This window comes from Gobius niger (assembly GCF_951799975.1).
Source record: "Gobius niger genome assembly, chromosome: 16".
NCBI classification, from domain to species: domain Eukaryota; kingdom Metazoa; phylum Chordata; class Actinopteri; order Gobiiformes; family Gobiidae; genus Gobius; species Gobius niger.
In genome coordinates this window covers 14,485,775-14,607,670 of record NC_136867.1, presented here as the reverse complement: position 1 = coordinate 14,607,670, position 121,896 = coordinate 14,485,775, and the positions used below count along the sequence as shown (strand labels likewise).

Sequence of the window (121,896 nt, the reverse complement as noted above, 5' to 3'; positions counted from 1 at the left end):
CCAATCGTATTGTACAATATCTACTGTGACCTCAATAACTTACTGTTCATTTGCTCAACTTTTAATGATGTTTTCTGTCTCGAAAATGTTTTCTTGCATCAAGTCAAGAGAGAAGCTGAAGGCACAGATCCTCCTAGTTCAAGGTGGAACTAAGGGTTTGCGCATCTTTAGAGAAGAAATCATTAAAATGTGTCAAACTTTTAACTACAGCAGTGCTAAACAACTCTCACAATCAGCAGGATTATGGACAGTGAGCTGGGCATTATTGCTTATAAGCTCAGAAAGGGTGAAGAGAAACCCCAGCAGGATTATCCCAGGGCTGTAAAGATGTCCACATATTCAGCTGCCAGTGCTGGAGATATAACCGCACTGTGCCCGTGTACAGCATTTCTCCATGTCGAAAAAGCCAAAGCAGCATACTTATTTTGCCTCAGAAAAGATCATTGGTCTCCCACCGGGGACCAGCTCGGCATTGACTACAAAGTGCTGATTCTGCATCTGAGCACTTAACACGCCGTGGTGCATCTCGCCTCTGATTTAGCTTCTACATTCATCTTTCTTTTCTTGCTGAGAGCCAAACAGCAAAATTACACTCAAGCAGGAACAAAAGTAGCCAAGGTAATACAGAGGGATGGAGCAGACACGGGTCAAACGAGGTCGGGGATGATTACTTTTCTGTTTGATTCTTAAAGCATGGGTGGATTTGTATTAGCATAAAGCTTAATGTATATTTGACATTTATGTTCAGTCAAGTGTGTAATTTCATCCTCAGCCAGGTCGACTTCTCCTTCTGGCAAGGTTTCCCAGCAACAAAGGCCCGAAGGCAGAACTCAAACTTCCCTAAGGGGAGATAACATGATATAGACGAAGTGCAAATTATTCAGTTTTAATCATTATACTATATTATACTACACAAATGAATGTCCTTATTGAAATCTCAAACAAGCATGTAGTTATTCAGTAACGTTCTCCTCGCTCGAATTTGACTTTGTATATTCAGGCTGACATTAAGGAGCAATCCCGCTGCAGCAACAGGCTTTTCTTAAGCTCCGGCTGAGACGAGCCCCAGTGGAATCAAATGGTAAGTGAGCAAACATGTAACTGTTCTCAAAATGTCATTCGCTTTTGGTCCCGGGAGAAAAACCCATGTATTTTATGAACTGTCAAAGTCAAGCAAACAACACTTACTTCTGTGAAAAGAAGAGAAAGAGTGAGATAAAGGTGAAACGTTTATTTAAAGTAAATCCATATCACACAAACAGGAAAGTGCAAAAAAAAATATAGTATTAGACTGTTAGAATTAATTTGTATATTGTAGCAAAGGTTTTCAAAAAGTAGTATTCTGTACTGAAACTCCCAGTGCCAGCCCAGTTTGAAATTTGCTTTGGGTAAACGTGGCTCTCCTCCCCTTAAACCCAGCCTGGAGACTAGTGCAAATCACATTTTTCTGTGCACTTAAAGCCACACCGCGTAGAATTTTACCCAATAAATAAAATGGAAATACAAGCAATAATTTTATGACAGATATTTTCATCATTGAAAAATACCTCATAAATGTACATACAAACATTTATGACGCTCACTTCTCCTAAGATATGACTGTAAACTTTACCGAGAGGGGGTACGTCTCCAGCTCGTCTCCATGGAGATGTGACTAAAGTCAGTAGAATTTGAGATTTAAACAGGTTAGTTTCTCATCCAAATTCATTCTTTGATTAAATAGCATTTTCTGTGTCGAGCTGCTTATTAGGAGCATGTTTTGTTTTGCCAGAAACGGTGTAGTCCGAAATGTTACGCAGTGTACCTTTTAAGGGATCATTTACCAAGCGTTTGCTCATGTGCAAAACCAGTCGTGCGTGCAAAAATGGCAACTGAGTCATTTGTGTATTTTCTACTGGCACAGCATTCTCACATCAGATTCATTGCCATAATGCAGGTAAGTTCAAATGGTAAACTAGTTGCATGCCCACAAAATAGCATACTTTATTCATATTTTTCACCTTGCACTCGCTATTTCGCACCTGTCTTGATTAATGATCCCCATTGTGTCGTCGCATGGTCTTTAAGAGGTAACGAAAAACTTTCTTCGGCTTTTTAAAAAGAAACACCTAATTTAATTCACCTGTCACTCACTCAGACCTTGGCGAGACCAGTACGAGGAGTGAGTGGGGAAAGTGTCTTTGTTGGAGCTACAATAAAAGCAATGAATCACGATATGACAATCGCTCCAAAAAAGCAGATCCTCTTCACAGGGGTCAGATCACGATTTGATTTTTATTATCATGCTGTCCAGCCCAAAGAGGAATCCATTTTCTAAAATGTATTTTTCTGCTTAGGCTAAAATTAGGCTATTATTGGATTTCTTTCCTTTCTTTTTTTGCGTAATGCGCAACTCCCACCTTCAACATGGATTCAGCTGAAACATTTCAAGGTGAACCAAGAATGAAACATGCCGATTAAAATAAAGGCTCTATCCCTGATTTGTTTTATACTGCAGAGGAAGGAAATTAGTTTTCTCCTTCATTTGTGAAAAAAAAGACCTGCGTTAGACGAGTTGTTGTTGTGACATTACTGCTTTCAGAAAGTGAAACGCGCTCATAAACTCCTCCGACAGTTCCGCATGAGTTTGGACTAACAATTCAAAATGTATGTGCTCCCACTTTCCGGTTCGCAAACAAAAACATAAGGTGCAGGGCTTTTAAGCTCAGTTGGAGCCCCAGGGCTGAAACGGCCTCTTGATGATGAGAGGGAAAACATTGTCAATTCTAAGCAGCCCATAACTTCTTTTTGAAAACCTTTGGTATGAACGAGGACGAGTGGAAGCTTTGCACAAAAACTCATTCAAAAGTCTAACAATTATTACCTTTAAGACCGTGTTCAAAGACAAAAATTATCACAGGAGGCCTTGACGCAAAAAGGACTTGATTTTCAAAGAAGATGCAGGTTGATAAGAACTCTTTACTGTCCTGTCTGAACATTTTAAAAGATTTTTCCGCTCTTTCGTTCACAGATCTTTCGACTTCACACTGCCCAGAGCTCTTCCTCTCGCTCACACTGGGGACCTGCCAGACACATCAATGACAGGAGTCTATTGGCGATGCTGCTGTGGCCCATGCACTCTAATTGGAGGCTACACGAGCGATTTACTGAATAGCTGATCTGTGACACACACACACACACATACACACACACATACACGCACACAATCAATCTTTTGTACAACATGCCCGCTCTAATCAGATGCCACACTCTCTTTGGAACTTGCAGATAATTGCATATTTCCTCTGTCAGGACGCTTTAATTGAGAGCTGAATACAATTAGGCCGTGTCAAATGTTTTGGAAATGTGGCCCAAGTGTCTACAATGATCGGATTATGAAAAGCAGTTTGGTGTGACAGTACGTGAAACATTGTTCAAGTGAAGTAGCACCATAAACTTCTCACACCAGTCAACAGGAAAATCGCACGTCTGAATTATAATCCTGTTTTTTTGCATTCTTGTCCTTAAGAAAAGTCCGGATCCGAGCAGTTTAGTGCAACACAGTACAAAGACAAACATCAAGGAAGTGTAATCCAAGCAGTCGAACAAAAATAAACATCATAGCAGTACTCAATTAGCTGGTGCAGGTTAATTATGGCAAAGAAAATCTGCATAAACACACAAAATTTACGTCGCGTTTCTAAACCCTGTGTTCTCAATGGGAATTGACTGAGAAATTTTGTTTTCAGTTGTTTCAAAGTGCGTTTGGTCAATAGAAGTATAAATATGCACATGAATATATAAAGTTACTTGTGCTTTAGATGCATTTCAATCAAAATGGATAAAATCTGGCAAAATCTGTTTCTCACAGGATCGATCTTTGGAAATCTCAATACATAAAATACAAATTAGGTAGTGCAGATTTAGACTCTTCTCATCACCAAGACAAATTCTAATGAGAAATTCAATAAAGTGCTCGTGTTTTCATTTGCATGTTCTGACTAAACACGCCTCATGCAGTTGTACAGGCTGCATTGGTCAATAGACCAGACAAAGTTGTTTTGAAATCATGATTAAAAGTGAACTCTACAAAGCGTTGCAGCTTTACCAAAAGCTATGGGCAAACTGATGTTTTGCTAAAAACTTTCCAGCAGTGCATCAAAGCTTTGTGTGTATCTGGTCTCTGTGGTAGAACATGCTTCTGCTGGCGGCAGCTACAGAGGATGTTTACAATGGTCACTGGGCTCGAGCCACAAATATCCATTCACAGTTGGTCTGGGTACTAGTTCTGTATTTGTCAGTTTGTCAATTAAGAAAGACGGCTGAACCTTGCAAACTTTAGTAAAACTATTTCTATGGGAAAGCCCCTATATTTATTAGTGATGAATAGCAAAGTCTTGTCTCGTGTGTTTTGAGTACAGCAGATGAATGGCCCCAGTCCTCAGCTGCTCTCTGTGACCAGGAGTGAGCCATTGATGCCTCTGTAGGTCACCCTGCTGGGGCGGACCAGCACACCGTACCCAGGGCGACAGGAAAAGTAGCGGCGGCCGCCCACGGAGCCGTCGTTCTTGCCTTTTGCACTGCGGAGCTCCAATCCCAGCCAAAGCCCAGGGGCAAAGTCTGCGGTGCCCAGGTATCGGATAAAGGCCATCTCATTGGCACTGCTCAGCAGCACCTGCATGCCCACACGGAGACGAGCCACCTCCGCAGCAGAAACTCCACCACTGCCTCCGCTGAGCGCGCTCCAACGGCGGCGGTGAGGCGCAGAGCGGCTTCTGTTAGTGTTGTCAGAAATGCAGAGGAAAGTTTAGAGAATGAATGCACAGGAGGATGCATTACAAGTAAGTGAGAGATTCATGGGAGCCTGGTGTTTGAGGGATTGATCTGCAAGTCCCTGTTCTCTCTCATTATAACCACAATCATGCAGTGGCCATTGAAAAAGGAACCTTCTGCTGACTAATAGCGCAGCTTCTTATCAGTATTGATCGTGCCACTGCTGAGGGATTAGAGTGAAGCTGGAAGGCTCTTTACAGCAGAGAAACACACCTGCTCACTGCACTGCTCCTTCTGCTGGAGTCCTTGGGAACAGCCAAGGCCGTGGACGTGCTGAAACTGCGCCGCATTGTACCTGTGCACCATCACACAGGTCAGGCACCACAAAGGACATCAGAGACTGTAAGAATGCTCTGAACAACGAAAACAAACTCACCACTGAATGAATGAGAGAGACGCGCTGAAGACAGTTCTGACAGACAGTCTACAGACCCATGAATCCTGGAAAACAGTACAGTACACATTTGGATCATGACACTAAAGCAACAATAAAACTCAGTAATTTAACAATGATGAAAACAACCCAATGGAACTACAGAGCCTGCAGAACACAAGTCCTAATTACAGATGTGTTTCATTTTAAAAATGTGAGTACATGACATCTCACACAGCGGTACAAACATTGGAGAAAGCAAATGTCATAAGGCAAGAGGCAAAAACCAAAAGGGAAAAGTTTGGCCTCTTATAAATGTTTGTTTGTGCAGAACCAAAGAAAAGCAGTTGATTTTGTAAAATGGCTAGTGATAGGTGGCGCAGGCAGAACAAAGCGAGGGGAACAAGGTGGCTGATGGAGAGAATGTGAAATTGTCCATTAGAGTCTGTCTGAGCACACGGTGTGCCCCTGGGTTAATTAGGCAGAGGAAGACAAGCAGAAAATGACATGAATAAGGGATGGCAGGACAGCACAAGGGCTGGCTTCAGAAAAACAGCTCAGTCTCAGGGAGGACATGAACAGTGTGTTCAACACAAACCCAGTCACTGCAGGAATAATGAAGAGATGGTGGAAACTCCTTGTTTACAAATGAGCACAGGTGGCCAAAGGCGGCGGGCAGATGGATAAATACAATTAAACTTAGCTGTGTGGTGGTTAAAGCAGCTCTTCCACACACATTGTAGACACATCATTCATGTCTAAGTCTTCGTAAGACTTAGATATTTCGGAGTGTTTGGCAACCTCTGGTAAGTGCATGTTGGTAAATAAAAAACTGCTCATCAAGAACTAGATCACTGCTGCTGTACTCTTTTCTGGTCACAGAATAAGGTCTTCTTTAAATAAAACACTTTGGTGTATAATATGTTGTATGTGAACAAAAAATAAATTAACAAGGAATAATTATAACATTTTATTGCATCAGCAATGAAAGTTTAATGCTTAAAAAAAGTATGAAAAAACTGAATCTGACTTTTTTCTGTGTAGAGTGAAGCCAGGAGGCTGATTATAATTATCAGTGCAGCACTGAGCCGTAGACAAGGCAGTGTGAGAAGGAGCGAGGTAAACTGCTCATGTAACTGGTCATTACTCGGCTCAGGTTATTTCTGTAATCAAAATCTGACACTGAGAGACATCTTTACATCACATGCACTCATCATCCCAACACTTCAGCCGCAGATGAGATTTGATCTGTGGAGCAAAGAAACCTGTCAAACTGTAGCTTGGCCACTGCACCATATTTTCATACATTTCACAGAACAATCCCCACCAATAATGAATGGTAAAATGAAGTGCTAGATTCATGTACGATAATCACAACAATGACAGAAGAGCAGTATCTCCAACTGATGTACTGATATAGTAAAACAACCAAAGGACCAAAGAAGCACTACTTACTGTAGCCACACAGCTAACATGTGCATATAAGAATATCAGTCAAGTCCCTTTGGAAGCATGTACCTTTGAACCCGAGATGGAGGTGCAAAAACCCCATGTTTTGGCGGACACCTGAAGTATCTCACTCCTCCAACTGATCCATCATTCTTCCCACTTGGTTTGTCCAATTCAATGCCCAACCAAAGGCCTGCAAGGACAGGATACAATGTTTACAAAGGCTCCATATGAGTAAATATAAACGTTATTGAAAGTTCAACTGTCTGGACTAACAGTACTCGCTTACATGTGCCACATTCACATGTCGAGACAAAAAGCCAAAGGGAAAACTGTGATGTTTCGGGAAGAAAGCAGAGTTGCTTTTGGTGAAGAGGCGCAGCCCTCAATGCACTGGGGCTTAGATAACACAGCTCAGCTGGCTCTGATTTAAAAATATCAAAGGCAACTTGAAAGTGAATCCTTGCTATATTTTTGCTGGGTGCAATAAAAGAGGTTCATGTGCATTCAGACATAACGGATAAGAAAAAGTCCCAGATAAATATTTTCTTTAAGGGCTTTGCTTCTTTTTGGGGGGTTTTAGCTGGGTTTTATTTTATGTCATAACTTTGTGCTGTACTTGTATTTGAAAATCATGTCTTGAAATGTGACAACAGTAGAAATATTTACATATAATGATGACATTTAATCCAGCTTTCATTAGACTGACCAGGCGCAAAGCTGGTTTCCCCGTAGTACTGCACCACCCCTGTCCTCTGTCCCACCACCAGCACGCGGTCGCCCAGGCGCACCTCCGAGCCCTCGCACACCGGACTGTTGGCCGAAGGAGTACGGCTGCGAACGCCTTAAAACACAGCATTGAACATATTGCACCATTTCAGAGAAAGTATGGAGGAGCGCAGCACTAATTACCTGAAGTCGTAGAAGACATACGTGAGACTGGAGATGGGGTGGTCCTGGGACTGACTGCAGGACGCTCTCTGCGGCGGCGGGCCGTAGGACGCTGCCGGGGAGGGGGGCGCGGTCGGGCGGGCCGCGGGCGAGAAGAGTCCAGAGAGGAAGACGAGGAGGACAGAGAATGGGACAATAATCCTGTAGAGGTGATAAAGAGTATAAGGCGAGGTTTATTTCTCATTTGACCATTACAGAAGCTCATAACAATAGGCTAATTTCAACTGCTTTCTCTGCACAACACTTATATAGTAAAATATTCAAACAAAACAAAAAAGTCTCGATAATATATTCAGCAGCACTGAAGATGCCCAATTTCACTCTCAAAAAGCCATTTGGACAGCAGGCTTGATTAGTGTTTTGACTTCCACAGACCTTCACAGGCCACGCGATGATTAAGGGAGGAACTTTAAGTGATTAAATCCTTGCCAAGGATCTGTGAGATGGAGGAAAGATGAGAGGTAATCGGATTCTGATCAGCACCAGGTTTATGCTCAAACATCAAAATGTACACCTCCGAAAAAGCTCAGGAATCTGCAAGTGATTTACCAAAGAGTAGTCCTCCCTTTCTTCCCTCTGGACTTGGATGTTAAGGCTGCACCGCTTTGGAACTTTTACATGTTTAAAATAGTTTATCCTTGCACAGAAGATCGCGCAAAAAGAACAATTAGAAACTCCTTTTGTTCAGAGTTTGAACGCGCACAAAAAAAAAATATATAATGAAATCGGAGAAAACAAACCCCACTAATTAAAGATAAAGCGTGACACAAATATAATCATTGCGAAACAAAAGACAGGACGGGGACTGTTGGGAAGCAAAGAATAAAGAATTAACGAAAGACCTTTCTTCTCGACTGTACTGTCTATTTCACTGCACAATAAAACACATATGCCGAGACAAGGCGCTGTGTTCAGACTGAAGCCCCAGTGGCAGCCGCGGATACAAAAGAACAAAGAAAACTTCAAAGGAACCGGAACAAACACACAACATGGCGTAAAAAGCGCGTCGGTGCGGGAAAAAAGGTAGATAATTGCACTTGTTAACTCCCTCTTTCAATACTTATGGCTTGTATCGTTTGAAGATGCAAAATAATCCGTCAAGATCCCTCGGTTTTCACAATGCTAAGGATAATCATGCTGAGAGGAAAAACAAAGATGTATAGATTTTCTTTTTATATTTATCATGAAAAAGTTAAAAAAGTCTATCTCTCGCTAATTAATCAAATTGTTTTACAACCAAAAAAAACGTTCAGACGATGGTAAGTTATAAGCTCAGAGTATCTCTTTCCGGATGATTGTCCTGTTAAGTAATATCACCATTATCATCCATTGACCTCCCAGCTTCCCCGTGTTCATGTGGCAGACCGCGGCAGAATGCGCCGAGGAATCAAAGCGAGGAGCAATGAGCCTCGTCTGTGATGCTGCCGGTCTTTGAGGTCTGTGCTCACAGTTGACATGCCTTAATGGGGGCCAGTCTGGCTTTCATCTGCCTCTGTCTACCCTGTTAGTGGGACAAGACTTACACAATGACCCACCCAATCTATACATGCTCCCGAAAGACTGGTCTGGGCTGGAAATAAGTGCGCTGCTAAAGAGTGGGGAGCAGCCAAACACAAGCGAAGGTGGCATGTGCGTTCGCCTGGTGGGTGGTTAAAACACACTCGGTCCTTACAGCACACCCACGTTCAGTGATGAATAGTGGCCAGCTTCCTCAGCTCGTCAATGGCCCAGTTATTAAACCTGCTTTAATTGGACTATCAATCACAGCGCGTTGCGAGCCACTCACTGGGCTTCCTTTACAGTCGTGTTCAGCCTAACTGCTCTCTAAATGGCTGCAAATGTCTATCCATATCACACTTTAGATTCAGCCACAGCAAATACTTACAAATGTGTCTTTTTGCTACAGCCAACACGGAATCTACTTTTCAAGGCCCAGTATTTAATTGACTTTCATGGACATGATTAAAAAATATCACTGTGTTCTTTGGGAGTAAGAAACCATTTTTTTTTAAATCAGTGGTTCTCTGGAGTTGGAGGAAAACATGATATTTTACATTGTAACAAATTCAGTTCTTATTTGGGTCACGGTTTATCATTCCAGGCTGATGGCGCGTCTTTAAGTTCTCTTGTGTTTTACCTGTGTTAATCTTGGGAGTCACTCGGGATAGGTCTATTTTGCGCGGGGGACGAACTGGTGTGGATGTCCTCATAGTGCCCGGTTTGAGTCTCTCCAAGGGTTTCGTTATTTTAGATAGAGGTGCAAATATTCCTGTTTCGTACAAAACATTGAGCATATGTTTAGTTGCATTACACATGACTAGAGTTACAAAGTACAGAGGAGCCGAAATGTCAGGACGGACCATATCTAAATCGACAGGTGAAGTACTGGACTCCTGCCACAGACCCGTCGTTCTTGCCGTCGGGTTTGTCCAGCTCCACCCCGGCCCACAGGCCTGTGGAGAAGTCTGTGCTGCCACAGAAACGCAGAGTACCCACCTGTGCACACATCAAAGCTGCATTTAATTAGCAACTACCAACAAGTATGACCAAAATAGATCCTGATCTGATACAGCAACAGTGTCAAAGTACTACTTGTATTTGGTAATGACACAATATTCAAAGCCTGCAGAGCCATTGTCATATCAGTGTACATTTCGTCAACTTATTATTCTTTTTCATTTCGTCATTCAAATGAAATTGACAAAACTATCAAATGTATGAAATCAATTTTTTGAAAAAGTAGTAAAGGTAAAGTGCTTTTATTGTCAATATACAATTGTACAATAAGGTTGCGTAGATCAGAAGAATGGTTAGACCAAAGCTGCTGCAGTCGGAGGAAACCTATGCAGACACAAGGAGTACATACAAACTCTACACAGAAAGGTCACAACCCTAACCTCTCAGTCCCATAGCTCTCTCTCTTGTCACCAATTCACCACAGCCCTGACACAGCGGTTTCTCTGCTGTTTCAGGACTGTGAGTGAATTTTGTGAAGTATGTTTATCATTGACAAACACATCACCATATTTAGCTTTGTGTTTTGAATGAACAAAATCTAAAAAGTGTCGCTAAAAGAATGTCCACAAAAGTAATAGTACAAAAAACCTCGACCAAGGTTTGAATAAAAGTGGACAGATCAATGTTGATATGGCAGAGTGAACTGTCAGACAAACCCAAAATACTGGAAATATGCCAAAATGGTGTTGCTTAGCAACTGGAAAGTATTTTTCTCAGTTCCGGATTGAAATAATTGTGTAGAAAATTAGCCAAAGCTTTGACCATTTAAAATATTTCATACATGAAGTGGAGGTGATTGGACTTAATTCGAACAATCCTGTCATTATTTTGTCCAAACTCCTGTATCGTTGTGCTCACACTGGACCAATGCATCCGCTGGACGTTGATGATTATGACTCTGAATCATTTCCTAACATGTCCTTAAAATAGGTCCTAAACTCAAATCCCCACACTAACCTTCTGCCCTGCAATCATCACACGGTCGCCCAGTCGCAGACCCATGTTGGACAGCTGAACACGGGCCTTTTCGGACAGAGCTGGGGGGCTGTTATGCTGCAGAGAAAGGGGCGTAGGGGAGGTGGGCCGAGGCAGTGCTTCTCTCAGCAAAGTGCACAGCTCCTTGGCCACGACTGCTGCATCCGCCATCTCCAAAGGCATGTCCAGAGGATCAGGCACCACATCAGCCGGACACTGGCCTTTCTCATTCTGTGGAATAAGCAGAAACGAAGACCAGTGAGGGGATTGACACATTGGGTATATAACAAGCTGTTAGGACGTTGAAGTCTGATACTGTAAATGTTCAAACTATTTTCCTTAATTTCACAAACTTAAACAGGACAATGCACTATGATTGAGAGCAAAGGAATTGGCCTGTGTAGAATAAAAAAAATGCATAATGATTTGAGGTTAAGATAGTTAAGATAGTTTAGCATAACATCTGATTTGTGTTTTTTTATAACAAGCTAGAACTCTGTGCAATGTTCACATCAAGTCCTTATATCAGAGAACAGAACTTTAATATTTCTACTTTTCCCACTAAAGACGGCGGGCCTACGAGAACTTGCAACAATTCCACACAGAGCAAAGAATCACAGCCTCCGCCTGCCAACAGTGTTTATGAAAGCAGCTGATCAGCGACAGTGAAGATTAGTGGCGCGCCTGAAAGAAAGTGCCTTGCTGCGGAGCCGAGCGTTTGCCAGAGTGGAGGTGGGAGGAGACGCCAGTGTGTGTGTGTCTGTGTGTGTGTGTGTGCGTGTGTGTGTGTGTGTGTGTGTGTGTGTGTGTGTGTGTGTGTGTGTGTGTGTGGAGTGTGGGGGGGGGGGGGGGGGGGGGCGTGACAGACGGCGGGGGCTCGTTTGGCTCCGTTGTGCAGCAGCCGCGGCGTAATTGGGTCGCTCCCATTCACCATCCCCTTCAGCGATGGCACCGGAGCTCTTTGATACACATCAGAAAGGAGCTTGTCTCTCGCTGTCAGCGCTTTTTCATTCGCACATCATCGCAAATCAGATGTTCAACACTGCGCTGAAATAAAAGCCACTGTTGGGAAATTATATGACGTGACAGTGCTGGCTTTTTATGCCGACACTGATTCATTTATTATTTGCCACAGCGGCGTAGGAGATGTTTTGAGGCAACGGGATCGATTCAGGGGCGAAATTAGAAAAAAATGCATTGCCAACTGTGCTTATGTTTTGGCTGTATCATTGTGATCCTGTTAACATTTAGGAAAATAACAAAAACACAACCAAAGTAATCAGAATATTCAAAATAAAATTGATAAATTGTAATAAGTTTATGAGTTTCAAGAGCCTCCATACTAAGCTCACAGAATTGTGGTCTGAGCATGAATGGAGCTTTGGTGACCTCCAGTGGGAAATTAGTGTACGATACAATCTTAACATAATGTGGAAAATGTCACAAGACAATGCGATGTAACAGGTTGCAAATCCGAAGAGCAGCATTTATGGAACGCCTGAGCTTTGATCCTCTCATTATCATCGGCTGCTGTGAGCCTCGGCTAATGTATCCACGAGTGAGGAACGTACTCTGAACGCGGGGTTTGCTCCCAACTCCAGCAGACACTTGACAGCCGAGGCGCACAGATTGGAGGAGGCGATATGCAAGGCCGTGCCAAAGTCAAAGTCACTGCAAGTGGCATCCACCTCTACAAGAACAGACAGCAGAGAGGGTTATCACGTTATACAACTTTGCGAGAGTTTGGAACAGCGTAAACAACTATGGACACTGACGACGAAACGATTCAAATTGAAACATGCATTGGGAAAACGCGAGGGAGTGCAATCAACAGACGCACTTGCTGTACATACTTCTCGTGATGGAAAAGCCTGTCAGTGATTTACCTCCCGGCATAGCGGCCTGCAGCACCACGCGAATGAGCTGCGGCACGTCAAAGTAGGCCGCGTAGTGCAGAGCCTTCATGTTTGTCCACCGGGAGCGGAGATTGGGGTCCGCGCCCATGGCCAGGAGCTGCCGGGCGAAACCAGCCGCCCTGTCTGCATCACCTAAAAAAACACACTTGGTATGTAAGGTGAGGACTTGAGGCTTTCTGCTTGTAAGGTTGTTGAAAAAAGAGATACGCGGAACAGGTAGTGGAACAAAACAAGCCGTAAAGTTATATGCCTGTTGAAACAAACCGATGCCTGGAGCCCCGGCTTTGCAGCAGTAGTGAAGGAGGCTCATATCTGTCAGGCCGTCCCGATCGTTCACCCCGCAGCCTCTCTTTAAGATCTGTGCGTAAAAAAGATATGTTTGGAGCCATAGTAAGTTACCTTTCAGTGGAAAAAGCGTAATAAATACAATGCTTTATCATTTCAGTACAGTAGCTCTCTCTTTATCAGTTAAAGACAGTAACGGGATGCTGGTTACCTCATTGCCGATGACATCGATGTTCTTTTGGACCTGGGGCACCCACTGTCGGAGCACAGCGAACAGCTCCGGGACGGTGGTGCTGGGATCCTCCAGGACATCCTTACATTGCGGCTCACTTGGGTCAAAGAAGGAGAACTCTGCAGGAGGAGAGGAGGCACAAGCGGATTTTGAAAGACATTTTATTACCAGTTGGGATAATGATGTACAGTAAGTGTTGAAACGGCTTCCGGTAGTGAAGCAGTTTGAAGTTTGTAGGAAAGTTGTAATAATTTGAACATACAGAGTATAACATGGTAATAAAGCATGCAAATAAGAAAAACTTCTTAAGTTAATGAAGATTAACTGTGTGTTTAATAGCTTGTGATAATCACTGATAATAAATAAATCCTCTATCCAGTTGATGGGAATTGCATTAAATGCCGGACGACTTACCACAGTCACTGGGGATAGGAGCAGAGGCCACAGGGTAGATAACTGGGCGCTGATGGGACAGTCCCACACGACTGCTCAGGGCAGTGTCCCCCTCCACAGGCTCTGAAACATCCTCCTTAGTCATCTCCCCCTCTGGGCCTATGACTGCAACAATATTAGAATCCTATTCTGAGAACATAAGTAGGTCTAATCTGGGCTATATACCGAGGGCTCGCTCTTGTTAAACCAAAATACTTTGCACTGGCTCTGACTTTATTAATAACTTCACAGGAAGATAACACGCCTTTGAGTAAAAAAAAAAGTAAATAATAACTACTTTCCACAGCTGCGACAGGAGTAAACATTTTCGCAATGTGATGATGGGGAAAGGTCAGACGAGAAGCACAGATCTAAAAGGCCACACCTAGTACAAACTATTTCACCCAAAACTCACAGTCAGGTCTTTCTGGATCTAAGATGAGGTGATCCATTTTCTGGCATGTGTGTAAAAAAGAAAAAATAGTCATGTTCCCTGAAGAAAGAGACTGTCTTTTTTCATATTATCCCTCCGTCAGTGGCTGTTATTTACAACCTGCACTGTTGTTGCTTCTCACTTTCCTCAGATAGTTTGTTGGTGCATGGCTGACCCAGGTGCCTTTAGTGGCGCTGAACATAAGGGCTACTATTCAAAGAATGTGGCTTTGGGGTGACAGTGCAGACAAACAGTCAGGGGTAGTGAGAGTGTGAGAGAGCTGTGGAGTCTGCACCTTTCAACAGGAGACAGATCCATTGGCCCGGACAGCTCTCCCACTGAATCAGGTTTTACTGCTGCTGACTATGTCACAGCTCTACATTCTAACCTCACCGTCACTGATAACTGCACAGAGTAAACCTGCTGGCTCCCTTTTGCTGTCTTTATAAAGATGTCACATTTGAAAGATGGAAATAACAGTTCCTACAATGTCTTCCAGGGCTTTGGTTCTTTAACACAATTAACACATTTAATGTAAACAATTATCTATACTCGATGTTTTAGCAGACAAATGCATGTGGCATTTTGAATAATAATGTTAGAAAAGAAGTGATGACATAATGTTTTACCGTTCACTTTCATACTGGCCCAAAAGCATTTATATACATTTAAAAATATATATATGATAGAGTATTGCCTTGCATAGTAAATAATGTGAAACAACTTCCCTTTATAATGATTATATGACATTTATTACATTGACTGTTTATGCATAATCATTTCTCGCAGCAAATCAGAGGAAAAGCATTTTCCCTGAATGTGCTGAGATGATAGTCTCTCCACTTACTCTTTTGACAGGACTGTCAACTTGGCTAGCTAGCATAATGTCAAATTGCAGAGTAATGCTTTAATTACTCAACATTTCTGCACCACGAAGAGAGAAATGATCATCTTTAGCAACTTTATAAATAGACTGATGCTTCTTAGCACACTTCAAGAGGTTCTGTTGACGGTTTATTTACTTATTATAGCATTTACTGGGGAGGCAATGTTAGTGATAAAAAAGATTCTGCAAACCACTTGCGCTAAGAACACATTCTTCAGCTAAAAAAAACAACACATTCAGTAAATCACATTAGCCATACGTTACCTTATATGTGGTGTCCCTTTTATATCATTTATGGACAAAATAACTGCACAGTAAAAGAAAGAATAGTGTACGTCAATGCAAGAGTACAGGGAAATCCCTAAACTACATCCGGTTTAAGCAGCTTCAGAATAAAATCCCGTTAGCGTTTCCATTTTTCAAAGTAAATGCAATCTTAAATTATTTAATGAACTTTATTTCCTGAACACTACAACATCTAGAAAATGTATTAAATAATTCAATGACCGGTTTATATTTTTTCTACCATTAAACTTGTATTTTTTTCCAATTTGAGGCAGACATGGTTGCCTGGGTAACAAAAACTAAAACAAACTAGCTCGTTGGTGGCAGTGATTTCCCTCGCGCTCGTTGTGTCAGAGATTTTGACTTTTTTTCTCCATCCATAAGGTTTCTGCTTCTGGAGATAACCAACATGAGGCGTGTGTCGTCTGCCGGATACAGGTTACAGCCGAGAACCACAGTGGTCCGACCCAAAAGCAGCGAGCCATCAGCGGGCCGCAGTCTGTATGCCCAGGGTGACTCTGCTTCTCAGGGCACGAGGCAGGAGGACCCGGTGAAACAGGACCAGATCTGGAGAGAGCTGGTGTGGAGTGAACGCAGAGGAGTCAAAGAGTGGTGAGGATTACAGCCTACTTTCATAAAGTGTGCTTGTGGTTCAGGCCAGGGCATTCAGGACAACGTTATTTAGACGATTGATTTCCTTCATTCTTTCCTTTAATCTACAGGGAGGACAACTGGGACTTTCTCAAGAACTTTGATCAAATGGTAAGACTATATATTTAGCCTAGGCTACTGTATAAACTTTTTGAAACCCATTGGCTATACATTAGAATATACAAAATCATTTCAATTAGCCTGCCAATTCAAAAAAACACCTCTCATTATTGGCTTTGCATTATTGGCTCAGTTTTTTGTGTGTTTTAGGGGGAGCCAAAGACGGAGAAGCCTTTGCCCAGCTGTGTGCCCTTCTTCTCAGATCACCTTCCCAACACCAACAACCAAATGATCGGCAGCAGATTGAACACTCCAATGGGAAAGGAACTGGTGCAAATGGAGAGACTCTTGTTCTTGTCCAGCAGACACCAAAGGCGCAAACATGGTGTGCCGCTGTGCACATGAGGCTCGAGTTGATTCATCTGGCTTTAAGTTTCACCGCTGCTCTGATTTCACTTCCTACTCATGGGCAAACATTCATACCTATTCATTTTTGGGACATTTGTGCTTAGCTCATGTGCATTAAGGTAGAATCTACTACCTTAGGAATCAAGCCATTTTGTTATGTTATGTTATGTTATGTTATGTTATGTTATGTTATGTTATGTTATGTTATGTTATGTTAGTCAATGTTTTAATGTTGGAATGTAACTGCCCATTATTTGTAAAGCTGCATTCAAGCTTAAACTTTTACTGTTTGCAGGACAAAAGGCTGAGTAACAATAAACATATTTCTTCTTTTTTCCCACGTTGCTTACTGGATCTGAGTGGCTTTAGATTTTGACAATTGTTGCCCAGAACAGCAGGCAATCTTTGCATGTAAACGGAAGAAAGCATCATATAGGCCTTCCGGGCAAAAAAGTAGGCCTTTATAAGTACATCGTTGGGGGTAATGTATTACAAAAGTAACGAGTAACAAAAATATATTACTTTTTTCAAGGAATATATTGCTTAGGCCTACTGAAAATAAAATCCAGCACCACACCATGTTGGAAATTGGTGAATAAGATCTGCAGTTTTGTGTCGTTAATGTCAACACACATACAACACAACAACACAGAGAATGAGAGGAAAAGCAAAGGAAAAGGAAATCTTTGTCTGCTTGCTACATTTTTAAAACAGCAGCTACCCTAATCGGCCTATGCGATACAAACATATTGCATTATTAAAACTGTAACTACTAATATAGAATATGTTACAATTTTAAAACTTGCCCCACACGGTTTATAAATGACTTCAAACAGATTTCCTTCCATAGGTTAAACTACGGCTGGTTCTTATTTTATTGTGAAGGTCTCAGCCGGAAACAGCTGTGACTGCTTTGTAGTTGATGTAACTTGACGCTGGCGGCAGCATAGCTACATTTTTTTTACACATGATAGCCTCCCTAAGTATTACCAACCTTTGAAAAGATGTCGTCGGACACTTTGTTGCACGTGGCAAACTTCAGTACTTTATTTGCGTGCATGGTGCTCAAGTTTCCGCAGATTTTTGTTTTGATGCGAGCCAAGACCTCAGCGGGAGTCAGTCTAAACAGTCTGCTTCTTGAACTTGTCGGGTAAGAGTAGTAGTCCACTTTCACTTTTTTTAAGACTGTTAAACCTATTGGAAGATTATAACCTTAACTCAATGAACTGTGCTCGCGCCCCGGTGCAACCAGACAACGTGTGCATATGAATGTGATGCTGCTTCCTGTTCTTCTGGTTTCCTAACTCTTTGCAGCCCTCACAGCTTTCAAGCCTATTTACGAATAAAGTTTACCAAAAAAAGACAAGCAAACGGACCAATGGGGGCGGTTGATTCTGGCCTCAGAGCGGATCAGGTGTTGATGTGTAAACAAACCCTGAGAGAAAGATTCACTGTTTGCCTTCATACAACACCAGCTCTAGTATTAGTTTCAATGAACAGCCAGATTTGAAAAAAGAAATCACACATCAAGCAGTCTAATGTTCAAGATTATTCCTGTGTCCTATTTCCCTTTTGGTGCATCCTTGACAGACTCCTCCGGATGCGCTGGTGAGCAACAGATTGAAGACTTTTTGCATGCACAGTCAGCACTGGGAAACAGAGAGTACCATGGTCATCTCATGTGTCATCTGAACTGCTTTTTGTAAAATCTCAGACACCAGTAAGGCTGTGATGGCGGTTGAGATCAACGACCAATATTACTTGTATGAAATAATGCTGGCCATACACATCCCAAACATCTGTCTGCAGCTGGAACATGTTGCCCGTCATTCATTGTCAGAAAGTGCCTTGTGCTCAGCTTTGCTTTACTTTTAAATACTGTCCCACAGCTCAATGTCAATAACGTGGATTAACTGTTCTTCTTCACAGATACATTGTGTTTGTAACATATCAAAACTACTATGACTATCCTCTTCCAACATATCTGGAATATCCCATTCTCATCGCTCAAGGTAAGTTGCGTTTCCGTTGATATTTTCCTCTTCTTTTTAATGAATAGATCTGGATATATTGGGTTCTGCAGCTGTGGTCTGAGCAGTTGCAGTAAGTCGCCTGGCACCGACTTGGTCCAACACAAACAATGAAGTATTGTCCAACCATTTACCAGAATACTTCACATAAAATGACGTAAATCAAGTTTCAATAAATATGAACCATGATAAACTCAACTACTTCTTCCATGTACTGTAAATTTAAGACACACACATATTGTCTGTTCTTTATCATAGCTATATGTAAGTTACAATGTTGTTACTCAATGCAGTGGCGAGGCATTTTACCATATTAAACAGGGCTACTTTTTTTGTTTCCAGATGTGATGCTCCTGCTGCTGATACTCCAGTACAGTGGCTGTCTTCGTCAGAGCCTCGTCTACACATTTCTGTATCCTTCACTTCAGAGCTGCATGACTGAAACTGTCGATATTTTACATTCCCTAACCATGTGTGCTTAGGTTTGTTGGAGGATGGCGTTTGCTAACTGTGGACAAGTTGATAATAGACACCGCCATGGTCAGAAGTATTGCATGATGTAAATTACTGGGTCAATACACTTTTAAATTGACCAAAGGTGTTGATTTGTTTTGTCCATGCAGAGTTTGTGCACTTTGATCAGTGCAGCCAGCAAATTTGCACAACTACAATGTCTGTGGAAGTCGAAAGATGCAGGACAGGTCAGCGCTCTCACCTGGGCTTTGGCTGTCTACACATGCACAGGTAGTTTGCTTTTTTATTATAATTTTTTTAAATTTTTGTTTGGTTTAAGTCATTACTATTGTTGCAACGTGTACGCTTACAATTTCTTTACATTTCAGCTCGGATTTACACATCTGCAGTCACAACTGGCGACATGCTGGGTAAGTTATCCCCTAAAACCGACTGAGATTTTTACCTCTAGCTTTGGAGTCAATGTTGATTTCTATTTTCATTCACTTTTGTCACAGTGTTGGTGCGTTTCATCGTGATGACCTTGTTGAACATGTGGGTGCTGCTCACAGTCATGTACTATCAGAGGCAGCGCAGCCCAAAGAAAGAAGACTAAGTTCATCAGACAGACTGGTACAACGGTTATGCAAGCACCTTGTGTAAACCTTTCCTTCAAATGTGCTTTTATTGTTTTTACCTCAGTGTCTGACACATTCCTCACATTCCACTCTTGAAAATGAAGAAAACATCAAAACATGACTCAAGCATTTCCAACATGTTCTTTTCAAGACTGACTTTGTATTTTTACTGTATTTTAAATAGCTTTTATATAAACAATGGTATAATTCCTATGTTGTGCTGTTACCAAACATTTGTCTTTGTGTACTGCATTCCAAAGTATTTTATGAATAAATAAAGTGTGAAAGTATTTTTTTAGGATGTCATTTCCCTAAAAAAGGGAAAAATGTTCCACCTATAGTATGGTGTGACATTACATGAATTATTTCTTTGATTATACGGAAAAATTCTGCAATGATCTGACGAACAAGAATCCACACGCAGGAGGCACATCCATGTCTTTATTGTTAAGTGGTTACTTTTATAGAGCAGTTTGATAGCAAACATGCAATCTGGTTGTCGAGCCCTTGAGTACAACGTGGACAAGGCTGTATAAATAAAATAATGTGCACTGTATGGCATGTAAAATATATACTGTGTATATTTTGATGTATAAAACATGCTTCTGGTTAAAGGAAAGCACTTATTTCACACACGACACACTCACACACTTCACATGCTATTTTAGCCACATACAGTGCCCAATCGAAACATCTGGATACATTTAATACAAAAATATAATGACAAACACTTTAGAAAACTAAGTGGAATAGTGCTGCGTTTGTGTTGAAAACCGATTGCATACCTTCTGTTCCCGTTTCTCTTTGAAAAAGACACTCATGTCAATGTGGGAAATGCCTCATGACCACATTTCAGATCAGGGACCGCCCACGCATTACTTCACTTGAGTGAGTGAAAAGGTAAACACAAACAAGTTCACTCATGATAGTACGTGATCAAGAATGCTTCAGTCAAGTACATATAATGCCTATGTGATCTCCGGTCAAGCCAGAAGTACATTCAAATTTATACCCTTATAACTGATGGCAAGATTGTACATCTCATGAAAACTAGTGCATTTGAAGCACAGTCTGAAATCTTGGCAAGAGAATCTGGTGGGAATGTGACTGGAACTTTCCTTGATGTTTTTAATGCAAGTACCTTAGAAATTTCTGATCAATGTGGGCACACATCTAAATTGCACAACCAAAAGTATAACCATTTAAGGAAATCTGGAATTGTAGGCAACTTATTGCTGAGATCAACTTTAGTGTTTACTGTTCCCCTTCAGAATCTGCACAAATACAAGAACGTCTTTTTCATTTGGCCTTAATAATCCTCAGTGAAGATGAGTCCATGTCTCAATCAGTCCAACAGTGCCTTGTAGTGAGTGACGCCGAGGTAAGCACTCCGTGCCAAATGCTGTATGGTTGTTAAAAGCGTTTTTGGTCGGATGAGGAAGCTAAACCGCAGCAGATGCAGTGTAGAGCAGCTTACAGAGAAGCCCCTAGGTGAGTTGAAAAATTTCCATCCAGGATGAAGTAGAACAAGCTGATTTGAGTTTAGTTTTGCTTTGTTGCTCTTATGAAGAAGGAAATGCATCTCGCCATCCTGAAGAAGCCCACACTCCAACGCATCGTTAACTGAAAGAAAAAATACAGGCGTGTGATCACTAAACAGTCGATAACGCTACCCACAACAAATATTACACAACACTATCATCAATACACAAAGCCTGATGTTATAATAACGATTGCTTTCATTTGTAACGCCGCTGTGCTCTTATTTTCTAAAATGCAATAAACACCAACCCATCTCATGCATTGGAACCTAGTGTTCAACCAGTCTGACCCACACCCTGTGCAAACAGAATAAAATAGCCTTTTTAAACATACAAATGCGAAGGACGCAATAGGTCAGGGGTCATCGTTTGTACCACTGTCCATCCTCAGACTGTTGCCGCTTCATTCTGATGCCATTAGTCCTGCGAGGGCTGTGGCTAGAGGATTCATAGGGGCATGAAGCAGGACTACATACAGTAACATAGTAGTAGTTTGTAATTCAGAGCTTTCACATTCCTTAGATTCTCGGTGCATGCCATGATGAAGTACGTAAAGTAATGCCCTGCTTGGAAAAAAGTAATCGGTGTAATTGTTTGCACATTCTGGAATTAAGTTGCTGAAATTGTGATTTTAAAGTATTTTGTAGTTCTTTGTAGAAACCTCCAAGTCGAGCCTCAAAGAAACACAGGTCCACAGCACGGCACAGCACACAATGCACAAACTGTTACCAGCGGAATCATCAGAAATGAATTGAAGAACAATCATCATCAATATCATCCAGAGCCCAGTACCAGTCAGAGAGGCTCGAGTCTTCTGGAGACAGCTCTCTGAAATGGGAAGTGTGCTTTGATGGCCATAAAAAAATCGTACAACCCTTTTGTTAAATACTTTGGATGTTGTCTTGTGTATGTACATTCCAACTCTAAGACAAGTGTCTCCATTATGAAACTGCTCACTCCGTAATCGAAATCACAATACAACGTGGCCAAATGAACTTTTTTAGATGATTAGAACAATAACGACAACAATATTTGTGGCGCTACCTGCTCTTGCTGGTGGGGAGCTGTCTGCTGGGCCTCCTCATGGACTGACTGGCCTGGACCTTCATGGTGGACCGGGGCGAGGAGCGTGCAAACTGCTCTCCCGCCGCGGCCTTCTTTGGGATCTTCTTGACGAGCCGACTAACCCACTTCTGCTGATCCTCCTGGGACACCGCAAGCAGCAGCAGGTTCTTGGCCGTGGACACATCGTAATTCACTGAAATATACATACACAAAATGAGTGTAAAAATATGCTATGTCCAAAACTAATTCTCAAATCTTTCAAACGTCAGTTGCATCACCTTTACAGGGCGCCACAATGTCCTCCTTCTTGTCCATGTGGTCCTTGTGGCACTTGATGTGGCAGCGGCGGCACTCGAGCGCGGGCGGCGGCTTGAACATGTTCCACAGCGGTTTGGTGCAGGCTTCACAGTTGGTGGGGAAGTGGTACAGTGTGGGCAGGAACTCATGGCCTTTGTGGCAGATGTAGCTGGACTTCTCCCCCATGGGCATCTGCTCCTCACTCTCCTTTTTGCTCTCCCCCTCATTGGCATAAAGGATCTGCGGAGTAGAGGCCATAACTCGGGCTGTCATAATTTCCCACATTTAGTTTCATTTTATCCTCGTTTTGACACAATATGATGAAAAAAAAAAAAAACAATGGAATTTACTGTGCTGAAATTGTTTACAAAAATATCACACTATCCACAAGATGAGTTGGTGATACTGACCTGAAATATCCGCGGGATTTCTTTGGCATCAGCTCTATACACGTCTGTTTGAGTGACCGGCCTTACATGGAAAAGTTTACTAAAATGGAGACAAGACAAAATATGCAGTTATCCATATAAAACATATACCGTGTTTTCCGGACTATAAGTCACACTTTTTTTCACAGTTTGGCTTGGGGTGCGACTTATACTCAGGTGCGATTTATATATCAAAATATATATCATATATATATATAATATCACATGTTTGTTATTTTCACAGTGACAGCCGCTAGAGGAGCTCTGGGCTTGTGTACCAGTATCTGCTACTCCTGTACCAATGAAGATTCCAAAAACAGTAATCGAGCAGAAAGAAAGTGCAGCGTGAGCGAGAAACTTGTGAGCGACTGGAGAAAAGCGGAGGTTACTCTAACTGCAATGAAGAAAACAAAAGCTAAAAGCCAGATGGCCACAGCTAGAGGAATGAGTTCACAAATGGATGGTTGAACAACGTGATACCGGGAGAGGCTTGTCAACGGTGCAGTTACGCCTCCATGCCCAGGTAGTTGCCAAGGCTGGTGCGACTTATACTCCAGAGTGACTTGTTTTTTTCTTCTTCCTTATGCATTTTTTGGCTGGTGCGACTTATACTCCGGAGCAACTTAGTCTAATTCTTATTGTTTTGCTACTTACTCTATATCCAGAACCATGTAGGGAATGGACTGCTCTCTGTCCAATTCACTGTTGTAGAATAGTATCTTCTTGCTGCTCACGACAACATACTGCAAATAAAGGTAGAAAATGCATAAATATCCATGTAGTTATGCTATAGTACACAATAGTGATTGATAACTGATGTTGACCTTCTTCTCCCATCCAAACTTCTTGGTGTTGTTTCTTACAGGAAGAGACAGCCAACCTTCAAGCCTGCTTTCGGCTTTGGGAAGAGACAGGACACATTTAGTACAAGGAGCTAAAGCAATAAGTCCGATGAGCCCACTTCCATGACAGAGCGTTGCGTACCTGCGTATGCGTCATCCGTGTCAAACTCGGGCCCGCTGCTGATACTGGTGGAGTCCATTGACTGGACGCTGAGTGACTGCAGGAGGTTCCTCAGCTGCTCAATATCGCTGTCTTTGCTGTCCAGGGCCATCTGCAGCTCAATGCGGTTCTGACTCTCATCTGCGTATTGCTAAGAGTAGGAAACAACATTTTTTTTTTAATGACTATGATTGTGATAGTATAGCAGGGGTTCCCAAATGCGGCCCTCGGGCTTCTTGCCAAATCGGCACACATCACCGGAGATGGTCCTTGTGGTTTCAATTACCGGTATTCTCCACAATTCTAACCTCAACAACTAACATTTTATTGTGAGACCAAGTTGGCTTTAAGGTCGAAGGTTTAATTAACACTGTGTACTCTTTATTTTTGAATAACTAAATTTGTTATATTTATTGTTCACAAAATTTAACTGGATATTTTCATGGTATTGCATTGTTAGATGAAGTTTTCGTTAAATATTGAAACAGTAACAGCATCAGTGACATGATACTGACCGCCTGCATCTCGTTGATCTCGCGCTGGTATTTGATGATGGTGCTGTTGAGCTTTTCCTTCTCTGACCTCAGCTCCAGCTGTAACTTCCTGTTCTCCTTCTCCTTTCGCCGCATGTCTGTGTCGTTACCGCGGCGACTGCCTCCTCCGCGCACCTCCTTCCTGTTCATGATCTCTGCCAGCTTATTGACAGCCTGGACACATACCAGAACAGTGGTACAGTCGTTGTTTGGCGAATGACTGAAAACTTTTAAGTGACACGGTGAGGAAGCTACCTGAGTTTTCAGAGTCCTTTCACACTGCAGCTGCTTTTCAAATGCTTGTTTCATCTGACTGATCTGCTGCTCCCAATCCTTCGACTTCTCAGCTTCTATAGAAAAGAGAGGGGGGAAAAAATGTGAATAAATGTCATTCAGATAACTATATTTGGTCTTGGATGAAATATGAGATTCAATTTTAGATTACCCTCAAGCATATCCTTCAATTTGTTGTTCAGCTCCTCCTTTTCATTGGCCAGATTGGCCACATCACTGGTGAGAGTGCGATTGGCTTCCTCCAGCTGCGAAGAGCGAAATAAGATCAGTTTCTGTGTATTCAGTGAGAGCTCTGTATTCATGGGACTGACGCGCAAGTCCCATTCCCCGCAGCAGTTCATATATTCTGGGATTTCTCGGAGCTCCAGAGTTATGCAACAAAGATCGGGTCAATGAATATTGTTTGATCAGTTAATTCATATTCATGGTGAAAATGCAAGGCCGAGTATTCGTTTAAGGATTGGTCGTATAGGCATAGCAGGATTTCAGACTATCAGTCGGCTGTATGCGGGCTAGTCCAGATACACCCCTACACAAAAATAAATGTATACTATACCACATATGTTAGTACTCTCCCAAAGGTTCAGTTTTACCCAAATCTTAAAGCTTCTCAATTGGAGCTTGCAGCCTATAGGCCAGTTTAATGCTTCATTTAAAAGCTAAGGCCTACAAAACTGATGTAAACGGCTCTTTTTCCTTGTGTTGTCGTCACTGTTTTCACATTCCTCTTTTTTTAATCGCTCTTTTGTGGCTTTCCTATTGCGTTTTTGTCCATTTTTTTTTTTACTTTTTGTGCTCTTTTGTCGCCTTTTTATTACGTTTTTGTCACCTTTTTACCATGTTTGATTGATTGATTTTTCTCACTTTCATCGCTTTTTTTGTCACGTTTTAACTTTTTTTTGCGTTTTCTCGCCAAACTGAAGAAATAGTGCTCTGTTCAGGTGGGGTTTAAGAGGTAAACAAACCAGCGTTGAAATATCTCAGCCGAGAAATTTCCTATTGAGTAATATTTCACCACTTCACACTTGTATTTGCACAACTTGGCTTAAATAATCAAAGCAATGCGCCGGGATAGCCGAGTCCTAGCTCCCACAATCAACAGAATGCGTCTACCAGCATTCATTCTACTTTGGGCCCAAATGAAAACAAAATAGTAGTATAGAGTGAAATACTTGATTATTCTAGTTTTTATTAAGACTTTGTAGGTTGTACAAAACGAAATGGCAGTGTATTGAATCTTAAATACCCCGGCCCCCCTGAACCTCTCCCACTGACCGAGCTGATGGTGATGTCCTTCTCGTTCAGCTCCTGCCGGTGTCGGGCCATCATCTCCTTCAGCTCCAGCTCCTTCATGATCTTCTCCTTCTCCAGGTCCGAGTACTGTTCCTCAGCGATGGACCGTGCCAACTGCTCCGAGTCGGCCTTGGTCAGGGTGATCTCCAGCTGTGCCGCCAAAGAGTCCCTGAAACGCAGGCAATTGTTATATTTGCCTGCCAAACTACATGCTTTTTCAAAGATTTTTCAAAGACATGGTTCTTCTTTCGAACCGAAAGGAGGAGCATCTGGCTGACCAGGCAACTGTTGCCCTGTGGGACCTCATAGCACTACTGTTATCAAGTATCAAGGGGAACATTTAATGCTCTAACATAACATTTTGCTCTCTCTACAGACAAATGGGGCATTAGATAACAGGGTCACAGGGTACAAACACAAAAGGCAGCAGCCTCATAACGTAACATAATGTATGTTACAAATAGAGATTTTCATCATTAAACAGTTAATCCAGTGTTTCCCAACCAGGGGTACGGGGGTTTGAGAGTCTTGTTCAGAACACATTGTTATATTTTTTACTAAAAATCTGAGCTTTAGTCCAAATAATTGGCAGTGATTTTGACATAAGGGGTACTTGAAGTATGAAAGAAACGTCCAAGGAGTATGCGAGACAAAAAAACAAACAGGAGAACCACCCGGTTAATCAACCATCGCCATCATGGGCTTAACGTGGTAACAGGACACACAAACCGAATATTTGTATTTTGGCAAATAAAACCACTTTGGGGTCACGATTATCTTGGCCAAAATAATTGCGATTAACGATATTATCACGATATTTGATTATGGTTTCAAAAACACTGAAACTGCAGAAATGATGGGGATTGGGCAATTAATAAATATTCCTCTTCATTGTCTGCTGTAAATGTCACATTGAGTGAGACATAAAGTAAGTATTTAAAGGCAAACTGTGTAACATGTTGGGCTATACTGTTGCCATCCATACAAAACATGCAGCAAGAGGTGAATCTCAGCATGTCATAAGACAAGAGGAGCCTGGTTTTGTGTACTGATAACACTGTGGCTGGATATAGATAAGAGTAACTCTGACTAAAATTGTCACAACACCAGCACTGGTTGTCTGATGGATTTAGCAATTATCTTCTAGCACGATAATAAAAAAATGTGGCGAACGATAAATTGCCGCATTTTTTAATCACAATTAATGATATTATTGTTTATTGTCCCATCGCTAATTGTGATCAGATTTCTTATACCGGAAAATAAAGTATAATTGTTGGAAACCTCTGTACGTGTAATAATGCTGTGGACTGAAACATAATTATGATTCTATGTAATTGTTTAGGAGCTTAGACATTCTTTGTCCAATAAAAGTCAGTGAAAAGTTGATAAGTTGGAGACAAAATGCGACCCTGTGTGACGTAGTTGGCATACACCGACAATGAGTCACACAAAAGCAAAGAGGCATATGATTAAACATTTTTCATTAGGGAATTTCTCAAATTAAAACAGCCTCTCACCGCTCCTCCTGCAGCTCCTGCAGAGACTGTTGTACTTCTTTATAAAGTTTATTCTTCTCCTCACACTCCTCCTTCAGCTCACGCACCTGGGTCTTGTACAGCGTCTGAAAACAGCAGTTTAAAGAAGAGGTTGAAGATGTCACTTAAGTATCATAACATAATCCATTCTGAGAAAAGTGAATAAATATGATGAATATTTAAAAACATAACAGTGCATTGCAGCCTACACACTGTGAGTCATGTTTCAACAAGCAGACTTACAGAGAAATACTGTTCAGCTTCTAACTGGTCTTGCAGTTCCTTCATTTGTCCATCTGTGTCCTGCCTTTCTCTGTGGAGGAAAATGGTGTTAAATGAAGAAAAAAAAAAAAGTATGCACAAAGAAGAATAAACACACTTCTGGCAACAGTGAGTGACTGACACTTAACGGCTTTTAGTTTTGGTCGTGGTAATTAAGGAAATATCCAGCAGAACTCACTACATGACTTGTACTTAAGTAACTGATTTTACTATTACATGGCATTCATTATTATTCATTACTATTCATTACTATTCATTAGTATTACAACAATTAGATAATAAGAGGTCTGAGAAGTTTCTGAACCCACTGTATAGCAAGTGTGTTTTAATCTCATTATGCTCAGTTCTCACTTGCGCAGCTCCTGGTTCTGCTTCTCCAGGCTGCGCTTCATGTCCAGCAGGTGGTTCATCTCTTGTTTCAGCTGTTTCTCCGAGGTTCTCAGGGAGTTGAGCTGCTGGTTTTGTGCCTTCAGATCGTTCTGGGTCAGACTGCGTTTCTGGGTCTCCTGCTCAATTTTTAAGGTCAGATTCTTCACCTAAAAGGTATTAATAAAGTATAAAAAGAAGAGAGAAAAAAAAGTGTTACCAGAAGGGAGGGTACAGAATGTCAAGGGTAGTATGTGGGGACTGTACTTCAGCTGCCCAATCCCAAAACTCACCAAATGCCCTCGCTTTTCAAATGAATAAACCATTATTCGCTTGCTAGGTTCTACTTAACATTTTATCTAGGTACAGAAGGGCAGCTATTGTACGACCGGACAGAGACAGCATGGCACCTAAAAGTGTAATAACATCATTATAATGGCCGTTACCTGGAATATGATTTATTTCACAGGTAATTTGACTAATCCAGGCTAGGGCTGAGTATTGCTAAACAATATTATTCTGCTATCGAAAAAAAAAAGGTTTAGGTACAACTGGTATAGAAAAAATAAAAGTATCAAAAGCAGATGCCAAAAAGAAATATGAAATCTTTATAGTCAAGTTTTGATGCCGTTGTTCATCAAAATGTAAAAGAAAAAAAAAAAAAGGAAAATTTGAGGAAACATAAACAATCAAAAAAATTGGGGAAAAAATACATAAATTGAGAAACATTTTAAAATCTTGGGAAATTAAAAAAAACAAAAAAAAACGTAGAAAATGTTTTTTCTGCTCTTGCAATTAAAGGATGTTTCTTGGTTCTTTCACCGCACGCAAATGGTACAAATGCAGAAGACATTAAATTGAAGGAAAAGGAATAAATTAATAAATTAATTGTTCAGATATCTGCATCAAGTACCGGTATCGAAAACGACTTAACAGTGCCTATCCTTAATCCAGGCACCAGAGAGCCCCGAGATAAAACCTATGTTACATTCTGTGTAGTGAACAGTCATTATTGATTACTATATTGATCCGATTAGTTGTTGCAGCAGTGTTTCTAGTCCTCCCTAAGGTGTTGGGAGCAGGCTGTTTATTTGTTTATCAACCTGTTAATCCCTTTGAGGCAACTGTTGTTATGGTGTTTTGAACTTAAGAAAAAAGAAAAAGAAAAAATGAACTGAATATATATCTGGCATCTTCACGCTGTTTACATAACACGCCCACCTCCTCAGTGAGATTATCCTTGTGTCTCCGCAGCTCGTCCAGTTTCTGCAGCGCTTGTTTGTAGTCACAGTCCATCATGCTGCTGTGTTTCTCCAGCTCCAGGATACGGTTTTCCAGGCGCATTTTAGCCGAGCGCTCCTCCGCAAACTTCTGCTCTAATTCTGAAAAGCACAACAAAAAAAACAATCAACACACACACAGCTTTTACGCTTTTTCACTTGGAAATATGAAGTCCATACCCTTCATTGACTCCGACTTGGCTCCTTCAATAGTAACTTTAATCTTGCTCTTGTCTGCCAGCATGGCCCTGGTGGCTTTATGTGCCGTCTCCTCCTGTTCGAGCCCCTGCTGCAGAACCTTCAGCTTGTATGTCAAATCAATCTCCTTATTGCTTTTTTCCTGCAACAAACATTTTAACATAAGCACATTGTCCCTGCAGAAACCCTACTATAAACACAAACATTTACTTATTACTAATTATGCGCCTGTTTACCTTCTCAAGTTCATTAAATTTCTCCTGGAGTTGCCTCTTCTCCGTCTCCAGTTTAGACATGGCTTGTCTCTGTTGGCGGGCCTCCTCCTCTAAGCTGGAAATGCGTGCTGTAAACACATGAGCACAAACAAAACAAATGATCGTCTTCCCGGTAAAAAACTATTAGGGGCGTGCAAAAAGTCATTTATAACGGCTCACACAGTCGGCTACTACTAATTAAATGACCAACTACATGTTTATAATGTTCTAGCTCAATACATATTTGTCCAAGAGCTGATGCGTAACATAGTAGCAGGATGCCTATAAAATACTGTCTAAACGTCTGTGTCCTGTGTTACTCTGGCTCACCCATCAGGTCGGAGATGGTCTCTGAGCCCTGGCTGTGCTCCCTCCTCTCGGCCTCCAGAGCGGCCTGCAGACTGATGCTCTCTTTCTCCAGCCCGAGTTTGCTGCGCTCCAGGATGCAGCATTTGTCCTGAAGTTCCCGGACGTTGGCCTCCAGCTGCTGCAGCTGTTTGCTGTTGTCCACTTGAGTTTTACGAAGCCGCGTTGCTGCCTCGGACTCGGCGCGCAGCACGGCATTCGCTTCGTCGAGCTGCAGAAATACACACGTTTTAACCTCTTAATCCCCCACCTGAACCGAGCACATTTTCTCCAGTTTGGCTTTACCCAAATCTGGACGACAATAAGGACGAAAATGCAAAAAAACAAACGACAAAAATGTGATGAAAACACAACAAGAAATGCAGAAAAAAAAAAAGAAAAAAAAAGTGACTACAACGTAGGGCTGGGCGATAAAAAGTCATATCCCGATATATTTTGGTTGAATACCGATATACGATATATATCCCGATATTTTTTTCCACAAAGTGAGAGCTGTGAAATGAAATGTAAAGTCAAAGCCAAGTACAAGTAGTTTTATTGAAAACTCTGATGAATGAAATGTAAACATAACCCCTGTATAACAAAGCGAAGGTGCATATTCAAAAAAATCATCTTAAAATAAAATAGGGCAGCATTTATATATTAAGAGATAACAAAATAAAATGCTCAGTTTATGAATAAGATAAACTTTTTTTTTTTTTTTTTTTAAATCAGTTTGAGATTTTCTTTTTGTTAACTCAATAGCTTATTTGAATTTGAAATATCCCTATATATGCGATATGGTCTAATTCCATATCTCATTAAAAAATATATCGATATATATCTTAAATATCGATATATCGCCCAGCCCTACTACAACGTGAGGAAAAAGATCCATTTAGATGAGTTTTGGAGGTCTTAACTTTCAAATGACACTGGCCGATAGGCTGTGACCTCATGGATTTGGGTAAAGCTGAACATGAACTAATCTTTTGAAGAAAAAAAAAAGACACAGACCTGTCTTTGTAGATGTATGTTCTTCTCGTTGGAATTGTGCGTATTCTGGTTGCGTTTCTTCATGTCCTCCAGCTGGTCCCTGAGACTGTTGACTGCAAACAGAGAGCATGGCGAAACCGATGTGGTGAATAATCGAATGACACTGAATATCGTTAGCACAAAGCACAGTGTTCACCTTCATTTTCCAGGCAGCGTTTCCGGTCCGCCTCGTTCTCGGCCTTACGGTGGCTCTCCAGGGTCTTGTGCTGCAGCAGGGCCTTCTCCCTCTCCAGCTGCCTCAGACTCGACTCCAGGTTTTTCCTCGTACTGACCTAAAATCGCAATTAGTTACTTGTTCATTTGAATCAGACAAACTCATTCACAAGCATCTGATGAAAATACTCGACTTACCTCTTCTTCAAGATCTTTCGAGATTTTGTCAAAGCGGCTACTGGCAGATCTGTAATGGAAAAATGTATATAAACACCGCTGTCATTTGAGTTGTATGGTGTTTGAGGACAAATCAAAAAGGTATCCGTTACCTGTACTTGTGCTCAATGTCCTCTTTGGCTTGCTTCTCGTTGTTTAGTTGTACTTCTATTTGGAGGAGCTTCTTTTGTAAGGCTGCGGACTAAAGAACCGACACAGCACTCATTAAGAAACAAAAAGTATGCAGGTAAAACTATTCACCAAGGCATATACGGGTGAAGCCTTGCATTAGCTTGCACAGAAGTCTCTTACAGATTATCTTAAAGTCAAATCGCTTAGCACTGAAAGCTGCTTACTGAGTTCTTTGTGCCATTAAATTCTCTCAAAGCAGCTATAAATCACGGGATCAGCGATAAATCCTCTTTTGTGTCATTTTTGTGAAAATCTTAAGAGTCGCTAAATAGGCCTGGGACATATGTAGCTAATATTACTGCAAAAGTTAAAAAATACCCACCTCTCCTTTTGAATTCTCTTGCGTTACAGAGGTATTATTGGAAGCATTCAATAACCTGCAGGGAAAAAAACACAACACAGAGGCACAGAGACGAGATTACAGCTGGCAAAACATGCTTTGAATATTTCCCCAGTGCATTTTTTTATGTGGGAAAAGTCATAAATATTCTGAGATAAAAGAGGACTTACTGATCCTCTTTGAAGTAGGTGAAGCCGACGAAAGGCAACTGGTTCCCGACAAAAGCTTTCGGGGTGGGGAACGTTTCAACGTCGCCTTTGTCCTCCTCGATCTCGTCAAAGTTACTGGTGTCGATGTCACTGCTCAACTCGGGGACCACGGGAGCAACGGCTGTTCATGAAAGAAAGACAGAATAAGACTTTATTAACTGCAATTTCAAGGTCTGCTGAAGAGGGCCGGGTACCGTTAAATGATATCTGTATGGAAGAGAGAAAAAAAGAGTCTGAAAAGAAATGTAAAATCTTGAGTTTTGATGTGAAACACGGTGAAACACTACTTAAATATTTAAAAAAAGGGAAAAATTGGGAAAAAGTGGAAGAAGGAGAAGAGGAGAGGAAAATTGTTAAAGCAGTAATAAGTGATTCATGCCCCTAGAGGCCATAAGCACCACTGCAGGTGTCGTAGCATGTTACATTTTTTTATTCATTAATTGTCCGTGAGAGTAAATACTACACTGACAGAAAAGACAAATGGAGAGAGGGATATTGTACATCCAATTACACAATTAAGATTTTTTTTTTTCACTCAAACTTGGCTAACAGGCTTTGCCCGTTAGCCTGCGAGCTTCTTCGTGATTCCATTAGTGTGTATTGGTATTTGTTTTCTGGCCAGAGACACTAGGGGGAGATGAAAGACCCCCCAATCATCTCATTAACACTAATATTACCCCCAGAGGCCTAATAAAGGATTTATTAAGGTAAACAGGTTACTTAGTACTGCTTTAAATATGGGGTGAAAAATAAGTAAAACTTGGAAAGTGTTTTTCTGCCCTTTTGTAGTTAAATGAAGTTTCTTGGTGACACAAAGGAAAATGAATAAATTAACATTATCGTTCTGTTTTCTGGCTCTAGATGACAAATGTTTTAGTATAAGTATCAAAAAAGGTATTGTGCGAGGTATCAGTATTGATAACCAAGTATCGTTAAAGTCCCTGTATTAAAAAAATTAACAGTACCAAGCCCTACTGCTGAATAATACTACTTCTTTGACTTGAAACACTGTAACAGGGCTGCACATTGTCACAAAATAGCTTTACAGGTAAATTTGGGAGAAGCGAAAACTGAATTATAAACAATCTGCTTTTTTTTGTTTGACAAGGATATCACGCAAACCAAATAATTTGCCGTTTGTGTTGCTAAATATGAAAACAATTGGCAAACTGCAACCAATCAAAGTGTGATTTTGCAGCCCTGTGATACAAACCTTCTCGAATGGTGTCAAAGGTCCAAATATCATTCCTGAAAAAAGGGTGACGCTTGATTTCTCCGACGCCATTTCTACCCAATCGCATATCCCTGAAACCAAAGGAAATTCATACACAAAACCAAAGAACAAAGCAATCAATCTGTCTATAACCTATGTCACTCGTATACCTGTCAGTCAGGAAGGCACAGATGATATTTTTGGCATCATTGGAGATTTCCACATCATCCGGGAAGTTGAGGGAATTTTTATGGTCCATGATCTTACTGTAGGTTCCCACCAGAGAGTCAGCGTAAAACGGCGTGTCCCCTAAAACCCAAAAGGTTGTGCGCGACGTCGTGAGTAGCAAGAAGATGTTACATGAATATTTTAAACTACTGACCGACAAGCATTTCATATATGAAGACCCCGACCGACCACCAGTCACACTCTCTTCCATAAAAACCGTCTCCTCCTTGGGATTTTAACACCTCGGGAGAGATGTAGTCAGGCGTCCCAACGGCTGTGTCACAGTGCACCATCCCGGTCTGAAAGAAGGACCACTCGGTTACGTTAAGGTTGTCTATGTTGAAATTATTGCCTGCATATTTCTGACAGTAAAACCAGACAGGAACAGGACAAGGATTGCTACTTACAGAGTCCATTTTCATACAAGTGCCAAAGTCGGCGAGTTTGAGGTGTCCGTGTCGGTCTAGCAGCATGTTGTCAGGTTTCACGTCTCGGTGGATGAAGCCCATGGAGTGAATGGCGTCCAGAGCCATCACCACCTCAGCTGTGTAGAACCGGGCCCATTTCTCCGGTACGTCGTATGTGCTGGTGAGGTTAACCAAGTCTCCTCCGGGCATGTATTCCATCACCATGTAGAGATAGTGCTCATCTTGGAAAGCGCAGCACAACTAAGCACAGAACAAAAGAGTAAAAAGACCACAGACACTTTGGGAACAGAGGGAGGTGCATAATGTAAACTGCATTGTAAAAGATCATTCATCACGGTTAAGTATAAGTGGCTTTCAGTTATTTTCAATACAAGTACTTAAATATTTAGCTTATGGTAAGAGTCTTGAATAACACTTCTGTATTAATAACATAATCAATAACAACACACATTTCATAAAAAAAAACGTGTCCTTGTTTCCTGTATTAGAATGTTAAAATCTTCTTTTTTATCATAAAACTTTTTACACAGCCAATATATACGTCACCTTTCTTTACTTAGATCAAATCTAAGTAAATCGGTGAAAAGTTCAGAGCTGATCCCTCCATTAAAAAAATGCAGCATTGGAAAATAGTGGCCAGTGTTTATGGAGCTGGACTTATCTCAGTATCATTTACAAAAACTACACCGGAAACATTTTCATCATTCCTTTCATAATTTGATTTCCATATGATAAACATTTGCAGTATTACTTTAGGAGAATAGGATACTGTATTTAAAATAAAGAGCATGCTAATGCATTACCTGTACAACCCAAGGGCTGTTGGCAAATGCCATGATGTCCCTTTCCTCCCAGAAAAAGGCAGAATCTGAACGTTTGATCATTTCAAATTTGCTGAGCAGCTTCATTGCGTAAACCTTCTGAGATGCTTTGTGTCTAACCTGTGAAAATAATGTGTTAAGTAAATGACTCAGAATGTTAAAACAGAACGTAGTTTGATACTGAAGCACACAGGCATAAGCGTGACTATTGTAGACCATACCATTGCATTCAAATATGGTTCAACAAGTAATCAACCTTTGGCCTGATTTGCATGTCCTGAGTCCTGACCCCTGAGAGAACAAACGATTGGCTGATGCTTCACAGGGGTGGCCTGGTCGGAGATATGAACCTAAGTCTGTCCCATCATCATAAAGCTTTCACTCAGTGTTTGTCCAACCAGATCAGAGACAGTTAGTAAATTACTACTCACCAGTTGGACTTCGCCAAACGCCCCTCGCCCAATGACTTTTACTCTGTCAAAATCCTCAGACTTCATCTGCAGGTCCCGTGTCTGTCCTATGGTCCTTTCGTCTGCATCACAGAGAGGGGCAGAATAACATAAAACGCGATAGAGCCAGTGATTATGTAATGGCTGTAGTTTTCAATACAGTTGTGTTCCTTTGTCAATACAATACTCACATCTGTTTAGGAAGGTGTCTATGTTTTTGTTTTTGCGGAGTGCAGGGTAGTCCAAGTCTAAGACCAGAGCATTCATGGAGTCCTATAATAAAAGAAGACAAAAAGAAAGTAGACTGAATTAATCTGGAAAGCGGCTGATCAAATTAAAGCTAAAAAATAAACTGCTGTTCATTTAACCCCAGTGTGGAATCATTTATTTAAGTCGTGTTTGGTTTGGCCGAAAACCCAGGTACTGTATGGCGTCTGATTGTGTTATTAACAAATCAAACGACAAAGACGTTATTTTAAATTGTAAAACTAACGACCATGTGTGCTTCGCAGTGGCAATAAAACATGACAAGTGAAGTGAGCAGCCAAAAGAACAGTTTGTTTCCCATTTGTTTTCATTAGCATTCATCTGCTCTCTTCAGTCGCCCCGAGATGCGTGGCTTTGCTCAAGACTCCCTTTGGCATTTGTATTGCTGCTTTATTTATTCTAAATTATTGAGAGCTGCATTATCACAGCTCTAAAACAACAGTTTGTTCTTCACATCTGATAAAACCGCGGCACAGAGGAAATGTGTCATCAGTGTGGCACCCACCGCTGTGTGAAGAACAATGGGACAAAAAAATGCTCTTAGCCAATTTACCAGCCGTTTTCATATTCAGTGCTTTTGATTACAAATACTGAATGTTGATAAATCTGAAAAAAAAGAAAAAGTAGTGGATTTCTGAAGAACTTGATGCGTCAAAAGTAAACAAGGGTGACTCATCCAGCCTCTGCTGTAACTAGAGGATACGAGTCAGCAAGTTGTGACTAAAAATATAGCTTTTTATAGAAACTGAATGCAAAGAAACTTCAGAAATAGAGGAAGTCATCCATCTTTATTTGTCGGTGATGTGTTCCTCGACACTGGATGAGCATGGTACTCATCTTTCCAAAATGAAGTGGTCTGTTGAGGAAAGGTTGTCTGTGTTTTGTCCCCCTCGCTGGCCCTGCTCTGTTCTCACGTATCTCTTGGCCTTTTCTCTGCGCTATCTTGTCCAGTCTCTCTGTCGTCCTCCGCTTGGCTGCCGTCAGCACACTCGGTTTCATCATCCCATTAAAGGACTGACCTCACACAAAACTGCTATTTAAGGGAAAAAAAATACACACTCCGGGGGGTGGAGAGGCTGCCAGGCGTGTGCGCGAGGATATCCCAGGGTGCACGGCAATACAGGAAGCGATCCACCCCACCCCTGGGCTGCCTGATAATTTCACTGTGTCATGGAGCTCGGCCCTGTGAGCGAGACATTTCCTCTAAAGCAGCATTCTGCGGCTCTGCCACTCTGCACTGCCGACGTGCAGCCAAGAAACACAGTCAGCAGTGACAGGTGACCCTCGATCAATTCCCCACCATCCTGAGAAGAGCCATGGAGTTTTCTGCTAGATTTAAACACATATTCTGGGCCAATCACTGTATTGCTGCGACGACTTGTGAGCAATGTTATTGTTAGACAAAAAACAATGCTGTCCTAGAGGAGAAATTAAACAAACGCATGAATCTGGATGTTGTCGCTTTACATTACATTATGATAATTTAACTACTATTTTAATATAGATGGCTTTTTAGTCATTTGTTAATAATTTGCCACACATCTGGGTATTATCAGAGCGGGCGACTGCATGTTGCTTAGTAGTACTGAAACTTTGGCGGATGTTTTTGCCCGACGACACTCTGCGATGGAGGGATAAGCGTTACCAGAGATAGTAAGGTAAGAAAATGACTTCCTGGTTACGGAAAGCCATGAGAGTAGCTCGAAGGGAAACAAGAGGAGTATGTTTTTGATGAAGGAACATTGTAACATGCTTTAAAGCTCTAAAAAGAAGATTGCACACTGTATTTTCCATACTTTTAGTCGCACCAGCCAAAAAATGCAAATGAAGAAGAAAAAAACATGTAAGTCGCACAAGCCGTGGGAACTACTAGGACATGGAGGCATAACTGCACCGTTGACAAGCCTCTCCCGGCAGCACGTTGTTCAGGCACCCACTTGCAAACTCTGGCCATCTAGCTTTTAGCCTGCGATTAGCTTTTTTTGTTTTCTTCATTGCAGAAAGAGTAACCTCACAAGTTTCTCGCTCACTTCAAACTTTACCGTTTTTTTTTACATTTTCAGTGGTACAGTAAGTAAGTGCTTTATTTGTACAACCGTTCAGGAGTAGCAGATACTGATACACAAGCCTAGAGTGCCCTCTCACGGCTGTCAGTCTGAAAATCAATTGAGAGATATATTGAGATATAAGTCGCACCTCATTATAAGTCGCACCCCCAGCCAAACTATGGAGAGAAAAAAAGTGCGACTTATAGTCTGGAAAGAAGTGCTTGTCATTTGCAACACCAACATCTTTTTCCATGGTCTTTAAAAAGTGCATAAATATACCGTACTATTTCTATTACACCTTATTCCTAACTTTTGTGAAATAACAATAAAAGCACATGAAAGTTAAATTGGTAGTTGTAGTTTAAACTAGTTTCTAACATCCCGATGCTTCACAGGGAAACGTTTCTAAGCACGTTGCTCATCTTTCACACAGTTCACAATAATAACAAACGCTTTGTGCATTATTATCTCTAATGATCTACTTTAACAGGTGCTCAAGGACAAAACAAATTGAATCTCATTACTAGAAAAACATCAGGCCCCTCTCAGTTATTCCACTCTCCACAGCGGCCTCCACTGTCCTGAACAACATAGTGCCACTCGGATCACTAAACAAAGGAGGTCGCTCGCTGCCATAACATCAACATTTACATGGCTCGACTGATTTGGAAGAACATGTAAGCAAACCATAAAGCCCGAGCGTTGTAATTAGGCCCGTTGGAGTAAACTTACAAGGCTGTCTGCTTATTCAGTTGTGAAAACACGTCTTTTGTCTCTGGGCGCACGGAGGCATGATGGGATTGGACTCAGCTGGGACAAGGGCTCGGGTCAGGTGCGTCCGGTTTTAGGTTTAATACTCAGCATTCGAGGGCTGAACAATGCCCTGCGCCGCAACCCGAGAGATCCAGTGTCATTTAACAGTTGGTCTGGCAGTCTGCAGCTGAAGAGACCAGGATTCAAACCACAAACCTTCTGGTTACATGACAAAAAAGTGTGAGCATTTAGACAAAACACTTTCCATTGATATCCCATTCTACTTCAGCGGTTCAACGCAACTCTAGACTGACACAGCCATATAGAGACAGATATCCTCACATAAAAATATCTCCTACTTTGGACATGATGAAGTGCCGACGGCCGACAGTTGCCACGAGGAATAGTCAGTAAACATATTGGTTTGGCTCGACACACGCGTCTACCAAACACTTCTATCTCAAATCTGGGCTGCGTTAGAACGTTTCGTTTTATTCTTAGATTTTTACATTCCGCGTGTAATGAGATGAATGACATGTGGACTTTGCGGAGTACGTATAAATAAATAAATCCTGGTTGTCGTGGCGATGGGGAAAAGCAGTAACAGTGGTTTTGCACAGTCGAGTTGCAGGAGAAAATTATTTATATGGGGGATGAGTGAGTGGTAAAAATATTCTTTACGATGGCCAAAAATTAGGGGGATCGTATTTTTTTGTTTTCATTTAGCCATATTTGTAGAAATAAAGGGCCAACTGTTTGCATTAAGGATGAATGATTTTGGCAGTACCAAATGATGGAAGACTGGAATATTAGCTGCTAAATTCACAAATCTTGAGGCATTAGATATTGCATGTTTGAAGATGTTAACCTATGGCAACTGGATTTTGTTATAATAATGCATTAATAATAATGAAGAAATCTTAATAATAATAATAAAAGAACAAACGCATATTAATTATGTATCTTAAAATTGCCATTTTTGCAGGATGAGTTTGTCAGCAGTAGGCTGTGAGTAGTAGGGCTACACGTTGCTGCAACTTGCTATTATCAAATCACAAAGACTTATAAGAAATTACGAAACCCTTTGCCAATAAAATATCATGTCTCAATGGGGTCAAATTCTTCTCAAAGGCTGCTAATTGTGTCGTTTAAAATGTATCTATCTCAGTCTTTCGTTTATGCTCCTGAACATGTTAAACATGTGCACTGTGAACTGAATCTTGATTTTACATAAGTCGCAAATTAAATTCTTGTCAGAAACCTTGTGCAGCCCTTGTTCCGTTTATTACAATAGAGTCGTACAAGAACTGGCAGCCGCGGCTTCAATTGACTTCCATTAGTGAGCGTAAAAATGCCAACGGGACTCTGGAGGATGTGTCTCCACAGCTCACTCTAATTGGGCATTTATAAATATTAAGTGGCATGTGTCTGGGGACGTGTTAAGTGTGATGGACAGGGACGAATACTCTTGTATCTCTCACAAAGCAGGAACAAAGACATACTATATATAAATGTTTAAAGTAAAGTCAAATTGATCTGTAGGAATTACAGCAGGAACGTCTGCACCAACAGGAGTCCAGGCCAAGGTAGTTTGATGTAATAAATAATGAATTAAGAAGATTAATTTCAATTATGTCAACGTCATGAGAGAACTGCTGCTCATCCAATGGGGTTTAACGGTACATATAAAGTATTGAACCGTTTTGGTTCAGCACGTTCAGTTCGGTTCACTTTCGGTACAATTTTGGTCTATTTATTTAGCAGTGCAAGTTTAAATGCAGCGAAACCAATGTTTCACACGTTTCACACAGATGCTATTGCGTGACGGACCTCTTCCTTGGCATATCATGGTGTATTATTCATCAGAGCAATCTTTTGAGTGGTGGCAGTGATTATACCAATTGATTTTTTTAACTATCCTATAAGTGTTTAAACTCTTCAAAATGCGAGCGCGCAGATGGAGGTTTGGACTTACCGGAGCTACGATCGCTAAATCTCTGCCAGGACAAACTACTCACAAACAACTTATTTTGACAGTAAAACTTTATCACTTCGCCAGTGATGCACAGACCTGTCGTCGGCACGGATCCACCAGATAAACTCCTTCCTCCATGTGCTGTTGTTATTGTGCACTGTCCCTAACACCGCTCTGTCTAATGATTCACGGTTTGTTCTGTTGTATGAATCTCTGTGCAAAAGTGGGATTTTATACTCATTACTAAAGTTTGAAAGATGAATAAGTTGATTTCAAAGAATAATCTTAAAATATGGATGAATGTCCAGATATTGTTGTGTAATTATTTTTATATAAATGGGTCTTTTTTAAATGTTCCAATACTCTGTATGTTTTTAAGCAATTAGATTTTATTTTCAGTGGCACTGAACCGAACCATTGAAGTATGTGGCTTACAAAACTGATTTACAATTTGCTTATTGCAACTGTTAAAATTGAAAAGTAAAATGTTCAAAAGCGACTGTGCACCCCATTATAGGCTGAGGCTCATATATTTAGAAAAGCTTCACTTATAATCATGCTTTGGGGTTATGGGATCAATGTCTCTTAATATCTGTATCTTCAATATACTGTTGAATATTTTCTGCAGCTTCATATCGCACTTTTAAATTTGTTATTTTGACATGCCAAACATCTACTAGATAGGACTTGAGCATTTATCTCTGCCATATAATCCTGCCAGCGGGTTAGGACTGGTTACTAAGCAACTGCTGGAAAAACAAAGACACAAGAGGACAGCAGAGGACTGCAGCAGCACCAGGTTTTAAACCCTTCTATTCACTTCAGGTTTTTTACCCGTCCTGCCACTGACAGTACAGAGATGGTGCTCTCCTCCAAGACCTGCCTCCATTCTTTATCACCCAATAAAAGGCCACGTGGACCCATCAGCCAGGAATGCTTCATTGTTAACCTGAACGGGGCTAAACACCAAACTATTTAAAAACTCCCCCTGCCCCGTTTGTAGATATTTTCCGAAAACCCGCTTCCTGCCTTTCGGACTCATCTTGTCGTCACAGTGGAACAGAAAACAAGCAGAGCAGAGCGGGGCTTTAAAAGGATTGCACTGCGCCCGTGTGTTTTGATTGAATTCCAGTCGTTTTAAAAATAGTTGTCAGGATAAGGGTGGGCTGGGCAGAGCGGAGGACCTCTGCCAGGATGGGCCCATAAACTCGAGTGAGACACAAGAGCAAGTTCCCTGCTGAGCTCACACAAAGCAAAGCCGATCAGTGGCACAACATATCCTGGTCGGCTGAGACAAAAAAAAAATGGAAATTCGGACCGATTTAGACAAATAGTTTTTCTTTTGGTTTTAATACTATGTAAATTGTGTTGTCTCAATCAACAATGTTTCAATTTAGCATAATTCATGTTGCATTACTTGGACCTTTTAGCAAACACAAAGAACCAGACTAGATCCTGGGTGTTGAATTTGTAAGATTTGGAGCTCTATGACTGAAAAGAGGAACTTTACAAATGTATTGAGTTTTTGTTCAAGTTTGTTTAGGTAAAACAACGTTGATGTTGGGGGAACTATAACAAAATGTACACAGACACAGCACTACTTTTTGACAGATTTCTGTCCCATGATCCTGTGGCCTATGGACTGCTGGCACCAGTGCTGTATTATGATTAAGCAGCAGAGGAATGTGCCAGGAAAGAAGCAAAGGAGGACGCTATGTACACAAGGAATGAAACCCTACACCACAGTTGTAAAAGTATCAAAAAAGAGAAATGTTGAGGGACTGAAGATTAAGAGCGTCTAAAAATAGAAACTTTACCTTTTTGGTAAACTCATTTGGGTAATAGTGCAAGCTTCAATATTATGCCCAGGCTTTTTAAGAGCAGATGGGCCTTTGGTACTTCTTGAAGTGAGGTATATGCAAAATATGAAAAAATATCATTCAGCCCTGATTAATGCATATAAAAACAGCACAAACACAACAGGAACTGTGCCATCTGCTGCCAACAGTGGGGAGAGTAATGCTGTGTAAATAAGGCTCGAAACATTCACTGCTAATAACAACCAACTTTGCTGTTAGCAGCAGAAGCATCATAGTGAATGCAATTTCAGCTGAAATGATCAGAACGTGAGCAGCGGGTTGAGATGGAATAACTATATGATGGAGCCTCCTGTGCACGCCCACAACATCCTTTCCAACTAAAAGTACAAGAAAACTTTCAGGTAATGAAAGCAAAGATCATGTAAGGGCCAACAGTGCGCGGGGTTCAATGGAGTGGATGAAGTTTATAATACTTATCTATATTCAGTATCTACAGCGATGCACTGTGTTGTGTTCATTCATATCCTTCTAATATGCAGCATATTATCCCGGTGCTTATGTCTAGACAAGTAGATCCATCAGATTAAGGTAAATTCTCATGGTGTATAACTCGCACCGGACACAAGCAAAATATACCGTTTTGTTTTTTCCACTAAAAAGGACAGTGTTATTTACAAGGCTGCACAATTAATCATCCAACCCAACTCACAACTTGGGACAGTTGCAGACAGTCCAAAACAATAAAATATCAGAAAAAGTGCAACTTGGCATTTTGCAAATAACACAATATCTCGCCTCCACTGGGTTTTATTACAGGACGTATGAAACCTGTAAAGTCAGTGGTTTAGAATCCGCAAACAAGTTCTTCATCTCATTCTTGTAAAAGCCACAGAAATGTATGTGATATTTAGAACATCCTTGTACTTGGTACAGTAACATGTTGCCGTCTCTTGCAAATGAGAATTGGTTCTCAATCGGCTTTGCCTTGTTAAATATATGTCAAATAAATAAAAGAAGTTTAGTTTATACAGTATTTCAGTCTTAATTAGAGTTACGGATGTAGGGCTGTGCAATGAATTAATTCAAGTGTGATGATCAAAACTATGGCCAATCTCATTATCAACGTGGTGCTTTATATCTGACATCGACATGAACGTTATTAGTAAAAGCAATAGGTATACTAAACTGAAAAATACAACTGGCATTCCATCATGATAAGAGGGAGAAAAAAAGAAGAAGAGACTTTTAGTGTGTGTAGCGTGGGGGGGGGGGGGGTAATTGGGGGTCATATCACCTGGATGTGTTTACTACAATACATTCACAGTGAATAGAATCTTGATTTTTTTTCTTTTTTTTAATTCAAAATCTACACATAACTTATGAAACTCAGAAAAGTTGTGACTATCAAATTTAGAGGGAGGCCTGTGTGCAGCACTCTCAGTCAAACTGTTTAGAAAATGACTGCTGTCACAGATGATGAGCTCAGAGGGGAGTGTGAAAAATGCAAAGTGGCAGGGAAAATATTTGAACCACTTCTACTCGTTTTTAAGCTCCACAAAACTCAACCGTTAAGTCCAAGTTTTATAAACATGGCAACTTTGATGAACTAAATGTATAACTGGCTGTAACGTGGGGCTGTCTTCTTCAGTGTGTCGGGAGTACAGCTACAGTAGAGCTCTGAAAGTGCCCACAGAGCAGCCAGAGTCTCACTGAAGAGGTGTGGAGCAGGAGACTGGCTTGTTCCGTGAAAAAAATTGGCTGAGGCCACCGTCCCCAGTGCCTTATAAGGCAGTGTTTCTATTCCACTAGCACACTCCGGCTGGGACTGCTGCAGCTCGCCTCAGAGCAACTCAAATGTACTCCAGAGACGAGGCACAAAAAGCCAACTATCAGAGAGAGAGATGGAGACACACAGGGCTATCCCACCTCCTTTTGCAGAAACTCTGGAAGGAAGAAGTTCCTGCCTGGGTGGGGGTGGGCGCAGTAAGATAAGGCCCAAAACATGAAGGGAAAAGAGAGGCTGAAGATGCTGCAGTAGATTTATGAAGACAAGGCAATGGCGGTTTGGGGGACGGAGCCGGGGGTGTAAATTAGAGCGGAGAAGGGAGTGCACCAGAAATACTAATGTGTGTCGAACTGTAAAGCTGAAGATCAGGAGCTGCGCAGGTACAGCCCAAAGACATGATCTGGAAATCATCTCAACCACTAAGCCCTCATGCTTCTCATATCGTCCACACTTAAGTGCCGTGCATAAAGTTATCAGAGTGCACAGTGCTGCAGCTCAAATACCTGAAGTGTGTAGAACTAGCCAAAGAGGAGGGGCTGTGTGCTGAGCCAGGCACACAGATAAGAAAGTAAAAAGTAAAAGGAGAGAGAGCTTCCCAGTCAGGAACTTTGAGCCTGAACTAAAGCCGTTTACACAGCAGGGTCATTTCCTATAGGACAGCTGAACAGCAATGTCTGCTTCATACAATCAAGTGCCCACATTTATTTATTGGAGACTCATGGCCGAGTGCTGTGTGCACTCAGAGGTCTTTGTGTACCAAGCTAAAGTCCAGTCTCTGTCAGCACAGGAGCTGCCAAACAACAATCAGTAGCTTAGACCTCAGGTCACTCTACTGTCAATGCTGATAAAGGCAATAATGTCTTTCACTGTCAATCTGTAGCACTGGGTCTATCAAAGAATCATTCAAGTGCCCTGATGGCTCTGAGGAAATTCTTAAAGGACTAAGCATAGTGCAGCATTACTCAAGTCAGAACAGCCTCTGTAAAAGAAGGTCATTAAGTGCACATTGATTTATCTCTGTCAGCTTCTGTGTCCTCCCTAAAACTCAGAAAAGTTAACTTCTATTTAAGAAGCAAGATATAACAACATGTCCACCTTCTGTTCACTGTTGCCATGGCAAACAGGAGACAACGTCAGCCATAGTCGGTCCATAGATTATTATAGCAGTAAAAATTACTTTTATTATCCATCTGTAACATGGACCTTCCTTATCTGTTTCCGTGTACATCACTTTATGGCATTACCCGTCACCTAGCAGCAACTTCAAGCTCTCACGGACATGAACAGTGAAGCTAAAAAAGGAAAACTGCAGCCTGCTCTCTCCTACGCAAGCTTCCCACTCAACTTTTGTCTGAAACACTCAACACCTCGGTCTGTTCAGCTCTGTCCAGGCAGCACACGGCACCTGCGTTCAAAAAAAAAAAGGGCTGTGTCCAGTTTCTAGGAGAAGATAAGAAAAGGGGTTTAAGCACAGTCCCAGGGGGAGCAGTGCATATGCAGGCTGCCCCGAGCAAGATGAGGCCAATGAAAAGGGGTGAGGACCAGGCTGTGGTGCTTTTAACCCATAGGACACACAGTTTGTTCGTCCACTTTGGTCACTTTGGATGGGAATATGATTAGGAAGGCGAGTTCTATTCATGCTGATGCAGATACACGTATGATTTTAACAGTTAACATGTTTGGTTTAACAATAATTACAAATTGCAGTGTTTTGTCTCAAATTAACATGCAATGATGCTGAAAGAGCATTAGATCGAAACTATAGGAACGTGTGTATTCCCTGTGTGCCCGAGCATGGTGCTTAGTGGCAGTGGGTCAATGGGTAAGTATGGAAATCCAGTCAGTGTGGGACGACCCTGGTTTGCTGGGCCCAAAAAAAAAAAAGAGTCATAAGAGAAAATTAGCTATAGACTTTGCCCACTGACTAATCCTAATCTGTAGACATGCTCCACGGACCCCCAAAGTGCACTGTCTGCACTATGTCTTAACTATTAATCAGGTCTGTGTGCACTATAACCATGTGCTGCTTGTTTTGACTGAGTTTCCATGAACATAAAAGGAATAAGGTTTTGGATTAAGATGGTCCACTGGCTAAACTGAGACGTAGTGCAGTAGCAGTGTGTGGGGAAGAGTTAATAGCGGTGCTAACAGCTCGCTGCAGGTAACATTTGGGGGAATGATAGGCGAACGAGGCCATAAATACCAGCGGGCTAACCTACCTGCCTGCGCGCATACGTGTCTAGCGTTTCACTGAACACACAAACACATGGCTTCATTAATAAGCAATGCGCTCTCCCACTAGACTTACCAGCAAACTTTCCAGGTTTATAGCAGACCTGGGATCGCGTATCATGTCCTCCAGCTTCTTCAGCCGGGTCTCCATCCTCCTTTCGGCGCCCACGGACATGTCCACGGCGGTCCGACAGCGCGTTCAGAGAGAGCTGGGGTCGAAATCCGGTGTTTTCCTTCTGTTTACATGGGACTCTTCTTTTGGGGGTCTGGCTGATGGCCCCCGGGCCTAACGCGGCAGCCCTGGCTCCCACAGCCCACCCAACTCGGCTCCAACAGGAACAGCTAGTGTGTGCACAATGAGGAGAAAATATTCCCCCAAAAACAGCCAGACAAGACAGATCCCGCTCCTCGAGGACTTGCCAGCGAACCGCGCTCGGGTTTGGGAGAGTTAGTGCGACAACATTACAAAGTTCGGTATCACCTCTTGCTGAGTGAAACATTCATGTTTTTTTCAAACTCGGCGATAAAGTTTGAATTGGAGACCGTCCAGCGGCGGCGGCGGCAGCAACAGGCAGCAGCAGCAGCAGGGCGTTTTCTGCGCCCCCCTCTCCTCCCCTTCCCCTCGCTTTTTTTGGGCCACTTGGTCGGTTCAAAACTGAAGTATCCGCTCCGCTTTACCCCATTCGAGGCCGATTCCGTTTGAGTCCTCAGAGCAGCCGCAGGTCACTCCGAAGACCAGCAATGTCCGATCTCCCGCGCTCAATTTTCAATAAGTAAACACGTTCTTCCTGGACTCCCTCGTGCATTGTCGCGTTGGTCCTCTTCGCCTCGCCGTAGTTGTGTAAAAAGTTGTTTCACTCCAGCAGAAAAAGTCCATGAGTCGGGATTTTTAGTAATAAAGTCGACTCGCACATCTACGCTACACGCCAGGACATACTGGAGTGTGGTTCTCTCCTCCTCCCTCTGACATCAACACACGCAGAACTCCATTACCCACAAGCCCCCGGTTCCAGCAGCACTTTTTGCACTTGCACTTTCTTACATTTTGCATAAACATGGAATCCGGATCTGGATTATACATGGTTCTTAAACTTAACCTTTTGTTGCAAATTATGTATTACGTTTATTCTTGTAGCGCTTATCTAGGCCTACAAATGCCAAACTAATTTGTGTTTTTTTTTCCTTAAAAGTTATAAATGTATAGAATAAATACTTGCCTATTGAACCAGCTTGGCAAAGTGCTCACTATATTGTGTTTTGAATTTAATTGAACTTATTCAATTATGTCAAACTTTTTTGTTGTAAATCCAACTAACCAACAGATGGCGGCAGAGACCGTAATATTTCAAGTGATTCAACTGCAGTTTTAATGTAGAATGTGTTTATACTTTTTCAACGTGTTCATGAGATTAAATCTATGTAGCAGACTAATTACTGTCATTAAGGACATTAGCAGTCACCATTTTCTCATTATATTACTGTGCATCAGAAATTTCTAATGTAAACGTGTACTTTTATACGCTTTAAGAACAAGGCCATTGGTTGTTTGAATCAACACATGCATCAAAATCCGACTGAAGCAGGTTTGTGTCATTTATTTATTTTGTTGTCATCATGAGCAATTTTCTGGATTTAACAAATATGGTTACAACACAAAAATGAATATTTTTCAAAGCAATTTGGCCACATGTTATGTACATGTTACGTCATAAGAAAAACAAAACAGCATTATTTTCTCCAAATAAAAAAGGTGTTTCACTGTTCACTGGGCATTTACACTGAAACTGAATGGTGTGGTCAAACCACCTTTTCTTTATCTTTACAAAACTTGTCAACAATAAATAATACTATAAAATGTACACAAAGGATTGACAGACCACCACTAGTTAAAATGTTGAACAAATGTTTAGGAACAAGGAAGAGGGGGGCGATCCTTAGCAAAACGTGACAGCCCATACAAGTTACAGAAAAGCTGATCATCTATACATTGACACTAGCAAGATAACAAAATTGTTTCAGCTTTATTTCATTTTGTACAAAGAAGGGACTTTTTTTTTCTCATTGTCTTAACTGTAAAGATTATACAAGCAAGAGTTAAGGCAACTTCTCTGTTGTTTTTGATTAACACAAAGTCTTATTTGTGGACGTCTGTCCCGTACAGGGTCGGCGTTAGTCGTTGCATATTTCAGGCTGATGACCAAGCCTGTAGTCCATCTTTAAAAGGAATGCTCAAGATTTATAAGTCTGTTTATCACCACAAAGACTTGTCAGGAGTCCAAGATTGCATGAGAATTAACCCTTCGTTTGCCATCCTGCAACACTAATACACACAATACGATTACGTTTGTGAGAAAGGATGTGATGTGTGGCATGTTGAGCCTGGCAGACACACAGTACAGAAAACTCAATGCAAAGTCAAAAGAATAAGTGCATAAATAACTGCTTTGGTCGAAAAATAAAATAAAAAAATACTCAAATGACCATGGCACCTGGACCGCCATAAGTCTATTGTGAGAACAACTATTATTTGTTCTTTTAAATCCAATTTTCCAAAGCAGTTGTTTTATATCAACACTTGGCAAATAAAATACTGAACCAAGCATAAACATTGGCAATTACATTTTGATTCAACATAGTTTGAAATGGTAAGTGTTGTATTTTCCCATGGCTGCAGCAGACACAAACACATACGGGTAAGAATATGTTCAATAAATAAATGCTTCATATTTTGGCAACTGTAAATTTGGTCAATCTAAAGGAAAACATGTTTTGTGTCAATAACAAAGTGTCTTCTTGCCTCTCAGTGGTACAGTGGAGCTTAAGTGTAATACTGAATAAATGGTATCTCAGTGCACAGGCTTAAGCCCTTTTGTAACGGGATAGGTGACAGTCTGGTCACTCCATTAAAAAGTGAGCCTAACCGCTGTAAAAGCAACATTGGCTTAAAAGAAACTGGCAAATTACTTGGTAAATTATAGAAACAAGATAAACTTGGCTTTTCATTGTGCTTTTTGTTCTGTAGTAATTTTCCGGTTCAGGAAAGGATTTTGTGAAAGTGTAACTAAATTCAGTGCAGTCCGTCCCACACTCACACATAACAGGAACATCAGTGCTAATGTATTATAGAGAAGATGAAGTCTGGTCCTGCAGATGTAAGTGCCCATTGCAGGTTGGCAGAGTTTTACAGTGCCCTGCCAGACTTCTTTCAGACGCACTGAGCCTTGAAATGGTCTTAAGCAGCAGGGCCCCTTATTATAGCCAGTGTGAGGCTTAAGCACATATTGCAGAGTGCATTTTGTGTGGATGTCAGAGCAGGAAAAGATTATGACGAAAGCTCCAGTGGTCTAGTCAGTCATTGTTACATCAGGTAAGTGCCATTAAAAATGTAATTGTTTGCTGGTGAACATTCTTGCCATACGCTAACCTACTACCTAATAACATACGTATATTGCACATTCATTATGTTTGTATAAATCTGGCATTTTGACATCAGGTTTGCTGGTTATGAACATGTTACTCAGGGACTGCAATCCAAAAGGGGAGGCAAAGGAATTATTGAAATGAAATAATAATGTGATATATCTGCGAGGGGCAGTGTGGGCTGAGAGTCTAAAGTAAAAACAAGTGAATGAGCCGTATCCAGTTGGAGATACTTATGCTTTAGCTATAAGACAGTGATTCCCTTTTTTTTTTTTCTCTCAGTGACCCCTATTTCATCAGCACCCCAAACGCCATTCTCCTAACCAAAAAAACAACTGTATTTTTAAGGAAAAGTCTTTTCAATGAACTTAAACGCTTAATTACATTATTACAGAACAATAATTAACACAAAAAAAAGTAAAATGCCACAACGTCACTATAATTTCCTCATCATTTGATCAAATCACGGCTGTAGGAAACCAGTTTTGCTTTAATCCATACTTGGCTGGGAAAAGTAGAAGATTGAGCTGGGGTGCTAGTGCCATGAAGAGGGCAATGAAGAATGTAGTATTGGTGTAGGTGAGCAGTCGAAGGGTTCAAGCTGAAGATCAGTGAATGATCAAGTGTCGCTGATGGCACTGCAGTCGTCAGAGCAACCATCTGTAAAACAAATTGGGACAAAAACTGGTACAGAAGGGATTTCACATGGACCATCAAAACAGGCATAATTATTGATCATTCCAAAGCATTCAAGCAAAGAAAACCCGCAGTGAAATTAATTGTGTGTGTATTTTAAGTGTTTTTGTTAATGTTAAAGTTACCATATACAGTATGATACCTGGTTCAATAGTGCAAAAAATGTTGAATTTGGATCATGGATATCATCATGGATATTTAGGTGTGAACAACAGGGACAGACACGTAGCAAATTGTCAGGGTGGGGTGTACATGGCAGCAGCATCAACAACTCGACAACCGATGCACCAGGTGTGAATCTTGAAATTATCTTAAAAACGAAACCATCAAATCAGGTGCTCATTGGAAGTAGGTGGGTCATTCTTTTAAGAAAACAAAGTTGCTATCTCCCTGATGGAAAAGAGCAGAAATAAACTCTGACGGTTAAGGAGTCTTTATTGCCATACCAACTTGAGAGTACTGATCCCATCAGATCTCTGAAGCTGGCAGGGTCAGGCCAAGTTACTACATGGATGGAGGACTGTGAGGGAATATCAGGTAGCTTGTGATTGGTGTGTAAGCGAGAGGGTCCGCTGGCGCAGATGTGTGCAGCAGCGCATCTGTTAGTCTACCCCAGGGGCAGCTGTGGCTGCAAACATAGCTCATCACAACCAATTGGAGGAGTGAATAGGAAATTGTCCCTCATGGCGGGATTGGGATGACTTGTGCTTTGTTGAAATAAAAGCCGTATACAAATAGCACTTAGGGCCTTCATAATAAAAAAAAACCGAATCTGTGTCTATCATAGCTATTCATCTTAACACAACAAAATCAAAACACTTTCATGACAACAATAGTTGTAATCATTATGTATAGTAGTTATACGTTTGTCGTTCCATTATTTCCATCACTGACAATTCTCATTAGAAGCACTTGTTACCAACATTAATTGCTCCTGAGTGAGATTTAATCTAATAGTTAAGGATGACACAATTATTTGTGTTCATACTGTGAATGCCTAGACATAATTAAGTTTCTGTCTCTGCTCTGACGCATATTATCTATCAGTCCTAGTAAATAAAAGTTATTTTCATGGGCAGTACCATATTGGGACCATGAGTGATTCATCGGTGTCCTGGTTTTCAATGTTTGGTGACACGTGTACTGCATGAGTGCACAAATATGTTGAATACTTAAATATTATATTAGCATCCAAGTCTCACCTCATTTGTTTTGATTGCGGATTCGCAGGCACCTTCTCTTGAGTGGAGGCTCGAGCTCAGGGCTGCCAGAGCCAGACAGGGGAGCACTGATAGAGCAAGAGAGGAAGGCTGTTTTGTCCGTGCCAGTCTTTGGCACAGGCTGGATGACCACACAGCCTCCAGTGGAGAGCAGAGGGAGGGAGTACGCATGCTCCCCCTCGTCCAGATTAGAGTCTTGGTCCGCTTTACCATCCTTTAGATTTGAGTCCTCCACTGGTCCAGGCCTCTTACCTGGCTCCCACTCTGCCACTGAGCAGTTGTTCTCCTTTAGTGCGTCCCGTTCCAGCTCTCCATTGGCTGGTGCTGAGTGTCCCTCTGAGGTGGCAGGGTGCAGAACGGGATGCCTCCCTGTCCCATTGACTATCACATTACAGAGTGCAGCAGGACCGCTTTGATCCTGACTCCGGGTGGGTTGTGGGCTAAGGTTAGAAATATAAGAGTTCTGCTGGCTCACTGGTGGATTAGTGTGGTGGGGGCTGAAGTTTGAAGAGGGAGGGGCTGATGAATCCAGTGTGTGCAATTGAGTGCCTCCCTCATCTCTTGAAGCTTTATGTACCAGCTCAGAGGCGCCTCCTTGTGCCCAGTCCAGACTCTTTGCCTCTTTACATTGTCCCTCAGCTGGTGGAGATCTGGACTCCTCTTTGACTTGAAACCCAACTATTGCACCACAGTGAGCAATATGCTGCTTCTGGCCCAGAGTCAGATCAATCACTCCCTCCAGTGATTTGGAGCTCTCTCCATTGATACAGGGGGTCCCTGAATTGTCCTCTGTCTTCACAGATAAGTCCCTTTTAGACGTCCTGGTCCTCTCTGAAGAGGAGCATCCGGGAGAGTGTTCAGCCCCAGACTGGTCGTCTCTGTCCCCGCCATTGGCCCCCACAGTGTGTCCCCCTGAAGAGGAGGTTTCTGTGGAATGTGGCCTGGATTGGACATGTCCGCTGCTTTCGGGCTGGTCCCTGGGGCTCTTGGGGTTCAGAGGAATGGGTATGGGAATAGGGATGGGAACCGGTAAAGGTACTATGACTGGATATGGAACTAATAGAGTGGGCGGGGGCACCAGAGGGGCCAAAGATGGTACTCCAAAGTTCATCATGGGAGGTAGTGGGATTGGACCATTGTGCATCATGTTGAGGGGAGGAAAAGGGGGGAGCCCAGACATAGGAATGCCCGGGTGAGGGGGCATCATGCCCGAGTTGGGATTTGAACCGTGATGGACATGTGGAGACAGTAGTGGTCTGTGCATGGGGCTGGATGTAGGGCCCAGGGTCCTGGAGGGAGGGGGACCAATCCCAGGGATAGACAGAGGGCTGTTGGGTCCTCCAGGGTGAGAGGTGCGCAGGAATGGGGGCCGCATCTGCTGCATCATTTGATGCTCCATAAAAAGAGGCAGTGGCATGGGGCCGCGGGGGGTCATAACCATAGGGGGGCTACCTGAAGGCACCCCCACAGGTGGATGCAGAGAAGGGACAGGTGGTGGGGCGAGGGTGGGGCTCTCGTGTGGCCTGGGAGTGGGGATTTTAGCAGAGGAGGAGGATGGAGAACAGACTGCACTGCTGTCTGAAGGAGAGGTGACAGAGGAGGTGGTAGTGCCCAGAACTGAAGAGCTGGATGGGCCTGCAGGTGATGGAGCTTTTCTCCTCAGGTCGGTCAGAGGTGAGCCCCAGGACTCTGGGGTAAGCAGCTGCATACCTCCCCCACAGTCTGCCTTACTGTCCCCCATTGAAGGGTGTCCCGGGTTACACAGTCCCCCGGGCAATGCAGCCTGTGTCTCTTTGTAGAATATGTCCATCTTGTATTGGTTGAGACATTTGGCACTGCAGAACTGCAGCCTCCGCTCTCCGGCTCCGAAATCCAGATACTCCTTTGTGTGGCGAATGTGTTTGCACCAGTCGCACACCTGCAACACACAGAAAACTGCATCAGCATCGTCAAACAGAGCAATAAACTCTCACATTCTGTTACAACAATAAGCTGTACACCATCTGGACAAATAGAACCGGAGAGGAGATTTACCCTGTGCTTTTAATGTGAAATGTAGGTGAATTATACAAAGTCTTCCAGACCTCTTTAGTGAAGCTTTTTCTGCATGCACTTTTGAAATTGTTCAATGGTTATCACCACAAAAAAAATAATGTCTCTCATAAATACTTTCAGAGGGAAAAGGACACTGCAGCATGACCATAATAATTGCAAAAAAATTCCTTATAGATAGTACATTTGTGCACAATTTCGTTGGGAAAACCAAACTCCAGAACTTCCATCTACTACACGGTGGAGTTGTGTAAAACATTTTCCTTTTGAAAAGTCGTCCCTCCTCTTTGCAGCGGTATTACATCAACATTAAACAGCTTTTCAGCACAAAAAGAGAAGATTTTTCTTGTGGAAGTAAATGAATGTGACCCTGGTGCAGTAGATAGCAGTGGGCGCAGCCTGAACACGGCGTTGGCTCGTCAGGCCACACACAGCTCCCTCACTCAGCGCAGGAGGAGTGGCAGGCCCTCGCTACACATAATTAAGGCATTAATCAGTTGTCAGACCCCTCAACGACATCCATCCATCACACAGACCCTTGAGCCCCCCCGCAGAATCTTAATGAGTCCAGGGATGCAACCATAAGGTGGAGACAACATTTTTGCACACAGCGTGGTTGGATTATTTCGCCCAAAGACCACAGTGTTACTAACTTCCAGTGGTGCACAACACACTCATATTTCCTTTACTAAAAGTACGGACACATAAACAAAACATGACTCAAGTAAAAGCAAAAGTAACACATGGAAATTTTACCTTTAAAAGTACTCACTTTCAATTTCTACATTTCATTTTTTAGATGTTTCTGACCAGAACTACTTTTAGATTCACTCACTGTGTTTTAAAAATGCAGTGGAGACGAAAGTACAGATCTAAAAGGCAGTGAAATATTTATTACAAAATAACATTAAAAAGTCCCAAAATTTTGCTTAATTAAGTACTCGACAGAGAGGATTAGGTTTTCACTTATGTTGGTTTGTTAGTTTGTCAAAACACAACACTGTGGGATTTGGTAAGATTTTACAAGCTGGTCAAGGGTCAAGAATGATATGATTTGAATTGTTTCTTTGTGTGAGACATGTGTAATCTAAAGATTAAGATTATGGTTATTTATACTATTACTTTTGTAGTCTGGAGAGGAAATTCAATAGAAAAAAAATGCTGAAATGTCTAATATTTTTAGGTTTTTTTTAATTATTCTATCATTGCAGCGAGAATATAAAGGAGAAGGAGTGCATAAAAGTGTTTGATTGGAACAGCAGAGGAATTTTTGTAACCCACTCAGCTATTTTTTGGGGTAGAAAATACTAACCAAGATACTAACTCTTCTGTCACCTTTATTTTAAGAAGGCCACTAAGGTGAGATTTGAGGTGAGATGTCGCAGTGCCTTCCAACCACAAGGGGTCAGTGACGGGTGAAATGGTGAATTGCCATATGGTATTGAGATGTCCCCAGTAGGGCAGGTTGTTTAAAAATAATTTTATTGTAATTGCGGCTTTTGACCATTTTTATCAGACATTAGGAACACACTTTTCTTAACTGAACTACAGTTGTAGAAAAACTGTAACTGCACCATTTCCCTCTCCGTACAACTTTTAATTGCCAAGAAAATGACACTGATGCAGAGATTAAATATGAATATTGAATTGTTGCAATGAAATTCCATGAACTGAATTTGATCAAAAGAATGTCTGATGGCGGCACAAGACAAAATCTAAAACGTTAGCACGACAGACAACCACAAAGTCTAGGCTGGTGCTCAGATGTCCATGCCTTCAGTCCTACACTTTGAACTGCCCATTTAGTCCTGGCTCGAGGTGATGGAGGAAACGTCTCTTGCAAGTTGAGTTGGATTGCGACAGACCCAGGATTTTTTCAGTAATAAACTTTTCTCAACAGAAAGGCAAGACGGAGAGCCCTTAAAAACTTTGTGTGCGGCGTAATATTTGACTGCGTGTTTCACTAATGGAGTTGTGCGTTCTCTCGCACTTTCCTCCCCACTATACCGCTCACAGATGTTTGCAGTTCACTGTAATTATGGTCATTTATTCTCATCGTCGTCACCGAGCCGGCAGTGTTGTGGTGTAGTGTAACTGTTTGCTTTACTGCAATTAGAAAGATTCTAAACAAGAGCAGTCACCTCAGGACAGGATGATATCTTGTTTTAAGCCATCTCTAAAGTGATGATAATAACAAAACAAAACAAAAAAATGAAGAAATCAAATCTACCAGAGCTAAACTACTAACTACAATTGTGACTGTCCAGACGAGTCCCTACAAGAGAACTAGCCCTTACCCTTTCTACAACAGTGGTTCATAAAATAAAAAATTGAAATGATATGATCATGAAAAACTAAGTCGAGGGTTATAAGGTGGAGGTTGTTAGTAAATGAAGAGGCTTAAGCGGAGAGAGCGCAGGACGGAGCAGCTCAGTGCGTCCCTCTGTTCAGGTCGATATATGAGTCTTTTGACACTTCTCAGATTGCTGCCATAAAAACACGAGGATTAAAGCGATGAAAACTGAACCAGGCAGGGGCTCGAACTGAACGGGCACTTTAGGTTTGACTCCCAACAATCTCCCCGGAGTTTGAAAGAAACTGCTCGACGCTGCAGTAGCATGGCATCCTTTCTGAAACAATCGACAGGGAGATAAACAAGGAGTTGTAATGTAAAGCTCACCTCAAGTGAAGATTAGTTAGCATCTTTTTCGTGGTACCACATTTTTATCACTTAACGTGTTCTTTGCCACTAATTGAGATTGAGAGTTTTAATCACATGTATATTTCACCCTATCCGACTCCTCAAAAGCACTAGAACAGACGTTAAATATTGGCAGTGGCAGCAGATCTGGAGTGCACCTTATCTGAGCGCGCCATTGCAGTCCGTCAGGCTGATGTGACACCAAAGGCCCTTCTCAGTGTGCAGGTGAATGTCAAGTGCACTGTATTTCAGCGCTCGCACAGAGGAAGGTGTTCTGTTGAAGTGGACCTGAGGGAGAGCGGAGGTGTGTGCTTACCTCTCACATGCATCAGTTATTTAGAGCGCCGTTTATTTTCTGATTGGCCGCATGAACCGCGCATATTTCCTTGTGTAGAGAGTTAGAAACCAGCATTATTGTTTTACCTTATTATGTTTATGTATGGAAGTAAATAATTGCCTTTTGGACAGTGTTGTTCTACATGGGGGGGATCACAAAAAGTTTATGTGAATAGAAGCATTAATAGTTTTGATGTGCTATATGCAGGGGATGTTGGAAATGTGTACACACTCTGAATGAAAGCAGGTTTTCAGTCGTTATCCATCATCATAGAGTCTTTAAAATATCGTCAACGGAACTGGGTTGGTTAATTTGAGGACAATTTACTTGTATCTTCAGAAGTTTCTAATCTCACTTGTAGTAAAAATGTTAGACCAATTCAGCACACAATCTAGAGGTCTATCTAAACAAGGGTTATCACTTTGAGGGGTCTATCTAAACAGGGGTTAGATAGACTCCAGTTTAGATAGGGGACTGTCTAGAGGAGTTGGCCACTCCTTTAAACTGCTGGGAGGAGTGGCCAACTCTGACCAGTCCTCCCAGGAGTTTAAATAGACCTCAAGTTTCTGTCTTACATTTTGATCTCAAGAGCGAGAAGAAGCTTCTGAAGATAGGAGCGAAACGTCCTCAACTGAACCAACCCAGTTTAGCTTATGATATTGTAAAATCTCTACTACGATAAATGCTCAACAAGTTATTTGACACGGGTCACTAATTAGTGTGAGCAATAGAAACAGAAAAGGATGATACTATATGGGAAACAGATGTTGGAAAAACAAATGCATAAAAAGGTATGAAAGGGTGTCGGAAACAGATTAGAAAAGAAGGTGCTTTTTGTCTTGTCCAGTTATGAATTGTTATATCACTGCCAGATACAAAAGAAAAAGAGAAAGGCGTGGCAATGAAAACATAAAAGCACAAAAAGAAGCAAAGGCATTAAGCTTGCAGTCAGTGATTTGGTGTTAGATGGTTTGGGTCCTTACAAGCACATCGCTGTTTGTCTTGAAGACTAGCCTGGGCGTGTCCTGAGCAAAGCTGTGCTGCTGCGGGATTTTCCCACCGAGGCCGTCCACATCTCGCGAGGCCTGAGAAAGGGAGAAATAATGGGCGCCTTTTTACGGATGGACAAAATAAACAGAGGCAAAACTTAAGAAACAACAGTGATGAACTGAATGGTGACAGCAAAACGGGTGAACAAAGCAATCAACCAAAATCATGTGAGGGGTGAGTGTGTGTGTACATGCTGGACATTCAGTGACAATGCTGCTAAACGCGTCGCTTTAGGCAGGAATGAACGCCTAGAACCTTTGAGTAAGACCACTGCGAAACCCTCAGAGCCTGTCAGTAACTGGTAATTCCCAACATCACCAGCAGCAGTCTCCAGAGAGTTTCCCTCAGTACTGTAGCATTGGTTCAAAGTTTTACACGTTCATGGGCGCAAAATCAGTGTGTGTTTGCAGCCCATCAATTTTAAACTCAGCAAAATGATTGGCGTCAATAAATAACTGAATAAACATTATAAATGCTTTGGAGATTTAATATTGCTACTAATTTATGAATCATTATGCGCATTGCTCATTTGTGGATGAGCCCTGGCTATACTGTCATTATGAGACATTACACAAATTCAAAACATAAAGTACAAACGTGTTGCTTTTTTAAGAAATATGCTACATCTATCGAGTATTTCCATAATCTCTCTGCAGCATTTGCTAAGCCTTCTTTTTCTGGCTCAATTTCAAATGTATTCATCAAATGCCTTCATAGCTATATAATAAAGTCCCCAGTGTGTTGTAATTGCGTTACCATTTTACAGCGCTGGATGGGAGCCACTTGCTTATCAGAAGATAAATTATCTAAAGCACAATTCAAGATTGGGTTCTATTTTATCTTGCAATAAAATGTGGGTTTATCACAAAATATGAGGGCGCATTAGGCTGTCCCGGTACTATATTTAGGGGCCGTAAAACTCCCCTTGAGCAGGAGAAGAAACTATTAATCTATAGTGTGTATTAACTGTATTATTAACTGCTGCAGTTTTTTTCTTTTTTTTTTCAGGGACAGCAATAGTACTCATCCTGTCGTCGTTTCCTTCTGAGAGTCAAGTACATGGTGTGATGATGTGACTAGTTAGTGGTCAGAGGGAAGGCTAAAGTCACTACCATGAGAGTGGCTGAGCGGAAAGAATGTGTCAAACTGCATAAACGTCATCTATGTGTCTTTAAAAGCACGATATGAGACCAAAGCATTGCAGGTTTCAGCGTTTATCAACTCGCGACTCACTTTCACTTAATTAGGACAAGCTGTGAACCAAATATCTATTTTAATTTAGATCAAAACATTTTGCAGTTTGACCCTGTTACAGAATATAATATCAAAATGCAGTATTTCTATAGTTCTGTATATTGATTATCCAAAACTAACAAAACTTTTGGTAACGCTTTATATTAAGGTGTGCTCATTAAGTATAAATAAGGTATTAAAAAGCATTAATAATATGCTTGTAAAGTTTTAACACACTGTGTATTATACTTTTATCTGTTAACATACTAATAGGCCATTAATAATACGCTTATTCATAGCCAACCCTTAACCTAATCCTGACCTTAACCCTTACCCTAACCCCAAAATGATTACTAATGCTTATTAATACTTATTGAGCACCCCTTAATCTAAAGCGATACTAAACTTTATATAAACAGACATTAATGCGAAGGAGTGCTAACCACTGATATTGGTCCCACGAATGGTATATTGACACTCCAGAGCTACATCTATGCCAGAGAGTACAACATTTGTAGAAGTTGTACTACAATTTAGCACAAAAAAGTACTTTTGACCCTGCTCAGTTTTAACATTGTCACTAAAGCATAGTGTTACAGGGTCATGGTTATTCAGCAGCTGACGAGAGGCTTAGCTAGACAAATTAATCTTTCCTCCACACACTCTGACATCGCTCTTAACTAGACACATTCCTGCACCTGTAGTCCCGCGCATGCATGTGGGCAGGCATTTGAGGACAGTCTCACCCACATGAACTACCACTGTGCCATTATTCTGTTTCCAGTTTGCGCTCTGACCCTCTGGCCCGCTGCCAGCTCATTTGCATATTGCACTAATGAGCTGTTGGCAGTGTGAATGAGGCAGACGCAGGGAGCCACACACAGATGAAGGAAGCAGATTAAAATAGACGGATGCCTGTATAGATACAGTAGTGTTTGGGGAGAAAAATGCTAAAAATAGTACGTCAATTGCCATTTTGTTTTGTATGATCACTGTTGATTTGTGTGTTTTGGCATAGTTCCTGCGTCATGCCAGACTACTTTTTTTTTTTTTTTTTTTCTAAGAGCGTGAAAGCAGGACACCAGGAGCGGCACATCCCCTCTGTGTGTCCCCTCTGGCGACACCACTCTCCTGGGGGGATGTCCCACCAGCTGCCACTGTGCCTGCATCCATCTGGGCAGACATACATGTCCAGGTGTGCTAGCCTGTCACCTGCCAAAAGAGCTGCCTTCTGCAAAGAAAAGACACTCCAGGCTCAAGCGTTTCATATCCAAAAACAAACATGGAAATCCTGAAAGGAAGGTGCCATCTTGGAGCTGGCAATATCACAGAAGCGGAGTCGCATTCCCACAAAGAGACGAGAAACTTACTTAAATGCAGTAATTTTACAACTATCTTCTTTTTTGGGGCAATTTTTTGGACATTCTTTCATCCAAACTTCAGCGAAAATGCAGAGGATAAACTCAAAACCTGACCCCTCGCTCACACCTCCTTATTAGTATATACTGTGTTGTGTCAAAGTCTTTTATCATTGTTGTGGCGCCTGGACGGCACAAAATAAAATTTCACTGCATGTTATACTGTACTGCGTATATGTGTGTTACCAGCTGACCAAAAAGAATTCAACTGTTTCAAATTTTTACTGAATATTGATATGCGCACACACGCTCTCACACACACGCACACACATATATACACCTAAATGAGGTCCTAAAGCAAAATGTTCTTAATGGAGACAGAGCCACCAAAACCCCCTTTTTAAGGCCTTGGATTTGATATTAAGCACTAACTTTTGATTTCAGCTGAACTTAAATACCCCAATATCCTACCTTAAAATTGAGGTTATTACAGTGAAGGAATTATCTAGTGCATTTGCTATGAAAGAAAAATTATTTAGCCAAAACGGGTTTTCATTTTCATAGAAACTGAAGCTGATCGATGGAGCTCTGTGGCATATCCAGCACCTGGCATGATAATTGTGCATTGGCAAACTGCAGTGGGCCTTCAAAATGATGGAAAAGCACAGTCATGACCACGCACTAGACATACCACATTTTGAATAGTTAGTCCAGGACCAGTTCATCACAGCTACAACAAGTTAAGAATATGCCACAAAGCCGGGTAGAGTTGGTGTACAAGACTTTTACAATAGCAACACCTAGTTAGTGTAAGTTACTTTGGTCTTTATTTGAGCTGAATGGCTGGCAGCTACGAGATAATCACCTTCCTCTGTGTGCCCTCAAGCTGTGTCAGGCAGGCCTCAAGGCTTACTCATACCGGGACGCCTCCGATCGCACAACGCACACACAACTTTTGACTTCCACACACTCCAATTCTCCCATTCTGGGCATGCACACGAGTCTTCCTTGGCAGCTGATGGAGATGCAAAAAGTAAATTGCGCAGTGCCGGGGAGCGTCAGGGTTGTAACGCTGTAGTTGAAATATGTGTGTATGTGTGTTTTTGACATTTCTGGGGCTGACATGAAGCGGCACTCTGCCCCCTCGCGCCTGGGGGGAGCTCCCGGGGAAAGACACTGATGGAGGTCTGGGGGTCTCCAGGGGGGGAATTTCATGGTGTGAACAAAAAGCTTTGCACCGCGACCTGTAAAACATAAGCTGCAGTCTGCTTAACGCGCTCACTGCCTTTTGTGAATATTATGGAGGAGGAAGGTGCATTTGCATGTGTCTCTATTTTTGTAGTCTGTAGACATGTGGCTCTGTGGCATCATTGCTGGTGTATATATAGGCTTCTGCAATTAAAGCTCAGGAGATTTTTTTGAAATCATTCATTATTGATTTTTTTTGGGTGAAGACTGAATTTGAAATGTAGTGCTTGGTTTAGTTGCAGGTCGAGTTTAGTAATCAGTTGTTTGTTTGACACAGACCATAAAAGAGGTTATATCATAAGGACAGTGCCACACACTGTGGGCAAAACGTATCCTCCATAGATTTAAATGGGGCATTAAGGTTTTCTCAAAATAACACATTTTCCTCACACACTATGGGACAACATCTCCACTCAAAGTAACACCTATTGTTCAGAAGATTTGTATCTACTGTATATTTGTGGCTGGCTATATCTATTGTTTCCCACAATACTGTATATATCGCATTACCATCTATTTGACAAAAATCCCTTTTTAATATTTTCAATAGGTAACAGCATATTCGCCAAGGTTAAAGGAACAGGCCACCGTTTTTTCATACTGAGATATGTTCTTACTTGAGCTTAGACGAGTTGATTCGTGCCTGTCTGGTCTTTGTGTGTGCCCTCAGTCACGCAAAACGACCAAAGATGTTGTAAGCATTTGGCCTCTCCTAGCATATTCCTATGGCTCCAAACGGGGTGAAGCTAGAAGCGACCAAGCTCTTCCACGGGCACGCACAAAGACCAGTCAGGTACGCATCAGCTCGTCTAAGCTCAAGTAAGAACATATCACAGTATGGAAAAATGGTGGCCTGTTCCTTTAAGCTCTGTTTTTGTCTCCTTTGTCTTTTAGTTCTAGTTATTGTCATGCTCCATTACACCTTGAAACCTATGCTGTCCACGGTTGTAGTTACGATAAACTGCATAAGAGTCACTGCTCGACATCTCATTATTGGACATATTGCAGCAACAACAGCCTGCATTTCATCACGTCTCACCCTCACGACTCGGTATTTATTTTGCTTCCCGCGTCCTTTCAATCCCACCCTTAGTGTTTTTTTGGACAGGTTGTTTCCACGTTCATCCTCCTAACCTGTGCCGCTCTGCTGCCACGCTTCACATTCACGCAATTCATCACCCCTAATTGCCTAAGTTCATCTTGGCACTGTGTCCTACGTGTGTTTATCTATGTTTGCGTGGGCGTATAGGAGAGACAGTGGAGCCGGATTCTAAATACCTGAAGTCAAAAGCCAAATTGCATTAATCCATGACAAAAACAGTCACACTTTGCCATCAGTTGCTATCTCTCCACGCAAGCTGTCTCCATCCGAAAAACGGGCAAAATGAGGTCGCGAGTCGTTGCAAATTACAAAAAAGGCCAAGCAGTGCGTCTGAATCGATAGTGGACAGTGGATGAAACACTGAAGGGCTTATGGATCACTTTTGATTTTCCAGAGAAGTATTGTGATTAGATTTGATTTGTTTTAAAATTAATATTCAGTCCACAGAGCATATTATAAACATGACGTCTGAATTATAAATAGCTAGGATCACTTGCCTTGTTTACTGGTTAGCAACTAAGACGATATATTTTGTTGTTTACAGATGACATTATTAACACAATCATCTTTGCAATTTCCTTATTTTGATCATTTAACGTGCGATGACTGCTAAAACTAGCAACACTAGAAATGTAATAATCTGCTAAGGCTTACAGCATTCAGTAAACAGGCAAAAGGCGATTAGCCCTAGTTAAGCTATCAGTCATCTTTCACTCTATCTGGTGGGACAGAGTTATGCGGATATGTGAAAAAGCGAGTCACCCAAGGAGGGGATCAAGTTTCACGGATGAGGCAGCTGAAGATATTTCATGCAACATGATGCCAAAGCCCACCCCCCTGCCTCATGATCCTCTCCCCTCTGCCCCACTATGTCAACGTACATGCTAATAACAGTTTTTTTTTTTTTTTCTGTTTGGATAAAGGAAGGCTGCAGGCCCTGTTGTTGTGGCCAAGCTTGTGGGTGCATGAGAAAGGAAACATGTGGGTATCGCTTACACAAATGGCCTGCATGAATGTGCGCGCGCCAGACAAAATACAGAATCCGAGCCGTTGCCTGCGTTACTGAGGTTGTGTGTTGTTGCATTGTGCTGACGGATGGAGAGCATGTCCGCCATGTACGAGGAGAAAACTATAAGTGGATGAGCCTGTGAAATCTGATGTAAATGTAAAATACAGTTATCGCTTAAGTATTTGGACATGACAGAGTGTTACATCTATTTACCAGCAGTGATCCGACAGCTACCTCAATTGTTCCAAGGCTCTTTTCTCTCCTTATTTATATTGTTTTGATCAATGTTTATATATTTATAGTAGGACGCCTTAAAATCGATCCTGTTTCCCTTCAAGTGCAACATTGCTAAAATTCCAGATGTATCTCCTCATTGTCATTATTTCAAAACTATTTTTGTGTGCTCCAGATTTGAACTATACTGTACGTAGTATATAATACAATACTTCTACACAACAGTTTCTTGATATTCAGTTCATTAAAAAAAAAATTTCCTGAGCATCTCGTAACTTGCATGATGGACCTCCAGTAATGCCTATGGCTACAGATCTTATTGGCAAAAAGTTTATGCATGCATGAGTAGATTTATACTGGGATAACGTTTCAGTCAATACAAGACGTCTATTCGAGGCCGTCACTCAAAACTCACACACTATTATTTATGTTTTAACATTTATCTGTCATCGCCAATGCCAAAGATTTACAGGGAATACACTAGTGCCTGTTATACTAAAACAAAGTGTCCATTACAGAAAATGAGAAGACTGTCTCTGGTATGGTCTTAAAATACAGTTAAAAATGAATGCTTTAAAGTGACTGAGTCAAGTGGTCTGCCTAATTAAATGTAATTTCAATCTACACAGGATGCCATGTAGCATGCTGTTACTAATCTGTACTTGTACTAATACTGTATAATTAAGTAATGATGATCATTTCTTTATGTTAAAAGCAATTATGTCTAATACATGTGCTTAAAGGTTGTGCTGCACGAGATGAAAAATAATGTGAAATTTGATAAATGACAATATTATAGCATTATTATGAAACCATTTCAATACGTTTTATATTAAATATTATTCTTTTCAAATTGTGTCAAAACCCTTGAAAAATACTAAACATGGACCAAAACAAGGCTCAAATGGAACTTAATTAGAGAAACATGATATCCGTCTGTGTAATTTGGTCATAACACATGCCACAGTACTAGTTGTGCCAGCCCCAAGTCTGCATAAATGGGGAATCTTCTTAACATCTAGTACAATACAATGGGATGAAACATACACAGCCTGGTAGACATATTTAATTGAGTTTTCATGCTTTAAAAGGTGCCAAAAAAAAACATAATAATTGATATAAAAAAGAAGAGTCTCTAAGTGCACCCTGTCTTTCTGTCTATCGCTTTGTGCTTAAAACGTGATTATGCCTTGAATGAAAAGCTGACTCCGGGACAGACAAGCAGGACAGTAAAACACAGCATACTCACGATGTAATTCTTTATATATCCCGGCTTTGGTACAAGAGAGAGAAAGAATTGTTTAACTGCAGTCGTCTGACAGAAATGACAGTATAATAACAAGTGTGGCAAATGTGTGTTTTTGTGCCGCGATCCCTTTTCAATTTACAAGTGTTTTGGAGAGGGGGACTTTTTAGTAATTATAACCAGGGGGACTGTCACTTTATTTGCATTGTGATGTTGAAGTGTCTTATTCATTGCAGGGATTTGTGGTTTTCTTACCTTGTTCCTCTTGAAATAGGCGCGGCGGCAGGCGGCGAAGCACTTCTCGCTGCAGAAGCTCTTCAGCTCGCTGCCCATGCTGAGCGAGTAGCGTTTGACCCCGACCTTCTGGCACCAGGCGCACATGATTTGGACATTGGAGGCATCGTCGTCTGAAAAAAATGAAAAATAAAAAAGTGTATGGAAATTTTAGTTTTGCTCTGCCTTTCATCTTCGGACACAGGCTTGGAGCACAGTACAAGGATTAGTCACAAGCCATGCTGGTATTTAGATTTCAATGCTTAAGAGTCTATTCACCAAAATGGCAAACAAGGTGCTTTTATTTCACAGAGGGGAAAACGACTGGAATTTTTAATTAACACCAATGCATTCTATAATAAGCGCACGTGACCTTGTGGCTCAAACGCGGATAACTTTGATTGTCCGAGCGGGAGCACAAACCAAGTAAGAATGGCATCTGTTAAATTAGAGGCTAAGGTATGCGCGCTCCACATGAATGCAACAAATGGAGGCATTAGCGAGGGGTCAGATGACATGAACCTTGCTAATTCAGATTGGCCTGGTGAAATGTACTTTGTGTTTGAGCCACAAAACCTCTGCGGTGCAATAAAAATGTACATTGGCTTGACTCATCTTAATAGGCATCATTATACTGGAGAACATTATGTATTAGTAGAATATGTCCGCTTCATGCCTAAAGCAAAGAAAATGAATACATTATTTCATATACACCACAAGAGAGATCTGACCTCATACGCAAAGGAAATATGAAGGAATCTATGTTAATGGGATTCGCCGGAACTATTTTCAATATCAAAGTTCAGCAAGGAAAATCTGGCCATTGTGTGAAGAGGCATTTAACCCAATTTAATTTTGGAAAGGCTTGGATCTGCAAGGGCAAGCAACAAATTCAATACGCCATCTTTTATCCCTGATGGATGTGATTGACAGGCGGATGCACGATCAAATCAAAACAAACATGGCAGCTTTTGCAGGTAAAAGCTGCACAGAGGACTTGGAAACTGCCAAATCAACTAACAAAGCACAAACCACTGAGGCTACAAAGTTTGGTTTGAACGATACAGGGTTATTTAAGAGGAAATGTCTATTCATGATGAAAATGATTAGCTGTGAAGAGGGTTTCAGCAGGGGCATCTGCGTTCAAAAAGAAACAAGACGTGGCTGACCGGCAAGGTTGATATTTATGGGCTTCAACCTCTCACCGCCCTGCCTGAACTGAACGCATTTCCTCCAGAATCAACTCAACGCGACGAAAATGAGGACGAAAACGTGACGAAAAATGTGACGAAAATACGACAAAAACACTAGGAAAAAAGGCTTGGAAAAACAAACAAAAAATAACAAAAAACGACGAAAACATGACAAAGAACAAACAAAAACGCTATAAAAGCGCGATGACAATGTGACAACAAAGTTAAGATCTTTGCTTTAATCAGTAAAGCACTTTGCACAAGAACCTTGTATGAAAAGCGCTCAATAAATAAAGTTTTGATTGATTGATTGATTGATTGATTTAAATTAGGCATTATACTGTTGCTCTCCAGTCAAGAAGCTTTTAGATTTGGGTAATGCCAAACTGGAGAAAATGCGCTCGGTTCAGGCTCGGTAAGAGGATAAGCTTTACAACACATAAGTGGCTGAAGCAAAATCGCATAAAAAGGAACATCCTCCATCATCGTGTGTTTGCATCCTGCTCAGATCCACAATGCCTCTATCTACATCTCGTGTGGGATTATGGTCTTACAGTAAATTAATTGTCCCGACGGATCTGCGGACCATTGTAATCAATATGCTGTTGTTTAACTCCCAACTGAATCTTTGTAGCCGCTGTGTTTGTGTGGTCAGCGCGGGCAGCAAATGATTTCCAACAGACCCAGGGTGCCACTGGAGTGTCTCGTCTGTGGTGAACGGTGATGAGCTGTGGGCTTTTAGTGGCGTTGCAATAAGAGAGATCCTTCGAGATTTCCTGCGCTATCCCCCAATTATCACATTATGAGCTGGTGCTGGTGTGAGGGCTCACCCCGGCTCACCTCCTTATCATACCCCGGCCTCGTTCAGATTAATGGATCCACAGCGCGGCCCCATTTTAAGTATGAACTAACTCGCAATTAAGGGAACAACTCTCCGAGGTCCTAAAATTCACATTATAAAGCCTGCATGCATATTTCATGTCCTCTGCTCCCAGTCTCATTCAGCCAGTCCACTGAATGAAATCATATGTATCACTTTATAAGAAATGAAAAACGTATGGGACATGTTTTGCCATTTTAAGTGAATAACAGGAACGGAAATTGATTTCTCCCAAGGTAATTGGCTTGAAATCAAAACACAAATAAGATATGTGTTAGAGAAGAGACGATTGTGTGAGGATAGATGAAAAATACTGTCTTACGCAGGGGGAAGTTTATTAGCCATCGGTGCGGGAACCGGAGACATGAACTCGAGACATTGCAGCCAGCCTAACCATTCAAGTCTGTCCATACTTCCACATGAAGAGAGATAAATACCCTCAGTTGAGCCTCATACTGATATGCAAGCCAAAACATTCAGTGCCCCAGAGCAAGTGTGAGAGCCACAGTTAAAACTATATGATAAATTGCGATTTAATTTTATTCTCTAACAATATCAATAGATGTCTAAACTATCCTGCTTCCTGACACCTCATCAAGCCTGTCTTCAAACATCTGCATGTTGGGGGAAATCAACACTAATTATGCCACTGACACACAAAATACTTCCGTCAACCATACCTGCACCTCACAACCTCCTTTGTGGATTTTGTGCATGATGGAGGCATGAATAATTCAGCTTATGTTGGATCAAGGAGGACGTCGACTGGGTGGAGGTGGCGCATGGTGCTGGGTCTGTGCCTGGTTTTAAGTGGGACCGCACCATCTGTTTCCCCGCCTCACAAGGGCCAGTGGGGACTGCTCTCCGGCGATGCCAAACCGAGGTGTACCAACCTCACCATGCACCATGGAAAGGCATAATGAGTGCACATCCTGGCCGGGGGATGCAGACTCTCCCCTCAGAGAGTCTGTGTGGGAATACTGACACTGGGCAGGTGCGATACACAAGGTGTACAGCAGGTAGCACGCTCATTAGCCGTCTATTTTGGGTGGATGTAGAGAGAGACTTCCACATTAACACCAGCTAAAAGGTTCTTTAAATAAGTAAGCTGGTCTTTAATCTGTATAAGCAGAACAGCTGTGAATAGAAGAGTGGTGGAATGTAGCCTAATACGTGAAACTTAGTTATTTTTAATAGACTCACAGGCATATATCCCTTAAAGATGGATTATGTAACTTTTTAACCCAAATTTTCATCCTGGTGGCCTGTATCAATTGTTTTTGAGGTTTCTCACAGGCTGCCCCGAGTGGCATTCAGGATGGGTCCTATGCAGAGAATTAATTTCCCTACGGGGATTAATAAAGTAATAACTTAACTTAACTTAAGGGTGCATTATGCAACTTTTTATGTGGAAAAAAAAAGCTTGACATTTGTTTGTAATTTACCTTGTAGTGACCAAGTGGCTGTATGAGGGGTCAGCATGGTGCCTTTACTTTTGATCAAGATCAATTTACTGTCGATCCATGATCAATTGTTTTGTAGGTTTTCTGGTGCGCGGTTCCGTCAGCAGTGAAAACCTCCCCATAAATTGATCCTGAAGCGTCCTCCAGACCACCGTGATAGAAAGTAAAGGCTCCATGCTAACCACTCATACAGCCGCTGGGTCACTACAAGGTCAAATACACACAAATATAAACTTGTTTTTTTCACATAAAAAGTTGCATAATGCACCTTTAACTTAATATTTCATCCAGAAAACCTAATAAAAACCCTGAAAACAATTAGAGGCCACCGGGATGGATGATCATAATTTAACCCATTTAAAGAGGACAAATAATTCAATAACTAATAGTAATAACTTAACAATAGTGTAGAAATACTCTTTCACTCCACGTGACAGCTGTGTTTTCTTCAAGAGCAGGCGAGCAGGAAATCTCATCCTCCAAACCTTGCTGTTCGTTTTCATACGTAACCGTGGTGTCCTACCTGTTTGGGGTTTGATGAGTGGGGGAGGGACCATGGGCATGATGATGGGCAGGCTGCTGTGCTCCTTGGGGCCTGAGGCGGAGGAGGACGTTGCCATGGAGCCCTCTAGTCCGTTCCTGTTGGCGGATTGGGAGTGGGAACTGTTGGCGCCTCCATCAGGAGAGCATTCACCACCGCCCTCCGAGGAACAGGGGTATTTTGGCAATGAGTTTTCTGAATTGGAAGAGATTGAGCAAAATTAAATGAAAATTAAAATGCAGTGACACAGCACAATAAGACACAGCTGAGCAACAGAATATGAGGAACTTTTACTACATGTTTTTAAACGGTAATTTCTTTTACTAGCATTCCTGGTATATATCTTAATTCTAATTTCAACATTTGATAACATATGCATCACAGCAGTATAAGATTAACATTTGAGGATGATGTGCTATAATAAACAGAGAAGCGTTGTACCTTTGAGTACAGAGATGTGCTGTGGCGTCTCGATGTCCAGTTGGTCTGAATCTCGCAGCTCCACCTTGTCATAGCCATACCAGCCCAGCAGCTCATTCATGGTGTTCTCAGCAAAACTCTGCAACAAACATTATACAACAAACCAAAGCGTCATCATTAAAGCATGCTTTAGGTATAGACAAAGAATCTCTCCAAATACTCCACATAATAGAAATAAAGGCCAGCACAGCAGCACTCTTTGTCTGATCTGAGAGGCAACGTCGGGCCTGCGTAGTACCATGATTGGTGCGGTAAGCTTAGGGTGGCTCAGTGGCAGACCACCAATTATAAGGCTGCCGATTTAATTTCAGTTCTGGCCAAAGCATTTTGTCATAGTGTTTTTGGGCAAGATGGCTGACATGCGTTGAAGTGTGTGAATGAGAGGGCGACCGTGAACGAATAAAGGAATAAACGATAAAGGATGCAAACTAGCTCATGGCCACAATCTGCGAGGCATGTATGCGTCTCGGGTGTTCATTAAAATGACCTGTCCTCTGACCAAATTGATTTAATAATAATAATAAAGAAGGCCAAAAAGAAATACCAAAGATCATGTTGGATATTACAAAAAACAAACAAGAAATTAACCAAAATACATTTTATAAGGTTATGTTAGAAGCCCATTACTTTCAAAAAGCATCTGCATCATGCAAATAAGTGAGGGAAAGCAGCACTTCGGCTATAATGACCAGAGATGTAAGGGCTGCGGTGAAGTAACAACACGTGGAAATGGAAACACATCAGCTGCATTAGAGAAGGGGGGACTCACTTCACATAAAGCATCCGTTCCATAAAGCATAACCCTCATCCTTGCGGCGCAGTCTGAACCCAGCTCTAAACGCACCAGGTGGACTGATTTAGCTTTAAGTAAACGTGCTTGTCAATTGACACACAACAACAGCTTGCCGAGTCATATTACCGGCCCACAAGGACAAGCGCTTTCCCTGTGCAGTAATGTACGGTACAGTGTTGCCGTGGAGATGACCCACCTCGGCTTCCCATTGGCTGGTTTGTTTTGCGTCGACTTTGAAAGAAACACTTATTCATTTATTCCACATTTTCAAAAACAGCAGTCTCTCTCTCCATGACTTAAGCCACTGTTCTTTAAACTTGTTTGTGGCACATCTGACATCTTGAGCTCAGACTTCGACACTAACTTTAAATGCCTCCATTTTATTTAATGTTTGGTATACTATGGGAAACGCTTAAATGGCTGCTTGTTTATGCATAAATGCCCAGTAACTTTGAAAGGCCGAAGTGAGATGCAAAGGGCAGCTCGTCTCAAGTGGAAAACATGCCGTGCTTGAACACACTCGTCCAAAATATGTTTACATTTTCAGTAGCTAGTTTTCATTCAGGATGTGATATCATAGTAACTGTTTTGAGCTGTGAGGGCGGCCAGCCAAAATGTGCCACGCTCGAGCATCGGGTTTTGCTTGAACAGGGACAGTTTAGGGATTGGAATTTTTGTGTCGTTGACCGTATGTCATAAAAGTAGCAGCCACTGTAGCTGTAGTAGTACTAGTAGGAGTTGGTGACTTCTGCAGTACACCAGCCTGAAAATGTCTCATAAGCACATCAGTCGCCCACTCAGTCTGTTCCATGGAGCCCCAGTGAGTTTTTGATGTATGTTTGTATAGGTTTTTTTTTGCATGTAGCTACTTTAAAGGGACTATATACAGAGTTTAAAAATGTTAAAAGTATGTATTTTCCTCCCCCTACATGTTCCAGCAATGTCCTAATATGTAGAATGAGCCCAGAACTGTTCACCACAACTGCCTCTAAATCCTGCACTGTCACTCAAAAAGTTGTTAATTTCGGTTGTTAATTTTGGTCTTTAAGATCGTGCCATCATGCACGAGCTTAAAGGGGCTAGACGCAAGTTAGCCATTTTATACTCACTACTGTCACCTCAGGTCATATGTGTAACTGCACCTTCTATATTAAGCTCGTGCATGACGGCACTTCGGACCCGAAGTAACACCTTTTTTAGTGACAGTGCAGGATTTTAGAGGCAGTTGTGGTGAACAGGTCTGGACTCATTCTACACATAAGGACATTGTTGGAAAATGTAGGGGGAGGAAAATACAACATTTTTAACATTTTTAAACTCCCAATAGTCCCTTTAATATAGAAATTGCAGTTGCATGTAAGACCTGAGGGGGCAGTAGTGAGTATAAAATGACCAACTTGGATGTAGTCCCTTTAAGATCTTTTTTCTCAGTGTGATACAATGGACAAGATTTTTTTTTTTTTAAAGCTCCTACATTACAAAGAAACCGGATTGTTATTCTATACTAAATTGATCAGATAAAACACAGAGAATAACTTAAAGAAAAATCAATACACTATACATTTAGCTGAGGAGCAGCTTTAAATGTCCTCCCACATAAATAAAATGAATGTGTCTGTGGCAATCAAGGTTCAAAACAAACACCCACTTATCCAACCGAAGTATCTCTTTGCACATTTGAGACAGTACGGCACAGCTCAGGATATTGTATCTTGCGACATCAGCACATTGCCCAAACACTTTGGAAAGAGATCACTGATGGTGAAATCATGTGGTATAAGATTTCTTTTTTTCTTTTTCTTTTTTTTTGCATGTCTGGTATACTTTTGTGTACATTTCTCCCCTTTTCCTTTGCATCCTCTTCCATCACACCAACCTAACGCATTAATCCCCACCTTGGTGTACACATCTGACTTTTTGTACAAAGCTTCTAACATGAGCAGTCACTCTCATCAATTTGAATGCTATTAATCTTCATCATAAAAAGACGACATCTACAGCTTGGGGACCTCCTGTCTTCTTCAGTACCATGATCATAAAATAATACAGCACTGGCAAAATACCGTGGGCCTGTAAATAAACAGTTACTCATTCAGGTGGTGTTACACAGTTATCATTGAAGCAAACAAAAGGAAGTTTGCACAAATGTACTTTCTGTGATCTCAACCCCTGATAAACAAAGAGTTGTGTCAGGAAGAACACATTCAAATGCCAAGTCACCATTCAAATCACTGCAGACTGCACAGATAATTTGCTGTGATGACCTGCAGAAAGGAACAGCTAAGTAAACGAGCATTTCTGTTTTTCTTCCCCTCTGTTTTAATATTATATAGAGTTAAATGGTAATGAGGCTGGCTTATGTTTGCAGTAGTAACGTGTGCTTAAACGCTGCTGAGTGACAGAAGAGCCCCGGGGTCCCTGGAAGTGAGATTTAGTAGCACTTCCTGAGCGCGGCTAAAGTTAGTTTCACAGAGAGATGTTCTGAACCACTCTGACACCCACAGAGACAAGCAATTATCACACTAACCATGATCCAGACATTTTAAAGTTCTCCCTGCCATGTCTAAAAGTTTACCGTTCTGTCAAGTTGCTTAAACAGACAAACTTAGGGGAGCCATGACCTGTGCCCAAGAGCAGAGAGGTCATGGTAAATAAAAGTAACCCAAATGAGTACTTTAATATAGAAATATTGATATACTTTTATTATAGGCCTGTATAAGACAAAAGAATACATTGACTAAAATAACAGGAAGGATGCTTGGTGCCAGGTTGTATCGTGTATGCTAATTCACACCTGTGGTTCCTGGACAGGTTGATATAAAAAATTAACAATTTACAATTTGGTAAATTTGAAACATAGACCATGCAAACACATACCTGCATTACAGCCTATAATATGTCAGGTACTGCTGCTCTAACGAGAAGTAATAATAATAATAATGGCTTGGTATTGCACTTTACAAGTCTGTATTACCAAGTTTCTTAAAGTGCTACAATGTAGTCATTATTCATTCACGCCATACTCGTGGCTACTATTGTAGCCACAGCTGCCCTGAGGTAAACTGCAAGGCAACCATCTGGGAAGCACGAGAGCTAACCACTGTACCACCGTGCGCCTGAGAAGATAAACAATACAACAGCTTCTACTATTACTATTGGTATCCTGCTGTTATACTGCCGTTAGAACTGTTATTGGCCTCCGGCTTCTGTTGTTACTTTTACTACAACTTTTCACACCAAAAGAAACTTTTAAAAAGTACTATTACACAAAGTCACTCTCTGTAAAAGTCTAAAAATCTGTGTCTGCATGTCGTTAAAATGCAAAATAAACCGCTGACTCTATAAAACAGGGTTCTATATGTTTATGGAGCTTGCTTGAAGAAGTCCTTAAGAAGTCGGATGTATCTAAAGCTGAGACAAAAACACAGCTCCCCTCTGTGCCACACTGTCCTCTGTGTCACCTATACCACAGAAGAAAGTGGGAGTATTATTAAGAGAGTAACCTAATCCTGCCTGGCCCATCATCAAAGTGCCACTGCCAACTTTGGCTCTGCTTTAGTTACTGAGGAAGAGGCGTCAGAGGTGCAGAGACAGCTACAAACGCAACACTGGCTACCCGGGCTTTTCATCTGGCCATTCACACAAATCACTTTATATTTTTGTTCACCTCAAAAGGTATCAGAGGCTTGTAACTGAACCAAAGGTCAACTGAATTGCGCCTAAGAATACATTCGCACTTATAATAGCATGCAACAACATTGTTTAATAGCCAGCTATGGTTTTGTAAGGTTTTACATTGCTTTTGAGACAGATGCCCTTCTAAACAACCCTCACTATCACTGACTTGGAAGAGCAAGCTAACTTATTACTTAGTTTGTCAATAACGTGCGTCTTCTGTCAGGTGCAGGTGACAAGTGACAACTTTTGGCCGTTAGGCAGAGCACATCTTTGCAGTGGCCAAGACCCACGGTCAGACCGAACACAGACTTTCTCTCACCTTGTATGGGTAAAATAGAATTGCACCCATTGCATGTCTTTGGATGATGGTAAGATCATGCAAGATCACATAGAAAGGACAGCACAGGGGAGATGTAACTTTAAGAAGAATGACTGTGAGTTGATCTGGTAATCAAACCCATAATATACTTTGGGGACGGCAACTGGAAGGTCATTAGGAAAGTACAAGTGATTTAACAATGCGTCGATATGTAAAACCTCCTGAACCTAAACATCAAACTGTTTCAAAGCAACAGTGGTAGTGGCGCTCTATTATTCAAACCCCATAAGAAGATGAGTTGACTGTACTTTTGTGTGACTCATAAACCCCAGCCGTATCATGTCCGCAGTTGTAGAAATGGTCGTAGTCCCCTCTCTGATTCTGAAGGGTAAACAAGCTTTAAGTGTAACTCCAGCTGGCTCTACAGCTGCTAATGATGAAAATACACGGACAGAGATGCCTGTTGTTCCCTGCAGTCAGAGCCCACACGCCGCCAGGGCTGTGGTAATGATGATGGTGGAAACTGGATCGCTTGTGGCCAGAAACCAGAGCAGGTCACAGAACACCGTGATAAAATTCCCCAATCCACACGCCAACTTTCCCTTCGCCTTCCCTCCATCCTCCCGCTCTCCTCCGCCTTTCCACTAGTCTCTCTCTCCTCTGCTTTCATTCCCCTTCACTTTCCTTGATATTTGATCCAGCGCACACACTCGGGTTACAGTTTTTTACAGCTTAACCAGCCCACTGCTGTATACATTCCTTTCTCCCTGTTCCTGAGACCACTGTGCAGCCTCCTGTGTGCCCACTGCTCCTATCCTGATTACTCACCGCGGCTACTCTTACAGGACTCACTTTAGACGGGTTTGTGCTATATGACAACTAACAAGGGTGCATTGTGTATCTGAGAAACTTTGCCTTGCTCTTTAGTTTGAAATATTGAAGATGCAACATTGAATTTTAGAGCAAACTTGATATCCAGGTTGTTACATTGATTCAACCTTCTGAAGGCTGCTGCTATTAAACACTGTCTGTAGATACGCACCAAACACCAAACCACATCTTTTGAATGTAACTTCACCTAATGCGATTTGTAGATCAACTTTAACCTTGTTGAAAGAAGATTATGAACAATCTTCAGAAGTTGGGCAATTCACTTAAACATTCTTAATTTTATAAAATTCCCTTTTCCACTTAAACCTATTTGAATTCAAATGTGCAATTGGTAGCTATAAATTCAGTGAAATTTGCAATGCTAATACAAAATAAAATATTGGGGATACGGAATCCATGCATTTTAACATAACTCACTTAAAAGAAACAAACTGATACTGAATTAAGTCGGCCATTATTCTGTTCTACACAGTACAAGATTGATTTACAGATACATTTGATATTACCATATTATATTATATTAACTATTTGCTTTTACTTCCTCCAGTCCATATAGAATAACTACAGGCAAATGAATGGAGCTTAATTTCTTCACCCTCTTGTGTTCCCCCGGGACCAGACATTTGGAGTGTCTTCACAACACATTATATATTACCCCCAATGGGCATATGTTCACTTACATTAAAAGATAATCAGGAAGAGTTCTTGTTAAAACACATGTTTTGACAACATAGTAGAGCAACACATGAACGGCTGATTGGTAGTTTGGATGCCTAAGTACAAAAGCTCTCATTTCGACAAAGGTTGCCTCTGGACTCAGAGAATGCCTGCACCTTAACTTCTACATTAAACAGATTTTATGCAAATATAATGATAATAACTTTTCGCATAGCGAGCACTAACAATGAATGTAAATTTGGTAAGTAACATACTCAGACATGAACAGTGTCTGATCGGAATCCCTCAAAATGTGTACAAACAATGAGGGTACAGAGACAAAGCGCTCGCAGCAGCAGCCTCGCGCTCAAATGCCACTAGTTTCTGAAATCAGACACACCAAACCCTGTTCATACGTCCATATCCGCAGGAGAAATTAAAAGCACAAGAATTAAACAGCGCTCGTTGAAAACAACGGAAGACAATGTGCTCGTGTCGTGTGCGTAAAGCTGACAGACGCACATCTGGACTGAGCCTCTGGGCAGCTGCGTAACAGACACAAACACAGGCACGCATTTCCACAAAGCATCACGCGCAGACGAGTGTTCCTCAATTGATTTTGACTAATTATGGATTAGCTGCTAGTCATGTGCCGCTACGATTGTATTTATAGTATTGCTGTAGTACGAGCGATGTTGACGCCTTCACTGACGCACAGGATTTTCCACAAGGCGATCGTCCTCTGGGCAAGCCAAAAGACGCTTCAACGGAGAAATCGAGGCACAACGCATCAGAAAGGCACACGGGCATCTCCGTTGATTCAAAACTTACTACAGGAGCAGTGAATGGGTGCCGCATCCATTGTGCAAGGTGGCGCTGGCAGTGCGCGCAGCCGGCCCTGGCACAGCACTTAACTTATTGTAACCATGCGATCCAAGTTGGACAATCATCCAGTCAATTACATTTGAGAGTATCCTAAATTTCCATGGAGGTTTCAACACGCGAGCTCTAACCACTGCCTCCACGCGCCCCTGTGCACATGCAGCTGGACTAGCCCCTTTGGGTTTACCTTCATCTCCTCGTTTATTTCCCTTTTCACCGGGTGAGCTGGTTTTCGGCTGCGCTTATTTTCCGGAGGTCTGCCCTCTTTTTCCATCTCTGCCATGTTTTCTCTCTGATACTTCTTCTGTCAATATTTGCGGTGAGGAGGGACGGGAGGAGGAGGGTAACAGAAGCAGCAGCTGTTTACAGTCGCCAGACAGCGGGGATCTCGCAGCGTTTAAGCGGCCCATGTGACGTTGGTGATGCCGCCGAGGGCTCGCGGTGCCCGGCCAAGTCAGCCATCTTCTGCCCGTCTCCTCCTCCACGGTCCGTGCGCCAGTGGTGAGCCGCCGCTGTGAGTCAAAGGAGAGAGGTTGAGTGAGGGGAGAAAACGAGACAGGGGGAGGGGCGTCCGATGAAACATTATATGACGCGTTGATGTTCAGAGGTTGGCGATTTCTTCTCGCTTTCCCATCCAGTGCAATCAGTGCAGTCACTTCCACTTTGCAGCTCCCCCATGGGCTCCCACAGTTGGAGCAGCAAACAGGTGCCCCTATCATCAGCCGGACACACCGCGTCCAACAGCGGACCTATAGAAAAACAAACTAGCTTTTACGCACAAGTTCAGGGCCGACTGTAAACAGAGCAGCCTCAAGGGATGACCCCCGGAATGACTGGAGCGTTCAAGGACCAATAACAGACAGAGGACTTGCATATAATCTTAACCTATGGTCAACACAAGGTCATGAGGTCTTCAAAGCAGTAACAGAACTTTAACTTTAGATCAAACTTCATTATTCTAAAGACAAAACTAATTAACGACAATAAATGTCCAAATGCAACATTATTGAATAACTCAGTCATAATTATTGAGGACAAAAAACGATTGTGTGTTAGATGGTACAGGATTAGAAAAGCATTCAGGTCTATCTCAACCTTATTATTAAAAGTGATGTTATAACAGAATAAAAATCGAGATTGATCATTGTGAGGGGGAAAATTGCATGCCATATTGAGCTATTCCAGCATCAAATGTCTTCCACATGCTTCCATAGTAGGCTGTCATATGGATGCTTGTCCACACAACACAAAAGCTACATCTGTATAATTAGCGCTTCAGTTTTGTGTTGAGAGACAGATGTAATGAATGCAATAGCACATTGACAATGCACCTCACAAAAAATCAGATGAAAATGTATGACTTTGCTCACCATTGCACCAGTTAGATCGCTTTTGAGCCTAGAATCCAAAGAGTCTGTGATAGAGATTCAGTGCGTAAGGCTAATCTATCATTATCACACTCATTTCCTTAAAGCTCCCATGACAGATACTAATTTCTCCAGAACAATTGTCACACACAACATATTTATTGTGTTTTGGAGATGTTTGATATGTCACTACGCACCAATGTGCATGAGGGCCAGGAGTGGGACAAAACATGAAATTCTCCCTCCTACTATTTTAGAGAATAATTTCAACTTTTTGTTAACTTTTCTCCATAAAACCGCCACTGCACTGATGTAAAGGAATGATTCAAATTGCCTTTGACTCAAACTAAACAATGAAAACATGAAAGCAACGCAGGCCGTTTTCTCCTCTTCAAAAGAGGCTGAACTTCCCAGTCCTGGCCCAAAGTAAATCACTCTCTATAAATGCCAGTGTTGTATATCATGATCAAACATGGGGGTTTTGGGGGGGTTCAATTCCCATAGGAAATGTATTAAAGGAATTCACGTAATTTTCAGCACATTTAACCAACAGATATTTGATCTCTGATGTGTATAACAATAATTCTCAAAATCATCTTTTGTAGAGGGCCAGACTTGGCCCCCAGGCCTGACGTTGCCTACTCCTGTTCTATCTAAATCCAAGTTTAAATGAAAGTTTAGGTCCAAACTAATCATTGTGCAATACAGTGCAAAGCAAGTTCACTGATTCATCATGCCTGACTTTTGTCAGTTACACTTTATTTTACACCTTAATAAATTGTACCTAACTAAATTTAATACAATGAAATCTGTAACTTGCACCTATATGTAGTAGGCTACATACACAATGGAATAATGTGTATTAGTACGTTGGAGGTACATAATGTAATAGGACTTAAAGGGGTTAAAGTTAGGGTTAGAGTTAGGGTGTTGTGGTGTTATGTCTTATTACATTATGTCCCTCCAAACGACAGATATATTTCATTATGTATGCAACCCACAGGTACAAGCTATTACACATTGTTACATGAAACTTTACATTGTACTAAATTTGGCAGTTACAATGTATCAAGGGTAGTGTAAAATAAAGTGCTACCCTTTTGTCTGATAATTGCAATATAAACAAAGAGAAAGTTTGAATTAAAAAAAAGTACTTTCCTCAAAGGCAGTCAAGGAATGGGCCATTTCAATAGGAGCATTGTTAAAGACACTCAAGGCATTTCCCCATCAATCACACTGTTATTTTGTCTCAAAGATTGTGTTACAATAATTGCTATACAAGAGGATCTTTCAGTTTGTATTATAAAAGTTTTTTGTTTGTAATCGAGAATGGGTTACTTGTTTAAAATAATTCAGGCAAAGCACACTTTTCTGTCCAGATTGAAATAAAACAGATGGACATTTTCCAGATTTAAACTCAGGAGTCAAGTTTGGTTGAATTAGCAGCACATCATTTGGCAAAAAGCCTTTACTACAGGCAAACAAAAATGGTACAATGCCAGTTGGTTGAACTTACCCATAACAGAAGAAGCAGGTCTGTGGAACTAGTAGCTTATAAGAATCATATAGCCCATAAAAATAATAATAGCTAAATCTAGCCAAATGTTTTACTTTTTGTTGTTCCAGATTACCACCTTTTCTCACAACTACTTTGGCTTTCATGGCATTCAATTAAAATGTGTACAAATGTGCAATTAACATAGTGTTGTTTTTGTTCATTTTAGTTTGTGAAAGGCGAGGGTAGAAAAAAAGAAAAGAAAAAAGTAGGCGTGGCAGCCATACTTACGTTTTTGACGTAACTTGTGACGTTGTTCAAGATGGCGCCTCTCTGTGACAGGTCGTGTGTTGTGAAACAAACCGGGTACAATGTCATTTTGAACTGAATGAATTAAACTAAACGAATTTTGTAAAACATCCCATAGCGATAGCGAGGTTCCGGTTGGTATTGTATGATTAAAATGTCACCGAGGTTTACGTAAGGCTGCTGTCAAAGATAGAGAGTTTATGCTCGGAGAGAAAACATGTTTTCTGCTGGTTTGAGGCGTCTGTCCCGTCTGCCACGGCTAGGACACCGGAGTTTAAGCTTATTCTCCAGTTCAGAACCTTCTAATTGGAACAAAGTGGTGTCGGATGCGGAAAAGATCGTTGGCTACCCCACGTCCTTCATGAGTCTGCGCTGCCTGCTCAGCGATGAACTCAGTAATGTGGCGATGTACGTCAGAAAACTGATGGGAACCCAACATCCCCTCCTCAACACGGCCAGGTAACCTTCTACTCCTAAATCTGTGCTGTATATGTTTTGTGTGCGCCTCCAGAGCAGAACAGGATCCTATTGTATTGTTCCAAAAATATGTGCAATTGGAGGCTATTATGTGAAAGTTTGAAAATTCATATTTGTATATATTTGTATACATTACTAATACATATTGGTAATGTATTCCCGTTGATCAGGTTTGGCAAAGGTTTTTGTAGTTTTTTTTTTTTTTTTTTTGCACTTGCCAGGCATCAAATATACAAGTTTAGACCATAACAGCCCTTACATTACAACACGACAGTAAACACAGCTAAATTGCTATTGTTTTTTGTTTGAGCGCCCATTATATACATTTTACCGTCTTCTTATCAATAAAAAATGTAATAAAGAGTTAATAAAGAGTGATTCTCAATGTTTGAGTGATTGGTGAAATAAAATATTCACCCTTTCAAAAGTGTACAACTTCTAAATTTGTGAAGATGCTTTTATTGATCATTATACAACAACAAAATTTGTCCTCTGCATCGACCCCTCCCTTTACATCACTGGACGACCCGTAGGGAGCAGTGGGCTACAGCAGTGCTGGGCCCAGGGACCCATCCACCAAGGCTGGTGGTCAGAAACACCTGGCTGGAGGATTCAACTTTTGCTCATGTATTTAGTGGTAGGGGAAACCGGAGTACCTGGAGGAAACCTACGCAGACAGTGGGAGAACATGCAAACTCCACACAGAAAGGCCCTGTTCAGGTGGGAATCGAACCTGGGACCTTCTAGCTGTGAAGCACGAGTGCAAACCGTTGCGCAACCGTGCAGGCACTTTGTGCCTGGTGAATGTTACTAGCATATATTATATTCAGCTACTTTTTTTAAGTAAATAAAACACACAAATTATACATTTCTACTGTGTGGGGGAGTAATGTTTCTGTGAAGTAAAATAACAACAGCAAATTATGCATAATATATTTGATCTTATACAAATGCAGTAGATGGTATCTAATGTTTCCACTCGTCAATGCAAAGACTACACAGAATCCTACCTGCTCATTCATTCATTGTATCTTGTTTCAATCCTATAGCTTTGTGGGTAAACAACAATTGTTTGCAATCAATAGAAATTCTTCAGTTAAGTGACAGCAGAGCTTAGATGTGATGAGGCCACAACAAATGACAGAAAATCCATAGCCAGACTGGAAGCGATCAACTATATTTCTGCCATGACTTACTGTACACATAGTCCTAATAGAATATGACGGATGACTGTTCGCCTTAATACACCAGAGCAGACCTAAAATCCTGTCACGGTTCTTAATCATTGGGAAAGCTAATGAAAAACATAACCCATCTATTACTGGGCGTCATTACATCTTATGTTTGCAATTTAAGCTGTATTATTGTCTGCAGGGTTAGACCGTATTGGACCTGCATGCATCACCTGTTACTCCACTGCATGATTGGATACTGACCACTGCAGAACATCCCACGGTGGTATTTTAGAATTTGGACATGCTCTTACCCTGTAGTCGAATCATGGTCATGGGGGTGACAGTGGTGACAGTGACAGTTGGTCGAGTGGGCCGTCTCATGAAGGTCGGGGGTTCAAATCCCGCCTCCTGATGGAGCACGTTGTGTCCTTGGCCAAGACACTTCACCTGCCTTGCCCCAGTGTCTGGTGCCCCTGGTGTCTGAATGAGAGTGTGAATGGGTGAGTGGATCCTTGCTGTAAAGCGCTTTGAGTGCCTAATGTAGGTGGAAAAGGGCAAGTTTGAGACCATTTACCATTTAGCTAAATGTTAGGTAAAAATGAATTTAGTGCATAAACTGCCAATATAATGAGTACATTTGCGTTACTTTCTTCTACTGTCAGTGGTGGTTATGCTGGATAGGTGTATGCATAAGTGATATAAACATAATCTCCTCTATTGTTCCCATATGTTATGCCCTATAATGTGTATACATGTCAAAGATGATTGGTTTTGAATTCTCCTCTCTCAGCGTGCATGACTGTAAGGCTTCTCACTTTCTCTGCTTGTCTTTGCTAAAATGTCGCTTTTGATAGATGCTGTCAGTTCTGTCTGTACAGGGTGAATGGGTGAGATATGCTTCCTCATCAGTTCAAATGTAACTGTAAGAGATAGACTGAATGCTATTGTTGTGTTATTATTATTTCTGCTGATGAAGTTTTAATATGATTAGGGCCTATGTCTTCTGGGGCGACTGTGGCGCTGAGAGTAGAGCGGGTCGTCTTGTGATCGGAGGATCGGTGGTTCAATCCTTCAGGTGCACACTGTTGTTGTGTGCTTGGGCAAGACACTTCACCGACCTTGCCTCCAGTGTCTGTGTACACTGGTGTGTGAATGGGTGAGTGGCTCCTTGATGTAAAGCGCTTTAAGTGCCTAAAGTAGGTAGGAAGGCGCTATATAAATGTGACCATTTCTGAGGTTTCGAATTGGTGTTGACTTTGTCTGCAGAATGCAACTGTGGATGTGAACAGGTCTGAGGCAGAGACATGTGGATGCACATTGACTGCAGAACAATGTGCAGTTATAGTCATTATTTTCCTAATTTAGTCCCATTTCCCCCTTGTTTTTGTCCTTATTATTAAGTCTTATTTTGAGACAATCTGATAATAAAAAGGCTTACAATGTTTGGTTCTACATAATTTAACCTGGAAAGTAATGTGTTGTAATAGTAAATCAATATTGTGCTGTCCTATTCGGAATAAGGAAAACCTATTGTAGTTGACTCTTCTCTGCGGACAACCTGACAGGAGGAGTGGGCAACCGCAGTGCTGTCACAGTGTTCAAGTACACTTCTCCAGATCCTCGCCAGAAGCTTGGTCATGAGTACTGGAGCATTAGGTTATTATGAGATCGTTGAGGACAATGGAGTCCTCATTCAAGTATAGAGCACCACCGAACTTTGTCAATTGAGTTAAAAGTGAGCAGATAACAATGCAGCCTTCAGAAATAGCAGGCCTTGAACTATCCGATACATAGCATCACACTTATGGGAGTTGACCCTCTTTTATTTGTTGTGATCCAGAGAAACCAGTGACTTGCAGAGGTTGGGAACAAGAAGAGAGAGACTAAAAAACTTAATCCAGCCTCGCAGACGGGTGTGTTGGAAACAGGAGCCCAAGGGTGTAATAACCTATACACCTAAATCTGATATGACAATCCATTTGGGTGTTGTAGCGGGGGGCGTGCGTGTGTGTGTGGAGGGGGGGTGCAGACCTCTTGACAGTCTGACTCCTCACTGTCAGCTTGGGTTGGCTGGTTCGTATTTCCCTGTGTGTCTCCTCCATAGACGAGCAGCAGATATAAATATCCACAATAGCAGACAGGCAGACCCTCACAGCGTTGGGTTTCGGTTTTTCCTTTCCTTTCATTCTCAAAAACTGCAGCTCAGCTAACTCAGGGCTCAAAGTCTGGAGTTACACTGCGGGGACTGCAGGAGAAGAACAAAGTTTACTTGCTCTGAGGACAGTCCTTGGAAGTTGGACTTAAAGTATCTTTCTTGTATTTTCTCCGCTCTTGTGTCACCTTTTTGTAATTTTCTCTTTCATGCGATAGACTTGACATTTAAAAAGCACCCACGAGGTTCAGTCATTCATTAAATTCCACTGACCAAGCTGAAATATGCATTATAAAGATGTTCCATTCCTGAGTACCGTACACACCGGTATTTGCAACAGTTAACCAAGTCCAGCCTTGACATAGCTTATAAAACATAATAGCCTAACCTTTTATTAAAACGTTTTTCAAGTCCTTAAAAAGATCCTTTGAGATGCAAAGACTGGCTACTGTAAATTTCTCCATAGAATCAAGATGAATGCCATTACAAAAAAGAAAAAAAACGTGTTTTTTTTGTTTGTTTTTTTACATCCATGCAAGGAAAAAAATGCATATCCCAATAACCACAACAACATATTCGGCCTCCAATAAATCAGTGCTTTTCAACCCTTGACTGCATGCATGGTATTGTTAACAATTATGTTTAGTGTGTGTAAATACTTAAATAGAAGTAGGTATTTTATTATGTGTTAAGCAGCTGCTGTGAAGTTGTGTGTGGGACCTCTGCTTAAACATGCAGCCATTTGTCAGTGCTGAGCTCTGTGTAACATTATACAATTTTGAAACATTTCCACGTAAAATATGTCTCTGATTTTGCGCTCCGGGCTCTTGTTGCAACATACTTAAGTTGCATAAACACCGCTTTGAAGGAAATTCATCCTGGCTGCATTCATTCATTACTCCGAACAGTATCCAGAGGCGGTAGATCAATACAACAGGGCACGTATGAGCTCATACATCTGCTTGTGTTCGTCCACACTGGGGTTTCTTGCTTTGCTCGGCTGCGGTTGCCGTGCAGAAGGTGTGGTGAACTGTGCTCAACCCTTTCCCAGTGACAGCGGGCCATTCCTCTGTACGCCCCGCTATCTCTCTTCCCCCCGCGTCGCCCCCCCTGCCCCACCCCTTCGCAGGAGGCCGTTTGTGATTGATTGATGTGTACCGGTGTGGATAGTGACATAAATATTAATCAAGTGCCACAGTCAGGCCACAAGCTTTACCCCCAAGTCCCGGAGAGAAGAGAGGAGAGGAGAGGAGAGGAGAGAGAGGATACAAGGGGTTCATAATTCTGCACTCAGGTCGTTTTCTGTTCAACGGGCCATAGGACTGCGGGCCCATTCACTGCGCTCCAACTCCGTAAAAAAGCCAGAGAATGACCATAAATAAAAGTCATATCCGGCGATGAAAGACGGCCCCGTGTAATGTCAGCTGTACTCGTAAATTTGGGGGCGAAGATGTTTTATGTGATGGGTTTGGGTTTTCGGAAGGGAACAAAGCTGCAGGGGAAGATATTCTTTACTCCACAAAGGCTCACACCGAAAGACAAAAATGGACATAATAATTTGTGACCTTCCAAATTAAACTATGCGTCCAGTGTCTTAATCTCTATCAAAATGTGACCTTGATAATTTAAAAAAGAGGAAATAAAAGCTTGATCTTGTTAATGTAGAGCATTAATACAGGCAGTGTGTGATGAATATACAGTTGGTCTGTGAGAGAGAGGCAACATATTAAACCCACAATATGATAAATGTATTAGTTGAAAAGCCAATAGCAGATAGCACATTATAAAAAAATAAATCTCCACTTGTTTCAAATGGTTCTGAATGGATTTTATGTGTTTTGTTATTTCGATGTGAGTACTTGCGCTGCATTTGAGCAAAACTGAACATAATTGGTCAGAAGATGCATTCTCTGAGACTCACTGAAGGGACGTAGCCTGACCCAAAGTTAATGGTTTGGTGTAATTTATTTCAATCGACTTCATTGTAAGCTAATGTGAAAGACCATTGTTATGTTGGGTCTTTTAGTGTGCTTTTCTTCATTGGTGTCTGGCCTCTTCCTGTGCTATCTCCTCCACCCAGAGCTGGTTCCTCCCCTTCTGTGCGGATGCAGGGGTGGGTCCGGGAGGCTGCTGCTGCCGGAGGGTGAAGCTGGTGTCTGGGCATCGAGCGGAGGGGGCGTGGCTGCCTGTCTGCCCCGAGCGCCTAACGAGAGTGTGATTCATAGCACAAGGGGCTCCCATAGGGACAGGATTAGAGGTGCTCTGTCTAACTGCTCCCCAGAGAGACTAAAAAGACATTTAATCTGCCCACCATGCAGCCGGTTACCACCACAGTCTACGTGCGTCTGCCGCTTATGTGTGTGCGAATGTGTCAAAAGAGGGCGTGAGCGCCTCATCCTCTCTGAAAAGACAAAATACTGTTCAGCTGCAGAAATGGATCAATTATGTCCATGTTATTTTTGGTGATCCGTGGCGATGTGCCCTCATTTAGAATAAATTTAGTGGTTTTGTTTTCCTTATTCAATCAGTATAATTAGGTCCATAGCTGAACTAAATTGTGTTTGCAAAAAGACGTTGTAAGACTGTCCAGAGTAATGGCAATTAATTATTTCTCCTAATCCATGTTAGAGAGTGAATTGGCCCATGCAAACAGTTGTTACATTGTTATTATTTACTGTTTCCTATCTCACTTCTTTGATGAGATTTTTATATAAAATAAAATCAATTAGGGCTGTACAATATATTGCCAAATACTCATCATCAAAATGTTCAGTGACACAATGTCCATGTGACAAGAGGCCACATTATATTAATGATAATGTGCAAATCCACTAACGGCCTAAAACAAAAACACAAAAAGTTAAGTTTTAGTCATGATTTTCCTTATTTAGCTCCATTTTAGCCTTGCTGATTTACTTCTTCTTTAGTCTTGTTTTGATGCTTTGATGTTTGTTGAAAAAGCAAATTAGTGAAATATTGCAATCATATTGTCATCATCATGTTCACGACATTGAATATCTCATTTTTTTTCTCATATTGTGCAAAACCTATTAGTATCAGGGTGTCAGTTTCCCAGTTTTCACTCGCACAAATTCACACGAAAACTTAACATTTGTCTTGGTGTTCATAAAATATCTTGCCTCACATATTTCCCTGTTGTAAAATGTCAAACTTAATTTTCTGTGCAGGGGCTTTGTGTACGACAGCAAGAACAACCTCCAGATGAGAGGGCTGGTGGTGCTGTTGATGTCCAAGGCGGCTGGACCGAGCCAGGCCGCGTCAGACCTGCTGGCTCAGGACATGGTCAGCGGCATCTACCCAAGGTAAATATTATATTCTCATTGTGCATTAATTTAGTCTTTTTGACAGAAAGTTGGTTTAGAAAATGTTCAGACACTGCGTAACATACAGCTGTTATTTCTGCGTCAAAGTACTGCGTATCTTTATTGTGAGCCCCCAGACTCATAGCTTCCCTGCTTACGGGACATCACCTGCTCGTTTCCATGGAGACATTACAGCTTTGCTTTTAGGTCCTCATCCTAATGCTTTATTTTCATAACCCACTGCAAAGATAGCATTGCCTGTGTAACTGACCATTAGGTGCATAGAAATAAATAGGAGTAGCTGCGTTAGCAAGTCGGCTAGTCTGGGAAACTACCATTAGCCTGCTCAATGCATTTTTCCAATAGCCATTAGCATTAGCCATCAAACATAGCAAATTCAGAACGATCCAGAGGTTTTCGACTGTTATCAACCCATTGACCACATAAAGGTGAGGTCAAAGCCTAGTTAGAAAATATTAATGAATGTATAAATCTTTTGAGATTTAATTTTAGATACAAATTGCCGCATAAAAGTGGCCTCTGAGCTAAACGTAATTCAGTCAAGTTTCTGCTTTAATCTGATACGCATCCAATGGCCACTAAACATCATCACAGAAATTATATGAATACCATGGACATAACATAACATACCCCATACTTCAGCATTACGCTTGGCTTCCCTATTCATTTGTATGGGGATTGAAGGCCCATTATAAACGGGTCCAGCATTCGTTGACCAGCTAAATGTATGCATTTGCAGGAACAGGCTCAGATAGCTAAAGGCATTTCTATGATTTCTTTGATTAGCTGCATGTCCGGTATTGCAGGTACATTTGTTTTTATGTTTTGAGATTATCTGGAATGTTCCGCAGTGTGGCTTTAAGTAGCTGTCTAATACACAAACCAAACTGAATTTCTTTTCATCGTTCTACACCTTGGAATATTACGTTTAAATGTTTTGGAAAAAAATATGATTTAAACCATAATAAATCAAAATATCTTAGCCACAAATTCAGACCCTACTGCAACCCATTTCTTTGGCTTCAATAATAGTTGTGTTGTGCATTCATTAAAATTTGGGTCTGTGGTAAATTCCTTAACACAGAAAAGTACATCCAGAGTCAGGATTTTCTTACCAGTGTGATAAATTATAATATGAACATTTTCAGTGTCAGAATTGAGCATAATTACACTGTCAAAATCAGTTTATACAAATACATCCTGGACCCACTGTATGCGGTTCAGTTTGTTACTGTTTGATGATACTTTTTAAACCGTCTGACATCTGCAATAGCTTTTTAATGTTCCTGAATTGATATTTAGCAGCTGCGAGCGTCAACATCTAGGGCACCATCTTTTTTCCTTTTCAGGGAATTCTCCAAAGCATCGCTAACTGTGAAAAATGTAATTGCCTGTGTTTAATCTTCTGGCAACTGGGGAGCTAATTGCCACAACATTGTTTATGCCCATGAGGGATTTGGATACATTATTCAAAATGATTGTCAGAATCACTGTTGCCACATTCCCCGCGCCTGTTTTGGAGTGGCTGAGTGCGCGACTGACATGGTAACACCGTAGAGCCACAAATGTGCATGACAAGCAGAGCGAGGAAAGCCAATGCCGCTTTTGCCCGTGTTACGTGGTCACAGAAGAATAAATAGTGAAATAAAACCTCGGCGTCTGGTAATTCTATCTTGTCCTTTGTGGTTATGGTCCATATCAGTTCCTGTAAACGAAGCGCTACATCACCTCGCAGATATGTTCAAATGTGGGGGCAAAGCAGCCACAGTTACAAGCTGACAATTTTATTTTATTTGAAAAAAATATTTTGTGGCCGTAGCCTGTTATTGGCTCATTGGTGATCATTTATTGTGTACGGCCTGGCAAAAAAAAAAGTTGCCACCTGGATTTAACCAAGGTAACAGTTAAGAGCCTCCTTTTGGATAATTACCGCATGGGTGATTATCTGTCGAGCGGTAACAAGTTATTTAACCCCCAACTGATTTAGTAGCTCCTCATTTAGTAAACAACTATGTCAGAAGATATATGATGATTGATTATCAAATTGTGGCTTTTGGACAATCAGACATGTGAACACAACATGGTCTAGAGTCACCAACCACTGATGCATGTCTTGCTGTGTGGAAGATTGTGGTGTTTTTTGTTTTGTCCCTTTCTGATCTTTTATCTGTGAATTTACCTATTTTTTACATATTTAATGTTATCATTCATCATTCACTGTCTTTTTATGTCTCTGTGATGGTGTTTTTGCTGTATGTTTGTGCCTGTGTTTGTCCTGTCATGACATCAACCTGCCATGGGACTACGGATGAAAATTAGCCTACATGGCTAACTCCGGCACATTTACATGCTGAAGAAACACATGTTGATTAATGTGCACTGTCCCAATTCAAATAAAGATATTATAAAAAAAATAAAAAAATAAAAAATATTTATATTGAGCACAGAAACATATAAGGAGACTGCAGAAATGCTTAAAAAAAAAAATTCAACTGGATTTGATTTTAATTTTTTGAAGCATTTATGTTGCCTGGATGGGGGAAAAAATGACCTTACATAGACAGACTGTAGAAATGAAAACTGTAAGGATTGTGGGAAAGCATCGTCGACAAAATACAATGCAACCCTGGGCCTCATTTCCTAGTTAGTGAGTGTTGTCAGTTTCTGGAGATATATTTATATTTTTAATTCAAGCAATTGAAGAGCTTAGTGGTGCTAGGCTAGTGCTAGGCTAGTGCATGTCTATGGTAGCTAGTAGCCTGCATTAAAAACAGTCTGACCCAAGCACAGTGCACCTGAGGAAAATCACTTTTAACACCAGACTACCGATATAAATGTCTGTGTTGACTGAATAATATTTGAAATATAACCATATAGCAATTAAAATAATTTGAGCAACATCAGCGTCCTGGTTGTAAGCTACGCAGTGGCGGAGTGATCTGCTAGGTTACCGGATCTACTTAGTTTGTTTATCTGCGGCCACATTACTACACATGGAATTCACAAAGGCACTTTCTACAAATCAGATATGGCAACATTTGGAGGACTACATAATGATTTTGAAGACATAGACATGCGCTAGCCTAGCACTAGCTTAGCACCACTAAACTCTTCAGATATAAGGACTGCATAAGTTAAAAAAAATATTTATATATATCTCCAGAAATCACTCTGGATAACTAGGAAATGAGGCCCTATGTCAAAAATCCTGAAATATCCCTTTCAGCCTATATTGAAACAATGCTGCTGCGAATGTCGCATGTCATAATCAAAATGTTAGAGCGTGTGACCTTTTGCTTATTTAGCAGTATAATGAGTAAGAAGAGCATTACAGAGAAACCAGGAATAATCAGGAACACAAATTTAAGTTTGTGCCAGCCAAAACTAATCATGGACAAAGTGGACACATTTTTTTTTTTTTTAACGTTGCTGTTCTATCTTTGCAATTTTCTCCTCAAAATGGCAAATCATAACAGGATACAAAAGACTAACAAACATGGATTCAGCAGTAAACAAAGTATAAAACAAGACTAACTCTGTCCCCTGCAAAAATAGTAATTTCAAATTGATGCTACTTAAAGCTGGACTGTGGAGCTTTGTGTTGCTGTGTCACAAGAGCAACTACACTTTTGTAAACTCAACACATGCCAGCGATGGTATTTTGCAGCAGATCATCAAAATAAGACATTTGAAAAAAAGGACCTCATGTATTTAAATCTGATGCTTGACTAGCCGTTTGTCAAAGCAAAGCTGCAACATCTCCATGGAGACGAGCTGGTCATGTCCCGCACCAGGCAAAGTTTTTAGTCCGGTAGCAAGCAAGTGTTTTTAAGAAAGCCTGTATTGTATTTATGTATTTATTAAGTGAAATGTTATGCAGTGTGGCTAGAAAGATAATAATAATGGCGAGGCCAAGAAGGGTCCCTGTACCACTGCTTCAGGTTCCTCCTCCAGCCCTCACAGACACAGAGGCAAGATGCGGGCGTGTGCCTTTCCAGAAGCGACTGCTGTGTTTGGCGCCGCTGCGAACTGGCTCTCTGAAAAGCCTCTTTCTTTGCAGCCTCTTGGCACCGGGCACATGTGTTTATTGAAGAAACATCCTAATATTAGCACTGACTGGAACCCACCGGACATCACAGAGGGGCCGGAGTCCGTTAACAGGTCATCTCACGCCACAGCCCGGGTACTCTCACGCCCCCCCTCCGTGTCATGACCCAGGACGCGGGAGTCGGGACACGCCGCATTCCCTCAGCGTCTTGTGATGGAGCGTCCAAACACACACACACAACACGCAGTATGACTTGATCACCTCATTTGCACCAACCTGCTCCACTCGTCGCGCCTCTTCCCCCACCCCTCCAGCGCTCATTAGCACCTCCGCTGATGGCAGGATAGAGGGATGGCGGGAGTCGGGGTGGGCCGGGTTTAGAGGGGGTGATTGAAGCCTCCGGGGTATGGTCTCCTCCCTTCTGACAGGCAGCATTTGTAAAACATTTCCCACTCGACTGCCTGACACTGATGATTCACCAGCACACAGTTCTGAGATGGATAGATGGAGAGTTACAGCACATACATATCTGCTCACAGACACATGTTTGGATAGGTATGGACGGATGGGCACAGGATGGCACCCTCACCGCTCCTGCAAATTGTTACAAACACCACTTCTTAATTTCTATTGACAAATGAAAGCAATGTGACTAAACACAGCACTGGTCTGAATGACAGGCCACCTCTTTAAATCATGCTTTCAAACCTGGAAGCCTGTATTTTAGTCGCAGACTGCAGAGGGTGGAAAATGGAACAGAGCAGTCAGGACAAGGGGCGTGGCGAGGGGCGTTACACCTCAGCGAGATGGCATCGGTTGCTATGCAACTGGGCACCAAAGCTATTTATACACCAGCCCCCTTGTCCCCCTTTTTTTCCTCCCCAGGCTGCACCGCTAGTGATCAGGAGCCAGGCTGAAGGTGCAGCTTTGGGAGATGTGAAGGACTTTGGGATGAGGCTTGAGGCTTGAACGATTAAGAGAAAATATAAAATTACAAATTCACTGACATGTGTTCGATTAGATTTATTGTGGTTTAAAAATTAAGATTCAGATAATTGTGCGCAATTTAAACACACCCCGGAGCATAGTAAAATGTGAGAAGGCTGAAATGTGCACTGCTTAACTAATGCAAGAGTCACACACATTTCACAACATTTGCAAAGGTCTAAACTACAGAAATAGTGAGTTTTATGCATACAGGGAAATTAGAGTATATACATTATTGCAGCTCTTTATTTGCTAATTGCAACCTTTACATTTTTGACATTACCAAAATGTGTTTAATTCCTAGATTCTAGTTGTTCATTCCTCTAATGCTCATCCTACTTTCCAAAATTCTCATGTTGCCCTGATCCAACTTTTACTCAAATGTAACTGGAAATAATAAAATAAATGGACAAAGCGGCTGCAAAGACTTTCATTAGAATCATTTGCCATCTTGATAAGTTCAAGTAAAAGACACAGCCAAAGACACAAAATAAGACTGACCTTGAATTTGGACTAGATTGAAAAATGTTGTTTATGTGACCCAAATGATCTGCCGCGCTCCTCTCCCTGTAACACTCCGGCAGTAACAATGCCTCCTGCTCTTCAAAATTGGGTGTCTCCATCATTTGCGACACGGTGCGAGCAACCTGCTGCCCGTGAATCCCTTAATTTCCTCTTATTTAAAAACCTGAACTTATTAACTCTCATTCGAAGCAAGCGTGTTGTTGCTCTGCGTCAGTGAGCAGAGAAACCAACCAGACAATGGGTGTGATTGAGGGGCGAAATAGATGACATTATTGAATTTTAATCACATCTTTTTCGACACCGAACACGGCAATTACCTGGCTGCAGAACGCGCGTGTGTCTGTGAGAGCGTGTGCGTTTGCGTGTGCGCGTAGGAAGGGGCAGGAGCGCGGAGCAGACGAGCGCCTCATCAGGTCCTCACAGCGGCTGAAAGAAGGTCGTAAGTGGCTATCAGCGCACCCAACCCTGTCTGGATGGATCCCTCCTGTCGTAGCCTGCCGTGCGCCTTCCATATGGAGAGGGGCCTAATTATCCCCCACCAATGACTGAATCAACATTTGATTATATTCTCCCTAAGGCTCCTCTGAAAGCCCACATTCAAAGGCCACTTTCATACACTGTGTCTCTCTTCATCAAGAATGGCTGTTATTTGCTAATGATTAGTTTAATGTCTTTTTCATGATAACCCCTGACACGCATCAGCTGGATGCCTGACATGCCGGCTGATTTATGCCCCGAAGTTGAAGAAATTTTATATTTGAGGTTTTCAAATAGAATTGTATTTTGTTGATCTGTCTCTTAGATGTTCAACGTGTTTAAATTAGTGCGTGTGATTTTGAAATGAATCTGTTTTTGTTGTTTTTTTGTGTCCATAGCCAGAGGAACTTGGCAGAGATAACGGAGCTGATTCACACGGCATTCTTGGTGCATCGTGGCATAGTTAATCTCAAAGATTGGACGGTCTCAGACGGACCCCTAAAAGATATGGAATTTGGGAATAAGATTGCAGTGCTGAGCGGGGACTTCCTGTTGGCCAATGCGTGTACAGGGCTGGCCCAGCTCGACAACACCAAGGTAAAATGTGAATGCCACTACACTTAGAGCTTTGTGTAAGGGCAGCATCTGTATGGGGAAAAAATGCTTTGTTGTCCTTCCCAGTCAGGATTATGAAAGCGGGCAAATATTATGCTAATAAAAGCATAATATTTTTAACATATAACCATGCTTAATTTAGCTCCTGCTGACCATGAAAACATAATGATTTGCTGTTAATGGTAAAGTAAACACCTCGTGAGACTCTCACAAGTCACAACATTCATACTCACGATAAGAGACAATACAAAACGGCTCAAAACCGTAACGTTCACCTCTGCATCCTTGTGCATTTGATCATTCAAACTTCCAGATCACAGGAGCGTCAGATGTTGTGCGGTCATGGCTTGTGACAAGCTGAAGTGTTTGATGTCCTTCATGCTGTATTTGATGCAGAATGTGGTCAGGAGATGTCTGCTGTCAGGCACACCCTGGGAATCCCTTTTATTGAGTTTTCACTTTTAGGATGTGTGCGTTGTGGTGGTCTTGTAAGTGCAGCACAGATCATATCTGCCACATCACACGGTAAGCCCTCGCTGACAGAAGCTGTCACCAGGTCGCTCTGTCAGAGTGTGTTTGAGTGGATCAAAATAACCCCCCCATCACCATGCCACTTGCTGGACCAGGCCTTATCGCCCTCCCTGTCCCTTCTAAGACCAGGAAAACAAACATGTATGTTTCCTTAAAGCCTAGTTGTATGTTGTTTAGTTTCACAGACATTGCAATGGCTGGGGAGTTATCGATACTCTGAAAAAATAACGACTATAAAGAAATAAGTACCATATTTCACCAAACTTGAACTTTTGTCTGCAACAAAGATCTAATATCTGCAAAGGCTAACCTGAAACATTAATGAGGGAAATGTTATATTTTAGGAGAAACCCTTAACGAAGTCAGCGTGACTTTATGATGTAATCCGTTTACAACATTTAAAAGATGAGGGATTTGTTCTGTTTTTTAAGATAAGATCATCATAAAATGCATAAAATTATTCAATTACGTAGTTGCTCTGAGACCCAGAGAGGTCCTCAGATCACAGGTGGTTTTAACACATTTTTATCTGTATGAAGCACATGTTCTATGCATTCCTAACCCAAATCAGCATGTGAAAACAATAGAATTTTTTTTTGTATGCACCATACACACAAACCAGTAATCTTCTATTACTGAAACGGTATCTCAGTATTAGCCATCATCAATACTGTGTTTTGAAAATCACCTCATTCCTTATATTATTTGTATAAGGTCACCAAAGCACTCCTCTATTAGACTCATAGTAATTTTCACATAAACGGCTTTTTCTTCTTTAAAACAGTGGAAGCGGTGGAGATTATGTGTCGTGGCCTTGAGAGGAAACCTGTGCCGCTACTTGTATAAACTGTAAAGTAATCCGGCCACTGAGCTCGGGTTTCTCTCTCTCGCAGACCTGTCGGCAAAACACGATCTGGCTGGATTTGGGAATGGAGTAACAAGGAGGCGGGGGGAATGCTTATCTGATACTTTCCAAAAAAAGACCCCCCCCCCCCTTCTTAGTTGGCCCCCACTTCTCCACGCATACAGAGACACCACATCTGGTAATACTGTAGGCGCATTGTCCTTCCAGGTCTGTGGGCAAGGCTCCGGTTTCCTCAATATTTTCCCTGGACAGCTTCAGTTTCCCAAAGGGCACACGGTGAGGCTGTCGGCATCACCACACTTCTTTTTTTTGTCTAAACCAAGGATGTCTGGGATGAGCTGAAGGAGCTCTAAATTTATCCCCATTCATCTCAACTGTACGCAGAGTGCCGGCTTTCTATTGTGGCGGTGAATACAGAAGATGGCAGATTCAATTGAGATACTGGCCATTCATTACTATGGAACAATGCTTCAAATCTGCAGGCACTCTTCCAGGAGCTGATAAGGAGTTGGTGATAGCTCTTGCAGTGAAAATGTAGTCATGCATGCCCCCTGCAAGAGAAACCGGGCAACTGCAGCTGTTGAAGCAATAATCTTGCGCCACTCTATACCGCTGTAGTTTATCCATCTTCTCTGTTTCCAACAAATCGTGTGACTATTTTTAAAAAGCAGCATTCTTTTTCATTTTCAGAAGTCTTATTGATCCACAGTGCATTACAGTAGTAGAGTTTCTTTTACACTTTACGCATCCAATTCCTGTATTGTTTTACTGTTGTTCAGATCTCAAATATTTGCTTTGAGCAGGAAATATTGTGAAAAGTTTGCTAAAGTAGATGACAATACAATGAGGTATTTATGGTAACTTGGTGAAATTTGTTTTTCATTTTGAAGTGGTACTCCCGCAAACTCAATGGCATTAACCAGACGGCAAAAAACAAAACAGGTGCAAAAACTGCAGGTAAAAAAAAAAAAAAAACATTTCAAAGTGATATTTTTACATTTTTCTACTCTGCTTGAACCAAAAGAAATTCGACATAAAAAAAAGTCACATGCTCAAATATTAGCTCTGATTACATTACACATTCACTGTGGCATTGTTTCAAAAAACGTCTGCAATGTCAAAAGTGTGTTTCATTCTCACCAAGATCTTGTATTGATGATTGGAGAGTGTGACCACTGCACAAACCTTTCGCCAGCACATCCTGAAGATTCTCAATTAGGTTAAAGAAGCTTTACCTGTTTTGTTTTTCTCTAGTTATGGAATGAAATCCGTTTTGTCTTCCTTAAGTATATTGTAAACACTGTAGATCTAATTATGAAGTATTTGAATCAATTTCATGAACTAGTTTTCTAACATTCTTGTGAGAGTGACCCATAGTTTAGTTTAGTTTGTTTATTTGAGCATTCTGTTCAAAAAGAGTGGGCTGAAGAAAGAAGCTTATGAGCACCCACCCCCAACTCAATGCAATAAAAAAAATCAACTCACAATAATAAAAAAGGACATTGTACAAAAGGAAAACAACAAAAACACAGAACAGCAACAAAAAATGGATTATATGCACTCATGATGGCTTTTACCTTAAGATTACATGACTAAAACTCTGCACTGTGTACATTCCCAAAACGGAGCAACGGTAATTACCATTATTACCATTATTAATGAACCGTAAGCAGTATTTAGACATATACACAGTGTACATGTGCTTGCATCCTTTCATGAAATTACTTTATTTTAATAGCAAATTACAATTATCCTATAGCAAACCCGGAAAAGTAACCCTGCAAGTTGTGAAATGTGCAGATAGACATGTCCCTGTGAAGAATTGGGATTCTACAAATATGTTAGGAAGAACAGTGGTGAGTTTGTACCCGACCAACATTTAAATTTTGTGGTTTCCTCTTATATTGTTTGAAATGAAATCAGGTAAAGGCCTTTAAGATCTGGACTCTGTGACGGCCATGTTTGAAATTGAAGTCTCGCGCTCCCTGAACCATTTTTTTCACAATATGACCCCAATGACTTCTGGCATTGTCGTCTTAGAATATGCCCGTGTCATCAGGAAGAAGAAATCCATCGATGGAATGACCTGGATGTTCAGGTGGTCAGCTGAGTCTTTGGGAACGAGCTGTAGCTGAACCTAGAGCTGACCAACTGCGGCGACCCCAGATCATAACAGTTAGTAAATCCAGGTGGCGACTTTTTTGTTGGTCAGGCAGTGTAGTTTATTATTAAGTAATTTCTCTTTTTGAGCCACTCATGACCCTAAAACAAAAGATCCTCATTGTTTTTTTGTCAGTATGCAGCCCTTGTGTACGCTGACACGCCATTTGCTAATATTCAACCCCGAACAACCAATTTAAATCAAGTATGTTGTTGTTATTGAATCAATGCAGGTTCCCTTTTCAGCTTGATAGTAATTAGCACATGAGATTTCTTACGCGACAGCTTTCTCTCCACATGCTTCATTCCGCAGCAAATTACGTGTTTCTAATCACAAGCCTTATGAATGAGCTGAGTAGCAAGCACACCAGTCTCTCTCATTGACATTTTGATTCATTAATACATTTTCCATCAACGAGATATGAGTTCACTGACGAGGTCCTTTTGCAGAATATTAACTATAACAAATTAATTTGTTCTAAGGGAATTAAAATCTGTCCTGGTCCAATGTGTTGTCAAAATGATTTCATATTTCATGGTCATATGATAATTATTGCTCCATGCCTTTCTGTATCTGATGAGTTATTGTATAAAGCCTGTAATCCCTGTGTGCAGAATTTTGATCCACTCTCTTTGTGTTTGTCTTGCAGGTGGTTGAGCTCATCTCCAGTGCCATTGGCGATTTAGTTCAAGGCATCTACTATGAGAATTCCAGCAACACTGAGGTAACGGGAACTTTCCTTTGATCTGCTCTGGTCAAATAATGTGCCAGATTGTAAAAAGCACAAAAAGCAAACATGTTCTTTATAATTACGTTCAGGTTTTGATTGCGCTGCACAATATATTACCAAATTATTGTTGTAGGTTATGCAATATCCATTTTGCGAAACAGATATTGTAAAACACTTTTACATGATTTTCTTAATTAAGTTCTGTTAAGTGCCATTTTTGTCAAGAAATGTCAAGCTTTTTAATTAATCAAACTCTGAGTGTTGATTAGGTTCCATTGTAGTTTTCTTTGTGCCCTGATTATTTTGGATAATTTTCTTTTAAAGTCTTGTATTGACACAATTTGTTTCATTTGTTTAAATGTAATGAACCTACTGTGTTAAATGGTCTTTGTCAAATATTGCAAGTTTTTTTTTCTCATTGTGCAGCCCTGGAGGTTGACTATGTTAAACGTCTTCAGCTTCAAAATGGTTTTGAACAGATTGCTAGTTGTTTTGTTTACACACTCTACAAAGACTCATAAGTCATTCTGGGTACTGGTGATTACATTTTTTCCAATTTGTAAAATTATTAATACATTTGCTCTTGTATTGATTATGTAAGGAGGAGCTTCTCGCTGCGCACAGCAGTGAGCCTTATTCTACTTAATGAATCAAAACAACAAAAAGGCTGTTAATCATAAATAAGGATGAGAAATATTTGTGTGCTAACCCATTTTGGGCTTCTTTGCAGTGATCATGTTGAAAAAGGATTGTTCATGTGACATGAACACATTCTATTGAACCTATTCATGGACTGTTGGCTGTTATTAAACTGACAAATAGTAAACTACACAGTACAAACTTTGGACCCATGAATAGTTTAATATTGAGTTTGGTGGAAGACATGGTATGATTTTACTTTTTACTGTCCAATGCTGATGTTTGAACATGGTTTATGTTACTATCTCTGTATTTTTGGGAAACAGAAATCTGCATAAAGTATTATGATAATAACTATATAATTTATAAGTGGTTGCATTGGACTATAACCTATAAGGTGTTCATTTGGGAGCTATGGTAAATAATAATGAATTAATAATGATTTAGCCTTATGTATCTTTGTCTGTTGGCTCCGCAGGACAATGGCATCAATGGCATTGACATTGGTACATGGGAGGAGCAGGCATTTCTGTCTCATGGTGCATTGCTCGCCAAAAGCTGTCAAGCTGCGATGGAGCTGGCCAGACATGACAAGGAAGCCCAGAAACTGGCCTACAAGTACGGCAAACACCTATCACTGGGACACAAGGTACGGCCAGGTGCCCCCAAACTAAATACTGTACTTAACCGAGAAATCTTTGTAAAGCGTTAACTTTGATTAAAACCTAAACCTGCTTTTTGCCTTAACCACACTGTGTAACATTTCTATTTCACACAACGCAAAGCAACCTAATTCTTTAATTGCGTGTGTTTTTATTGATGAAAAATATCATCAGCTCGTTTCTAGGGAGATGTTGCTAATTTACTTCATGTAGTCAAACATGAGGTTGTTCCAGTTACTTTTTGCTTCATTGCAAAAATAGCATTATCTGTGTCGACCTGAGCTATTGAAGCATGTTGGATGATGCTGGCTTTTTTTTTTTTTTTTCAACATTTTAGTTGGTCTTGTGACGTAGTGGCTGAAATATTCTAATATATTCATTAAATCTATGACATTTATCTATGACATTTGTCTATTAGAACCAAACTTATACATTTTGTTTTAATCCCGTAATGACTAGTGAAATACTTCCCTTACTTCTGAATGTGGAAGTTAATGTAGTTCTTCTGATTAAGTAAACACGACATTAAAACACGGGTTTTTCCATGTGTTCCTATGTACGTACTTTCACTCTGATGAATTAGCTCGTGAAACCAAAAGAGTGTTCCACGACGGCATTTTAACAATTTGACTTTTCCGCCATGAAGAAAAGTGCTATTACATTGTCTTGTTCCCTTTGTGCACTCGAGCTGCTCAAATAGCAAAGTTAGAAAGGATGATGTGACCCATCCAATTTGATACAGCTCCAAATTGTTCATACTTTTTGAAGTTTGGACTAAAGTTTGCGCGTTGGCACTAAAAAAGTCACTCGTAATGATGTTCATGACAAAGCTGAGTGAGTTGAGTCCCTGCTGCGGCTCCCTGTAGCTGTCAGTCTCTCAGCCTCACTGGCAGCAGGGAATCTCAGCATGGGACGACAGCGAGACGAGGCTTCTGAAGGAGACCCATCCTCATCAAACTCGCACCATCCTCCAGCAGACTGCTCATTCCGCACTCATTAATAGGGTCAGTGAGAGTGGAGGCAGAATGAGGGCAGACCCAGCCGTTCAGCATGCCAGAATTTAATAGGTTCACAACGTTTTGCAAATGTATGTTATAATTTCAGATGGACGGCAGTGGTATGGGAGTTTTTTTTTTTATATATAAATATCCAAAAGAATTCAATAGCCCTTCCATAGAAATACACATTTGTGGGGAACTTGCATTAGCTGAAAAATATAAATGCATATAAAAGAGATAAAAGACATGAAACAACTCCCTTATCTGCTGGGTTTCTACTGGTCAATACAACAAGCACAATAACTCCCCAGTTTTGATGATACAATCACAAGCTATGGTGTTCAGCTAAAGGTACAAAAGGGTTAATCTGTTCATTGTTTACAGCTAAACTCAGACCTGCAGCCGTTTGTGAAGAGCACGGAGCCGATGTCCTTCAGTTTGAGTGCCGCTCCAGTGGTTCTTCATCAGCAGATCGTTGGGCAGGAGAGGTGGCATCAGCAGCTGCAACAGGTACACAAACTCACTCCCATCACAGTACAAGCAGTTTATTATGAAATGGCGCCAGTGCAGTGTGAGGTTACATAATTACAGAGTTGCAACCTCAACTGTATGTTTGCATGTGCATGTTTTAGGAAGAATTATGTTCTTGAAGGTACTTGTAATATGCCGTAACCATTTTCTTTTTCATTTCAGTTTTTGTTGTAGGTGGAGGGAGGGGGGGTAGGGGGTAGGGGTGGTACGACAAGGAAGTACAAAGTGTTTTGCAAACAACAATTCCAAAAACTTCTAGCGCTGTGGTTTAGACTTCTTTAAACATGTTCTAAAATTCATGTAGTTCATGTATTAGTTTTGCAGTTCAGATTTGTTTCTTGTTTTGAATGTTAATGCTCTAGGATATAATTAAAGTGTGTGCTAAAATCAGCTAATAAATTCATGTGTAAACTTTGTTAATTAACGTAATTTATTTTATTTTAAAGGCAAAGACAGCAAGAAATATCTTGGACTTTTCAAAGGTGAGTCAATTTTACCTACAATTAAATGTATGTCTTGAAACCAAATTTTCTATCGTGCGCATCTAGTGACCAAGGTAGCTAGATTACAGCATTGCAGTAATAATAAAAAAGGTTTCACCCTCTTCAGAGTGGGGATCAAGCCATTACTTCTAAACAAAGACTGAGGCACTCCATGGGTTTAGAAAAAAATTGAAGAGGCTTTCTTAATCATGGCTAACATATAAAAGACACCGACGTGTTTGGGCCTCTCCAGGCCTTCATCAGGGTATGTGCTGCTTTAAACAATCAAAATGGCTGCCAGACCTCCTGGTCATACGACAAGTTCACATGACCAGATCATGCATCTAGTGGTCAAGTGGTTGGGGCCGCTGCTATGTTCCAGGCTCAGCTTCTAGGCTAAAGTCTTGGATCCAATGGTTTTCTGGACGTCTCTCTTTTCACCCGCTTACACCCTGGGGCCTAATTTAGAGCTTTTTCCTTTCAGTATTCTGCTCACACCTAAAATTCAAGTACATTTAGAAAATTCATTGTCATCTTGATTTAGAAAAAAAAGAATAACCACACTATGTTTTGTGAAGTATTTTAACTGTAACTTAGGTCAAAGTTGAGCTCTGCACTGGTCAAAGTCAAAGTGTTAGGGAATCTGGGCAGTGATACGAGATGGAAGAGGAGACCTGGCTTCAGGGGAGGGGTCCGGTGTTTGGGGGGGTTATCTAGTCCTGCCTGAAACCAGAGCAGGACAGATGAGTTACTGCGGCCTATTTGTGGAGGAGACACTGAGGCTCTGAGACATTGGCATTGTGAGAGAAGCCCCTTCTGCTCAAAAGGGGACACCAGCACCAAGTTTTAGGCAAAAGTTTCAAGTGCAGATGAGTCATGATGAGGCTCAGTGTGAATGAATAACCCACTCACTTACTTAAAATAAGCAAATAAACAGTGCCTCATAGAAACTACCATGGCCACTTCAGTCGGTGTTAGCTTGTAGTTAGTTTTATTAGTTTGTCAAAAAATAATGACATCAAGCTTAAGCATTAATTTGAAATAAAACAATGCCTCTAAAATTTGCTGCTAACTAATACAATAGTTGGCAAGCTAACGTAAAAAATTTCAGAACCGTTAACTTTCTGCATGGTAAATAAAAATGGCTTTGGCACCTGTGTTTTTGACTTTGCAAAAGGCTGTAGGGGCCCTACCACCTCCAGAATTCATGAGATAAAATGCCCAAAGCAAAACATGTCTTCCCACAGCAACAGCCAGACAAATGGATTTACCCAAATTCACTGAAAACACTTTTTTAAATACGATCCTGTTAGAGACTTTAATAACATTCTGGGTTTGGAGTGTGAGGCGCAATTACAAAGAGTATCAATACAGAACCTGTTTTGTGTCGTTTTTCAGTGGATTGTTTTGACATCTCAAAATAAAAACCATTGAGTGCGACTTTTTTCTTTGGAGCTTAGACTGCCTCTAGTGCTATCCCAGTAACCATGAAAACCATGAATCAAAAGCAGATTTGGTTGTTGCGCAATTGTCCTGTAAGCTACTGCTTCAATCTTATACAACTTTGTCTTACCGCAACACAACACTACATTATGCTTGGAGAATTGATGCAAATTATCAACTAATGTGCGTTCTTGTGCCTCTGCAGATCTTGGCCACTGTAAAGTCGGACAAAGGCGTGAGCTCAGCGGTGGACTTATGCTGTTACCATAGTAACAAGGCTCTGGAGGCCATCCGGGCTTTCCCCGCCTCCGAGGCTCGATCCGCCCTGGAGAACATGGCATCAGCCGTCACCAAATATTAACCTGGACACACATGGACTCTTACAGACACGTGGCACTGACTGAAGAGCTTTGTTCTTTGCATCAAAAACAAGGAAAAACATTTTGCCTCATGTGTGAAGAAGCTCCGCTGGTCACTGCTGAAAATGATTTGAAATAAAATGCATTGCTTTGGTTTTACATCATCTCTCTCTCTCTCTCTCTCTCTCTCTCTCTCTCTCTCTCTCTCTCTCTCTCTCTCTCTCTCTCTCTACAGTTTTGTTCTTGTTTGTGGCTGAGCCAAGTTGCAAAATTATGATCTACAGTGGTTTATGACTTTTTAATACTATTTATATCCTATTTGACAATCACATTGTTTTACTAAAATTATCACCATCCATCCATCCATCCTGCCATCTACCCATCCATCTATTTCTTCCGCTTTATCCGGGGCAGGGGCGTGGAAGCAGCAGTCTGCGCAGATATGTCCAGACTTCCCTATCCACGCACACCTCCTCCAGCTGTTCAGGGGGATCCCGAGGCGACACCAGGCCAGTTTAGAGACATGCGTGTCCTGGGTCTTAGGAAATTATCAGCATCACTTGCATAATTATATTGGTAAAAACGTTTCACACCAAGTACCTCGTTATAATATCTTTTACCTTCGAAGTTCCACCAGACCAAGATTAATAACAAATCAGGACTAAACCGGGTCTAAATTGTATAAATAGATCTGTAATGATAACAATGGCCTAGAATTGCAGATGATGAGTAGAGAAGAAGAAGCCCAAGTACCACCAGTGCTACCACAGTTGAGAACCATTGATGTAGGAGAAACAATAATTATCTCTTGAATTTTAAAACCGAATGTACTGTATCAAACATGTGTTTGTCATAGACATTTACCAAACAATAATCCGAAGCTATTGTTTGTTCATTGTAATTGTAGCGACCCCTACTCCAGAATAGGAATTACACTGTTTCAAATAATCTGGCCACTTTGCCCACCCCAGTGAGTTTGACTCCCAAGTCCAACAATTTGTTGAACGTCTCTCCCAGCTCTTTACCCCTTTTCACTGTGAAATTTGTCTTATAAAGACCACAAACCTTTAATAATAATAATGATGATAATAATGATATTAATAAGAATTCCAGCTGCTTAAGTCAAGTGTTTAGGAATCACCAGACCAGTCATCAAATTAAAATTACACAAATCCCTGCCTTTCCAACAGATTTTAGTGTCTGTATCTACGTCATTGCTGTCTAAACTAAGGGAAAAGGCCATAATTGCAATTTGTTGTGACAGAACAACTTGATTATGCCTGTGCCCAATACCAGTGTGAGTAAAGTCAACTCAGGGGCGGGAAAAGGTCACTGAGCTTCTCCCCTCATCCCAGCCAGCCAGCACACTGAAGCTCCGCCAAGCAGTAATTATTAATGAAGAGACCTGAGCAAATGGACAGGAAATGCAGAGGTATTGATCGGTCGGCTGCCCTGCTTTAAGCTTGCAGACTGGCGCCAGCCTGGGGCCTGTGGTTTCCCAGGCTGCTGTCTGCGGAGAGGGGACAGCTGAGGTGTGAAACCAGGCCACTGCCGAGGGTGCTGCCACACTACCACCCTCCACACCTGAAGGACACAGCACTGGACATGGCAGGAACTGAGTTTGGGTTTTTATACCTGTGATAAGGACTGCGTTATATATCACCAAATGATTGTTATTGCAATATTATGATGATGATTTTTGTAAAATATCACAGTAACATAATTGCAATATTCAAGAGTTTCTCATAGCATGAGGCCTATTGGTGATAACTTACTGTGGTAAGGGCTGTGTGAGTGCAGAATATGTTACTTTAACGCATTACTCTGATTACTTTTTTCACACACACATTACTTTTTGCAGACTAGTAATAAGGTTAAAGTTACTTTTCCAAGTCACTGTGAGTTACTATTCTGTCATTTTCTTGAGGAGAAATACAGTGCCTCTCGTTAGTATTCATACACCTTGAACTTTTGCACATTTTGTCATGTTTACAACCCTAAACATAAAGATTTTATTTTGATTTTTTTACTTAACGTTCACACACAAGTAACAGACAGCTTTGAAGTGAAAGAGAAATGATACATGATTCTGTTATTTTTCAAAAAATAGAAAAGTGAAAAGTGGGACTTGCATAAGTATTCATACAGCATGCATTAATACTTTGTGGAACCCCCTTTTGCTGCAATAACAGCACAAATCTTTTGGGTTTGACTGTACAAGATTTGCACATGTAGAGACTGACATTTTAGCCCATTCCTCTTTACAAAACAACTCAAGCTCTGTCACATTAGAAGGAGAGCGTTTGTGAACAGCAGTTTTCAGACCTTTCCACAGATTTTCAATAGGATTTAGGTCAGGACTTTGACTGGGCCATTCTAACACATTAATATGTTTTTATTGAACCATTCCATTGTAGATTTATCTTTGTGTTTAGGGTCATTGTCCTGCTGGAAGGTGAATCTCCGCCCCAGCCTCAGTTCTCTTGCTGACTCCAGCAGGTTTTCCTCCAAAATGTCTCTGTATTTGGCTCCATCCATCTTCCCAACTATTCTTACAGTCCCCGCTGAGGAAAAGCAGCCCCACAGCATGATGTTCCCCCCCGTATATTTGACATTGGGGATGGTGCACTCAGGACGATGAGCAGTGTCAGATTTGCTCCATACATAACGTTTTGCATTTGGGCCAAAAAGTTACATTTTTCTCTCATCTGACCACATGGAGCTGTGTCCTCCATATGACTTCTAGCAAACTTAAAACGGGATTTCTTATGGCCTCCTTTCAGTAATGGCTTTCTTCTTCCACTCGTCCATGAAGGCCAGATTTGTGTAGATACGACTTATAGTTGTCCCATGTACAGATTCCCCCAGCTCAGCAGCAGGACTTCACAGCTTCTCCAGAGTTATCTTGGGGCACTTGGTTGCCTTTCTGACCAGTGTTCTCCTTGTTCGCTCTGATATTTTAGGTGGAGCACCACGCCTTGGTAAGTTTGCAGTGGTGCTATACTCTTTCCATTTCCGAACAATGGATTGAACAGTTGCTCCGGGAGATGTTCAAATCTTGGGAAATCTTTGTATAACTTAAGGCTGCTTTAAACTTCTCCACAGCTTCATCCCTGACCTCTCTGGTGCTCCTTGGCCTTCATGATGCTGTTTAGTGACCGATACACTCCGACCACAGCTCTGAGGGCCTAAAAGAACAGCTGAAATTATACTGAGAGTAGATTACACACAGGTGGCCTCTGTTTAATGGTCAGGCCAAGGTGTGAACATTCTGGAGTCATTAGAAATGTTTTAAAGGCAATTTAATGCACTCAGAAAATGCTGTATGAATACTTATGCAAGCCCCACTTTTCACTTTTCTATTTTTTTTTTAAATTACAGAATCATGTATCATTTTGCTTTCACTTCACAGTTGTCTGTTACTTGTGTGTGAACGTTCAGTAAAAAAATCAAAATAAAATCTTTATGTTTAGGGTTGTAAACATGACAAAATGTGCAAAAGTTCAAGGTGTATGAATACTAACGAGAGGCACTGTATATACTTGTTTTGTTCAGCATGAAGACGACTCACGACATGAACTGTTCTGAATCTATCACAGCATTGTTGATGTTACTGCTAAGATGCATTTCCAATAACGCAGGTATTGGCAAAACCAGACTGTCTCAGACTGTATTTTGAGGAAGTGTTGCCGGGAGCTGCTGAATGTAACCAATAAAGTAACTTGTAATCTAGCTTACTTCTAACTTAAATGAGGAGGGGGCCGGAGGTGCTCACTGGATTTTGATCGTGTATATACTGTAGTAGTACCAGGTGCTCTTTAGAAGGAACGGGCAGAATAAGATGAATGAGGAGAATGAAGTATCCGAGGCACAACTGGATGAGGTAAAATAATATGCTTTTATTCGAATAAAAGCACTCTCTTACTTCTAACTTACTTTTAAAATCAAGTAATCAGTGATGTAACTAAGCTACTTTTGAAATGAATTATCAGAAATCAACACTGATGACTTCCTTGCATTGTCCAAAGATTTCATGAATTGGTAGACTTGTTTTTGGACTTTGTGTTTGTAGTGTAGCATCTCTCACTATTATCCCTGCAATGTCCAGGCTGTACCTCACGTGTCCTATGGCTGTTTGGATTCCACCTGCAACATGCAACAAATATTGGTGGTCACTAAATTATACATCCCCAAAGCTGTCCGAAACTGGATTGATTGAAATACATTTAACGTCATCTTGTAAATAGTTATCATTAATTATGAAACGGAGCTGGAGAGTGGAGAGGCAAGGAAGGCATGACACTGAAAGCCGTAAAACAATGACTTTGGATGACAGAAAGCGAGAAGTCTTTCTAAAACATGCTCCTTTCTGTAGCTGGTTTGCGCGTCCACTTCCTCCTGTGTTTTTCTTTCCACTGTTTGAGCTTCCTGGGTACAGCGAGGTACAGCATGTGCCAGGGAAAGCCTCGGGCCCTTCATAAAATATTCAGCCTCGCCGTGAGCAGACATGAGCAAAGTTACATGGAAAGTTAAAAGGACCAAACAAGGAGGGAGACTGGGGCACTGCCAGAATGACAAATATAGTTATGAACCAAACTTTCTTTATAAATAGATGAGCTCTGGCCTGTGCAATGAAACTGTTGCAGAGATGCTCCCAGCAGAAATCAACTAGTCACTGCAGTGGATTTGATAGAATTAATGTGTTACATCAAAAGGTATAGACTTCCTCCAGTGGTACAGCACAGTGTTTAATGTGGAAGTCCTGACAACATTGCTGCATTAATCTTCATATTTCATTCTGGGCTCAAAGAAAAAAAAAGTTTCTGGGTTTTTGATTTGTTGTGAAAACGGCAGAGATCCAGTTGAGGTGAAAGACAGGCCAGAATTCAGCACTAGAATTTGCCTTTGCTGCCTGAGTTGTTCTCAGTTGGCATGAGGACCAAGATAAACTATACTTGAGAATTCAATTTCAGTACTCTGATAAATTTGCATTGGAATTATTAAGTAAAATCTAATTAATTCCACTGGCCACACCTGGACACACCCCTGCTTCGGTCTATCCAAATGAATCAAAAACTGGCATATAGTTTTAATGTCTTCTATATTTACTGAGGTAAATTACTTGCTTTCACAGCATTAGAGTATTGTATTTACTTCTATTCATTCCAAAAACAGTGAATAGCCCATAGAGGTACATTGGCCAATTCTCGAAAAATCAACTTCCAACAAATAGTGTCTTGAGTATCATGAAAGCAAAAGTTGGCCGGACTATAGGCAAAACATGAAGTGTGTGTGAGAGTGTGACCGTGGTGTGCCCATGACGCTGGCTGGTGTAATTACAGCAGGGGCCGGTGGAGAGAGCGGGTCAGCACAGTCTGACAGATTCCATTACACATACGGTACATGCAGACGCATACACACAATGATGCAAAGGCCACTGTGTTCAAGCCAGGGACCAAACTCTGTCTGACAGCAATCTGCAATGTGACACACAGAGATAGGCATAAGGCTTAATACAATGCATACTATTGATTTGTAAAGGTTGCTAAATACTAATGAATCATTTAGAAAACATTTACGCAGCGTTCATCATCTGTATATCATAAATAAGCACAATTGGACCTTGAAAATCTCTTAACCAGACACAGGAATGGTGTGCTGCTACTGCCGCGACACATGCAGCCTCTATTAACCACTTAACCTCCACCTGAACCGAGAACATTTTCTCCAGTTTGGCTTTACTCAAATCTAAGAGCTTTTTCTTTTTTTTAAAGTGTGAAAATAGCGAGGATGAAAAGCGGCAAAAGAACGACAAAAACATTCCGGAAAAGCAACAATAACACAATAAAAAAGCAACAGAACCACGACTAAAGAGTGATGAAAAAGCAACAAAAAAGCCACAAAAGAGACACAAAAAAGTGAAAAAAACACGGCAAAATGAGTCAAAAAAAGACGCCACAAAAAGCAACAAAAAAGAGAGAAAAACACAACAAAAAAAACGCTTCAAAAGTGGGACAAAAACGTGTAGGTCTTGTAGGTCTTAGATGAGGCATAACACTGGCGAACTGGAGAAAATGTGCTTGGTTAAGGCAGAGGGTAAGAGGTTAGGCTGCTTATGAATTATTAACAAAAGTGAAAGTAGTTGAAAGTTAAAGCAAAACCAACGTGTTGCAAATTGTTATATTGGAAGAAGCACTGGTTTCAATTTTGTCAGTAAATTCCACAAAGCCCAACCTTGTATCTCACCCTTGCATCACCGGTTTCTTGTTCACTACTTTCCTAGACCACATGTATGAATAGGCGACTACAATATTTCCCAATTTCATTTATGCTTTCATTTGTTTGCTGATGTTTGTTCATATATTTGGTCAGGACAATGCATGTACAAGCTGCACACAATCTGCAGACATTTTTTTTATTTGTTTATTTAGCAGGGATTGCACAGAAAACATTGCCATCAACTAGGTGGCCAATGTTATATGTACATAAGGCGTCTAGCCCGTCCCTGTAAAAGAGTACAAAGACGGAAAGCAACAGTTAAAAGCATCATGCAATGGAGCAGTAAAAAGACAGAAGAGAACACATATCTGACCACTTCACATCCCAAGTTCATCCATACAGTTCAGTATGCTCACACAATTTGGGTCAAGTAAGTATAAGGACTAAACTAGAGGCTATTTTATGAGGAGGCACTTGAGGAAGGTTTGAGAACCCCAGCTGTAGGCTGTAGGCTGTAGGCTTTAGGCAGAGGGATTATTGGAGTACAGTGCTGGATTTGAGGGATAAATCTCTACGATCAACCAAAAGATAGTTGTATTAAGACTTCATGGGGAATCCTTTAGTTATACAATTATGTTGGGAAAGCTGGAAAAAAAAGTTTGGCTGTTCTGCTCTTATCCATTGGGCTTTTATACTTTCTTCTTTCTCAATATGATCTCTCTGACCCCATTATGGAAAGGGCTTGTGTGTAAAATGAGGACAAAATGTGAGTGGAGTGGTATTAAAATATAATTTGTCATCAAGTGAATGGTCTGTCAGTAAACACCTGCTAATGTGATCTTATGGCGGACTGTGATAGATGAAAGTCGTTCTCCAGTGATGGGGAACAGTATGGCTGGCTGGCCTCCTTGACATGGATGAGCATATTTGGCCAAAAATGACACTTTAACGAGCTCTCCCCTGGTTTAAGCACTGCGCGTGGCCCCGCCTCCGAAACCTTCGCCTATCTGACCCCAGCGCGTGCATCCCCGCGCACAGGGCGGCGCGCTCCATTGGCTGACAGATCAGTGCCATGGAAACAGCTCATTAGAGGAGTAACAAGAACCACACCAGCACATGCTGCCTTGTTATAACATCTTTTTGTACGGGTGTATTTGTGGATGGGGACAGAACACACGGAGTCCCAGTGTGATCAGTTAGTCTATAGGCTAACTGATCATTAATGATTAGCCCACACATATTAAAACATATATAAATAAATCATCATCTCTAAACTTTATGGTCCTAAAAAAAAGACCGAAAGGTTAGACCCAATTTAAGTTTGATTTTCTTTAAATAGGCCTAATTACAGCCTAATTATAGGACCATAGCCTATTATGTTGCCTTTTGGCCTATAAGGGGATTTTTTTTTTTAAATATACATAGGCCTATATATGTATGTATGGACGTATGAATGTATGTATATACAGTATATGATATTTCTTTTTCCAACTATCTCGTGCAGTCCCCCGTCAATTCCACACGGGGGCAATGTTGGATACTTTATGTGACTTTACAGCAGACCAAGTTCTATTTCATGACTAAATCAAACAAATCAAGCAAACTCTTACTTATTGTGACGCAAGTCACATAGGCTATTTATAGGCTACATGTTGCGCCTTCATACACATTGTAGCCAAGGCTAGCCTGTGTTTTCCCAGAATCTAAACTAGTCTATAGAATGGGGCATTGTATTTTATTTTTTAGTAGTTTGTGATTTATATGGAGCAAGTCCATTTTTTCTTAACTTTCTTGGTTTTCAATGTCAAATTGCATTGGGCCAGTAGCAGACTGCAGATAGCCTACCCTGTCCCTGCCCATAGACTACCCCACACTCTGCCCTCTCTTGGAGTTGTCCACAGCTGCGCGGAAGTGACACAATACGCGCGCCCTACGTCACGTCACGCGAGACGGCACTGAATCCGAGCGAGAAAAACATCAACAACAAGAGCCGTTTTCTCCAAATAAAGAGCTGTGACAGCCTTGCTAAAAGGAGAGGATGTGGTCAATTGTCATGTGGGGTCGTGCTGATGCGTAAAGGTGAGCTCACACACTGATTATGCGTGTGTTTTCTTTCTCAGACTCTTATCAAAAGGGACACTGTCCACGCAAACACTGCCGCGTCATAAAAAAAAAAAACTTAACATCATAGAGATTACTTGTGTTACAGTAGGTAGTAAAAGATCGAGTTGTCTGTTGATGCATCAATAAGTTTGCGTTAAGTTGACCCCTGTTCCTGCTGCAGCCACCTTGTCTTATGTTGTGGTTCAGGGGTTCATCATGGACGGAGGAATGAGGAAATATGAAGAAAACTAAGTTATTTGGTATCGGCCAAAAACTTTTTTGTATTTGTTAATTTATTAGGTAGTATTTTCTGTGTAACATATTTAGCTGATTGGCTTCAGACACTAATGTATTCAAAAGGTAAACATGCAAGCATTTTTTCAGTCTTACTAATAATACTTGCGAAATACAAATGCCTTTTTACCTGTTTAGAAGAAGCATGCACAAGATGTTAAGGACGAAATGGATGACTTTGCAACTGGTGGGCCACCTGACAGACATGGAGCAGAAAGTCCAGGATCAACTGAGGCTCCAAAACGGTCAGCAGAAAACCACTTCATCAGCAACAAGAGGCCAAGGATCTACAGCCAGGTAAACTATGCTGTGTAGTCGTATATTGTTTTGTGTTCAGTCAGTGTTCATTAAGACTTTTTTTTAATTTAGATGCGACAACCCTCAGTAGATGAAACCACTCACCATGAGCCCCTCTGCCTCACCACTGGAGAGAAACGAGGATCTCTTACAGAGAGGCCCAGAGAGAGGTCCCACAGAAAACCACTTTTTGGGATTTCCCATCGGATCTCGGACAAGAGGAACACCCCCAGTCTGGAGCAGCACATGGGCCAAGGCTCAGCGGACCTGCTCAACAGCATCCTCTCAACCAAGCTCCAAGGCACAGAGGAAAATGGCCTGTTAGATGACATATCCACATCGGAAGGACAGACAGACTCTAGTCTTTATCCACTGATTGAAAAAATGTTTTTTATTCTCAATACCCTGAATTCAAGTATGACTCAATTACATAGCAAAGTAGACTTGCTAACTCTTGAAGTAATGCGGATAAAGAAGCAGATCAAGCCTGTTGAGACGGTGATGGAGTTTCAGCCACCTCCAGAGTATCTCCTCACGAGTGATGAGCTGAAGCAGTTGATGGAGCAGACATCTAATGCTGGGGAGCTCGGCTGCCGGTTGGTGGTGCATCTCTTCCCAGAGCTGTTCAAAGCTAAGGAGTGTGCACATGACTGCTTAGCCAGCAAGAGAACAATCGAGTCTTTGCATTTGCAGCTGATCCGTAACTATGTGGAGGTTTGCTATCCTTCAGTGAAGAGTAACAGCGTCTGGCAGGAGGAATGTCTGCTTCAGATTAATGACTTTTTTAATCGCTTCTGGGCGCACAGAGACATGGAGAGTGCGCGACAGCTGAGGAAGCAGACAATGTCAGGAGCAGGTATAAAATCTGAACAGCCTCAAACCTTTCATTTCATTAATGAGCAGGGTATAGAAATGGAAGAGCACTTGTCATTGGAGCAGCAGGGCAGCCTCACTTCGTCAGACCTGGCTTTCAGTGCTCACTCTTCTGAGGAGCTGAATGAATGCTCCACTCCTGAGGACTTTGTGATTTTTCTTGTGCATCGTCTGTTTCCAGAGTTCTTTGAAGAAGGAAAAATACTAGAAGGTTCCAGCAGTTTTAAAAGCATGGGGAACCCACTACTGGACTCCGACAAGATGGAAATTATCAGAAAGTACATGGAGGCTAATTTTCCTGATGTGCCTGAAGACAGTTGGCTGCAGATGTGTATTCAACATATGGAGGATGCATTTGAGGGTGCTCATAGTAGTGGAAATGCAAGTGAATCTGACAACGTCACAGATGAAACCTTTGGTCATCTTTCTGAAGATGTGTCTAGTATTGATATTTCTAGGGCTGGTGATTGTCAGAGATCAAATAGAAAGTCCAAAAAGTCCCTCCTTTCACCTGTGGATTTTGACAATCTGGATATTCCTTTACCTGACTTCACAGTTCCTCCAGAATACTTGCTGACCAGGGAGCAGCTAAAAATCAATTATGAATGTAGCTTGTCTATAGGAAACTTTGCCTCTCGACTTTTGGTGCATATGTTTCCAGAGCTTTTTACTCATGAAAATATAAGGAAGCAGTACAACTGCAGTGGCTCTCTTGGGAAAAAGCAGCTGGACCCTGTTCGAATAAACCTGATCCGTCATTATGTGCAGTTACTCTATCCACAGGCGAACAATGATCGTGTTTGGATGTTAGAGTTTGTGGGCAAACTTGATGAGAGGTGTAGAAGACGTGATACAGAGCAAAGGAGATCATACTTACAGCAAAGGAAACTTTATGGTCAAGAGGCAGATCAGGACTTTCTTTGTCAATTAAACAATGCAGAGAGTGTCAGGGAGGATTCAGATATTTCAGCGCTACCCCCTGAGAAAAGCAGCAAAGACTTTTGTAAAATACCGCTGGATGAGCTGACTGTGTCCAGCCCAGACTTCCCGGTTCCTTCAGTGTATCTGCTCTCCGACACTGAGGTGCGGGAGATTGTCCAGCAGAGTCTGTCTGTGGGAAACTTCGCTGCTCGGTTACTAGTGCGGCTGTTCCCTGAGCTCTTCACTCAGGACAACCTGCGCCTACAGTACAACCATTCAGGAGCATGTAACAAGAAGCAGCTGGACCCAGTGCGCCTCAGGCTGATCCGTCACTATGTAGAGGCAGTGTATCCTGTGGAGAAGGTGGAGGAGGTGTGGCACTACGAGTGTGTGCCAAGCATTGATGAGCGCTGTCGCCGTCCAAATCGCAAGAAGTGCGACATTTTAAAGAAGGCCAAGAGGTCAAACACAGTGTCCTAGTTTTATCAATATTTAGGCAGTTTTGTCATGAATCGTTTGCACAATAATATATAAGCTGAAAACACAATGTGGACTTTTATACACAATATTCTTTGAAAGCCAAGCTGTTACATGTTTTCTCAATATTATCAAGTCATCTGTTGTGACTACGGGAGTTTGCGCTGTAGCTTATATGTAGTCTTCTTGTCACTTAGAGTCTCTATTTATATGCCAAATAGCTTATTTAACATACTTTAATAAATATTGTAGCCTTAAAACCAATAACAATAATGCTAATAGTGATAAATTACACATTTCCTTTGTTTAGAAATAATTCATGAAGATATTTAAAGTTACTATGTAGCATTGTGCCACCACTGTTTTAATAACTATGTGCTTATGTTAAGCCTTCTTATAGAAGTTTATATCAAGAAAATTTAACATGACAATGGCTCATGATAACCCATTTCTAATAAAATCACTATTGCAAATGGTTGGTCTTGGTCCCTTAATTAAAATAACAGTCACTGACTTCAGAGTCTTTATTAGCACAAGTCATAACTGTGCATCAAAAAACACAGCATGCAATGCAACTACATAGATTCATTCTCTTAAATGTACCTTTTTACAAAATGTTGTACTGTTGACCTTGACAATTTGAGTCAGACTTGTTCAAAGTTTATGATTTTAAGGCTTCATCTTTTGAAATCTCAAGGGATTTCCAGCGTCTTAATGCAATTTTGTGTTTTTCTGTGCTACTAACCTCAACAAAAACTTTTCTAAGAACAACTCTCATCAGTTTAACAGTGTTGGTCTCTCGGTTTTCACCCAAAACCAGGTCTAAGGTGTCTCCAACTTTTACCTAGAGAGAAAGTATAAAACACAAGTCAGCTTCAAATAAGTAATAGAATTTCTGGCTGTAATTAAAGATCACTCACCCTTCTACTTTTCTTGATAAGTCTTTGTCCATTTAGTCTCAGTTTATTACTGTAGAACGCATCTTCAATTTTGCTAATGTAAAGAAATAAAAACAGCAAAAATGAGATGCATAGCCTTAAATAATGTAAGCTGGCACCAATGTAAGGTGTGAGACGCACTTCCGTGCCATGTCCAGTCCAGTCTTCATTATGACGTCAAAGCGCAACGACGGAACATGTTTCTCCATGTCCTTAAAATCTTTAGGTATGTTTGAATCCTCCATATCCTCCTCATAATCACTGCCCTCTGCCCCATCTTCACCTTCTTCCTCCTCCTCCTCATCCTCCTCCTCGACCTTTCCAGTTCGACTATAGCCTTTTTTCTTGGTGCTTTTAGACCTTAAATGATGAACCGCCCAACTTCTGAGAGCATCTCTGCTAGAAAAGGTGGGTCTGTGACTGGTCAGTGCAGGAACAGAACAGCCCCACAGCTGCCGTGTGTGTAAAGTCCTGGGACACCACTCTGTGTGTCTCAGTCCATAACCAGCTGCAACGAGGTGGCGAGGGTTGAGCCTTCCCAGCTGCCTCATAGCAAGAGCATGAACCACCAAACTCTGCATGTTGGCGCTCCACCCGGTCACTACAACACAAGACATTTATTATACAACGCAAATACAAGTTTCACAACAGTAAAATCAACTTTTATTTTTGCAACTATATTCCAAAGCAGATGACAAGATTGATACTTATAGTGATTTGCATTTTGCACCAGGTGCCCTTCCTGATACAGTATTCTACAGCAATGACAAGTCCAGCTTTAATTTCCTCGAAAATATAAGTCAGCATGCATAAAGTGATTGTAAACCTGCGTATTTACCATTTTTCGATTTGTTTCAGCACCGGAAGTTGTATGAGCTGGCCTTGACAACAACTTACCCTCTGAACAGAGTTCAACATGTCCTAAGGTAAAATGATCATGTACACAAACATTTCTGAAACAATATAAACCCACTACACAAAACAATATCTGCAGTGCTTCCGAATCAAGTCATAAGTGCAAGATAATACTCTTTTGTGTGCTAAAGCTAGCTGAGACTTTTGCGGTCAATCAACACATGAAAACCACTCGAAAATCAACGTTTAATTAGAAAACGGTCACCAGTTAGAAATTATCCTTATTTAGATTTACAATGAATATACTGTATGGGAGAATATTCATGGCTAACCTTTCATCGCCTGCTCCTCTGTCTGCTTGTTGTCGTGAGTGTTGTTTTTAAATTGCCATCGTGTGCTGCCATCTGCTGTACTGGAGGTTAAGTGCATGTCGTAGTTGGACTGTTTGACTATTTGCAATTAAATGTGGCAAGTCAAATTAATACATGCATGTATTTTATCAATGTCAGTAAACTAGCCTTTATGATCTCCCAAACACACAAAAAACATAAATTGGTACCTTGTGAGTGCATGTTGTTGTTTTATGCCTATAATACGGAACCCCTAAAGTTCCCTAAGAAAGAAAAAAAAATGTGCATACACAATATTTTTTTTCTCTTTTAAGGGAATTTTTAGGGGCTACTATATCATCACCGTTGTGAAATAATTGATTTGATTCATGCCAGATGTGGTGTTGGAGTCCTGTCCTACCCAGCTCTCTTTATTTTTCTTGGCCTGAGACTGTTACAAAAAGGCAGGCTAAAAGGCACCATGTCAAGGTAAAGGGTCCACAAAAGGTTATCTCAAGTGTGTACTGAAACATAGCCTGTACATGTCTGATTGGGACTTTAGATCTCTGTAGTGCGTGTGATGTGTGAAAACCCTAATCAATAATTGAACATGTAATATCAATTTACTGTTTGCCTATTGTAGCTGTTCCCATGGCAAGGGCTCATTTATTATTAACTATTTGGGTGTCTAGTTTTTGCTCTCAGTGTATTTTGAGCTCAGTTTTGACGCATCAGTGCATTTTATTCTTAGGTAACTGCACATTCTACCTCAAATGGGCTTTAGTCTTGGCTGAATAAGGCAAAAACATGTAAAACTAGTTTGTATTTCTAATGGAGCGGTCACAGGTCAAACCGATGAAGGACAAGTCAGGTAAAACAGTGCGCTTCAGAGTGGCCTCTGCCAACAGCGGCCGTGTGCTCACAGAGGTGTTCAAGGATGAAACCGGCTGGAGCAGGACTGTGTCACACTCGGTGGACTCTGGGAGCACCAGCAGCCCAGACACAGAGCCGGACAGGTCCTCCCTGATCCCCAGCGAGGTCAACAGCCACCTGAACGGACTGACGGAGGGGAGCCCCGTGGACGAGAGCGAGACTGAGCCTGCTGATGAGCTGCTGTTGTACGCCAGTGCCAAGAGAGACATGGTCTTCACCAACAAAAGGATCAACATCTGCAGCAAGAATGGGACCATCCGAGGAGTGAGGAATAAAGTGAGCGCAGGCCAAGTGCTTTTCAACAACCTCTCCAACGTCTACTCTGTAGTAAGTAGCGCTTGCATTGAAATACAGTGGGTTCAGTTAAAGACCTCTTTAAACTATTTATATTTTTATTATGAAGCAATCTGATACTGAAATCATAAATGTATTCTCTTTTGTGAAAAATGCAACAAATTTCAATACAATAATAGATTACAGAAATTTAAAAAATAGTTGTGGTGTTTTTTGCAACATAATAAAGAAATTGGAGTGAGAGATGTCACTACTTTCTGGACCCACTGAGTAATGTAAGAAAAGGAATGTGTGATACTTATGTGAAGGTCCTTTCCTTTTTAAAGGGCAACCTTCGTCAGCAAAAAAGGAGACCTTGGGAAAAGCAGTGACTTGAACTCTCAAAGATGTGGACTAGTACAAACGTTTAACAGTGTGCACCTTGGCCCTTGGATTTGTGTGAATGTGAAAGTATTTTCTGGCTATTTTTGTATTTTTATATTGATTTGTAAATTATGTGATGGGATTACGCACTGTCATGTCAAAATGTTCTCATTTGAGCCATATGATACCTACTGAGATGTAAATTGCCTGCATTTCATTATTTTTTTTCGACATTTGCTTTTTTGTCCATGGTTCATAATAAAGCCATCAGGTGCATGCATCATGGATTCTTTTCATTGTCACAGTATTTTGCAAATTAATCAAGATTATCCTCCATAAACATATTCCAGGACAAAGACTTGCCCCTGGTGGTACTGCTGTAGACAATATTTTTGTGTGTGTGTTAATTTTAGGCATAAATTAGTCCAATCTAGGTCTTTTTATAGACCTGCAGCCCTGATTTTATATTGATCAAAGCTTGGAGGTATTTGGAAGGCTTTGTTCAATTACCAATTTTATTTAGCTCAATAAAGTCTGGGCTAGATGTGCATGAGGGCAAAATTGAAAAAGCTCTCTAAGAAATTAGGTAACTTCCCCTTTAATATTCCCTCTCGTTATTTGCTCACCACCACCCCCATTTACACCTGCCTTGGTCATGCCTGCAGCATCATAGACTCCCTCTGACTCTCGCTCGTTTCGGTTTAGCGCGATCTCAGCCCATCCCGCAGCCGCTGACAAGGCACACCTGATCGGCTATTGAACACACGACTAACCCCGCAGGGAGAGTGTTGCCCATTTTGTAATGAGAAGCGCCACTAACAGCAGCACCTCCGCTCATGTTACTGCGGCACTGACATCTCGCACAAGGATGCAGCTTTTGCATTAGGCACCAGTCACACCCCCGTATTTTGCATCTTCTACCGGCGGAAAAACAACTGCCTTCTCGGGGGGGCGCTTTTCCCACATTCGGACATCATGCCTCCATCGGACTTACTTGGGCGCAATGTCTGGAAATGATGTGATTTACGAGTGGCATATCTCTGACGGCATAGCGTTGTGAAATTTCTCTGTATTACACGCCCAAAATTAAAGAAAAGAAAAAAACATGTCCCCTCCAGACTCGGCAGCGACAACTACCGAGACCAGCACCACCACTGCTTTCGAAGAGGACACCAGAGAAGAGGTACAATAATTAGCCTTCTCTTGTTGTGGAGAAAAACCTCCATGGCGGCATTGTTTGTCTAAATTTGTCGCAAGGCTTTGGTGTGTCAGTGTGCACAATGAGCTGAAGACAAATTGCAGATAATTGTGGTTCCTAATGGGAACAATGAATGTATAATGGATAATATGAGCATTACATTGAATAATTCACCTTCTCCAGACTGTGATAAAACAGCCCTCATTTCATTTTGAAAGCATTGTATGCACTGACAAGTAGTGTTTTATAGATTTTTTATTGATAAATGCAGTTTGATTCACATGATACATTTTGTGGTCAAATGAAGCCAAATTAACTTGTGTTCTGTTTTTTAATCCACAGCAAAAGCCTCTGAAGCAGTCTCTGAGCAAGTCTCTGTGCAGAGAGAGTTTTTGGAAATGCCTCATTCTGTCCATCCTCATGTACGGCTGCATGGGAGCCATGGTGTGGTGTCATGTGACCAAGGTGACCCGGCTGACCTTTGACAGTGCATTCAAAGGGAAGTCCATGATGTACCATGACAGTCCCTGCTCGGATGGCTACATCTACATTCCTCTGGCTCTGCTGGGCATGCTCTACCTTGTGTACCTAGTGGAGTGTTGGCACTGCCATGTCAAAAATGAACTTCAGCACAAAGTGGATGTGGAAGGCATCTATGAGCGCATCCAGAGAATGCAGCAGGCCAAACCCTGTATTTGGTGGAAGGCCATCAGCTACCACTATGTTCGTCGAACTCGACAAGTTACTCGTTATCGCAACGGAGATGCATACACCAGTACACAGGTGTATCATGAACGTGTGAACACGCATGTGGCAGAGGCTGAATTTGATTACAGCCACTGTGGGGTCAAAGATGTTTCCAAACAGCTTGTAGGCCTTGAGAAGTCCGCTTTGACAAAGATGCGTTTTACTAAGTGCTTTAGCTTTGCCAATGTAGAGTCTGAGAATTCATACCTTACACAAAGAGCAAGGTTTTTCACTGACAATGAAGGGCTGGATGATTACATGGAGGCACGAGAGGGTATGCACCTCAAGAACATTGACCTGAAGGAGTATGTGCTGGTGCTGTCGGACCCAGAGCACCACCCCTGGTATCTGTCCCACTATGTTTTCTGGTTTGCATCTTTCCTCACCTTCTCATGGCCCCTGAGAGTCTTCACAGAGTACCGCACTGCATATGTCCACTATCGTGTTGAGAAGCTCTTCGGTCATGACTATGTCCCTGTGACCCCCTGCGATGAGCGGCCGTACTGGCGCCGTATTCCTCGAGTGAACACCATAGACAGCACTGAACTGGAGTGGCACATCAGGTCCAATCAGCAGCTGGTGCCCAGTTATTCTGAGGCAGGTCTCATGGACCTGGCCACGTGTCCGTCCAGCTTCAGTGGGATTCGTCAGAACTGTGAGCGCTGCCACAGAGCCATCAGCTGCTCCTCAGTGTTCTCCAGGAGTGCCCTCAGCATCTGCACTGGGGCCAGCTCCAGGATCCCCTTTAGCAGCAGCCGTTTCTCTCTGGCGCGGCGCTACGGATCTCAGCGCAGCTGCTTCTGGAGGAGCGGTAGCCTACAGGACCCTGAGAGCCCCAGTGAGAACACACGCTGCCTTTCCGAGCGCCAAGCCACGGATGACGAAGAACCGCCTGAATATGATGATGCACTGTGTTACCCTGTGCTCATTGTACACTGCAACGAGAACTGCCATAACCACAGGTCCTTCCACAGAAACAGCTCCTGTGTGGAGACCTCACTATGATTATGTAGGAACAATGGACAGTGTCAATCCAAAA

At 41.4% G+C, this 121,896-nt stretch overlaps 10 protein-coding genes across 14 annotated transcripts in view; 6 read left to right on the top strand and 4 right to left on the bottom strand.

Moving 5' to 3' along the window:
- Positions 1–3,799: 3,799 nt before the first annotated feature.
- On the bottom strand, positions 3,800–15,628 carry LOC306975483 (CAP-Gly domain-containing linker protein 4). The gene is made up of 15 exons (XM_079573033.1): positions 15,526–15,628; positions 13,925–14,068; positions 13,490–13,629; positions 13,258–13,351; positions 12,964–13,125; positions 12,649–12,767; positions 11,060–11,308; positions 9,946–10,081; positions 9,723–9,854; positions 7,547–7,726; positions 7,344–7,478; positions 6,704–6,827; positions 5,189–5,253; positions 5,026–5,107; positions 3,800–4,754 (listed from the first exon to the last, which is right to left on the bottom strand). The coding sequence occupies exons 2-15, from the start codon at positions 14,046–14,048 to the stop codon at positions 4,421–4,423; spliced, it is 2,076 nt and encodes a 691-aa protein (XP_079429159.1). The 5' UTR covers positions 14,049–14,068; positions 15,526–15,628; the 3' UTR covers positions 3,800–4,420.
- Positions 15,629–15,772: 144 nt separating this feature from the next.
- On the top strand, positions 15,773–16,745 carry cimip5 (ciliary microtubule inner protein 5). The gene is made up of 3 exons (XM_079574060.1): positions 15,773–16,158; positions 16,269–16,308; positions 16,468–16,745. Exons 1-3 carry the CDS (start codon positions 15,956–15,958, stop codon positions 16,660–16,662), a joined length of 438 nt encoding a protein of 145 aa, XP_079430186.1. The 5' UTR covers positions 15,773–15,955; the 3' UTR covers positions 16,663–16,745.
- An 869-nt stretch (positions 16,746–17,614) lies between these two features.
- slc66a3 (solute carrier family 66 member 3) lies at positions 17,615–20,048 on the top strand. The gene is made up of 7 exons (XM_079574027.1): positions 17,615–17,815; positions 18,595–18,677; positions 19,038–19,107; positions 19,178–19,235; positions 19,319–19,439; positions 19,538–19,579; positions 19,667–20,048. The coding sequence occupies exons 1-7, from the start codon at positions 17,670–17,672 to the stop codon at positions 19,762–19,764; spliced, it is 618 nt and encodes a 205-aa protein (XP_079430153.1). The 5' UTR covers positions 17,615–17,669; the 3' UTR covers positions 19,765–20,048.
- Positions 20,049–20,216: 168 nt separating this feature from the next.
- rock2a (rho-associated, coiled-coil containing protein kinase 2a) lies at positions 20,217–47,636 on the bottom strand. Of its 2 annotated transcripts, none has more exons than XM_079573012.1 (32): positions 46,765–47,636; positions 35,999–36,080; positions 35,790–35,890; positions 35,341–35,478; positions 34,517–34,777; positions 34,264–34,408; positions 34,052–34,190; positions 33,882–33,973; positions 32,630–32,789; positions 32,442–32,496; positions 32,041–32,129; positions 31,910–31,958; positions 31,695–31,830; positions 31,520–31,611; positions 30,488–30,734; positions 30,140–30,246; positions 29,886–30,045; positions 29,647–29,807; positions 28,411–28,595; positions 28,021–28,090; positions 27,760–27,863; positions 26,222–26,408; positions 25,098–25,191; positions 24,908–25,002; positions 24,635–24,826; positions 24,102–24,270; positions 23,942–24,015; positions 23,772–23,860; positions 23,100–23,178; positions 22,671–22,929; positions 22,372–22,585; positions 20,217–21,409 (listed from the first exon to the last, which is right to left on the bottom strand). In XM_079573012.1, exons 1-32 carry the CDS (start codon positions 46,861–46,863, stop codon positions 21,406–21,408), a joined length of 4,128 nt encoding a protein of 1,375 aa, XP_079429138.1. In that variant the 5' UTR covers positions 46,864–47,636; the 3' UTR covers positions 20,217–21,405. The 2 variants fall into 2 exon arrangements, with proteins under 2 accessions (XP_079429138.1, XP_079429139.1); XM_079573013.1 differs by lacking the exon at positions 20,217–21,409 and adding an exon at positions 21,551–22,155.
- A 2,823-nt stretch (positions 47,637–50,459) lies between these two features.
- sobpa (sine oculis binding protein homolog a) lies at positions 50,460–78,661 on the bottom strand. Of its 4 annotated transcripts, XM_079573017.1 has the most exons (8): positions 77,832–78,661; positions 70,386–70,503; positions 69,927–70,139; positions 65,850–66,001; positions 65,598–65,621; positions 58,098–58,199; positions 52,007–53,942; positions 50,460–50,768 (listed from the first exon to the last, which is right to left on the bottom strand). In XM_079573017.1, the coding sequence occupies exons 1-7, from the start codon at positions 77,925–77,927 to the stop codon at positions 52,008–52,010; spliced, it is 2,640 nt and encodes an 879-aa protein (XP_079429143.1). In that variant the 5' UTR covers positions 77,928–78,661; the 3' UTR covers positions 50,460–50,768; position 52,007. The 4 variants fall into 4 exon arrangements, with proteins under 4 accessions (XP_079429143.1, XP_079429145.1, XP_079429144.1 ...); XM_079573019.1 differs by lacking the exon at positions 58,098–58,199; XM_079573018.1 differs by lacking the exon at positions 65,598–65,621.
- A 2,155-nt stretch (positions 78,662–80,816) lies between these two features.
- Positions 80,817–104,175, top strand: pdss2 (prenyl (decaprenyl) diphosphate synthase, subunit 2). The gene is made up of 8 exons (XM_079573065.1): positions 80,817–81,274; positions 87,808–87,942; positions 94,399–94,597; positions 98,822–98,896; positions 100,020–100,190; positions 101,586–101,711; positions 102,179–102,214; positions 103,863–104,175. Exons 1-8 carry the CDS (start codon positions 81,033–81,035, stop codon positions 104,016–104,018), a joined length of 1,140 nt encoding a protein of 379 aa, XP_079429191.1. The 5' UTR covers positions 80,817–81,032; the 3' UTR covers positions 104,019–104,175.
- Positions 104,176–112,094: 7,919 nt separating this feature from the next.
- bend3 (BEN domain containing 3) lies at positions 112,095–115,563 on the top strand. Its single transcript, XM_079573174.1, has 3 exons — positions 112,095–112,314; positions 112,771–112,929; positions 113,002–115,563. The coding sequence occupies exons 2-3, from the start codon at positions 112,801–112,803 to the stop codon at positions 115,201–115,203; spliced, it is 2,331 nt and encodes a 776-aa protein (XP_079429300.1). The 5' UTR covers positions 112,095–112,314; positions 112,771–112,800; the 3' UTR covers positions 115,204–115,563.
- A 288-nt stretch (positions 115,564–115,851) lies between these two features.
- On the bottom strand, positions 115,852–117,366 carry mtres1 (mitochondrial transcription rescue factor 1). Its single transcript, XM_079574050.1, has 4 exons — positions 117,326–117,366; positions 116,280–116,739; positions 116,121–116,193; positions 115,852–116,044 (listed from the first exon to the last, which is right to left on the bottom strand). The coding sequence occupies exons 1-4, from the start codon at positions 117,330–117,332 to the stop codon at positions 115,862–115,864; spliced, it is 723 nt and encodes a 240-aa protein (XP_079430176.1). The 5' UTR covers positions 117,333–117,366; the 3' UTR covers positions 115,852–115,861.
- An 811-nt stretch (positions 117,367–118,177) lies between these two features.
- Positions 118,178–119,130, top strand: grxcr1b (glutaredoxin and cysteine rich domain containing 1 b; the record flags this gene model as incomplete). Its single annotated transcript, XM_079574277.1, has 2 exons — positions 118,178–118,582; positions 118,876–119,130. 2 exons carry the CDS (start codon positions 118,178–118,180, stop codon positions 118,918–118,920), a joined length of 450 nt encoding a protein of 149 aa, XP_079430403.1. The 3' UTR covers positions 118,921–119,130.
- A 441-nt stretch (positions 119,131–119,571) lies between these two features.
- Positions 119,572–121,896, top strand: part of LOC306975854 (transmembrane protein 151B-like) — a 2,430-nt gene continuing 105 nt past the window's right edge. Inside the window, exons 1-2 of the mRNA XM_079573628.1 lie at positions 119,572–120,095; positions 120,453–121,896. The exon at positions 120,453–121,896 is cut by the window's right edge and continues 105 nt beyond it. Coding sequence (XP_079429754.1) covers positions 120,018–120,095; positions 120,453–121,862 — 1,488 coding nt within the window. The 5' untranslated portion in view covers positions 119,572–120,017 and the 3' untranslated portion in view covers positions 121,863–121,896. The remainder of the gene's footprint in view (positions 120,096–120,452) is intronic.

Coding starts and splice junctions, on each gene's coding strand:
- LOC306975483 (XM_079573033.1), bottom strand. CDS start 14,048: ATGACTAAGGAGGATGTTTCAGAGCCTGTGGAGGGGGACACTGCCCTG. Junction 13,630..13,924: donor TCCTATCCCCAGTGACTGTG/GTAAGTCGTCCG, acceptor CTCCTCCTGCAG/AGTTCTCCTTCTTTGACCCA. Junction 4,755..5,025: donor AGGAGCAGTGCAGTGAGCAG/GTGTGTTTCTCT, acceptor CAACACTAACAG/AAGCCGCTCTGCGCCTCACC.
- cimip5 (XM_079574060.1), top strand. CDS start 15,956: ATGAGGCGTGTGTCGTCTGCCGGATACAGGTTACAGCCGAGAACCACA. Junction 16,159..16,268: donor CGCAGAGGAGTCAAAGAGTG/GTGAGGATTACA, acceptor TTTAATCTACAG/GGAGGACAACTGGGACTTTC. Junction 16,309..16,467: donor TCAAGAACTTTGATCAAATG/GTAAGACTATAT, acceptor TGTGTGTTTTAG/GGGGAGCCAAAGACGGAGAA.
- slc66a3 (XM_079574027.1), top strand. CDS start 17,670: ATGTCGTCGGACACTTTGTTGCACGTGGCAAACTTCAGTACTTTATTT. Junction 19,108..19,177: donor AGCCTCGTCTACACATTTCT/GTATCCTTCACT, acceptor ATGTGTGCTTAG/GTTTGTTGGAGGATGGCGTT. Junction 19,580..19,666: donor CACAACTGGCGACATGCTGG/GTAAGTTATCCC, acceptor CTTTTGTCACAG/TGTTGGTGCGTTTCATCGTG.
- rock2a (XM_079573013.1), bottom strand. CDS start 46,863: ATGTCCGTGGGCGCCGAAAGGAGGATGGAGACCCGGCTGAAGAAGCTG. Junction 32,497..32,629: donor ACCTACTTCAAAGAGGATCA/GTAAGTCCTCTT, acceptor TTTTCCCTGCAG/GTTATTGAATGCTTCCAATA. Junction 30,046..30,139: donor AATTTAATGAACTTGAGAAG/GTAAACAGGCGC, acceptor TGTTTGTTGCAG/GAAAAAAGCAATAAGGAGAT.
- sobpa (XM_079573017.1), bottom strand. CDS start 77,927: ATGGCAGAGATGGAAAAAGAGGGCAGACCTCCGGAAAATAAGCGCAGC. Junction 66,002..69,926: donor ACTCATCAAACCCCAAACAG/GTAGGACACCAC, acceptor CATTTTTTTCAG/ACGACGATGCCTCCAATGTC. Junction 65,622..65,849: donor CCTATTTCAAGAGGAACAAG/GTAAGAAAACCA, acceptor CTTGTACCAAAG/CCGGGATATATAAAGAATTA.
- pdss2 (XM_079573065.1), top strand. CDS start 81,033: ATGTTTTCTGCTGGTTTGAGGCGTCTGTCCCGTCTGCCACGGCTAGGA. Junction 81,275..87,807: donor CCCCTCCTCAACACGGCCAG/GTAACCTTCTAC, acceptor TTTTCTGTGCAG/GGGCTTTGTGTACGACAGCA. Junction 101,712..102,178: donor GGCATCAGCAGCTGCAACAG/GTACACAAACTC, acceptor TTTATTTTAAAG/GCAAAGACAGCAAGAAATAT.
- bend3 (XM_079573174.1), top strand. CDS start 112,801: ATGGATGACTTTGCAACTGGTGGGCCACCTGACAGACATGGAGCAGAA. Junction 112,930..113,001: donor GGCCAAGGATCTACAGCCAG/GTAAACTATGCT, acceptor TTTTTAATTTAG/ATGCGACAACCCTCAGTAGA.
- mtres1 (XM_079574050.1), bottom strand. Junction 116,194..116,279: donor GGACTGGACATGGCACGGAA/GTGCGTCTCACA, acceptor TCTTTACATTAG/CAAAATTGAAGATGCGTTCT. Junction 116,045..116,120: donor TTATCAAGAAAAGTAGAAGG/GTGAGTGATCTT, acceptor CTTTCTCTCTAG/GTAAAAGTTGGAGACACCTT.